The following is a 144179-nucleotide window of genomic DNA, read 5'->3' as shown; positions in this document are numbered from 1 at the left end:
CAGCCAAACATTTGTCTCTTTGTTAATTATTTGTATTATAGTAGAGCCGAGGGGCCCAAGTCATAGATCAGGATCCCGTTGTGCTAGGTGCTGTACAAACAGATGGTCCCTGCCCCTAGGAGCTTTCTAGCCAAGTATAAGACAAGAGACAACAGGTGGATGCAACAGACAGATGTGTGAGGGGGAAACCCATGAGACAATACCGATCAGCAAGATGAGCAGTGGTCACTGGTGTTCCATGATCACTCAGTACCTTAGGTGCTTGCAAGAGATCTGCTCTACTCTCTATCCAGTTGCTACTAATTGTACATCATAACATGAGCTTGCCTAGACTTGGTGGCAGGGAATTCAATGAGGGCTTGGAACCCAAATATGTATCCAGGGTTCCTGGCTGGTGGAGCAGCCTGTGCTTAAGCCCCTGCTGCCAAGTCTTGCCACAATTGTTACCTGCACTAGCTAGATGAAAGCTGCCGTAGCTATGCCTACCCACGCTGCAATCATGCCTCCACTGGACATACCCTACGTGGAATTTCTTTGCTCCAAGGCATGTGAGGGTGGAGGGACATGGGGTGAGGTGTCATTTGGGGACAGCACTGAGGTGCAATTTAGGCCCTGTTGGGCCAGTGACCTTTTCTCCAGTTGCACAAGGTTCCCAGTATTTGTAGTGGGTGGGAGCGTGGGCTGTTCTTGGCTCTACCAGGAGACAGTGGAATTTCCCAGAATTTCTTCCTGGTTTCATTTGTTTGCTGTGGTTTTTGTGGTGTTATTCCCACAGCAGCAGCTGCAGCGGTGGAGACATGAGCCCTTCTTTTCACCTCCTGCAAGTCTACCCTTCCTGATGCTGGAATAGCTGGGAAGGATTAGGTCTGAGAAAGCCCTGGCACCATGCCCAGGCCACTACTCGTCACCAATCAGGGAGAAATGTCACATCATTGCCTATCCAATCAACACCTCCATTCCTCTTTTCTCTCTGCCTTCCCCTCCCCTCCCCTCCGGAGAATGCAGTTCTGCCGCACCAGATTAGATTTCTCCTACAACCATCCCATTGACTTAACTTTCCTTGAGGTGGATTTTGCTTCCTTGGGGATCTATTTATCCCCTCTTGCAGTCAGATCTTGGGGATATGCTGCCAGCTTTAGGAAAATGTCCCCAGAAAAGCACAGCAAATCCCCCAAAGAAACAAAGGAAACTGAAAGTCCATCTCAGGGGGTCAGACAAGATGGTAGGAAAGCTGGCAGCTGGATGCTAGCTAACCTTCTCCAGTTCCTGAGCAGCTAACCAGCAGGGCTGTGGCAAAAATATGAACTCCACCACCCTTACCCCTCCCATAGTAATCCAAGGCCTTTCAGGTTCAGTCTTGCAAGGTGCTAAGGATCTCCTGGTGCTGGGGGGCTGACAATTCCCATGGACTTCAACAAGTCATGCAGGGCTTTGCAGGTTCAAGTTTTATGTTGGGGTGATTCCATTTAAATTAATGCAGTCACATCAGGATGTAACTGGAGTAACATGGTGGTGAGTCAGGCCCAATATACCAATCTCCCAGAGCTGGAAGGGACCTTGAAAGGTCATCAAGTACAGTCCCCTACCTTCACTAGCAGGACCAATTTTTTGCCCAACCCCTAAGCAGCCCCCTTAAGGATTGAACTTACAACACTGGGTTTAGCAGGCCAATGCTTAAACCACTGAGCTATTCCTCCCCCCAATGTTTATAGAGTGCACTAAGACAGTTAGATGTAAGGTACTACAGAAATGCAAAATATCATTCTTGCTCTCTGCATTTTAAAGTTCCCATTGCTGAAATAACTGGGCATCATAGGACTATGAAGAATAATGACCATATCCAAAGGAAGACAGAGCTATTGGTAGAAGTAATCAAAGAGCCAGTGTGATCCAGTGCTTAGTCAGCCAAGTAACTCCCTGGCCTCTTCTACGTCATTCTATGAAGACAAAACTTTGATTATTCACCCACCACATCTCCCACCTGTCTGCTGGTGTAGTCAGTAGGTTGTCAAGTAGACAGAGCTTTCTACCTATTACAGGCAGATCGCTGCACCACAGTGCATATAAAGTTACTCAGACCTGATGACTACCGTGATCGGAAAATGGAATTTTCATTCTCCAGGAGACACTTTGACATTGTCTCTGTTCTGAATTGGAACAAAAAGTTGAAATTTAACATGGAACAGAAACTTCAAAACAATTCAGTTTGGAACCATTGCATCGCTTCGTTCCAATAAGGTAAAAACATTTAGATAATGTTAATGTGATACCAAAGTCTACATGAAATTAAATGACAATAAAATAAAAACAAAGCATTTTTTCCTTATCAAAATGATTGACATTATTGAAACAGACAGTCAAAAGGATTCATTTAGACTTTCTCCTGTTGAAAATGTTGTTGATATCATAGAATTATAGTACTGGAAGAGACCTAATAGGTCATCTAGTCCAGTCCCCTTCACTCAAGGAAGAACTAAGCATTATCTCTAGACCATTCCTGACAAATGTTTGTCTAACCTGTTCTTAAAAACCTCCAATGACAGAGATTCTACAGCCTCCCTAAGCAATTTGTTCCAGCGCTTAGCTACCATGACAGTTAGGAAGCTTTTCCTAATGTCCAGCCTAAACCTCCCTTACTGCAATTTAAGCCCATTGCTTCTTGTCCTATCCTCAGAAGTTGAGAACAATTCTCACCCTCCTTCTTGTAACAACTGTGGCAAGGCACCTTCTCAGTCTCCCCAGTCTCTGCTGCTTTTAGCCCTGGTGAGACAGGCTTGGGTAATGCAGTCCCCCTTGGGACACAGGGGAAGCCTGCTTCCTGTATCTCCACCAGTCCTATTTAGAGTATTCTTTTACTCCCTTGTGAGAGAGAGTACTGCCTCTCCTCCTGGTGAGGTTCACTGTCTTGCTGCTCCTAGCAGAAGGGCGGCAGCGGCGGCGGCTGCTGCTGCTGCTGCTTCTTGCTTGCTTGCTTCCTTCCTTCCTTCTTTTTTTTTTTTTTCCTCTCTCTCTCTCTCTCTCTCTCTTCCCCTCCTTCCTCCCAGGAAGGGTTTAAAAAGGTCTCAGGCAGCCCTAAGTTGGAATCAGCTGATACTAATTAACCTCAGGTAGCTCCCCCTCAGCTGATTCTAATTGCTACCTTGGTAACCCTTTCTCAGTTGAACCTGATTGACCTGTAGTTGCCTCCCAGTTGATAAGGAGGAGGGCCTTTTAACCCTCTGGGACTGATTCCCACCCTTCCCTTGCAGCTGTCTATCCTGAGTTTATCACACAACTTTCTATGTACTTGAAAACTGATATTATGTCCCCTCTCAGTCTTCTCTTTTCCAGACTAAACAAACCTATTTTTTTTTAATCTTCCTTCATAGATCATTTTTGTTGCTTCCTTTGGACTTTGGCCAATTTGTCCACATCTTTCCTGAAATGTGGTACCCAGGACTGGACACAATACCCCAGCTGAGACCTTGTCAGCGCAGAGTAGTGTGGAAGAGTTACTTCTCATCTCTTGTTACAACATTCCTGGTAATACATCCCAGAATGATGTTTGCTGTTTTGCAGTAGTGTGACACTGTTGACTTATATTTAGCTTGTGATCCGCTAGAACCCCCAGATTCCTTTTCGGAGTATTCCTTCTTAAGCAGTCATTTCCCAATCTGTATGTGTGCAATTGATTGTTCCTTCCAAAGTGGGGTACTTTACATTTGTCTTTATTGAATTTCATTGTATTTACTTCAGACTGTTTCTCCAATTTATCCAGAGCATTTTGAATTTTAAACCTATCCTCCAAACCCATTGCAACCCTTCCCAGCTTGCTATCATCTGCAAACTTTATAAGGGTACTTTCTATGTCATTATCCAAATCATTGATCACTGAGAGACTCCACTCGATATATCCTTCCAGCTTGACTATGAACCACTGATATCTTCTCTCTGGGAACGATTTTCTAATCAGTTATACATTGACATTATAGTAGTTCCATCTAGGCTATATTCCCCTAGTTTGTCTATGAGACAGTCATGCAAGACAATATCAAAAGCCTTATTAACACCAAAATATACCATATTTACCACTTTCCCTCATTCAAAAGGCTTGTTTCCCTGTCAAAGAATGATGTTAGGTTGGTTTGACATGATTTGTTCTTGACAAATCCATGCTGACTGTTACTTATCACCTGATTATCTTCCAGGTGTTTAAAAAATGACTGCTTGATTATTTGCTTCTTTATCTTTCTGGGAATTAAATTAAGCTGACTGGTCTGTAATTCCTCGTGTTGTCCTTACTCCTCTTTTTATTGATTGGCACTATATTTGCCCTCTTCCAGTCCTCTGGAATCTCTCCCGTCTTCCATGAGTTTTCAAAGATAATCCCTGATGGCTCGGATATCTCCTCAGTCAGCTCCTTGAATAGATCAGCTCCTTATGAAATATTTTGATTTCGACCAAACTGCATTTTCCCATGGAAATTTTTCAGCCAGCTCTTCTGACGACCATCTAATTACACAGTAAAAAACATTTCATAGCAGGTTATCTACACAGGAAGATCTGTTTAATTACACAGCAGCTACTATACATAGCTATTTCTGTCTTCTAAACTGCAAGTAAGTTACATTGCGCCTACACATTGTAATTTGCCCATGGTCTACTGCCAATATGCAATTCCTGTGAAATTACATGGCATTAGCCAGAAAAGCTAACGTGACTGGGGTCAAAATTTGCCCTCAGTTACATCCATGAAACCTCATTATCTACACAGACTTTTTAAACCTCTCAGTACTTTTAGGGTATGTCTACAGTGCAGTGTAAGCCCAGGGTTCAAACTCAGGTTCAAGCCTAACCCTCCTTCCCTGTACACACAAATTGTGCTAACTAGGGCTCAGACCCAGGGTCTCAGGACCCCATAGAGATAGAGGGTCTGAGCTTGAGTCAAGCTGGGATCTAGGTGTTGATCCCTGGGGCTTTGCAGTATAGATGCAGTCTGACTGGACTCATGCTCTGGGAGTCTGCCAAAAATATCCCACAATCCCACAGGCCAACTTTGTTCTCTAGACAGTCTAGTTTGGTGGACAGTCCAGTTTTCCCACAATGCACCACGACCAGAGTGCTAGAGCAGCCACATTTTGGGAGGGTGCTAGGGATTCTGTGATATGGGTAGTTGGATTCAGGCCTGCATAATGCAGTGTAGACGCTGGAGCCCCAGTTTGGGAGGACACAGGGTTCAACAATTCTTAACCTGGAGTTACAAATGAGTGTAGACACTCAAGCTCTAGGTTAACAAAACTAGGGTCTGCTACTCGAGTTCTATTAACACTGGGCTTACATTGCAGTGTAGACAGACTCTGAGACACCTGTGTGGAAAACATAGCTCTTGATAAACTCCCTCAGATGGATGCTTCCCAGGCTGCTGTGTTGGGTTCCAAGTCATCAAACCTATGTGATTTAAGCTTCCTTTGGTGTAAGTAGGCTCCAGCACCATCTCTCCCCTTGGGCTCTCTGGCACATTTCCTGGGCACAGGCTGCTTTAGGCCACCATGATCAGTGCTAACCCCCCCAGACTTCCCCACAGCTTAAGCACACCCTTTCCTGGAGCTCCAACTTTGTGGATGTTTCGGGTTAACAGTTTAACTCTCCAGAGCAGTGGTGGGCAACTTGCAGCCCGTGGACCGCATGTGGACCATCAAGGTAAGCTGATTGTAGATCACGAGACATTTTGCTGATGTTGACCATCCACAGGCATGGCTCCCTGCAGCTCCCAGTGGCTGAAGTTCATCATTCCCAGCCAATGCAGGAAGCAGCAGCCAGCACATCCTTGAGCCCGCCACTTCCCACAGCTCCCATTGTCTACAGCAAACGACCCGGCTACTGGGAGCTGTGGGGGGCTGTGCCTGCGAATGGTCAACATCAGCAAAATTTCTCGTGGTCTGCAATCAGCTTACCCTGATGGGTCGCATGTGGTCCACGGGCTGCAGGTTGCCAACCACTGCTCCAGAGGCACATGCTAGTGAAGCAAACAGATGCACAGATAGAATATGCAGTATTCTAAATACAATTACTCTTTACTTGGGTAGCATGAGAGATGCACAGACCTAGGCCAGATAATAAATGAACCTGCACACATTCCCCTGCCTCAGTTTCCTCACTGCAGAGTTCTTTGGGCTTGGGCAAAGTCCTCTGGGGTGCCCTGGATTCTTCCTCTCTCCCCTGCTGTCCTGCACTTGGCTTCTTATCCAGAACATGGAGTCTCTGGTCTCCTTGTCTTTTCTTTCTCTCCAAAGTGGCTGATGAAACCTTCTCTTGTATAACATTTGCCCTCTGTCAGATAACTCTCTGATCAGCCTTATCAGGTGATCCATTGCGTAGTTACTTTTACCTCCCCATGAAGTTCAGACTTGAAAAACTGGTGTGCCCTGGGCGGCAGCCGACTCATGGTCTCAGGCTGCTCCATTTGAATGGGTGCTCATTCAGGTTAACAGGGTCAGCCCTGTGTCACCACTCCTTGGAATTTCAGTTCAGCATGGAAGGCTGTGCAAGGCACCAGAGAAAGCAAACCAGTGGCATGTTCAAAAAGGAGCTTGCAGCTTGATAACAATACATACAGAATTCATCAGCTGACACAGAATTCATAAAGTGTACGTAGATTCCCCAAATTACCACACCACGGCTGTGAAAACACCTACTTCCTCCTGAGCCTGCCCAGAAGCCTGAAGCCCAGTCTATCAAATAAAGATCTGGCCACAGAGGTTTACCCATTTGAGTCCTCCAGGCACAGCTGTTGCCATTTATTATATCTGGGAATGAAGCCAAACAGCCTAAAAAAGTTCCAAAGGGTACAAAGCACAGCAGCCCATCTGCTCAACAATAACACAGATTGTCATGAACATATCACCTAGTGCTCTGTGTTCTGCTTGCTGGCTCTCCAGCAAATGCAGAGCGTAGTTTTTGGTGTGTTGGAATGTTCACAGGTACTGGTTTTGCTGTGATAAGTACAATGAGTCCTGCCTTCTTCCATATGACACAGAAAGGTGTTAGTGGAATGAGTCCAGGGCTCCTGCCTCATTGATTATGTCTGGGACAGTTCAGAGACCTGGATTCTGCCAAGATTGGATGATAACATGAATAATGTAGCTGGAGATGACGTACCTTTGGTCGTCTTATTGCAGTGTCTACACTGCGCTGGGTTAATGAGAGAAACTCTCCCGTCGACTTACCTTACACTTTTTGTTCTGGTGGAGTAGTGGAGTTGATGGGAGAGTGATCAGTGGCTGATTTAGTGGGTCCAAGACCTGCTAAATCAATCCCCGGTGGCTCAATTGCCGTGCATTGATCCCCTGGTAAGTGGAGACAAGCCCTAAGACATGATCACACAGTAAATACTGAGGATGAAAAGGAAAACTGCCCATTTGCTTCATTCCCTAAGTAAGATCTATCCAGGGCACTCAAAAAGGGAAAAAATAGTATATGATCATGTAAGAAATGAATTAATTCATTATTATGCATACAGAGTAAGTGCACAGATAAGGTTATGTGGGCAACCTTAACTGCTCTTTCCCTGACATATGAGTTCTTCTCCTTCCAATGCTAATACATTTAATTAGTGTTATTATTAATGCAGATAGTGACTTATCATAGCACATGGAACTTTCCAGTAGGTAAAATATGCTAATCAAAGAACACAGGGCTTGATTGTCTCTTCTGGCTGCTCTATGATTGACAAGGGAAAGGAGAATGGAGTGGGTCAAAGGTGGTTTTAACCCACTTGGGCATTCCCCATAATTGCAGTCCAGGCTGGGGCTAGCTCCCAGCATAAATTAGACAGGTGGCTAGGCTGCTCTAATTACACCATATGTGCACTGTCTGCAGCTGTTGTGCACCTCCAGCAGCATAAAGGAGTAACAAAGAATCATGTCCAGAATTATTGCCAGTCCCAAATGTTCAAAATTATGAGTCAAAGCTCAAAAACCACAAGATTTGCTTTCTCATTTCTGAGCCGTTAGGTCACCCTCAGGTCACATTTTCAAGCTTTTCTCTGCAACCAAAAGAGCTAGAAAGTTACTTTAAAAAATATGAACACTGAAATTTTTATGTAATCACTTGACCCCAAGAACTTGGGCTTTAATGCAATATCACAACAACTAGCAGCATGACATCTGCAGGCAGCCTGTCCATATTATGCTTGATGGTGGTTGCAATTGTCTGTTTTGTGCACATTAGCTGTGGCCCTCAGGCTCCTGGCAAACTAGGAAGTTGGCATTTTAGCCCTCCTGTGGGCAATATTTGGGATGATGCACTGATGTTGTGCTTGAAAGCCACAATGAGCACCTCCATATTAAATTTCCCTGCCTCTGGGTCATGTCAGGGAAGGTATAGGTATATACAGATTATATATAAAGAGAAACAGGAATAAAACATGCTGGGGAAGCAGATAAAAACATCATGCTGCTGAGGTTGGCCTCCAAAAGATCAAAGCTGTTTATCCATAACAAGTGAGTATGGAAAGAGCATTAAACAAGCAGAAGAGAAGCTTAATTTTCCTGCAGCGTTAAGATCAGCTCTGCCCGTAAGTAATGGCGGGTTAGTTACAGGCCGTAATACATTTTCCTTATGTAGGCAAATTCCCTCTGGGTGTTAATATAATGGGAGCTAAATTGTTTCATTCTTGTCAAGCAGGAGGCAGGAGATGGAGATGAATATACCTCTTGACGCTCCCTCTTATGAGGTGCATCCATCATTCTAGAAGCCATATTTACCTCTGTCCTCACGCCCCCATGCACCTGCTAGGGCCTCTCTGTTTATCACCATGAGCTACCGCCATTGGAAAGGCAGCCTGCAGAAACAAAAGACACAGGAACCTTTGTACCTGGGAAAGGAATGAATGCTCCATTCTGCGCTCACCCCTTTTCCTCTTCTGGCCTTTTACGTGCCTCCCTGTTTGGAGTCCAATCCTTCCAAGTGCTTCCACCCTCAGTTCCCACTGACTCGACCTTTTCTAAGTGCTCCACTGCGCAGCCCTACAGTACTTTATGATGATGGTCCAAACCACTAGGGCCCAGGTTCTGGCCTCCGCAGCATGCCAGTGATATTAGCTCTGTGTGTCCAGGGGTCTGCAAAGCTCATTTACTGGCTGCTGGGGAACAGCACTGGTTTTTAGAAGGTTACCAGGTGGCACAGAGCTGGTGTAATGCAGAGGTGGGGCAGGGAGCTGCCCAAACCCAGCAGGCAAAAGGAGTGGAGGGCCAAGGTGGGGCTGAACCAGGCACTCCTTCTCCCCAAGGAGGGGAATGTTAGGGCTGAAGGATTTCCTACCCCCGGGTGGATCTCCCCAGCACTCAGGGGCATGAGTTTGCCCTTTACAGCTGGGTGTTCTCAGAGAGGCATTCAGCACCTTGCAGGATTGGGGTGTGGGGTCATTGCCACATGCGATGGATCTGCAGAGCTGAAAGCCAGGGCAGGATCGCAGTGATGGAGGAGTTACCATCAGAGATGAAGCTACAGTGAACACACAAGCATACAATACACACAGGGGGGCTCAGGCACTAGGGTGGGGAGCATGGCATCAGCACCAGCTCCAGCTCCAAAATTGGACTGATTCCCATGTAACTGGATCAGATATCATGACCAGAGAGGCAGAATGAAACCTATGGCTGGGTTTCCCAAGGACAACAAGCTATACCTGGCGTTCGATGTGTTGTGCCTCCTTCCTAAGCCTTTTTGAGGCCTCTTGGTTAACTCCAAGGCTTGGCTGCCTGGTTGGCTAACTTGGTGGCCACTGCTAATGTGGCGCTAAGTCCCCAGTTTTGGGGAGTTAACTCACAGCCTGTGCATGCAAAGCAAGGTGGTATCTTCTGAATGTAAATGAATCCTGTGGTCGTGATACAATTGCCAACTCTCCAGTACCCAGATGGAGCCGAATTTCACAGTGAGCACCTGATGTTTTATATTCTGTGTGCAGATCAGTCAGGGCCAAATGTCTGGTTTTTCACATAAAGCCAGTTGAAACAGATTTATCATCAGCTGATGAGAAGAAAAGAGGTTATCATTTGCAGTCAATACATTTTCTCCCTTGACTTTTTTCTCTTGACAGAACTAGGTACTGCGTTCACCCTTGTGGTGGGAATTCTCATCTAAACAAGACTCATTCATTCACCGGGGATCGTGGCTAATCCACCCAAATGTTCAACTCTGTTTTATAGCAAGCAACAAACCCTTTACAAAGCAAGGGAGTTAGCTCGCAGCAGCCACTCAGGCAAATAAGCGTGCCGTCACCACTAGCTCACACACTGTTTGGGAGGTCACTGGCTGCTTTTGGGGCAGACCCACAGCCTGCTGAAGCTAGTGCCTCTGGATTGAGAGAAAGGATGTTGACCAGGACTGGGGAGTTATTTCTTACTTTGGTTTGAGATGTGGGCTCCACCTGGTCGGCTGTGTCTACACTGCAGCTGCTAGCTCCCATGGAGCTGGTGTGTTCCCAAGCCAGAAGGAATGGTCCCAGCTATATTGCAGACATACCTGTGGATGCTTAGACATGCAGACTAGAGCTTGGATCAATGATTCTGCTAAAGGATGGTACTCAGACAGTGACAGTCACCTACTATGCTGCAGCATCAGCATTGGGCATGAGTATAGCGATCAGAGAGAACACAATAAACATAGCAGGCATGGACCCACAACGGATAGATCCGGATGAAAGGGGATCCTAAGTAGACATGTTCCCAGGAGACTCAGGGCATGTTTGTGGATACCCGAAGCCTTCCGGACAGCAGTGCTATGCTCAGGGCCGGCTCCAGAGTTTTTGCTGCCCCAAGCAGCAAAAAAAAAAAAAAAAAAAAAAAAAAATGTGATCGCAATCAGCTCTACCGCTGCTGTTTCAGTCTTTGGTGGCAATTTGGTGGTGGATCCTTTGCTCCGAGAGGGACCCGCTGCTGAATTGCCGTTGAAGAGCCGGATGTGCCACCCTTCTCCGTTGGCCACCCCAAGCACCTGCTTGCTGGGCTGGTGCCTGGAGCCGGTCCTGGTTGTGCTTCTGCATCATCACACCACTGGGAATGCGAGGAGAGGGAGGGAATCCCAAAGGCTTTGTTTTAACTCTACTGAGATACCAGCGTGTTCAGTAGTAAGACTGAGCAATGACCCAGCAGGCTGGCCCAATGGCAAAGCCCTCTCGTCTAGTAGCACCAAGACCACTTCAAGATTAATGAGTCTGCTACAGCCTCAGCTAAAAGCCATGTGGCTTTTAGCTCATGCAGTAGAGGCTCAGACCCTGAGGTCTCAGATTCAATCCTGCCCGCTGACCACTGGGGTCTGTTGGTGTTACATGAGCACCTATTTAAACAGGATGATAAGCTGAGTTAGGGGAGGTACAGCTGAGGACTGAAGGGCATTGGCAGGACTCTGTGGGGAGAGCCCAGGAGTGGCAGGGGTGGGAACTGCAAGTCAGGACTGAGGGGCAAAGAGGTAAGGAGGGAGCCCTGATGGAGAACAAGAGAGAGGCTGCAGATTATAGACTTATGTGGGGAGCTCAGGTGTGGAATAGCAGGGAAGATTGAGGGTGCAGGTCAGGACTGCGTTGTGGCTGTGAAGAGCATGTGGTGCTGTGGCAGGTCATAGCTGGGGTATGTTAGCAGAACTGCATGGGGGAAACTCACTTGAACACCAGACCCAGTTGCAATCTGTGCTCTCTCCGGCTGAGATTTACAAAGCTGGCTGGCTGATTTAAACACACAGCTCTCACTGAAATGGGTGGAGGGAGGGAGAGCTTTGTTCCTAAATTCCTTAGGCACCTTGGAAAACCTCAGCCTTGGGTGCTCTCTTTTCCAGAGCAATCAGGTTCATTCAGACATTTTTTAAAAGGGAACAAGCTGGAGGAGAAGGCAACACGGTCCAGGCCTCATTGCCCCTGCGTGGGGCGCACACAGACTAGCCTCTGGCTACTGTATTTACCCTCTTTTGCAAGCCCTTTGCTGCTGTCGGCTGGATTCAACCCCCTGGAAAATTCTCTGAGAAGGTTAAAATGCAAAGAGCAAGAAATAGCTCCCCCTCCCTCTCCCCCTCCCTGACCAGCTCTTGATTAAGATGGGCAGATCTCCTTGCCTGCAACATCTTTCACTGAAACAGCTTATGGATGCCTGCGGAAAGAGGAGGAAAGCGAATTCATATGCAGTACCACGGCAGAGATATCCTTCCTAGATGGACCAGGAGTGGGAGCAGGGCTGATGGGCGGGCAGATTAGGAGCAGCTCACCATAACCTTTAAAAATAGAGATATTTATATAGGAGGCTCTGGCTGGAAGGCTAATTATTTCAGCCTCTTCCTTTTGCATTAACATAGGTCTCCCCTCCCCCCCCCCACATGCCTTTTGTATCCACTTCTAGTTGTGCTGCTAGTTTAAAATAAAAATATAATCCATTTAAAATCTCCCCTTACAGCCATTAAATGCTACTTTGAGAAAGGCTGTTATTCATGCTTGGCTGGTAGATTGTTCAGAGGAGCGAGAAGGTTTAACTCCTTCATGGCTGGGCAGAGAAGAGGGCACCGAGCAGCAGAGAACCTGCTCTCCCGGGTGTGCGGGTTACATTGGGTCTGAGCAGCGCCTGGCACGAGGGGGTCCTAGTCCGGGGGGGAGAGGTGTTCTCACATCCTACAGCATTACAAATAAATAACATCATCATCATTCTTATTAATGACTTGTATTATCGTAGCACTGAGGAGCCATAGTGCCAGGCACTATACACAGACAGAAAAGAGGCGTGCGGTCTAATTTGGGTTTCTAGCTTTGGAGAGGGCATGTGATGGGAGCCAGTGGAGAGATGCAGGGCCACGTTTCTCAGAAAGACTCAGCACCTGCAGCTGGGCCCAGGTTGTGTAGCCCAACCTAGTGGGAACCATTGCAAGAAGCCGCCAGGCAGCCCTACCTGCTTCCGGCTGCAGACAGAAGAGCATCACTGTAAATCTCATGCACACACACAGAGCCGGAACGAGAGACCTGCTCCCTCAGTTGCCAATGCACAGGCAATGGAGAGTTCCTTTCGGGGAGCCCAGTGCATCCCTAGACCCTAGGTGGTGCCATCACTCACAGAGTTAGCTAGTAACTGCTTAGGCATACCCCGCCCTCCCCTACTGGAGTGGAGAGCGCCTGCATCGCCACAGGGAGAAGTACTTTGGGGATGCAGCATGGGCACACAGTCAGCATTCCAGCTGCTCCACTCCCATGTGATGTTCAGCTTCCTGTTCCCAGCTGGGCAATCAGTTGCACTGGCTGGTTCTTCTCACCAACTCAGGTAAGGAAGCAGCTGCCCTGCTCTTGGGAGCCCTCTACAGGTCAATAGGGGTAAGCGCACATACTGTATAGCGTGCAGCACCTCCTAGTTAGCCTGACTGCATCCAGGAAGGAGGGGGAAGAAACGGCAACCACAGAAAGAAGAGACCAGAATCGCCCATGATCGGATACCCCGTGGGGCCAACATGGCAGATATGGAAAGCATCTGTGGTGCCAGCCCGTTCATTCTCAAACCGTCAGAAGAGGTGATTTCTTTATACATCTAGGGCCAAATTCATGCAGGGAGTAACTCCATGAAAGAGAACTCTGGAGAATGAAATAGTGGGAGGTAAGAAACCTAGAGCATACGGGAGGTGAGAGAGCTTAGTTCCCAATTAGCTGTACCCGTCATTTCCCAGGCCACACGCATCATCGTCCGTTTTTGGATTGATTCTCCAAGGATGAGAATTTCACCTACGCGGCAGACGATTGCTACGCATTGTTATTAGAAACGTGTACTGGGTGTTCAATAATTCGGTCTGAAGTAGCTCATGGCATTTGTTACATGCCATACAATGGTCTTGATAATTAATTGGCATTTAATTAATTAAGGGAAAATGGCACTCAATTATGCCATATCAGTGTGGCAGGGTAATTAATGGTTGTCTGCTGCTGCGCAAGTGCCCACTCAAAAGGGAGGCGTTCATGGAAAACAAACACTGAGGAGAGATAGGTGTTTATTTCCACAGCAGGACATTGTTCTGTGCCAGTGGCCTCTATTCCTCTTGCCCTGTGCAACTGATGTAGTCTTGGTATCTGCTGGACATTGGGGCCGGAGTGGAACTGTTGCTAGTTATACCGTTCTTGCCTTGTGGCACTCAGATTGGCTCAGGGAACAGCTAGTGTCTGACTGGTGGAAATATTTTCTGTGCAGCTCAGCGGTTATAACATTCATCCAGTCCAGGGAATGTCTGGGGCTGCTTCATTTATCTCCCACCATCTTTTTAAGGATCCTGATGGGCCTCATTTGCCCAGACTCTAGGCAGAAATCAGAGGGGAGATTATGATCGTTTCAGTAATAGGCAGCCCTTTTCATCAGTAGGTCTCAAAGTACTTTTCACCATCCCAGTTTTACAGCTAGGGAAACTGAGGCACATTCATCATGTTCCTCCAATGCTTGGTCTTCACAAATATAGCACAAATCTTCTTTTCTCCTATACCCCTTTACATTTATTGTGTTCCACACATTAAATTTCTGCCAGGCCCAACTGTTAGGATTTTTGAAGACTTGTCCAAGATCAAACAACAGGCCACTGGCAGAGTGAGGGATAGAGGTCAGGTCGCCAGAGTCCAGTGCTCTAAACACTAGGCAACATATTTTTAGGGACATGGAAAACTCATTCAAAAGATACAAGCATACTTTAAAAAGTCCTGTTGTCACCACTGCCAGATTCTTTCTCAGCAGTGACACATATGCTTCTCTCAGCTGTGGGGATTTTTCCCCTCCAGGAACTTAATGTCTGAATGAGTTTATCATGAAACATTGTCATTAACATCCACTCTGAGCAAAAAAGACCCAACTCGGACAGTTTGCACTCCCTGTTCATCACTCTGAGCACTTGATCCACTGGGCTGCTTGCTCCTGGAAAATGCAGAACAAGTTCTGCTCGGTATATCTATATGACCTTGAACATACATAACTAAACCCCCAAATTTGGATTGATGAAATAATAAACTGGGACATTTAACATGTCCCAAAAGGAATTCCTGGGATACTGAGACATTATAGGAAAAGAGAGACTGTGCAAATAAACCCACAACAATCACTTTACAGAGAGGAGGACAAAGCCTGAAAGTGTTTCCCCGGTAAACAGATTCTAAAGAACGAGTAATTTGGCCAGTTATGTCTAGCTGTCCTATAGCTGGATAATGAATGTGGAATGAGCATACATATTTCAAGTTTTAGTGTCTGTCTGTTCCTAGAATTTAGTGAAAAGACAAGATCAGCAATGTGGATATTCATAGCTGAACCCAGCAACCTCCTCCAGCAACACTGGTTTTGGTGGCTTTCTTGGTACAGACATGGATGGAAGACCAATGAATTATGCAGCATGTTTTCCAAGGAATGCTGCTACATGGCCAGCGATCACCTGGTCTCCAAAAAGCTTTGATAGTGCAGTAAGATCACCAGTGACGGACACAAATGAAATAATCAGCCAGACCCCCTTAGGGACTTAGCTAGAGATCCACCTGAGGGAGGGCACTAACTCCCTTTGGCGTTTGCCATGGTGACGATGATGAATGAAAAAGCAGGAGCAACATTTCCTTCTTGATAGGAATTAAGCTTGTAAGATCTGTGGGGAAAGGCCCATCTTTTTGTTGTGTGTGTATACTGCCTAGCACAGTGGGGTGCTGGTCCATACCTAGGCACTCTCATAATACTAATAATAATGAACTTGCCTGCTAATAGCTGTAAGAACCTTCTGAGACTCTCAGAGACAATTTGCAATTTACCACCCAGCTGCTGGCCTCATCGTTCCTTCATTTAGGAACTGTACTATTGCTAGGAGGAATAGGTTAAATGCCCTTGTAAAACTAATGGGCAGCAAGAAGAGACCTTGGGTGGAGGAACGTGTTGTCTCTAGGGAATGGGAGATGAAAGCCATCATTTGCTTAGGACACAATGGAGGGGAATGAGAGCTTGGCTGAGCTCTGGAAGGGTGTGAAGTTTTCCACACTTCGTGTTCTCCAGCAGGGTCACAATGGCGAGACAGTCAAGCAGTGCATAGGGTCACCAACCCCAAATGCTCAAAAATCATGAATAAGCCCCCCCAACCCCATCACGAGGTTAGCTTAAAAATCATGAGGTTTATTTTTAAGAACACATTAGGGGTTCTTTTGTCTGCTGATTTTTCAACCTTTAGGTCACACTAGGATTATATTTTTTGTGCAACTCTGAAGGCTAGAAACTTTTTTTAAACAATGGAACTTGAGAGTCTCAATAAATAACATGACTCCAGCAGTTGGGGCTTGGAGAAAAGTGCCAAATACCATGACACTCAGGATAAAAGCAGTGAGAGGCCTTATATTACAAGATCAAATAGTCATTGATTGATGCACCATGTGGTAGGGGCATAGTTTCTAATAGCATGCAGAGCCCTTACAAATGGACCTGTCTATGGGTGTCACAAATCAGTAGGGGAGATGGAGCATGAGTTAGGATCACAATGCCAGTGACAAAGAGATGGCTGTCATCAGTTGTGGTCAGCCCCTAGTGCCCTCTTCTGCTCACTAGAGCAGGACAGAGTGCCACTCCAAACAGGCATGGGTTACCCCAGCATTCTCTGCCTCAGTTTCCTTCTCCGTAGTTGGTCTCCTCAGCTCTCCACCTGCATTCAGTGCTGGAGATGTCGCTTGGCTCTCCAGCCAAGTCTCAAAGAAACTTAGCAAAAACCCAGCTAACAAGTCTCAACAGACAAAAAGACTCTTCTGCCCTTTGGGAGCATCTCCTCAGCCCACCCTCTTGGCTCTCTATTCCTTGCGTCTTTTCTTGCTCTAGTATAGAGCACTGGACCCCCAGGCTGGTTCCCCTGGGGTATGTGGCCTCTGGCAGACCCTGGCCATCCCTAGCCCTCAGGACACATCCCCGTTTCAACACCCAGCATCCAAACCCCAGAGGGAATCTGAATCCTGCCTGGCACATTCTGGGCATGTTATTCCGCCCCCTGGCCTGGGGTATTTAATGGGGAGCAATTTCCATGGGGAAGTTTGTTTTCCCCTGGCTGCACCTATGCTTCATCCTAGGAAATCTAAAGCCAGACGGGCCCAGACTCCTGAATGAGGCCAGATCCGTACCTGGAAAGGGGACACCATAGGAGAAAGGCTGGCAGCCCAAGAGCTTTCTCCAAACATCTGCTGCACCAACCCACAGAAAAGCTCAACACCACTGTCCCTGCCCCCAGGAAGCCTGAATCCCCTTTGGATGACATGAGTGCCTGTCTCCGGCTCAGGACAAGGGGAAGGAAGCTGGTGAACACAGCTGGTTTGCCCCCAGTGGGCAAATCAGTGATCATCTCCAGTGCTCCAGGGGATGCGGGGTGGAGGATGTGACCCCCTGCTCCTGGATAGGGTGTCAGATCTCTTATTCAAAGCTGCAGCCAAAATACCTCCCAAGAACAGACATACTTCAAAGTCTCCTGCCTCCCCCGCATCAGAGCAATGCATGCGTCGATGTCCCTTTAAGGGCAGCTCTCCAAGGGGTGCCAGCACCAGATTGTAAAGATGCAGAATGGGCCCCCTCCCCACCAACATAAATAAATCATATTTCCCTGCAGACGCTGTGGCCTATATCTGAATATGCTTTTAATTGCCAAACCGCTGTTTAAATGCTACCAGATGGAACAGGAGGAATGCTCACCATCCCGCTGAGCACCCTGGGGCCAGAATGGCATTGCCACTTCTTTTACAGCCAGGGGATTTGACTTATTTAAAGTTGGACACTGCAAACACGGAAGCCTTGTGATTAGAGACAGGCCTGCCCAAAGTTCTGGATAGGAGCACCACTGAATGCTGCCAGAGCTCAGATCCGGGGTCCAAGCTCCTGGACTTCCAGATCCTCAAAGGTATTTAGGTGCTTAATTCCCATGGGCTCTGGGGCCCAATGAATTATGGATGAAGCAATGAGATGGTAGTTCAAAGCCCATGGGAGTCTTTCCATTGACTTCTATGGGCTTTGGATCAGGCCTTAAATCTTGCAGGGAAATGGACGGCTCTGGGAATTCATGACAGGATACAAAGCCTTTTGTGCCCAGCCTGGCTTTGTAGAGACCCACCTCCCAGTGACAGTCAGTGAACCAGATGCAAAGCCTGTGGAATTCACAAACACCTGACATTCTTAGGCTCCTTTGACAATCCCAGCCACAATGATCAAAGGTCTCGTCTACCTGCTGCCTGCTTGGTGGCGCAGGCCATCAGCCAGCCATCTCAGCACACTGCTACTGGTCAGATGGCACTAATTGGCACAGCCTCCACCCGCCCAGACTCACACATGGGGTGCAATGTGTGACAAAGATGCCAAATGAGAGGCACAGAAAAAAATCAGTGAGGCAGGAGACTGAAAATGCTGCGGGATCCCTTCCTTTACTGCAACCAGCTCCCTCTCCGATCTCTGCACAGTGATCCATTGCTTCTCTTATCACCAAGTCCCCCCAGGCCTCTGAGAGTGAGGGCAAGTTCAGGCTGGTTCTAATTCTAGCCAGCCCAGTTTGCCCACTCCTCCTCCTTGATGCCACCTGCTCGGGGGTCCCCAAGGCACCTTAGACCAAGCTCGGACATCAGGCCGCTAGAGAACTTAGGGGGAGGCCTGACTGCGAGACACTCCTTTGTCCTGACAGGGGAGCACGCAGGGTAGCTCTGTGACTCATTGTGAGGTGTGCCATGCAGATGGGCTTTGAAAGACGTCCGATCCTGCCTTCAGTAACTGGAGGACCACGACCACAACTTGGGATACAGAGGTGGGAGGATACATGTAAGGGAAAGGAAGGGGGGAGGGAGATACTCTACTTTTCCCACAGGACTCCCCCCTTGGAGGTACCCAAGCAGATCAGCCCCTGCTGAGTTATTTCTGTCTCGGTACTGAAATCAAACTAATTAGGGGAGGACAGAAAGGAGGAGCAGGGAGGAACATACAGAGGATGGAGGTGGAGGGAAGGGCACAGACAGATCCTGTTGGAGTTTCTTGTTCAGGGCAATGGACTGATCTCAGTCACTGGCCCCTGCCTCTTCACCCCCTCCCCATCCTCAGCCCTATCACAGAAATACCATCCAAGGAGGTGGTATCAGCATTGCAAAGAGGAGCTTCTTGGCCAAAGACAAGTCCCTCCTGCCCTTGCAGGTCCCCAGAAAGGAGAGGTTTGGAGCAGCTGTCTTTCCCTTCACTGTGGCAAGGGCTTGAATTCTTTCCCTGGGCTCACTGTATCCCTCTCAGAAGGGCTCAGCTGCCCAGCTACGAATTGTTTGGCCCAGAGTGACTCTTTAAACACATGGCTGGGAGAACGTGATGCTCAACGAATGCAAGAGCAGGTAGGGCTTGCTAAAGCCAGGAGTGGGGTAAGTGGGTGCTGATTGATCAAGGCAGCAGCACACCATTCTGCTGATGTGCCTCAACCCTGACCCACAGCCCCCCTTCTAGGCTCGTCTTAGGCTTGCCATACATGCAAACAGTTTGGTCACTGCACCTTTATCCTGACTTGCCTCCTCTTCCCCCCACTACTCCAGTCCTAGGCTCCCGCCACAAACACACAGCTCTTCAAATGGACCTGAATGCTGATCCCCAGCTCTGGTGCTATTCCAGTCCTAGGCTGGCCGGGCACACCCACAGAGCTCTGTCAATGGACCTTGATGCTTCCTGACCTGCAGCCCCTCTGCTGTTCTAGTGTTGGGCTCCTCTACACACACAACTCTGACCGTGTGCCCACATCCTAGCAAGTATTCGCAAAGCACCACAGCTGCTGTAAATCCTTCACTTCTGCTTCAGCAGCTGCTGGGATATGGGGCGTTAACAGTTTGGTGAGCAACAAGAGGCAGGGCCGGCTTCATGACCCATGGTGCCCGATTGGAATACTTGGCGTCGATCTGGGGCTTCGGCAGCACTTCAGCGGCGGGGAGTCCGCTCCGGGTCTTCAGCAGCACCGAAGGACCCCCTACTGCTGAAATGCCACCGAAGACCCCCAGAGCGGACCCCCCGCTGCTGAAATGCTGCCAAAGACCCTCAGAGCAGGGCCCTCTTAGGCGTGGGCACGGGGCCCTCTTCAGCGTGGGGCCCAATTCCAGGGAATCGGGGGAATTGGCGTAAAGCTGGCCCTGGCCAGAGGAACAGGCAGAGATCTGGGTTGCAGACTGGAGACCATCAGCACACTTGGTAAGGAGTACTGCATGATATGAGAGATCTAGATGGCATCTGCTTGTTAATAAGCCCCTCCACATGCTAGTCCTTGTCACTGCTCCCCATAGCACATGCAAGCCCAGCAAACAGCTCTTGATTTGGTCTTTTGGGCCATTGTGAGGAGAAGGAGGAAAGAAAAGGCTGCCAGCCTCAATCAGCCAGGGAGTTCCCAGGTGTGATTTCCAGACTGGCACCTGGGAGTGAGGCTGCGTTGCTCTGCAAGAGGGGTTCTTGGGGCAGGTTTTCTGACAAGCGCCAAGCCAGACTGACAAGGGCTCAGCACAGTCACAAGCAGGGCAGGTTTTCTACAGGGCTCCACTTCTCCCATGAACGCAGCCTGCGGAGCACTTTGGAAAAGTCTGTGCTGGAAGGGATGGATCCTTCCCAGTGATGCGATGGGAGTCTTGCCATTGACTAAAAGAGGAGCCTAAAAGCAAGAGAGGGAGTTGCATTCTCAGCTGACTCTCCTACTCCTGCCTGGGGTTCTCATGCATCACCCCTCTTCCTTCCTTTCCCTCCTAAAAACTCACTTCTTCCACAGAGTTTAGTTGCCCTCAAGATTGTCCCTATTCGGCAAAGCACTTCCACATTGAGGGACTTCAACGTGTTGAAAGCAAAGCATCTGCTTAAGGCCCTGATCCTCAAAGGTATGTAGCCACCTAATTCATGTCACTTTCCACGGGAGCGAGGAACTGAAATACCTTTGAGGAGCCAGGCCTAAGTGCCACGCTGGATCAAGTCCTAAGGGAGGAGCAGAAATGCTAATGATCTTTCACCTTCTCCATTTCCCCTTCTCAAATAAGATGTGGCCAAGCCACTTCTGTTCACCACAGTCTAGAGGAGGAGATGAAATATCAGCTGCAGTTAGCTCAGGACAAGAACCCAGGACAAGGCTGTTTGGATCTGTAGTTGTTTGCCATGGGATACAGTTAGAGCTCATCATGTGCTGTGCTAGAGCCCAGGGGATTTCAATAGATCGGAGTTAAAAGTGAGCTGATGTTTATCTCAAGTCAGGGTCAGATGGCTATACCTAGAGAGAGATGAAAACTCAGCACTCCATGAAGCTTGAATCAATCAGGGGTCCCAGGTGGTGGTAGTAGCTGAGGATCTGGAGTGCTGGAGACAGGGAGAGCCCCCAGCATGATCAGTCAGGAGAGGATGAAGTCCCAGTGGAACTGATGCAGATTTTGGATCCAGACATCAGAACCCTTACTTGAGCATGGGTAGGGGTTTTTGTAGAGAAACACTGGTTCAAGGGAGAACATTAGATTTGTTTATATGTAAGGTTCAAGGTCGTATACCAAAGTTGTTTTGTTCAGGCTAGACAATAGGAACTGATCATTCCTGGCTATGGGCGGTGTTCCTTCCAGGGAGCTCACAATGCAATTAGGCAGCTTCAGTATTTCAGATACCAGTAAAGGATTTATTACTGGAATTGGTCTGATAACTACTGAGCTGGGTGTGTATAGGTGTGGGTTGATTAACATCTGGAGCAGAGATCCCCCATCATGCAGTGCTTCCCCGCTTTTTTGGTCCCAGAGTTCAGTGCAGTTCCTGTGTTGGATTCCCTGTTCTCCATTCTGTATGCTAATGCAGATGCCTTCCTGTCCCATCTTCGATGCAAATGAGGCTAGGGGAGTTTCCTGAATCCTGTCACCCTTGTCCGGAGGGGTTTAGGTGTGTCTCCCACTGTCTTTTCATTGCTTTTTGTAAGTCTTTCTTTGGTTCAAGCAGAGGCTTGGGGGGCAGGAGGGAGGTGTCCTTCGTGAGTCAGACAGGTTGGATAGTGCACCCTGTTTCCCAAGAACACAGAGCTGACAGGTAACAGTTACATACTGACTCTAGCTGAGGAAGAACATCCCAAGCTTCAGAGACTTTCCAGTTGAAATCCTGGACAAGGCCCTACTTGTAACCCCAACAGACCCTGCTCATCTGCGGGTGGGATTGAACCTGGGACCTCTGGAGCTTAATGCATGAGCCAAAAGCCAACTGGCTGTTAGCTAAGCCAGTAGAGCAAACTCATTAATCTCTCTCTCTAAGACCAGGTCCACACTACAGCGTTAAATCGATTTAAACAGTGTTAAATCGATTTAACGCTGTAACCGTCCACACTACAAGGCACTTAAAATCGATTTTAAGGGGTCTTAAAATCGATTTCTGTACTCCAGCTAAACGAAAGGAGTAACCCTAAAATCGATATTACTAAATCGATTTAGGGTTAGTGTGGACGGATATCGAAGTTATTGGTCCTATTCTTTTACTGAGCTACCCAGAGTGCACCGCTCCGGAAATCGATGGTACCCTGGGACCATGGATGCACACCACCGAAGTAATGTGCCCTAGTGTGGACGCGTAAAATCGATTTTATAAAACCTGTTTTATAAAATCGATTTTACTAATATTGATTTAAAGCTGTAGTGTGGACGTAGGCTTAGTAGTTTCAGTGCCACTAGATGGGGCAGAACACCATGTGACATTGTGCAGTCTATACGGGTTTATAAAAATATGGTAATAAGTGAACATAATGTAACTGGAATATGCTTCATGCAAAAGGTCTCCTGTAAGGTATCATTACAAAGCTTATAATCTACTAAGTGTGATCATCCTATTGGTATAAATGTACCACTCTTGTATCTGGGAATAGAAATATGAAATATAACTCTGAGGGCCTATTGTAATTATGCAAAGTGTGGGCCATTAATGGTGGTTTGGAATCTTAATGGCTCTCATAAACCAGGACAATTAACTGGGGCTCTGTTTGCAAGCCAGCCTTTCTGTGAGTCAGGCTGGGAGGAATGAAGGCTTGGGGGTCTTATAGTGACATGTGATCATGTCACATGAACTGGAATTCATCTTTAACCTGGTGCTTTTCCAGTGAAGGGAGGTGGAAACCCAGAGAGAGACAAAGGATTCCTGCCTTATGCAAAAAATATATAAAGGGCTGGAACAGAACAAAGGGGAGAGAGGAGCCATCATGAAGGATCCCCTAGCTATCACCTGAGTTGGAACAAGAGCTGTGCCAGGGAAAAGAATTGTGCCCAGGCCTGGAAGGTGTCCAGTCTGAGAAAAAAAACTTACTGAAGCATCTCTAAGGGTGAGATTATTTGTATTCAGTTTGATTAGACATAGATTTGCACATTTTATTTTATTTTTCTTGGTGACTTACTTTGTTCTGTCTGTTACTACTTAAATCCTACTTTCTGTATTTAATAAAACCACTTTTTACTTATTAACTAACTCAGAGTATGTATTAAAACCTGGGGGAGCAAACAACTGTGCATATCTCTCTATCAGTGTTATAGAGGGCAAACAATTTATGAGTTTACCCTGCATAAGTTTTATACAGGGTAAAACAGATTTATTTGCATTTAGACCCCATTGGGAGCTGGGCATCTGAGTGCTAAAGACAAGCACACTTCTGTGAGCTGTGTTCAATAAACCTGCAGCTTTGGGGCAGGTAATTCAGATCCTGGGTCTTTGTTGGAGCAGATGGGAGTATCTGGCTCAGCAAGACAGGGTGCTGGAGTCCTGAGCTGGTAGGGAAGACAGGAGCAAAGGTAGCCTTGGCACATCAGTTGGCAGCTCCCAGGCAGGTTTCTGTGATCCAACCCATCACGCACCACACCCAGGAGGTGTATGGGTTACATACTTCCCCTAGCTGAGGAAGCACATCCTTAGCTTCAGAGACTTCCTAGTTGAAATCCCAGATGAGCATCCACTTGTAACACTGACAGACCCTGGTCATCGTCAGATGGGATCGAACCTAGGACCTCTGGAGCTTAGTGTATGAGCCTCTACCGCATGAGCTAAAACCCAACCGGCTGTTAGTTAAGGCTATAGAGCAAATTCTCTCTCTCTCAGTTAAGGGTCTGTCTACACTGCAGTTCAAGGGGTGATTGAATCGCAGGTAGATAGACCTATGCTAACTTAACCCATGTTAGCATGGCCTAAACAATAAGGTGAGTACATACCCAGTCTCCGTCATACTCGTACAGCCCACAGTGAAGCCTGTGCCACCCCGTCTACACAGCTATATTTTAGCCGTGCTAGCATGGGTGGAGTTAGTGTGAGTATGTCTGCCTGGGCTGCAATCACATCTCAGACATACCCACAGTGGGTTTAAATGAGTCTTTCTAGATGCCAGGCTTTGTGCTGTCCCTCTACACAAGGATGAATTTACTCTCAGCCCAGATCTTCAAAAAACAGTTGGCCAAGGACAGGGTAAAGGACAGGATACACGCTCTAAATGCTGTGGCTAAATGACAAGTGGCTTGTTTAGCTTTCATAGCAATTTGCTGCATATTTTTCCAGAAAGTGCGAACCCATTTTTGCTCAGAATTGATGCTCCCAGTTGAAAAATGTAAATCAGTTGAGAAAAAATGCAAATTGGCCTTTCACAAGTTGATGTCTGGTGCCTCCTCTGAAGGAATTGCTTGCTAGCTCTAATTGTTTTGCCCAAGAGTTTAATGATGCCATTAATAATTAATTGTTCCTTACTCTTGCTTATTTATTACATTGCATTTTAGCTATTTTTGGCATCTCCTGTATCACCCTTCCTCCCCTCCCCCTTCAGCTTTTACCTGGCTGGAATTTGTAAGAAAAGCAAAATGCAGAAAGCTGTTAACTGCCCTGCCTTGCTAGACTTTTGGTCTCATTTCATTGTCTTGAAAAATGTCAGATCGCTTCCCAGTGCAGGTCAGCGAGTGGCAGTTTTCACAGGGAAGAGGTGATCATGATGAGTTCAATAATGCATCAGCTTCCTCAGTTCTTTCCCAATGGTGTTATGCAACAAGACAAAAGATGCAAGGAAACTCCTGGATATAAGAAAAGGGAGGAAGCATTACACTAAGAAGTTATGTGCTAAGCATTGATGCTATTAATTGTTTCTGTGCCCATAAGCTTTTAAATATATAAAATATTTCCACAATGTCATTCATGTATTTCACAATGTCATTGTTCAGAAAGGCCCTGATCCTGCAAAGCACTTTAGCATGTGCTTGAGTATGTGTGCTCCCATGCTTTCTCTTGTGTGTAATTCCATTAATTTCAGTAGGGCTACTCACATGATCGATGTTACCCACATACTTAAGAGCTTTGTAAGATCTGGAGCTAAAAGCAAGTTGTGTTTAACAATGTAATTCAGAACATTGTTAAACACAACTTGCTTTTAGCTCTGAATTATTGCTCAGCTGTCATGCTCCACTACAGTAGGATAAAGCAGATGGGTCTTGTCTTGCTGTTATGTGTGGGGAAACAGTCATTGATGTGGGGGTATCATAGTATAATTCCCAAATCTGGACCTTAGCATCCAGGATATGGGTACTAGCATGAATTCCCCTAAGCTTAATTACCAGCTTAGGTCTGATAGGCTGCCACCAATCAGGACTTAGAGTAGAGCGCTTGATAGACTCTGGTCTCCCCCAAAAACCTTCCCTGGGGGTCCCAACACCCAAATTCCTTGAGTCTCACAACAAAGGGAAATAAACCATTCCCTTCCCCCTCCCTTCTCCCTCCCAGCTCCTTCCCGCCCTGGGAACACTAGGAGATCACCTGATTCAACTTTTTGAATCACCACACCGAGAGGAGTGTTACCTTCCCCCTCCCTTCTTCCCCCTCACCCAGAGGCCATACAGATTCAAGCTGCATGAATCTAACACAAAGATAAAAGTTATCCTTCCCTTCTCCCCACCAATTTCTTGGTGAATACAGACACAATTCCCTTGAACCTTAACTAGGAGAAAAAAAATTAAACAGGTCTTAAAAAGCAAACTTTTTATAAAAAAGAAAGAAAAAGTAAAAGGTTTATCTCTGCACTTTAGATGGTAAAAAGGTACAGGGTCTTTCAACTTATAAACAATAGAAAGAAACTTTCTCCAGCAGAAACACAATTTAAGCTACTTCCAGCAAGTACACATATGTAAATGAAAAAAAAAAACAAATTAAAAGACTATGACCGCCTTTTCTTACTTACAATTCTGAATAGATAAGAGACTGTAGCAGGGAGATTGGCAGAAACCTGGTTGCACCTCTAGTCCCATCCAGGACCCAGAGAGAACAAAGCCAAACCCCAAACCCCCAAACAAAGGCTTCCCTTCCATGAGGTTTGAAAGTATATTGTCTTCTGATTGGTCCTCTGGTCAGGTGTTTGGGGTCCCTGTTTGTTAACCCTTTACAGGTAAGAGAGAGATGTTAACCCTTAACTATCTGTTTATGACAGGGGGCAAGAGCCCTAATAGTCTGCCCCACACACCTTTGCCCTGCTTGGCCTTCTGTTGGAAAGTTGCAATGAAAGAGGCTGCTTTTGACTTTTCAAAGGTGGCCTTGTAAAATCTCCCTTGCTGCAAATGCTACAGCCTGATGCATTGGTAACTTGGGATCTCCTGCAGGGGGAAAGCAACTCTGTGGTGTGGGGGCAGGAGTAATGCTTTTTGGGGGGACAGATTGCAAAGTGGTCATGGGAGCCCTCTACTGCTTCTGGAGCATTTCAGGTTGGGGTTAAGCTCTCAGCATGGGAGGATGATGTGATTGGAGTCAATGCATTGTAACAGGATGCCATGATCTCAGCTCCAGAGCCTCCACTCCCAAAGAATATCATCTACACCAGGGCTGGTGCAAACATTTAGGCGACCTAGGCGGTCACCTAGGGCACTAGGATTTGGGAGGCGCCATTTTCTTCGGCAGCGACCGGATCTTCGGCCACCCCAGTCGCTGCCGGTATTTGGGCTGAGGGAGCTGCGGTAGGGGAGTGTGGGAAGGGCTGCCTGCAGCAAGTATGGCGGGAGGCTGCACGCAGGGGAACTCCCTGCTCCAGCTCACCCCTGTCCCACCTCCTCCCCGAGCACGCTGTGACTGCTTCAATTCTTCCACCTCTCAGGCTTGCAGTGCCTAAGCTGATTGGCGCTGCAAGCCTGGGAGGCAGGAGAAGTGAAGCGGCAATGGCATGCTTGGAGAGGAGGCAAGGCAGGGGTGAGCTGGGGTGTGGGGGGGTGCCTCAGGGCGGAGGGGGGGTTCGGAGCTGCTGCAGGGGGGGCACCTCAGGGTGGGGACGCGGGGGGGGAGGGGAGGGCGCAAGATGGAAGTTTCGCCTAGGGCGCGAAACATCCTTGCACCGGCCCTGATCTACACTAACTGAAACACTTAATGAAAACCAGATCTTGACAAATTAGTGAACTGGTCTGAAATCAATACAACGAAATTCAATAGAGACAAGTGCAAAATAATACATTTAAGAAGGAAAAATCAAATGCACCACTACAAAATAACTGGCTAAGTAGTAATCTGCTGAAAAGGATCTCGGGGTTATAGCAGATCACAGACTGAACATGAGTCAACAGTGTGATGCAGCTGCAAAAAAGGTGACTATCACTCTGGGGAGCATTAACAGGAATGTTGCGTGTAAGACATGGGAGGTAAATGTCCTGCTCTACTTGGCACTAGTGAGACCTCAGCTGGAGTACTGCAGCCAGGTCTGGATGCCCACTTCAGGAAAGATGTGGACAAATTGAAGAGAGTCCAGAGGACAGCAACAAAAATGATTGAAAGTTTAGAAAACCTGACCTATGAGGAAAGGTTAAAAAAACTGGGCATGTTTAGTTTCAAGAGACTCGGGGGAGGGGGGTGATAATAGTTTTCAAACATGTTAAGGAGTGTTGAGGATGGTGATCAATTGTTCTCCATGTCCACTGAAGCAATGGGCTTAATCTGCAGAAAGGGAGATTTACATATTAGGAAAAACTTTCTAGCGCTACCAGCAGTTAAGCTCTGGAACAGGCTTCCAAGGGAGGTTGTGGAAACTCTGTCACTGGAGCTTTTTAAGAGCGGGTTAGACAAACACCTGTCAGGGATGGTCTAGGTTTACTTGGTCCTGCCTCAGCACAAGGGGACTGGACTTGATGACCTCTTGAGGTCCCTTCCAGCCCTACATTGCCCTCATTCTGTGATTTTACCTAAATGAACAGAAATCATTCAAGGTAAAGACCTGTGCATCACTGGGGAAAGTTTCACAAGAAGTTATGCTCACCCTGACATGTCTAGCCACTCTTATTCAGCATGCAAGAACAAGGGGCATTCAACAGTACTGAATGGCAATGCATTTCACATTTGAGACAAGGGAATTTTTTTTTACACATGCATAAGTGACCTGGGGAACTTCCTGCCACTTGATATCATTGAATCAAAGTGCTGAGTAGGACTTTTAAAAGGCTCAGGCAGGTACATGGATAATGAGAACATCCCATTACAATAAATTATTATACTATTAAACTATTATAAGGTATTTAAACCCGCCTGCTTCAGGACATCACCCAGCTGGGGTGAGGAAGCCACTTCACCCCATAGGAAGATTATTCCATAATTATCTACTAGAGGAGTTTCTTGCAGCTTCCTCTGTAGCAGCTGGTGCTGTCCATTTTTGGAGACAGAGGGCTGGACTAGATGCACTTGGTCTGATCCCCTCTGGCAATTCCTGTGCTCTTGTGCCTGGGTCTGGCTCCTCCCTGCAGCTGAATAGCTTGCACTGGGATTCAGGGTGGCATGATTTCCCCTGCACTGAGGCTTTTGCTGTCTTCCAGCTCCACTGCAATGAGCCCATAGTCACAAGTTCATCCTGCATTCCTCTATCGCCTGGGTTCTTGTAAACATGCTCCTCCCACCCAAGGCCGCTGCTTATAAAAGGAAGAAGAATGCAGCTAAACACCCTCTCTCCCCCCCCCCAGTTTCCTGACAAGCCAATAAATGCCTCACTCCCAACAATGCCTCAGCAACGCCAAGAGTTTAGCTGTTTGTTTTTTTTAATTTAAAAAGGGAACCACTATTTCTCTGTGTATGTCAGCCAGGCCAAGGAAGCAGCTTTGGTGTGGACATGCTTGATCTTTTATACTGAAGAGTGCAGCCTGGGTAAATTGTTTGTAATGAGGCTGGAACTGCTGGCAAAATTTGGGGCAATTCTTTTCTGGCTTGCTGTGATCGCCCCACCCCCTGCTTCCCCACAAGGAGTTGCAGACACAAGCTGTTTTCCGAGAGGGTGGTGGGGGAGGTGAGGAGGGAGGAAGCAAAACTGTGCTTTCCATGTGGGAAGCATGCAAGGCACAGTATGACTGAAAGGGGGCACTGATGAGATGTGTGTTACTTCAGAGACCTCTCCCATGGGGAGAAGTGGGTATTTATTTTCTACCTCCCCCACACCCTGCTTTATTTGTCAGATAGCCCTCCTCCCCAAAAAAGTATCAGACATGACACAGACCCTGCAAATACACCACTCTCCCTCATATATACTATGACCCTCACTTGAGCAAAAGGGATTTTAAATATGTAAGCAATAAAATTCATGGCAAGGTGTAAGGTCATCAGTATTGTCAGCCCCAAGAATTTGTAAATCCTGAATCAGGCTATGAAAAATCCTGAGATTGGCTTCAAAATCATGAGATTTTTTTTAAAAATATGATATGTCTTTTCCCTTTACTGTCTGGTTTCTGCACCTTTAGGCTGAACCTGAACCAGGTTTCTAAGATCTTCTCCATGACCATCAGGCCTAGAAACGTATTTTGATAAAGTAAACGAAAACAGTCTCAACTAATCATGTGACTCCAGGATCTGGGGCTTGAACAATAACTATTGCAAGAGCTGGCAGCGCTGGGCTGTAGCTGTTCATCAAATAACTTTGCTGAGTTACAAGGTGAGAGGCAAAGCTGCCTCCAGCTGTATGGAGTTCCAGTGCAGTTGCTCCTATTATCACAATCCCCCCTCCGATCCACTTCCTTTCAGTCTCTCATCAGCATTTTCCTTAGATTGCACCTGGGTCCCTGTGCAATGCTTTGTAGTAGTACCATTGTACTGCAAGGTCTGACACAAGAGGCGGACAATGCCAGCCTGTTGGTGTAGCAGACAGGAGATGCTACACAGGCCTTCTCTTGATCCTATAAGAACTTAGATGTGTATCATGGAAATTAGATGATAAAACTCTCCTAGGCGGAATGCTGAAACTTCTACAGTAAAATGAGAAACACTCTTAAGTCATTGCCAAGAGGCTGGAATGTGTTTGATAGTTTATACCTGGTGTCATTCTTGGCTCTTCTCAGGTTATAACCAGAGACTGTCTAACATCCCAGTTCCCAACCCCAACCCATCTGTCTAAAATCCTGTGGAGAACACCATGTTTCCTCAGATACATCATATTCCTGGAGGAAAAAGGGGTCTCACTTTCATGATCTACTGAGGGTATATTTCTGACCATAAAACTTCTTCAGCTGAAGTAGCATCTGTGATGCTGCCTACCCAGGTGCCAGCTCAGGATAGGACTGTAGGCTAATTAACTCATATGCTAATAGAAATCAAAGGAGTGTCAAGAGATAGTGTAGTGTCTGGCCAATTCACTCGTGTGTTAGTTTAGTTCAAAGGAAATGTTAAGGGTATTATCTTCACTTATCTATAACCTGTTGATTGCGGTCACATTATATTATGTATACCCCTGTAGCTAGTTAACCCTAGATCAGAAGTGCATGCTAGTGTTCCAATGAGAATGTGCATGATGTGTAAACTTCATGAAAAGTAATGGAGGATTGTTGTTCGCTATTACCTTACCCATCAAATGTGATTAGAGCCCTGAAAATGTAAAGGAAGAAGAGTGCTAACTTCAAAGCAAGGGCCATTGTGTTCGACAATGGAAATTCACCGGCCCACATGTCTGAAGACTGTCAGATTGTCTTCTGTGAACAGAAACTATAAATACTGATCCAAAGGACTGTTTGGATTCTAACAGGGCGGAATAGCTAGACAAGAAGACGGAGATCCTTAGAGTTATACTGGGTAACCTTGAAAGACTTTGGGGAAACTAGCAGATTACTACATCTCTGCTACCATTTTGGACTTACAAACTTTGATTCACCTGTTTTACCTGCTTTAACCTCTCAATAACCCTCATTTATTTTCTTGGCTAATAAATCTTTAGTTTACTAAGAATTGGCTGCGCAGTGTTGATTTGGTGTGAGATCCAGAGTACCAAATTGATCTGGGGTAAGTGACTGATCCTTTGGGATGGGGAGGAACCTGATGTGGTGTAATTTTTGGCTTATATGACCTTTTATCATCAGTTTGTCTGGGTGGCAAGTTAGGCTTGAAAGCCAAAGGAGACCGTCTGTGACTCTGTGGTAAGACTGGTATAGTGATGCAGTTCATGTGTGTTGCTGGCTTAGTGAAATCTAATTATAGAACATACCACAAGTTTGGGGTGCCTGTTTTCTGATCGGAGATTGGCACTCACAGCTGTGAGCCACTGCAGACAGCGTGACAGCATCCCCAAGTCCCATGGTCCAGATGGGACTGCTACATAGCAACACAGGGAAAACAGTTTTCAGAATGGAGAGAGGTAAATAGTGGTGTCCCCCGGGGTCTGAACTGGGGGACCTGTGCTGTTCAACATATTCATAAATGATCTGGAAAAAGGGGTAAACAGTGAGGTGGCAACAGAGGTGAAAGTAAGCCGGTGCGGTCCGGTACGGCATACTGGCAAGAGCCAGTACGCCGTGCTGGACTGCATCGACTTCCATGGCGGGGATTGAAAGGGCTCTGGGCTGCCTGCAGCTGCAGGCAGCCCAGAGCCCTTTGAATCCTGGCCATGGCTGAGATTTAAAGAGCTCATAGCTCCCCGCTGCGGGCAGCCCAGAGCCATTTAAATTCTGGCCGCGGCTGAGATTTAAAGGGCTCAGAGCTCCCTGCCGCTGCGGGCAGCCCAGAGCCCTTTGAATCCCGGCCATGGCTCCGGCAGCTGGGCAGGGGCGGGGATTTAAAGGGCTCAGAGCTCCCCGCGGCTGCGGGCAGCCCAGAGCTCTTTGAATCCCGGCCACGGCTCTGGCGACCGGGCTGGGATCAGGATTTAAAGGGCTTCGGGCTTCCCTCAGCGGCAGGAGCTCTGGGCCCTTTAAATCCCTGACCCAGCCCCGCAAAGCTCAGGGTTCCCCCTGGCGGCCAGAGCCCCAGGCCCTTTAATTTGTCCCTGAGCTCCGGGGGCTCCCAGCCACCTCTGCAGCTGGGAGACCCTGGTTGATTTAAAGGCTCTGGGTCTCCCAGCCACAGCTGGTTCCCCAGGGCCTTTAAATCTTGAGAAGCTATGCCTCTTGCAGATGAGGCCACGCCCCCCTCAGGACTCCAGCAGTACCGTTAAGTCCTGTAAGTTACTTTCACCCCTGGGTGACAAAATTTGCAGATGGTACAAAACTATTCAAGATAGTTATGTCCCAGGCAGACTGGGAAGAGTTACAAAGGGATCTCACAAAACTGGGTGACTGGGCAACAAAATGGCAGATGAAATTCAATGCTGATAAATGTAAAGTAAACCACCCTGTAAAACATAATCCCAAGTATACATATAAAATGATGGGGTCTAAATTAGCTGTTACCACTCAAGAAAGAGATCTTAGAGTCAATGTGGATAGTTCTCTGAAAACATCCATTCAACGTACAACGGCAGTCAAAAAAGTGAACAGAATGTTGGGAGTCATTATTGCTATTATATAAATCCATGGTACACCCACATCTTGACTACTGCGTGCAGATCTGGTCGCCCCATCCGAAAAATAAAAGGTATATTGGAAAAGGTTCAGAAAAGGGCAACAAAAATTATGAGGGGTATGGAACAGCTTCCGTATGAGGAGAAATTAATAAGACTGGGACTTTTCAGCTTGGAAAAGAAACGACTAAGAGGGGATATGATTAAGGTCTATAAAATCATGACTGGTTAGAAGAAAGTAAATACAGAAGTGTTATTTACTCCTTCTCATAACACAAGAACTAGGGGTCACCAAATGAAATAATAGGCAGCAAGTTTAAAACAAACCAAAGGAAGTATTTCTTCACACAATGCACAGTCAACCTGTGGAACTCTTTGCCAGAGGATGTTGTGAAGGCAGGGCCGACTCTAGCAATTTTGCCACCTCAAGCACGGCGGCACACTGCGAGGGGCGCTCTGCCACTCGCTGGTCCCGCAGCTCTGGTGGACCTGCCACAGGCGTTTCTGCGGCGATCAGCTGGTCCCGCGGCTCCGGTGGACCTGCCGCAGGTGTTTCTGTGGAGGGTCCGATGGTCCCGCAGCTCTAGTGGAGCTGCCGCAGGCATGTCTGTGGCAGGTCCACCGGAGCCGCCTGCCGCCCTCCCAGCAACCGGCAGAGCGCCCCCCGTGGCGTGCCACCCCAAGTACGCGCTTGGAGTGCTGTGGCCTGGAGCCGGCCCTGTGTGAAGGCCAAGACTATAACAGTGTTCAAAAAAGAACTAGATAAATTCATGGAGGATAGGTTCATCCATGCCTATTAGCCAGGATGGGCAGGGATGGTGTCCCTAACCTCTGTTTGCCAGAAGCTGGGAATGGGCGACAGGGAATGGATCACTTGATGATTATCTGTTCTGTTCATACCCTCTGGGGCACCTGGCATTTGTCACTGTCAGAAGACAGGATACTGGGCTACATGGACCTTTGGTCTGACCAAGGCCTTGGCTACACTGGTGCTTTACAGTGCTGCAACTTTCTCGCGCAGGGGTGTGAAAAAAACATCCCTGAGTGCAGTAAGTTGCAGCGCTGTAACCGCCAAGGTAAACAGTGCCCCAGCGCTGGAAGTGTGGCTCCCAGAACTGTAAGCTAATCCTCTCAGGGAGGGGGAGCACCTGCAGCACTGGGAGAGCTCTCTCTCAGCGCTGGCACTGCGACCACACTCGCACTTCAACGCCCTGCCGCGGGAGCACTCCCGCAGCAGCGCTTTGGAGTTTCAAGTGTAGCCAAGCCCCCAGTATGGCATTCTTATGATGAAATGGAATCTGTGCAGGATTCCAATCAGTGCAGAATATAGCCTGCCCACCTTCTCATCACTCAAGGGTGTATCTGGTACTTCACTGGTACTGCACTTGATCATTGCTGAAAGGCTATGTGGTTATACTGGATACCTGCATGTTTGTGGCATGCTGGGAAGTCACAGTGATGTAAGCTACAGCTTCAACCACACAGGAAGTGATAATTTACCTGGGCAATGTCACAGCATTAAATGCTCCAATGCAACCCAATGAAAATACTCTGTAATATGATGAGCTCTTTGTGCGTTGTGGATTTATACCAGATACACATACCATTCGGGGGCCAATTTTAGTTTTCCATTCTCTCCCATCTTATTTATAGATCTGGGCTGAGGTTCTCAAAGCCGAATCTAGAACTTGTCAGAACTTTGGGTTTTTTAGGCATGGAAAATTTAAACTTACCAAAAAATTCAAAACCAAAATATTTAGGTCTAAATCTGAAATATTCCGTTTGATAGCTGCTGTGGTGTCTCATGGGAGTTGTAGTCCAGGTGCTTCATGCTCCTCTTCTCCTCCATAGGCTGGGACCTTTGTTGGACTACACCTCCAATGATGCACCATGGTCTTCCCTCCTGGTGAAAGGAAGTGGTATATTGTGGGATTTCTATGGCCATGGTGTATCATGGGAGAAGTAGTCTGGCAAGGGAGCCCAGCCCATAGCAGAGAATGAGAACATGAGGCAACCCCAACTACAACTCCCATGAAGCATCCTGTGGAATTTCCAAATCAAAAAATTTCAGATTTTAGACAAAAAAGCAAAATCTTTTCAGTTTTTAGCATGTAGTTCTTTGACCAAAAACATATAAATAAACTCCATGAAAAGCAGAGGCATTTTGCAAAATCATTTGTTTAGTCAATAATGCAATTTTCTGTTGAAAATCATTTTAGATGGAAAATTTTTGAACAGTCCAGCTGAATCTAGGAGATTTAGATGCACAGTTGCCATTTGCTTCAACAAGAACTATGTGTCTAAATCCCATGTTCAGCTTTGAATAGCTCAGCTCTAATACCCAATCATTTTGAAAAAAAAGAGCTGGGAAGGGACTGGAATTAGGTTTCATCACTGGCTGCATTTATTAACCCCGGGAGCTCCGATCAAAGTCATGCTGTCATAAAGGCAGGAATGTCCATATTGCTTGTGCGTAGGTTTGTCCCTACAGACACAACCCGAACCAATATCAGTTTCTTCCTTCCCATCCTGACTCAAATATTTTCACTTTGAGGATTTGTACAGCTCCTTTCATGCACATTTCGCCCTTGATTGACCTGGGAACAAGCAGGCCTCTGCCTGTGGAGCACCAATTCCTGGAATGACGCATTGACCAAGAAACCACTGCTCTTTGTTTTGAATACATGGACCAATCCCTGTTGTCGACTACCCCTGAGTGACCTAGGTAAAGTCAATGAGGTCAGACAGGATGCAAATCAGTTAGTCCCAGTGTCGTCAAATAGCTGGTTTAAAGTAAGAGGCTCTCACAAGTCCCTCTTCAAAGAGGGCTCAAGCCTGCAAGATGCTGAGCTGCTATTGGCCATCAATGAGGGCCGAGGACACCCAGCACCTGGAAGACTGGCCCATCATGGACAGGATGCAGGGGAAGGTGCCTCTTGTGGCTGTGGAAGCCAGTGGGAGGCTTCAGTCCTGGGTGGTGGGAGGCTTCAGTCCCAGCCCCTCCCCTCAGACGTGGTATTTTTTCAGTAGTTCGCTTTGCCACTGCCGCTTTTTGTTGGGGAAGGAGACAGGGATCTTGATCTTTCTGAAGTCTTCGATGCACTTCCCCAGCTCCGACTCCAGTGCCCTCCTCTCCTCACTGATGGGAGGTGCCTCAGGGCATCTCTCCACCCCGTTCTCCTGGATGTTCAAGTGGTCACTGTTCCTCCTCTGCCCCATCTGCTTCACCTCCTCCAGGAATTTGAGGGAGTTGGAGAAATCCAGGGTGTTAGGCTGAGGCGGACATTCCTCTGGCAACTCTGGCCAGGGCAAGGAGGCTGTGGGGCTGGGGTCACCAGCTTCCGACTGGGGACTTTTGTCTGGGAGACTGCCTCCAGTGGCCAGAGCCAGGTCAGGTTCACAACGGCTGTCCAAGCTGGAAGTCGAAAAGTCGTAGCTGCTGTCCATGCCGGTCGAGTCCTTGTGTGTCTCCAGGGTTGGGTTTGGCTCTTCTGTCACCGTTGGAGCACTGTCTGCTGCTGGCACTAGAGGGGAAAAATCAGAGACTGACATTAGGGATAAGTGGCTGCCATAAGGGCACATTCAATATTATGGGCCAAATTTGGTGCCCCGATATGCCACACAACCACACTGAGCTCAGTGGAAGCCCCAGAAGCCAGCACAGAGTTTAGCTCTTTTGCTGCCATTCCTTCAGCTACTGCTCTGAGGGGAAGAGAGCACAAGGAAAGTGCTGACGTATGGCTAGCTGTCATTAACGTACAGTGTTTAATCCTTTATTTAACCATTTCCTTTGGCTTCTCAGTTCATCCCACCTCCCTCCCACCTCCGCCTTTTCTCTCAACTGCACACAGAAAGAGATCAATCCACATGCTCCCCGTGCTCGGTGGATCACAGCTAGGGAACCACTGCTGTAGGCCAAATACAACCAAATAGCGACCGTAGCATGAAATCCAGACCCAACTGACAAAACTCTCATTTACCTCAGTGGGGACTGAGTTTTACCCATAATCCTTGCTGAGAGGGGAGATTCAGTTGGTAACAGAGCCCTATACAAGTGCTTGGCTGTTTTTTATTTTCTATACCCCCTGGTCAAACCCCACAAGATGGGACATATTCAGCATGGTGTGTAGAGCTGGGCTCAGCTCTTGCTTTGAAACAGGAATTGGGTTACATGTTGGGCCATGTTCATGAATCATTCAGCAAGCCTGAGGCTAAATACTGGGCAAACCTGGAAGCTGATCTATGGCTTAGGGTGGAAATTTTGTAAAGCTCACTGGTTTCAAAGGTTTTGGGACACTGAACACTGCCATTGTTAGGAGCTGAGTGAAACTTGTTATAAACTGAGTTAAAACACCATTGAGATTGGTAGGGGAGTACTCACCCTTCAGTTAACATAACTATAAGCATAAACCCCCACTTAAGAAAAAAGATGTGGGTGAACCCACCCAGGAGCTTTTGGCTGAATATTGTTTTGGGTAGGAGTGGGGGTGGGGGGAAGAGATCACACAGAAACTGCGATCAGGCAAGAACAGAGAGAGAGAGACTGAGGCGAGTTAATAAAGCCAAGCAGGACCCTGTAAGCACAGTGTGACTCTGGAAAAAACTAGAGCGAGAGCTTTGGTGTTGACTAACGAGGCTTGGAAGCTGTAAGCCAAAGAACTGCTGCTTTGTTCTTGGTTCCTTCTGCATTCAGAGACACAGGACTTTGTACACTCTTTGTAAATAAACAAGACTGCATCAAAGAAAACAGCAGCTGCCATCAACTTCTATTTCCAACTGGAATGTTCCCAGGGCCCCAAACTTCGACTAGCTGCCCAGGTCGAAAAGTGGTAACAATATTCAGCATGATGCGCAGAGCTCAGCTCTTGCTTTGAAACAGGCTTTTTGTTACACACTGGACTGTGTTTGTGAATCATTCAGCAAACCTAGGGCTAAACTTTGGCCAAGCCTTAGGGGCTGATCTATGGGTTGCAATAGAAATTGTGCAAATCTTGCTGATTTCAAAGGATTTCAGGCTGAGCTTTGGGGTGATTCAATCATGAAACCAAGATGAATGGAAACTGGAAAGTGAAAAATAAGTTGCATAGTTTCCTACATCGCTAGCTGCTGAGTTGGTCTGAACCAGTCAGGGTGCATCTCTGTTTGCTAGCATTAGTGGAAAACAAGCCGTGACTCTGTATTGGAAACAGCCACTATGTTTCAATTTCTAGCCACAGGAACAAATCATGCAAAGGAACTTTAATAGAAACTGATACTAAACCATTTAGCAAGGTCAGCCCTATCCCCTTGCCCTCAGTTAGTGAAAAGCAGCATATGCAGCCACAGCAGAACCCAAGGGAGTGGGTCTTTTACTGATCCCTGTGCCCAGCAATGCAGAGAGATTACAGGGCTAATTCCCTAAATGCATCTAACGGCTGCAGACTGCAGATTATCATGGCAGTGCCATCCCTGAGGTTCTCTTGTGGGTAGAAAAAATCCCATGGGCAACTCATTTTGCATAAGGAAACATTTTCCCATCATGCATGTATCTAGTCCAACTGCATGCTGGAGTGTGCATGCAGGGCCAGCGCTACCATTTAGGCAGCCTAGGCAATTGCCTAGGGTGCCAGAATAATTGGTGGGTGTCATTTTGCCGGAGGGGGCGGCAGGCAGCTCCGGTGGAGCTGCCACAGTGGTGCCTGAGGAGGGTCTGCTGGTCCGTGGCTCCGGTGGAGCCGCCGCAGTCCTGCGGACGATCGGCTCCTCGCACGGCTCCGGTGGACCTGCCACAGGCACCACTGCGGCAGCTCCACCGAAGCCGCGGGACCAGTGCACAGGGCACCGAAATGGCCGGCTGCCTAGGGTGCTCAAACCCCTAGCGCCGGTCCTGGGTGCATGAAATATCACTGCTACCATGTGATCATCTCAAATGATAAAACGAGATTATTGAGACCACTTACCAGTGAGCTGAGCATTGTATGCAGGGTGATGTCTCTCTCTAGCCACATATTATTATAGTAGCAATATAGAGCTGGAAGGGATGTCAAGAGATCATCTAGCCCATCCCCTCACTCTACGGTGGGATTAAGTATGATCTAGACCATCCCCGACAGGTGTTTGTCTACCCCTGTTCTTAAAAACCTTCAAAGATAGGGATTCCACAATCTCCTTGGGTCACCTGTTCCAATGCTTATGTTAGAAACTTTTTCCTAATATCTAACCTCAGTCTTCCCCTTGCTTCAAACTAAATCAATCACTTCCTGTCCTACCATCAGTAGACATGGAGAACAATTGATCACTGTCATCTTTATAACAGCCCTTAGCATATTTGAAGAACTGTGATCAACCCCCCACCCCCTAGTCTTCTCTTTTATTCTCTAGACTAAAGATGTCTTTCAACCTTTCCTCAGAGGTCACATTTTCTAACCATTTGTCATTTTTATTGTTTTATTGTGACTCTCTCCAATTTGTTCACATCTTTCTTAAAGTGCAGGGCCCAACATTGGACACAGTACTCCCGCTGAGGCCCCACCAGTTACCTCCCGTGTCCTACATACGATAGTCCTGTTAATACACCCTGGAATTACATTGCCTCTTTTGCAACAGGATCATGTTGTGGACTCATATTCAATTTGTGATCCACTATAACCCCCAGATCTTTTTCTTCTGTACTACCACCTACCCAGCTATTCCCCATTTTGTAGTTAGGCATTGAGTTTCCCTTCTAAGTATAGTACTTCACACTTATCTTTACCGAATTTCATCTTGTTGATTTCAGACCAATTCCCCAGTCTGTCTAGGTTGTTGTCAATTCTAATCCTGCCCTCCAAAGCGCTTGCAACTCCTCCAAGCTTGGTATCATCCCCAAATTTTATAAGCATACTTCTACCCCATTATCTAAGTCATTAATGAAATTATTGACTAGTACTTGATCTAGAACTGACCCCTGTGGGACCTCACTAGATATGTCCTCCTATCAAACCATTGATAACTACTCTTTGAGTATGTTTTTTTTCAATGAGTTACACACTCATATATAGTAATTTAATCTATACCAGTGTTTTTCAACCTGGAGCCGCAGCCTATGTCTAAGATTTCCAAAGGGGTCGGCATCTCCATTCAAAATTTTTGAGGGGTCCGCAAATGATTCTGAGTTATAGCTGAAGTGCAAACAACCTTTATAACTTTCAGACAAAACCCTTTTTGGGGGGGTGTGTGTGTGGAAATTTGGCCATTTCTCAAAATGAGAATTTTTTGCAAAAACTTTCTTTTTTCTTTTTCAAATCCCTTATTCCAAATATTTTCAGTAGAAGTTTTCAAGGGGGGAAAAAGAAGCCTGCTGAATATTTTTGTTTGTTTTTCCATTTCTGTTGTCATTCTGCATTGCCAATTTTAGATCAGTTGAATCACATGGAGGGAATTTTTGTTCCCCAAAGTGGAATTTTTTGAATAACACTGACGGATCTCGAAGTAATTTACAAAGCTCAGTATCATTATCCCCATTTTAAATATGGGAAAACTGAGGCTCAGAGCAAGGCAAAGACTTGCTCAAGGTGACCCAGCAGGGCCATGGTTAAGCCAGGACTAGAACCCAGAGTCCCAGTTCCAGGCTCTATCCACAAGGCAATACTGCCTGCGTGTTGTGGAATGGGTGAGCTGCAAATAAAGGCACATTAGATACCAGCCTTCAGGTTTGCAAACCCCATCCTGTCTGGAACCGCCTGCTCCTGTGCCAAGCTCCTCCTCCTCACATCCATGCCCATTTGGGGGTATGTCACTGACTCCAGTGCCTGGGAGAACAATCCACAACAAACAGAACATCAGCAGTCGGAACAGGTGATTGGGCATGTAAAAGATGGGAGGGTCATTAAAGTGCAGGGTATCGCTGAGCAAAGGGAGGTATAATGTAGGCCAGCTCTGAGCCCACACACATCTGCCAAGGCATCAATAGTGGGCAAACTGTGAACTCTCTGCAATACTGACCATTGCTCCTGTAGCTCTCTCTGTCTCTGGCTTTGCTTTGTCCTTTTGGATTGGACTGGATGCAGAATAACCCTACTTCTAGAAAGCCCAGAGGGAAATTAGGGATTTAAGGAGCATGTCTCCAGAGGGGATGCATTTGGAATGAGATGAACATACACTTATCCTGGTGAATGCCGTTGCTCTGCTGTGTAGTAACGGGAGATCTTCTAAAGCACCTAAAGGAGTTAGGAGAACAAGTCTCATTAACTTTCAATAGGACCTGTGTTCCTAAATCCCAGAGGTAATAATATATAGAGATATACCTATCTCATAGAACTGGAAGGGACCATGAAAGGTCATTGAGTCCAGCCCCCTGCCTTCACTAGCAGGACCAAGTACTGATGTTTGCAGGGGTGGCTCTGTGTATTTTGCCACCCCTAGCATGGTAGGCAGGCTGCCTTTGGCAGCTTGCCTGCGGGAGGTCCCCAGTCCTTTGAATTCTGTGACAGCCTGCAAGAGGTCTGCTGAAGCCGCAGGAGCAGCGGACCCTCCACAGGCATGCTGCCGAAGGGAACCTTCCTGGCAGTGACTGACAGAGCACCCCCTGTGGCTTGCTGCCCCAGGTATGTGCTTGGCATGCTGGTGCTGTCCATGAATGTTTGCCCCAGATCCCTAAGTGGCCCCCTCAAGGATTGAGCTCACAACCCTGGATTTAGCAGGCCAATGCGCAAACCACTGAGCTATCCCACCTCCCCTTTTGAAAGGCCCTCGCCAGAGCTATATTTCCTGATCAGAGGGTGCATCTCAGCGTTAAAATGGCTGGGAAGCTGCTCTGCAACATACTGTAACAAACGCCACAGTGCAGTACCCAGCCCTGCTGCACAAGTCTTCCCCACATAACTGTATACGCACATACACACGCAAATGCTCAGGGCTAAATCCTCAGCTGCTGTAAATCAACACCACGGACCTGGGTTACTTATGCTCCACAGAGGAACTGTGTCTCAGCTTGCACAGCACAGGCTGCGTGCAAGGACGTCCTCAGCGTGAGGCGAATGACGGGATCTCTGGGTGCCTGAGTGGCTTTGCATTTAGAAACAGACAGATGCTAATCACTGGTCCTTGGAAATGCCTTAGCTCAGTAATAGCACCTAGATATCAGCTTAGCCTGTTTTTATCCCTTTATGAGGGCATGTCCTCGCTTAGCCCATCCAGCAGGGCCCTTATGCTAATGGCTGTAATTATCTGTACTCTGCTGGCAGTGCAGCTCTCAGCAGGTCTTTGCTGTCCCCAGCCACTGCTGTCCGCATGCCTGCCTACCCTGCAAACAGGGTTCACGTGTGTTTCCTCTGAGTGTAACATCCAGTAAGGCCATGGGGCACAGATGCTGTTCTGTACAGAACTGATCCCAAAGGATACAGTTTCCTAGCTATGCAGACCAGGGGCGATCGTTTGAGCCATCCAGGCTGGTATCACTGTGCTTTACAGACTCTTTCTATCACAGAATGTAGGAATTGCCATACATGTCGAACCTGTGGCCAATCCAGCCCAGTATTCTGTCTCCATCAGTGGCCAGATGCTTCCATGAAAGGTGCTAAAAACCCAGAAGTGGGCAATTGTGGGATAATCAACTCATCAACCCCATCAGTTAGAGCTTGGTGCTTGCTGTGAAGGATGAGAGTTAGATCCGTTCTGCATTGAGCCCTAGAACACAGACTTAGCCTGGACTAAACCCTGAGACCAACCCCCTGTCCTGATTTTTGGACAGGTTCCACCTCAACTTTTATTCCTTCCACAACCTATCTGGGCCTCTGACCTGCTGGGTGACCTGTGTCTGTCTTGGCTATGTAGACTGTAAGTTCTTTGGGGCAGAGGTCGTCTCTTCCTATGTGTTTGCGCAGCACCCAGCACCACGGGGCCTTGATCTCAGCTGGGAGCTCAAGACATTATTGCAGTACAAACAATAAATAACACTAGCTAACCTGCTCCTAGACACACCTCCTGGGCCAGTTGCTCCATCAGGAAAAAGTCCCAGGTGTTTGGCCTGAATTTTTCATCCCTCATTTTTCTTAAGCCTTTGCTTCTTGCCTTGCTCATCTATCTGTTTCAGTGAATAAGGTAGAGCGCGGAAGTGACATTTATCAAGTGTTCTTCTGCGCCATTCTGTTTGTCAGAATCCTGCTGGGTGCTATTAATACGTTCCCTGCTTCTGTTATGTTCAGAGTTTGGAGCGGGAGCCATGCATGAGTATCCCGGCCCTTGGATCTCGTCAGTCAGCATTTACTCCCAAGATGAATTTAACATGGGCTGGGAGCCCTGGACCTCCCTGGCACTGCTAGAATATTCAGCGCACTCCTTTGACTGATGCCTCCAGCTCCAGGTCTTTCACAGCATCCAAGATCCAGGAAGGGACCCAAAGTCTCTGACATGTCCTCAGGTTCTCAGTGCATTCTGCAAACATTTTGAAATAGAAGAGGAAGGTGGGGGAATGTTCCTATTGGGAGGAGGCCAGCAATGGCCTGGCTGCTCTCTCTGCAGGGTCCCAGCACCTAGGAATGAAGCTGAGCAATGCACAGCAATGAGCAGAATGTAGCGAAGCCAGCCCCATGGCAGGTCGAGGCAGCTGCTCCAGGCGGATCTCTGTCTTTCCTCCACTCCAGAGTCCACGATCTCCCTCCCAAGCAAGGCAGCTGAGCCAGCTCCATTCCACCCAAGCTGGCTAAAATCAGCCCTGGGCTTTCCTGCAGATTCTGACTTCCTGATGCATCTGAATCCTCTCCAAGTCAAGGGCTGCCTAAAATGAACCATCCTGCTTTAATTGCCCCCGAGTGGAGACCCAGCCCTGGTGGGTAGTGACCTCTGCTCATTGCCAAGGGGTGAGGAGACTGGTTTGACTCTCCGGTGTTTAGAGGGCATTGGCAGTGTCCGGAAACACTAAGGGGGCTGCCACCATGTGGTGATGCTGTGTCATGACAGGCACATCTCAAAGGGTTGGTTATGCCAGAGCAAGGCCTTCAGAGATGTCAGAAAAGCAAAGAGGACGCTGAACCCAGCACTGTGTTAGCAGGAGCAATAATGCGGCTTCCCAAGAAATGACTGTAAAGGGACCCAGGAGTCTGTGTGGGATGGGGAAGAAGCAGCTAATTCAGGTTCCACCTTCATAACCAGCCTGGGGACTTTTACGCTATTGTAGGCTCAGGGACTCTGCTAGCCTCCAAGCATGGTTTGTTTACACTGCTGCCCTCTTTCCCTCCATTAGCTCAGAGAGAGCAAAGCTTCCCACAAATCGGGGACCAAAGTGTCTTCTCCTTCATCTCAGCCAAAGGGGACCAGGCCAGGGCTCTCCATCTCAACCATGCTCTCCAAGGGTGTCCTCTCCTTCATCTCTACCAAAAGCATTCTCTGAAGGCATCCCAGGCCAGGGCTCTAGTCACAGGCTCATGGCTAGAGGGACTCCTGTGCCCACAGTCAGGAGGGAGCCGGAATGGAGAGCGAGAGCAGCAGGAGGTGTGCTGTGATAGATGATGCTGTGCATTGACCTTGTGATGGTTACCATCACCACGTGTCACTGGCAATGCTTTCCACCAGGATTGCTCAGGCTACATTGACAGAGAGGTTTTACCTCATATGAGTTGATTGCCAGTGAACTCAAGGTAGTTAATGTAATCTGAGAGGCTACTCTGGTCACACTCTAAATGTTTATTCCAGGTGACAAATGGGACTGATACAGAATGATCATGTCACACGAATCTCAACTCCTGCACTTGTCCAGACTGCATAATAGGAAATTCAACTTGTGCTGCTTCTGCATGGCTTTGGTCCCTGATACATTATCAAAGACGAGCAAGACTTTGTGTAAATGTGCATCAGCTCCCTGCTCACTAAGGCTGGCTGCGCCAGCGAAGGCCATTTGTTAAATCTGCAATGTAGTTAACACTGCAGCTGGATTAACTGCCATGGCAACCCATCTGTGCCACCAGAGTGCCTGCACGAGGCTAATCAAACAACAGAGAGCCTGTAGTTTTGAACCAGTTTATGGCTAGCAATTACTACTCAAGTTTGCAGCTGTGCCAATGCACCTCACTCCTGACCTGCAGCACCCAGTGCTGTTCTGATCCCAGGCACTCACACAGCTGTGTCAATGCGCCTCCCTCCTAACTTACAGTCCCCTTGCTATTCCAGTACCTGGTTCCTCCCCAGCAGTTCTGCCTATGTCAATGAATCCTGACCTGCAACAGCCGTTGCCAGTCCAGTCCAGGGTCCCTCAGGTTGGGTCTACATTGCAAATGAAAGACCTGTGGCATGGCTGTGGCTGGCCTGGGTCAGCTGACTCAGGCTCATGGGGCTATAAAATTGCAGTGTAGATGTTCAGATTAGGGCTAGAGCCGGGCTTTGAGACCCCGCAAGGGAGGAGGATCAGAGACCAGGCTCCACACCTCCATACTGCAATTGTATAGCCCCACAGCTCGAGCCCAAGTCAGCTGACCTGGGCCCTGAGACTCAGGGCAGCATGATTTTTATCACAGTGTAGACCTACCCTCACATGGTATGTCTTATACTGCATTGTAAACCCAAGTTTGTGGGACCTGGGCTTGTGGACTTCGTATTTGCAACCCTATGCTTAAGAATCCATGCTGCACAGTAAATCCAGGGTTTCAATTGCTGGACCCAGGTCTCACAGCTGTGCTAATGCATCCTTACGCTACCCAAACCTTCTGATTCAGGACTGTGGCTTGAACTGCATCCACACTCCAAAATGACAGGGCTTGGACCCGAGTCCCAGCAGGACTCGGCCTCTGACCCACCCCCCAGCAGGGTCCTGAGTGCTTGCTGATCTGAGTCAGGCTGTGGTCAGGAGGGCTTGAGCTCAAACCTGTGTCAGAACCCGGGTTTTGTACAAAGTGTAGACATACCCTGAGGAGCAGAGGCTGCTAATCTTGAGATGAGATGCTACATCATGTGGGTGTTTGTCATGTACACAAACAGAGATCAGCTTCAGACAAAACTCATTTCACCTGTGACCCAAGACAGGCTCCGAACAGGCCTCCAGAGCTGAAAGTCAGGAACTCCTGGACTGCTCTGAGTCCCCTTTTGTGTAATGCAGCTTTTCATGATCAATTCCTGCAGCTGCCGCACCAAAGTGGGGGGTGGGAGTGGAGAGGAAAGCCTGAGCCCTTGAAAGAACTAATCTTGCTGAGTTTAAACCATAGTTCTGACTTCCCTCTGCCACTCAGCTTGTCCTTCGCTGTCAGGGGGATGCAACATGGACTCAGTGGTCAGGAATGGCAAAGCAAGAGGCTGGGGCCACATAGCATCAGATGAAATAAAAATAAAAGAGTAGCTGAGAGGGAGAGCAGATGCATTTTAATTAGCTATCTGGGACCTGGGCTGCTGGACTCCCCACTGGACTCACCCCTCAGGACTTTGAGCTCTAGAAGCAGAGGGAGGACACTTGGATCAATGGTTGCTTCCATGGCTAGGTCTGAGTGCCTTCAAAATACCTGGGATGGGGAAGAGGAGAAATTATAGTGGGGGAAGAATTAGATGGAAACATCCTGGCTAATGAGGCCTCTCTGATCCTGGTTTAGTCTTTGCATAGTCTGTTAATGCACCAAGGCTGTTCAGAACCAGCTCCAGAACCAGCTCCAACCTTAGACGGATGTTGCTGAGCAGTTTTGCTATGTTGACTCTAATGTTACCAGCAATAGAGATGTTGATACTGAGCTCACTAGTTGAATTGCAAGACAGAGCCTGGAAGAATAACAAATTGTCAATTCATGTGAAAAGCCATGTTTATGAGACATGTGTTTTGCCCACTCTTCTATATGGCTCAGAAACGTGGATGATTTATGCCAAATGTACCAAAAGACTAAAGATCTTTCATATCAGATGTTTGCATAAAGTTCTTCGAATAAGATGGCAAGACAGGGTGACAAATACGGATGTGTTAAATCATGCTGGCATGTCATTCATGGGAATGTTAGTAAGAAAAGACTCAGGCAGCTTGGACGTGTCATGCAAATGCTGGATTACAGGATCCCAAAGAGTGTGCTGTACTCTGAAGCTTGCAAAGGGCCTAGAAACAGAGGGAGGCCGCTGCACAGATTTCAGGATGCTTGTAAAGAAGACTTAGTATCCTTTGGAATCTCTGTGGATGATTAAAGGAGTGTGGAATGCTGCTGTGGCTGGCAGAGCCAGCTTGTAGATGGAGCGAGGTAGACTGGATCAAGCTTTGAGATGTCTGCATTAGAGGAGGAAAGAATCTGCTGCTTGGATTAATAGCATTGCTAGCACATGGGTGTGCCCTACTGTGGTTGGGACTGTCACTCATGCATCGGACTCAGCAGCCATCAATGAACTCATTGGCGTATATGCCATGCTCTGTAAAGAGCGACGGTGCCCTTGACTGAGTCTGTTCATAATGCTTGTATAATCCCCTGCTCAGTGTGTTATACAGTCCCTCTGTGCCCGATGGTGATATATGGCCAGAAAGGGTTAAACATCCTGCAAAATAAATAACTCTCAAAAGATATGTGGGGAGATAATGTTTGTGTTTTTGTGTATTTACATATGTATGAGTAGGGTGGACAATGTAATCAACAGTCCCAGTCTATGCTGTTGTCTGATAATTCAGAGATCAAAAGAACATCCTAGCATTTAAATGAATTGTAAATGCAGGATATCTCAGTATTCATCTCTCTTTGAAATGTATAGCAAATAATCTGTGAATGGTGGAGGAACAAGCAAATTGCTTTATGTTAATTCTACAGCTAAGTACTGGAAATGGACCTCCTTCAAAGTCATGCTAATTATCTGTTGAACTCCAACCTGTCAAAAGACATGAAATTGTATAAAAGATCCTTGGGCCCTGATTCTGTTATCTCAGATCTGCTTAGGCTTCATCAGGGGAAGTCTGAGTCGCAAGACTGAGGTCCCAGTTATGCTGGTATGCCCTGAATACGAGATTTGGACATTGGACTATAACCTATGAACTATTTCTAAAGGAACTCATTGCAACTACAAAGCTCACCACCTCTGCTATGAATCTGCACCTCAATGAATTGAACTCATGTCTGTATATATATTGATCTTTTAACCATACTCTCTCTTTTGTTTTTTAATAAAGTTTAGTTTAGTTAATAAGAATTGGCTGTAGCATGTATTTGGGTAAGATCTGGAATATTCAATAACCTGGGAGGTACTGTGTCCAAAGCTTTGTGATTGATAGTACCTTTTCCTTTATATTATGAAATAAGATATACAGAAATTTTCATCATATTTGACATGGGTATCTGGATGGAGGTCTGAGGCTGGATCACTTTAAGGGAACCGTGTTATTTGGATTTATGAGTAACCAATAAGGTAATAAAGAAGCTGTTTTATGCTGGCTTGGTAAATCTAGGTATTGGAATATCCACCAGCTTTTTGGGGTTTGTCTTCCCCATTTTTTACAGTTCACCCTAATTGAGTGACCACAGCTGGCCCTGACTGGGACCCCGGTCACACCGATCCACAGAGGATATCAGTCTGGCACAGGTGTCCCAGTGATGAGCATGTCTCTGTAGTTCATCCTGTAGAGAGGTCATGCTTTCAGCTCTAGAAGTCCCTGGTGTAGCCCCAATTATAAAGGAAGATTTAACCTCATCTATCATGCATTGGGCTGAGAGGGTTCTGCCTCCAAATAGGCTGCAGTGGTGAGGTTGTCATTAGCATGAAGCCCTTGAGGAGCACACATGAAGCAGTCCTCTGTGTGGTTTCTAATAGTAATGTTATCAACTGTATTAGTAGGAGCATTGCCAGCAGATCAAGGGAAGTGATTATTCCCCTCTATTTGGCACTGGTGAGGCCACACCTGGAGTATTGTGTCCAGTTTTGGTTCCCCCACTACAGAAACATTGTGGACAAATTAGAGAGAGTCCAGTGGAGGGCAACAAAAATTATTAGGGGGCTGGGGCACATGACTTATGAGGAGAGGCTGAGGGAACTGGGGTTATTTAGTCTGCAGAAGAGAAGAGTGAGGGGGGATTTGATAGCAGCCTTCAGCTACCTGAAGGGGGATTCCAAAGAGGATAGAGCTAGGCTGTTCTCAGTGGTGGCAGATGAAAGAACAAGAAGGAATGGTCCAAGTTGCAGTGGGGGAAGTCTAGGTTAGATATTAGGAAAAACGTTTTCAGTAGGAGGGTGGTGAAGCACTGGAATGGGTTACCTAGGGACGTGGTGGAATCTCCATCCTTAGAGGTTTTTAAGGCCCAGCTTGACAAAGCCCTGGCTGGGATGGTTTAGTTGGTGTTGGTCCTGCTTTGAGCAAGAGGTTGGACTAGATGACCTCCTGAGGTCTTTTCCAACTCTAATATTCTATGATTCTATGATTAGCAAAATAGAATTGCAAACACTGTAATACAGCAAAGGAGATCGCCAATACAACATGTCCAATACTTGCGCTGTGTTATTCACCTCATCCTTTGCGAGAACCCTGAAGTAGATGCAGTGATCCCAGCATGATCATCAGGCCAATGTGTGCCAATGGTCCCACTGCCCACAGGCTGGATACCACCTTTCACACTGGGTTAGGCTGACACCCACCAGGCCTTATACATATTTAATGATAGGTTCAACCTCCTTTCCTGAAATGTAATTCCACCCCTCAGTAACACTGGGGTCCCTAGCTTCAATAGGTCACTTGGTCATTTATGACATATTCATTAGCATTTATGTCAACTAGTTGCCATGGTATATCTAGTATGAAACATGAGACTAGTATGTGAAAATTTTGGATAAGCTCAACATCCTTTACATTTGCCCTACGTTTCCAAAAGTATATTCTCGTGGTTCCATATGTCACCTTTTCCCAACTTGTAATACTTTCGGTTTCTGTCATACTAATGTTGTGACTTAGGGTCTTTTTATCAGTTAGCTCCTATTCCAAGCTATTCATGTCAAGCTTGGCCTTAGTTATGCTAAGCTAATTGTCATACAGGCTTCAGGCCTGTAGGTTCTTGGGTTACAGCCGGTGGCGGCTTGTCTAGGTTCAGATTCCTGCAGGCCTCAGATGCTTGGGACAAACTTCTTCAATACATAACCCATGATCTGTGTGTTTGATCCAAAGATGGTATGATTCTGTTACAGAGCCTGGATCAAGCTATGGACACTCACGCTCTTAGCTCTAGAGGTCCGCAGTGCCATCCCTAGCTTTGCACAAGATGGCAGCCCTTATACTTGCAATGTTCTATGTCGGAGCCCAATCTGGCACATATGAAAATCAGCCAAAGGGACTACCAATTGACTTTAGTGGGAACTGGATCTGTCCCTACATGTTTAGAATTATTAAGGTATATCTATGAAAAAATCTCTGCACCTCTCACATGTGATCATGCATGCAACTGTCATAACTGCATATGCAAATGACCCATACTCCATAGGTCACATCTCAACAACGGCCCAAAGAATTACACAATATTGTGAGAACTGGTATATCAACTATGCATGGGGCTCAGTGAAACCACTGCTGCGGAGACTGGTAGAGTCAAGCCAATGATAACTTCAGCAACTAGTGTTTAGCCACAACAACTATGTAAAGCGAGAGCAGCACTGAAGAGGTGTTTGAGGAGGAAACAGAAAAGACCCTTTTCCTGATGAATCTATAAAGGAAGTGTAGGTAGGAACACCATAAGCACCCAATCTACGATTTGTCCAGGCCATCAAATCTAACACCTCTACTTCTACTCAGTTCCAAGTGGTTATGACATTTGTTGTAAGTGTCATCTGAAAGACCTCTCCAGACACCCATCGCCACTCAGCACCATCTTACTGGCTCAGTGAGACAGAAACCTACAAAGACCTACCAAGAGAGGAAGGATGGGCCAGTGGTTAGAATACATCATGGGACTCTGGGAATTAGGTTTCAGGCTCCTCCTCTGCCACAAACTTCTAGTAAAGTCACTGGATCTCTCTGTGCCTCGGTTCTCCAGGTGTAAAATGCAGATAGTGGTACTTCCTTACTGCCCAGAGATGTCGTAAGGGTAAAGGGATTGTGAGGCGTTCAGCCAATCGGTAAAGACAGAAATGGATTCACACATCACACCTTGTACCACGTACTGGTTAGTGTTCTTCAAAGATTCACCTAGCCGAACCCTGCTTAGCCTGCAGGCTCCCAGAACAAGAGTATGTGATTAGAGGTAATGAAATTCTCTTGAGAACTTCCAGGAGAATAAAAACAAGAGTTAGCTGGAATTTGCCTGTGCCTGTGATTCCCCCCATCCTCCCGCGCGCACACACACACACACCCCTCACAGCATCTTTCTTTGGCAAGAGAATAATATATGACCCAAATTGCCATTTGAGATAGTTAGGATTATGTTCTCCCTTGAGCTTTATTGATTTACAGGAACTGCTTGGTTCCATGAAATATGCATGGCTGCAGCCAAACTCTCAGCAGGTTCAGCGATCACTATAAATCAGAACTCATTACTCATGAGGCTCCATGGAACACTGTTGCTAATGTTCATCACCAGGCTAAGTGCAGTTCAAGTTCATCCCCAGATACTTTTTAATCCCTAACTTCCTCCTTCTTTTATCTTCTCTCCAGGGCTTCTGGTGTGGATGGGAGACACTGGTGCTGCACTTGTAGTGAATCTCATATTTAGTGCTAGTTGGGCAAGTTGAGTCAATCACTGGCAACTATATAGGCTAGGGAAGAGATTAATGCATGTGTTTGTTGAGAGGAGAAAGGTTCTATGCTCCTTCTTCAGCATAGTAACACAGCCCATCACTGCCTCTCAAATCCTGCTCCTATGTAAACACTCACGTATACAAACCATCTCTGCTCAGGAAGGACGGTCCCTGTTCTGCTCGCTTGTATTTACCATTTCCCCATTCACGAACACTCTCCTTGTTCAATACCATTCTGTGCAGTTCAGAAGTCTTGTCCTATCTCAGACAGTTCCTACTGGTGGATGGCAGATTATACCCAGCATGATTAGTGATTAGCAGCATCAGGAGAATCCCTTGTTATCATAACATCAAGGAGATGGAAAGGTAAACCAATGCAGTCAGAACCAGAATAAGTAGCCAACCCACTTTGAGGTTCCCTTAAGGGCGACCAGTTTTAACAACTGCTGTTCTCCAGCTGCTTTGATTTTCCAAGAGGCTGGGATTCCCCAGAGTTGATCTGAATGAAAGCAACCATTTTCAGGGAGTAGAAATGGTGTGCATACAATCAGCTAAAGAAGCTTTTCTTTGGAGGTACTTCCAGGATGCATCAAACAACATGCCCAGCCTAATGGAGGTAAATTTCAACAAGATGGTAGCAGGAGTCCCCAGTAGTTTGCCTAATCAAGAATTTTAACAATCAGGTCACAGTGTCAGAGTCAAATGACTAGGGTGAGATGACGTGACCGGGGTGTTGAAGGAGAAGTTTGATCACTGCGCTAGTTGTTCAGCTTCATTGAAGACATGGGTCAAAATCATCATGAATGTCAGGTTTGAGGTGTGCCAGGACATTCCAGAATGCCGATCCAGCACAGTTTTTGGGGAGCTGTAACAGTGCTCCAGCACTTCTGGTGGATAGTCCTGCAAGTACCAGGAGTGTGCCCCAGCATTTCTTTTTTCAGGATTTGAACATAGTCCTTATGTATCCATCCACTCACATCACAGGGCCCTATCCTCAGCTGGTATAAATCAGTGTAACTCCATAGATGTCAGTGGAGCTGTGCTGATGTACACCAGCTGAGGATCTGGCCCACAGCATGTATGTGTCTCTGTCTATGACACTAGCGTGTAAATGGCATGACTACAGTGACAGCCCAGAGATGTCTCTGAGGCAGAAATCTTTACTCAGCTCCCTTATGGGGCATCAGGCACAACAAGGTGGCAGGGTAGCACAAGGCAAATATTTTCCAGGAAAAGGTGTCCTGCCAACATGACAATTTCAAAGTCAACCCACTTCTATAACCACTTAGTTTCTTCCCTGGGTCAGAATCTACAGTGTATGATAGATCCAGCACAGTGCTGCTTAGATACAGGTTGGACACAGCAGTGGTCAAGTCATTGGTGTGCTGAATGAGACTCACCCCTTTGTGTGTGGCTTTCTCTAGGCTGTGGCATAATCTTGGGAAAATGTATCCCTGGAGGAAACCATCTGTATCTGGCAACTCAGAAGTTCAGGGGAGATGATGAGAACTGGTTAACTCTCTGAAGGGCGTCGGGCACACTTATACATGGATGTAATGGCACCTCGCTCATGGATGGGACGGATGCCTTCGAAATGCATATTGCAGTTTAATAATGTCAATTACTTCACATCTGTTGTTGTCCTTAAAGCATTGCCAGTTCTTTCTTAGATAAAGGTTACATCAATATTTGCACTATTTCCTAATCTCACTCTGGGAATGGGTAAGGAATGATGCAAATACTGAGGAAATGCTGTTTAGCTAGCTGAAGCCACTGGTAGATTTTAAGGGGTGATTATTGTGGGGCTCTCTGCCTTTCTCCTCATCAAAAATCCCCTCATCCTGCCATTCAGGCAGAATTTGGCCCAGCGCATCTAGAGGTTTGTGTGTGTGTGTGAGAGAGAGAGAGAGAGAGAGAGAGAGAGAGAGAAAGAAAGGACAGCTCAATCCCCATGGTAGCCTCACTAATCAGGAAATGGTTTGGAATTTTGGAAAAGGGGGATTCACAGTCTGTGTTCAGTGCTGGATGCAATACTGTGTAAGGATATCATGCCTTCTAGGGTTACAAGCACTGGGGACAAATTCTTACCAACTGGATTTTTGTTTCCCCTCAAAGGAGCTGAGAAGAGCTGGGTGAATCCTGCTAAACACTGCACAAATATTCTTTCAGATTTCTAGCAGGTTTGCATGGGCTCCATGTTCATCCCCCTTTCTGAAGCTTCCAACAAATGGATTTTGTTAACACAAAAGTTTAGTGAACAGCTGTTAACTCTTCAGGAGGTAAAGGTTGTTGGTGTATGACCAAGAGGATTTTTTATCGTTTTCTATTTTCCTTTCTAAGAGGTTTGCCATCCAATCAGAGAGAAGAAACCCAACCATATCTACATGCACCATTTCGTCTTAGTCTGCTTGGGTCATTACCAATTACTTGCTTCCTGGTAAATTGATTTCTTGATATACCTGAGCGTGGCCAATTCGTTGTGCATGTGGAGAGCCTGCAGCAGCAACATTCAATATATTTTGTGTATCAATGACATGCATAAATATACAGTGTATATACAACAGATTAGTTATGTATGGGTATTCATTTAGCTGTATTTTCTATGTCATGTCAAAGACCCCTCCAGTGTAATAAACATTCTTTTTTAGTGGGTCTATAAATATGAATATATATGAGTGAAAGAGAGAGAGAGAGAAAGAGAGATTAATGCTCTGAGAGTGTATGCGCATGTAGGTATAGACAGAAGTTACCTAAACCATTTTGTGTGTGTGCAGGTACAGGCTGAGATGGCCTAACCCACTGTGTGTGCATATGCATGCATAGTCAGATATTGCCTAACAAATAGCATGTGTGAGTTGGCAGCCAGAAATTGTCTACAATACAATGTAGGTGTGTGTACATGCATCCATAACTGTAGGGAATAGGGAATTCTTCATTTAGCTCAATTTTATTGCTCAGTCCTCAAAAGAAACTGATGAGTCATAAGCTAGACCCCTCTGTCTCCAGTTTTTCCATATGTCTCTTGTGAGTTCATATCTCACCTCTGCCAATTATATTTGGGTTATGTCTCTGTATCTCCCTCACATCCCCATTATAACAGGCCCAGAACCCTTCCATGAAACAAAACAATACACCAAAAATTCTACAGTGGTGGCGAGCCATCAGGATGAGGGAATCACCTCGGCCTGAGCAGTGATGGACACAAGAGTCCTGGAAAGAGGCCCAGAAGTTTAAGTGGGATTGTTGTTTCTGTCCAGATGGTATCAGATGTGTTCATAAGTGTGAAAAGAGAAGATCACACATCATCACACTCAGAGGAAACTGAATAGGGTCTGAACCACAATCATAAAGAAAAGATTCAGCTTCTAATAGAGAAAATTACACTGGAAGCTGCCAGGCATGGAACTACTAATAGAAATACATGTTGATTTGGTGTAGGTTCTATATAAATACTGTTTATTTTAATTAACAGGTTAAAAATCACACATTTTTCTAAAAAAAATCCTTCTCTCTGTTACAAATAATGCCTTAGGTTACTTAAAAAGATTTTTTTTTAACTCATTTACCTTTACTCAGTTTTGCTGCCTGCCTCTTTCCCCCACCCCCTTCTCTCTCAGTCTGAATACTGAAAATAAGACTGGTCAGTTTCATGTTTATTATAGCCAGTTTCAAATCAATTTCACTTGCAAGGGCTCATGTGCTAACACTATGCTGCAAAATGGAGAGTGCAAACAGTAGAAGGCAATGTTTGTTTTTTAAAAAGATAAACTGCTTACACTGGAATGAGCTAAAATACAAGTATTTGGGTTGTTCTTATAGTTTTTAAATGCTTGGTTTTTACAAAAACCTAAATTTGGTTTCAGATTTGCCGTTTTAAATCAGGAATAGTATGTAAACATATAGAGGGGTATTGCTATATTTTAAATATTTATGAATAGATATAGATATATTTCAGATAGATAGAGAGAAGGAGATTAGAGAGAGAGAATCTAGATAGAGATCTAGATATATTCTAGAGAGAACTATATTACAACAATTATGTACATACAGATATTAGATATAGAATTAGATATTTAGAGTGAAATCCTGGTCCATACGTAGTACATAGAAGTTCTTCCATTGACTCCAGTGGAGTCAGGCTTTCACCCTTAGAATCCAGATGTTATTCTCCATTTACAGCTATCAATTTTAAAATACAGTGGTTGCCATTACAAGATCAGTATTTAGCATTAGTTAATTTGTAATGACCCTGTGAGAGACCTCATAGCTCCCCTACACATAGAACAGTAAATAAGTGTGGTTACCGTATGAGATCTGTTGGCAACCAAACTAGGCCACATAACTGACCTGACCTACTGGGCACAGGGGTAGGACATCAAGTGGTATAGATCAGGGTAGCTCCACTGAAGTCTACAGCTTTTATGCCAATTTACATCATCTGAGAGTCTGGATCAAGGTTCTTTCAGGGTTTGTCTACATGGGGAAGTAGCCCAGAGTAACTAGTATGCATTAACTACTCTTCATTACTTCCCCAGGTGGACACTTACTGTGCACTTCAGAATTGCATTAAGCTAAACCACCAGAGGGTGCTTTTAGTGAGCAGCAGGAGTGTCCACACAGCGAGTTAATGCAGAGTAGCTAGTGTGTTTAAATTCACAGCCTAGCTTACTCCTCACTAACTCCCCTGCGTAGACAACTCCTCAGTTGTTCATGTGTCCAGAGCCTCCCTAAAAATGTTTTTTGCTGTTTGAAAAGCTCTGGAGCCAATGAACTGTGAAGATGTTCTATTAATCACTTGAGTGCTGTACAACACACATCAGACATGGACTGGAAAACTACTACTCCCAGGTTGAACCTTGGTGAGTTACATCTTCCCTGAAGTGCAACATAAGTGCTTCGGATACCACAGCTAAAATCCACCATCACTCAAAGGGTGCAGCAGACAGCACTAGTGAAAGGTTTAACAGAGTGTATTGTACATGAATCCATGCTCTCGGCAGTTGGAAAGGGAACCTCTTATGGTAAAAGGTTTCCTCTCATTGGAGTGCTGCAGCCAGAAGGGCTGAGCTTTGTTGCTTTCTCACTGTCACTGCCTGTGGGGTGATAGAGGAAAAAGACCACAGAGTCTGACTGACTCACCTCTTATTCATCCTTCATGTGAGCAAAGCTCTCACTTGAAGGTCCGTGGGAGTTTTGCTGAGTAACGATGTTGGGATTTGGACCTGATGAAGTGACACTCATAGCCCAGTAAGAGTCCTCTGGAGTCTTAGACCATCATGGGGCAGAAGGATGCTCTCTTGGTTAAGAGTTTGGACTAGAACTTACAACAGCTGTGTTCAATTCCCAGGGCACCAGACTCCCTGTGACTTAGGGCTGGGAATGTAGGCACCTAAATTCCTTTAAAAACTTGGCCTTTAATCGCTCTGTGCTGCAGCTCCTCATCTATAAAATGGGAACAGTTCTATTTCTTCTCTCTGCCTCAGCTCAATAGGCTTTGAGCTTGGAGTCAAGGGCTATAGGTTTGTACAGCATCTAGCACAGCAGAGTCCTGATTCTAGTTAAGGCTTTTAAGTACCATCACAACAGGAATAATCATATTCCTACCTGCTAACTGCATGATTTATAAAACCGAGGTCTGTGTTAGAGATGCTGCTAAGCAAGGCTGCCGATGCGATGCCAAGTGAATTAATTGTTCTGCTTGTGGCAATGAGACCCTGAGATGCTGCAAAGAGCCTGCATTTGACCCCATGTGCCCACCCCACATGGCATGTGGAACCCAAGTGGCAAACATTCTCACCTGGAAGTAATGTAGCTTCATCTGCCTTGAGGTCCAACATGGGCTCAGAAGAAGAGGAGAGATGCTCTTTAAGGTTCTGCTCGAGTTCTGCAGGTGGGGGAGCAGCCATGCTGAGGCAGGAGCTACCTAAAAAGCCCCAACCCAAAGAGAGTGATTAAGGTGAGATTCCTGACCAGAAAACTTGAAGAGACGGCAAGGGCCATATGTAGCAGGAGTGCAGCGACCATCGTATGAAATCTCTCCCATTCTAAGGGCAGTGCTGCCCACCTGGATACAGACAACATCAGATGCTGCTTCTCCTCTAGCACATTCCAAGCTGTTAATCTGCATCCTCCCCCACATGAAAGTACCTTCCCTTGGGAAGTATGTGAAGATCACACCACAGGATTTCCCAGCATACACTCTACAGTCAGGGAGAGCATTACAATTTTCTTTCAGTTTAAAGAGATCTGTCTCTTTCCTTCATTCTGTTTCCCACTCTTCCTTTGTCCATAGAGCTGGTCTGGAAACAGACTCTCACATCCTGTGAAAAATGTCAAGATTTCAAAATCCTTTTATCCCGATTCGGGACAAAGAGCCAACATTTTGAAGTTTTTCATAAAATGAAATAATGAAAAAAAGTCACTTTGAGTCAATCCAAACATTTCATTTCAATGAATTCAAAATACTGTTTTGATTCCAACCCTCTAAAACACATCAAATAAAGTAAATATCCAAATGAAAAGTAATTTCAAAATGAAAAATCTAAATTTTTCATCAGAAAATTTCTAAATGGAACAAAATGTTTAAACTATTTTCTGTTTCTTTAATGACATTTCATCAGAATTGAAGCAATTTCACAAAACATTTCAGTTTTGTTGAAATAGGCATTTTCTGACAGAAAACTCTTTCTACAAAAATTTTCCAACCAGCCCTTTTTGTCTGCTTTCTCTCCATTCCTATCTCCACCTTTCAAGACTTGGTCTAGCCCCAAAATATACTGACACAAGCAGAGAAGCTCTGTGCAATTGTGTATCATAAAATACAAATAGCAAATCAGTCTTTCTCCACTCCACCTACTTCCCTCCCTTCTAGAAACCACCCTGAATACTGTAAAGAGGTAGCTAAATAGATACTCCCTTATAATAGGATTGATATAACGTAATGGTCAAACTCTAACCACCCCCCTAGCCATACAGGGCCAGTAGAACCATTCAGACAGTGCATTTTCCACACTGTGGTATATTTGTAACAAGATACTTAAACCAACAGTAACAGTAAATGCCCTCTTTCGATCTTAGGGCTGAACCAAGTCCAGGCTGCTTCATTTCCATTGATCGCTTTGTGCTTTATGTGAGATTGTTTCACCCTTTGAGGGCTGCTCTCCAGCATCATGCACTCCCAGGGGTGTGGCACAGACACACTCTCATTGGAGAATGGGCTACTGTGTTCCATCTCTGGCCTACTCTGATATAGAGGCAGGGTGTGTGGTGTGGAGGGTGAGATTTGGTATCAGTGAAGAGGGGTGATGGACAGACAGACAAACATATGCACACATTTTCTCTCCTACATTCTCATCTCTGTATATTCTCTCTCTCTCTCACACACACACACACACACATGCAAATTACTCAGCAATTGTTATTTTTGTCTGCACTGGTTTTGGGCAACTCATTTTCTAAGCTATTTAGCCTGTCTTTGCTAGTCTAATTTTCCTCCCTCTTGCTTGCTGCATCTTGCCTGACAATCTCCTAGTCTTCCCTTAGTTTCTTGCACACTGTAGGCAAGAGGGCTATTCCGGTTGCTCACTTGCTGTTTTATTTTCCCATCTTGATCTTGTTTTAGGTTTAAGCTCTTTGTCAGCTCTCTTATGTTATTGCTTAGTGCGCTAAACAAGTCAGGCAATGCACTGCAAATACCATTTTGCTCCTTATCTTTCCCTTTTCTTCTTCCCCTTCCATTTCCAGGTTAAACAAGTTACACACACGACCCCAAGGGTCAAGCTTTACAATATCAGGCCCGAACAACAGACCAACATGACTATTTACAAATTATACAGCAAAGGGTGCTAATGTCTCCGGTTTCTCACTTTTAAGGCCATGGCGTTAAGTTTGTTGGCCAAGAGAGAATTCTTTTCCTCTCTGGCTAACATCTAGCCAAGAAAAGTACCTTAATCTTTATGTATACTTAAAATGTGGTTTTTCACTTTTCCAGCCACGTGAGACCAATGCCCAATGCCAGACCCTTTGTGCTAGGAGAATATAAAATGTTCCCACAAATGCACTCACTTTGCACAGAGCCAACACAAAGGGCAAGGTAGTGGGGAACTGGGTCCTGTCATAAACATACAGCTAAGGGTAGCATAAAATCCCCTTTTACCCTGTAAAGGGTTAATTCCTCTTTTACCTTGTAGTGCGGCTCGGCCGCGGTTCGTCCCTCAGTGGGGCAGTGGGGTATCCCACGGCCTCGCTCTAGTTCGCCGGCCGATGGCTCTGCTGTCGCGGGAGGGGGGGGAACAACGCACACTCGGTTAGGGGGTTTCAGGCCCCGGGGCGGGGCTGAGTCACTAGCCCGAAGCCGGCCCAGGCCCGCGGTCAGGGTGGGCAACAAACACTGCCTCAGAATGCTCCGGCCCTCAGGCAGGGCTGAGCAGTATGAGTAGTCTTAAGCCTGACCCTAGATCGGGCAGGGCACTAAATGCTGAGTCAGAAAGCTCAGGCCCTCAGGCAGGGCTGAGCAATATTAATAGTCTTAAGCCTGACCCTAGATCGGGCAGGACACTAAATGCTGAGTCAGATTGCTCAGGCCCTCAGGCAGAGCTGAGCAGTAATCATAGGTTTCGGCCTCCTCAAGCCAGGGGAAGGGGGAGTCTGCCACCTCTGGAGGAGTGGCAGGGAGGACGCAGGCCCTCCCACTCCACTGCGTCCCAGCCCGGGGCCCTAGCAGCGGCAGAAACTCGCCGCTGTCAGTGGGAATCCTGGCCGCAACACACTGACATTGGCTCTGGCAGTGTGGCAGCCAGACTGGGGTCGACTGCCCGCAGGCTACATCCACACTCCTCCTCGTAGGGTACCTGAGTCGTCGTAGCGTCACCGGTGGTCTCAAACACCATCGGTTCCTCTGGGAAAGTAGCCGATGGTAGATTCAGCTGCTCCTTGGGGTAGCTGGCAAGAGGCAGGCCCAGCTCTTCCTCGGGTTAGCTGGCAAGCGGCATGCTCGGCCGTTCTTCGGGGTAGTTGGCAAGAGGCAGGTTCGACCCTTCCTCGGGGTAGCTGGAGTGGGGTAGTTTCGGTCAGTCCTCCCCAGGGTAGTGAGCACGGGGCAGGCTCGGCTGGCCGGGTGTGAGCTCCGGCTGGCAACGGCAGGCCGCCGGCTCCCCAGAGGGAGCCCGGTCGCAGACGTCTGGCCCCTGAGGTGGCTGGGCCTCCACTGAGCTCTGCAGGTCGGCTTTTATACTTCCGGGTCTGTGCCATGACCTCTGAGGGGCGGGCGCAGGACCCAGTGGCTCCGCCCACGGTGGTGGTAGGGGAGGTTCGTCCCTCAGCAGGGCTGTGGGGTATCCTACCGCCTCACTACACCCCCACCCCCCCTCAAGGCTGGCTCCAGTCCGTTGGGGTCAAACCCATCCACTTCCCCCAGGTGGGACAAGAAGTCCGCGTTGGTATGGTCCTTACTGGCCCTATGGCAGATGGTAAAAGCATACAGCTGTAGTGCCAGATACCACCGCCTGAGCCGCATATTATTATTTTTAATTTGAGCTAGCCATTGAAATGCGGCATGGTCAGTGACAAGTATGAAGGGGCCCCCCAGGAGATAATACTGCAGGGTATCACAGGCCCACTTTACTGCCAAGGCTTCCTTCTCTATCACGGCGTAGTGCCGTTCTCGTGGCATTAACTTCCGGCTGAGATATATAACAGGATGTTCCTCACCCTCCACTTCCTGGGACAGGACTGCTCCTAGTCCCACCTTGGAGGCGTCTGTTTGGAGGACGAACCCTCGGGAAAAGTCAGGACTGTACAGGATGGGTTCGCAGCAGAGGCAGTCTTTGATGGCCCGGAAGGCACGGTCACACTCTGGGGTCCACTCCACCCATCGGGGACTGGTTTTAGGGGCTGCGATGGAGGTGAAGTCGGGGATGAACCTCCGGTAGTAGCCCGCCAGCCCAAGGAATTGGCGTACCTGACGCTTTGTAGTAAGGGGTAGACATGCAGCTAGGGCTTGGACCTTTCCCATGAGCAGTCTCACTTGTCCCTTCCCAATAGTGTACCCCAGGTAGGTGGTCTCCTGCCACCCGATACGGCACTTCTTTGGATTGGCGGTCAATCCTGCGGCCCGTAGCGACCGCAGGACCGCAGCCACTCACTCCAGGTGGTTCTCCCAGCGGTCGTTGTAAATGACGACATCATCCAGGTATGCAGCCGTGTACTCTTGATGAGGATGAAGGAGGTGATCCATGAGCCGCTGGAACGTTGCAGGGGCACCATGGAGACCAAAGGGCATCCGAGTGAACTGGAAGAGGCCCGAGGCTGTGGCAAGTGCGGTCTTTTCCCGTGATGCGGGATCAAGGGGATTTGCCAGTATGCTTTGCTTAGGTCGAGGGTTGTGAGGAAGCGGGCCTTGCCTAAACGATCCAGCAGTTCATCAACCTGTGGCATCGGGTACATGTCAAATTTCGAGATAGAATTGACACAGCGGAAATCAATGCAGAAGCGCTGGGTGCCGTCCGGTTTGGGAACCAGGACTACAGGGCTGCGTCATTCACTCTGTGACAGTTCGATAACGCCCAGCTCTAGCATCGCCCGAACTTCCTCCTCGATGACCTGCTACATCCGATATAGTAAGGGTCTAGCTGACTCTCGAATCACCACCCCCGGCTCAGTCTGAATGGTATCATATTCGAGGGTCGTGTAGCCTGGCTGGGCGGTGAATGTCCTACAGAATGCCTGCAGGAGGCATCCGGTCTCTTTTCATTGCTCCTCAGTTAGCGATTCTCTGAGCTGAGGTGTCATGGGGTCCTCGGGCGGGGTAACCCGGGGCCCTAACTCAGGCTCTGGTGGACAGGGATTGATCAGGAGGCCTTCTCGTTCTCACCAAGATTTCAAGAGGTTGATATGGTACCTCTGGGTTTTCCTCTGGCGGTCGGGCTGGTTAATCTCATAGGTGACTGGCCCGACCTTTCAAACCACCTCATAGGGCCCTTGCCACCGGGCCAGTAGCTTGGATTTGTTGGAGGGCAAAAGAAGCAGCACTCGGGTTGGAACTCGTGAGCCCGGGCCTCTTGGTTATAGGTCTGGGCCTGAGCTTCCTGCGCTGCCTTCAAATTTTCTCGAGCGAGTGTTCCGGCTCGGGTGAGACGGTCCTGAAACTGGAAGACATACTGTAGAAGGCCTGAGTGGGTGATGGGGTCTGCTCCCAGATCTCCCTCATGAGGTCCAGGAGCCCCCTTGGACGCCTGCCATACAACAACTCGAAGGGGGAGAATTTGGTGGAGGCTTGGGGTACTTCACGGAAGGCCAGGAGCAACGGTGGGATCAACTGGTCCCATCGGCGCAGATCCTCGGGAGAGAACTTGTGCAGCATGTCTTTCAGGGTGCGGTTGAACAGCTCCACCAGGCCGTCGGTTTGCGGGTGGTACACAGAGGTGCGCAGCTGCTTAATCCCAAGGAGTTCACAGACCTGCCGCAGCAATGGGGAGGTAAAATTGGTACCCTGGTCGGTAAGGATTTCCCGGGGCAGGCCCACGCGAGCAAAGACCTTGACCAGTTCATCGGCAATGGTCCTCGCATTGATGCTCCGGAGTGGGACAGCTTTGGGGAAGCGAGTGGCATAGTCCACGATGACCAGGATGTATAGAAACCCGGCCTGGCTTCTCAAGAGGGGTCCCACCAAGTCCATCGCTACCCCTCAAACGGTGTCTCCACGATGGGCATGGGTATTAGGAGGGCCGGGGCTGTCCGTGAGGGAGCGGCCAGCTGGCACTCCGGACAGGAGCTACAATAGTTCCACACCTCCTGGTACACCCCGGGCCAGAAAAACCGGGACAGAATCTGGGCGAGGGTCTTTTCCTGGCCTAAGTGCCCAGCCGCTGGGACGTCGTGGGTAAGTCTCATTACTGCTCGTCGGTGGCACGCACGCACCAACAGTTGTATCTGGACCTCCCCGGTGCGGGAATCTCAATCCACCCGATAGAGGCGGTGGCGACGTAGCTCGAAATGGGGCCAGCTCTTAGCCCGGGCTGGATCAATCAGGGCACCGTTGACCTCCGCAAGCTGTTCATACGCCCGGCCCAGGGTGGTGTCCTTCCTCTGGTCCCGGCAGAAGTCTGTGTCAATCGTGGGGCTGTCAGTTGCTGTCAGCAGGAGGTCATCCGACGCCCCTTCCTGCCTCTTAGGCCCCGCCTCTTCAGCCTGCTCTGTAGGGTCCTCGGGACAGTCCCCCTCCAAGGTGGGGGTGACCTCAGGGCTTTCCTGTGGATGTGACCTCAGAACGCTCGGAAACTCTGGCCAGTCCAGCCTCAAGATCACGGGGTAGGCGAGTCATGGGGCCAGGCCAACCACGATGGTTCACGTGACTCCATCCACGGTAAGTGGGACTCGGCACTGGTGTAAGGTCAAACGTCGCCATGTATACACTGTAACTGGATAGTTCCCAGTCGAGGATCTTCAGGGAAGCCAAGGCTTCGGCGGACCAGTGTCTGCCCACAGCCAGAGTCAACCAGGGTCCATGTCTGGCAGTCCCTAACGACTACGGGCATGGTGACTTTGGCAGCCTGCGGCAGTCGGGCACAGTTTTCTCCGGTGCAGACAAGCCCAAAGCTGCAGTCCATCTCCGTGCAGTCCCGTTGGAGGTGCCCATGCTTCCCACAGGAGAAACAGGGCCCGATTTTGGATTGTCCAGGTCAGTTCGAACCACGCTTCTGGCTCATAGCGGGACTCTGCGGGGCGCGGCCAGTCCCGGTCTTGGGGCCCATAAGGGTTTGCCAAGGGGGACCCTCGAGATGCCTATACTGGGGTTCCTGACTCCGCTGGGGAGTCCGTGGTTCGGCCCGGGTGCTCACCCATCTTTCGGGGTTGCGGCGCTCGAGCCCTAGAGGGCGACCCTGTGTGCCTGGACGACCGGAGTTTCCACCACAAGGAAGTTCTTCATGAGGGTGACGGTGGCCGCTACCTTCGGGGGCTGGTGACGGAGGATCCAGGCCCTTCCCCGCGATGAGAGGATGTGGAGAAACTGCTCCAGGACAATTTGCTCCATGAGCTCTTCGGGGTTCCGCCTGTCGGGCTGTAGCCATCTCTTACATAGATCTCTCAGCTCCTGAGCCACCAACCAGGGGTGGGCGCCCGTGTTGTAGGCCAGACTCCAGAACCGTTGCTGGAAGATTTCCAGGCTGACGTCTAAGGCGTCCAAAATCACCGTCTTCACCCTGGTATAGTCCCGGGCATCCTCCGTGGATAAACCTCAGTACGCTGTTTGCGCTGTCCCTGTCAAATATGGGGCCAGGAGGGTGGCCCACTGGTCAGGGGCCCACCCGGCAACCTGGGCCACCCTTTCAAAAGTCACCAAAAAGATTTCTGGATCATCCAGTGGGCCCATCTTGGTCAGTCTTATGGGCGGGCTTAACCCAGGGGTCCCGTCCGTGCCTCCTGGCTGGAGGTCTGTGGGCCGGGGCAGCACCATTGCTAGCTGCTGCAGACATTGTCCCTGGAACTCTTGGTTCTGTGCCGTCAGGTCCTGAATCAGCTGCTGCTGCTGGGCTCCCAGCTGCTTGACAAGCTGTTGTTGCTGCTGGAGCTGGGTGGCCTGTTGCTGCTGCTGCTGCTGCAGCTGGGCCGCCTGCTCTCGCTCCTGGCTCTCTGTCAGAAAGGTGAAGAGCTTGGCCAAATCCATGTCTCCTGTGGGGGATCGCTCTCCCCCAGGCTCTTTCTCACAGGGGTCAAGGGCTCGTGCCCACATTCTGGGCAGAGTCCCCACTTCTGGTACGTCTAGTGCGGCTCGGCCGCGGTTCGTCCCTCAGCGGGGCTGTGGGGTATCCCACCACTTCGCTCTAGTTCGCCGGCCGATGGCTCCGCTGTCACGGGGGGTGGGGGGGAACAACGCACAGTCGGTTAGGGGGTTTCAAGCCCCGGGGCCGGGCTGAGTCACTAGCCCAAAGCCGACCCAGGCCCTCGATCAGGGCAGGCAACAAACACTGCGTCAGAATGCTCCAGCCCTCGGGCAGGGCTGAGCAGTACGAGTAGCTGGCCCTAGATCGGGGCTGGGCACTGAACGCTGAGTCAGATTGCTCAGGCCCTCAGGCAGGGCTGAGCAGTAATCATAGGTTTCGGCCTCCTCAGGCCAGGGGAAGGGGGAGTCTGTCACCCCTGGAGGGGTGGCAGGGGGGACGCAGGCCCTCCCACTCCACTGCGTCCCAGCCCGGGGCCCTAGCAGCAGCAGAAACTTGCTGCTGTCAGTGGGGATCCTGGCCGCAACACACTGACATTGGCTCTGGCAGTGTGGCAGCCAGACTGGGGTCGATTGCCCCCAGGCTACATCCACACTCCCCCTCGTAGGGTACCTGAATCGTCGTAGCGTCACCGGTGGTCTCAAACACCATCGGTTCCTCTGGGTAAGTAGCCGATGGTAGGTTCAGCTGCTCCTCGGGGTAGTTGGCAAGAGGCAGGTTCGACCCTTCCTCGGGGTAGCTGGAGTGGGGTAGTTTCAGTCAGTCCTCCCCGGGGTAGTGAGCATAGGGCAGGCTCGGCTGGCCGGGTGTGAGCTCCGGCTGGCAACAGCAGGCCGCTGGCTCCCCAGAGGGAGCCCGGTCGCAGACGTCTGGCCCCTGCAGTGGCTGGGCCTCGACTGAGCTCTTCAGGCGAGCTTTTATACTTCCAGATCTGCACCGTGACCTCTGCGGGGCGGGCACAGGACCCAGCATCTCCGCCCACGGTGGTGGTAGGGGAGGTTCGTCCCTCAGCGGGGCTGTGGGGTATCCCACCGCCTCGCTACATACCTGTAAAGGGTTAAGAAACTCTGATAACCTGGGTGGCACCTGACCAAAGGACCAATAAGGGGAGAAGATACTTTCAACTCTGTAGGGGAAGGTTTCTTGTCTGTGTCTCCTGGAGTCAACAAGGAATCAGGGCATGGAAAATACATCTTCCTAAGCCATATCTAAGCTAAGTGTCTAATATTGCAGAAATAGTAAGTAATAGCAAAGAAATGCATTAGGTTATCTTTTGTTTTAGCTTGTGAATTTTGCCTGTGCTAAGAGGGAGATTTATCCCTGTTTTTGTAACTTTAAAGTTTTGCCTAGAGGGGAAATCCTCTGTGTTTTTGAATCTTTTGTTATTCTGTAAAGTACTTATTATCCTGATTTTACAGAGGTGATTCTTTTATCTTTTCTTTATTTAAAATTCTTCTTTTAAGAACCCGATTGATTTTTCATTGTTCTTAAGATCCAAGGGTTTGGGTCTGTGTTCACCTGTACCAATTGGTGAGGATATTATTCTCAAGCCTTCCCCGGGAAAGGGAGTGCAGGGCTTGGGGGAATATTTTGGGGGAATAGGACTTCAAGTGGTCCTTTTACTGATTCTTTGTCTAAATCACTTGGGGGTGGCAGCATACTGTTCAAGGCAATGTGGAATTTGTGCCTTGGGAAAGTTTTTAACCTAAGCTGGTAAAAATAAGCTTAGGGGGTCTTTCATGCGGGTCCCTACATCTGTACCCCAGAGTTCATAGTGGGGAAGGAACCTTGACAGGTCCTATAGCCTTTTCCCTTGGGGCCAGCGAGCAGCACCCTTATTTGCCTTGAGCAGTGCCTCACACCTTGGGTAACCTGTTGACATCTGTAGCCCTGATTATCTTCTCACATGGGGGTAAACTAGGAATAACTCTACTGGAATCATTGGCATGATGCCAGTGTAAAAACAGAAGAGAGTCAGGCCCAAGGTGACTACTTGAGCAATAAGGTACTACTCCACGGCCCAGATCCTGCCCGGTTACACTGGGGACAATCATGAACAACTGTGCTTGATTTACACCAGTTTAACTGAGGTCAGGATCTGGTCCCCTGTGAGTTAAGGTGGCACAAGCTGGGCATTTGTGACTAGATCAGTGGTTCTCAAACGATGGGGCGGGCCTCCTAAGGGAGGTGCGGGAATGTGTCCAGGCAAGTGTGAGCTGTGTGCTTTTTTCTTTTATTTTGAAGACCTCTGGTTATCAGCCCAGGGTGGCCGGGGCTCGTACAGAAGGGCTGTGCACACCCGGGAGGCTGGGATGAAGGGGACAGCCGGATCCCTGTCACCTGGGCTTTCCTTCCCCCACACCCTCATAGCCTCCCTAGGAGGCAGCTCAGGCTCAGGCTCTCCTCCTTCCCCCAGGGTGGCAGCAGCAGCTGCTGCTCTCTGCTCTGCCTTCAGAGCTGGGCACCTAGCTAGCAGCTGCTGCTCTCTGCTCTGCCTTCAGAGCTGGGCGCCTGGCTAGCAGCTGCTGCTCTCTGCTCTGCCTTCAGAGCTGGGTGGCAATATATATACTTGGAGGGAAGGGTGCACATAACTACAGACAAAAAGAAATGGGGCCCTATCAAATAAGGTTGAGAGCCAGTGGATTAGAGCAAAGCCAGAGATTATTCTGTTTGTGAAATCACTGGCCACAGCCATAGCCCACAAACAGCATTAAGGGTGTCATTCTTAGCCCTATCAGAACTATGCCATGAGCAGAAGAGAATATTATTTCCTCTGGAAAAGTTACATTTTAGAGAGGCTTCTTTCCCCACATCAGAGTAGAGCCCATGATGTGCCCCATCCGGCTGGCTCATGAGGAGGTCAGGGGAACCTTAACAGAGAGTGATAAATACCAAATACTGCTATCTAGAACTTCAAAGCTGGCAGAGGGATTACCTAGAAGAATGCACTGAGGAGGATGAGAGAGGATGCTTTAGGGAGGGCTGCCCTGCAGCAGGAAAGAGCCCTCCAGAAAAACAAGGGGATATGAATATGATAAAGCTGACATCTGAGGGAAAAGTGCTGGGAGCACAAAGACATGCTGGAATGGATTGGCCAGAGGGACATTCCCCTTCACTGCCAATGCCCCCCACTGCTCATCAAGGTCTAAAGTGGACACATTCCCCGGAGGCACTGTTCCAGCTGTCAGTTGGCAAAGTCATTGCAGGTGTGATATGTCACTGTCAGGCTCTAGGCAGCCTATTGTCAAGGGGGCTGACAGAACTGGAGAGACAATAGATGCCGCTGTCAGTTATGGAGCACTCAGAAGATTACTAGCGGCCTGAACAATGCTAAGCAGCACCTTCTTATAACTCCACAGACAAACTCCCCTGGGGAAAGGGGACTTTCTCTGGGCCATTGATGCCCACTGCCTGCAGAGCGAGAGATGTGAGGTCTATGGGAGCCGCTGGACTGTTCCACCCCTTTGATCTCTCCTGGCTGGAGTTCCTCACCCTTCCTGCCTGAGCTTTCTTGTGGAATCCACTCCCCTCCCATGATGCTACTGATCTGCTGATGAAGCTTACGTCAGGTCTGTCATACTTCTGAATTTTGGAGGTAACGCTCTATTTTGTGAAAAAATCTAGGCTCTTTGACCTTTATTTTTGTTCCAAATCAAACCAAAACCCCCAAATTCCATAATTTCCCACCAAAAAAAATTATTTTGTGTCTACCAAAACTTTTTGTTTTGATAAAGTGTAAACGATCCATTCTGGATTTGGTTTCTTGATTTTATCTTATATTAAATATATTTATAATATGAAATAAAATTTGAACCCCAAAGTAGTTTTGAAACAAACAAACAAACAAACAAACAAACAAACAAACAAACAAACAAACAAACAAAATAATAATAATAATAATAATAATTCCTCTCCTGATGAGGTTGAAATGACTTCACTGACATGCTTGGTTTTGATTTGTTTTCCTAAATGATGTTTCACCAAAATCAACATGTTCCTGCAGAAAGTTTTGATTTCAACAAAACAGCATTTTCTGATAGAAAAAAGTTGAGTTGGAAAATTTCCAACCATCTCCACTTAATATACAATCAGCAGCTGAACTATCTCCCCATCACTATCAAATAAAAATATTTAAATCTTTCAGAGGCCTGCACAGTACCGGCTCAAGTGATATAATTAAGGGAATGCTGCTTAAAAATATCAATCCAGCTTTCTGAAAAGAACCCCTATGGGGAGCCCTCCTTATGCCTGATTCTTTGTAACACAGAGGGTTATTTTAATTGCCCTTTTTTTTGGGTGTGTGGGGGACATGTTCACAAGACCTGGGCTATATGGGTAGCAAAGGAAATGATATGCTTGGAATATAAACCATCAGGTGTGAAACAGATCACTTCACTGCTCAATGTACACAGCTTGGGCTCTGAATGACACCTCTCCACCCCATCGCCTGCAGCAGAAATGTCCTGTGAGTGGCAACACCATTCATCAGGTCTCTTTGGAGCTCCATCCACCTGCCCCTGCCTCCCTTCACTTTCCTTTTCCAGATAATTGGCAAAAAAAAAAAAAAAGACTTCTGTAAACAGCAAATTACTGAAGAAATCTGGAGTCCCAGGCTCTGGCTGTTTGCTGATGAGGTGAAGTGATGTTGAAGAGAGCATTCTGCGCAGCCAGAGCAGTACTCAGTAAGTTGCCATGGGGAGAAGTGATTTGTGCTGTGTACGTGCTGTAGGACAGAATGGGATCTAGTTTTCCATAACATCTCTCTTTCTCCCAAAGCACTCCCCACTTCCCCACCCAGAGTCCACAGCCTAGTGAGTTAGTGGGCAGACAGATGGAAAAATGATCTGATGGTTAAGAAGTCAGACTGTAACTCAGGAGATCGGAGTTGGCTTTGCCAGAGAAGACCTTGGACAGGTCATTAAGGGCTGATCTACCTGATGCGGCAATGCACATTGGAGGGGTGTGAATTCTAACGTGTACCAATGTGCTGCACACTAGAATTTCCCCAGTGCATGTTTCACAGATTCTAAGGCCAGAAGGAGCATTGCGGTCATCTAGTCTGACCTCCTGTATAACACAGGCCAGAGAACTGCCTCTCAGTAATTCCTAGAGCAGAGCTTTTAGAAAAACATCCAATCTTGATGTAAAAATTGTCAGTGATGGAGACTCCACCACGACTCTTGATGAATTGTTCCAATGATTAACTACTCTCACTGTTAAAAATGTATGCTTATTTCCAGCCTGAATTTGTCTAGCTTCAACTTCCAGTCTTTGGATCATGTTATACCTTCCTCTGCAAGACTGAAGAGTCCATTATTAAATATTTGCTCCCCATGTTGGTACCTACAGAGTCTAGACTGTGATCAAGTCCCCCCTTAACCTTCTCTTTGTTAAGTTAAATAGATGGAGCTCCTTGCGTCTATCACTATAAGACATGTTTTCTAATCCTTTAATCGTACTTGTGGCTCTTCTCTGACACCTCTCCAATTTATCAGCATCCCCCTTGAATTGTTGGCATCAGAACTGGACACGGGATTCCAGCAGCGGTCACACAAGTGCCAAATACAGAGGTAACCTTTCTACTCCGACTCAAGTTAATGCAGTACACAGTGGAACACAGTACTGAAAATCAAGGGTGAAAAATGACAAATTTTACATCAAAATGAAAATTGGAACCAAACATTTCCCAGTTTTGGTTTCCATTTTTTAAAATGAAAAATAGAAAATTCTGACCAAAGTGAAAATTTCCACAGAAAAATTTCCTTTTGAACAAAAAGTCAGTTTCCATCATAAGAAAGGTCTTGACAACAAACCTTTGATCTGCTCTAAACAGATTTGCCCAAGCAAGTGTTAAGGGTAAGGAATAACGGCTACATAGATACGGACATCCTGGGTGCCAGCAGGGATGGAACCTGGGCTATTCATCTGACCTGTTTCCTCCTCAGAGAGGCATGCTGTATGAGCAACCCACGGCTGCCTATATACGGACTCCAAAAGCCATCAGCTGACCTGTACACATGCAGCCTCAGTGGGAGGACAATGATCATAAACTTTGGCTCCAAAACAGAACTCGAAGGAAGTAAGTGGTCCTTTAACTCAGCCAACAGAGGGAACTCTTGTCCACATGAGTGATCCTGAAATATTCCAGCCATCTGAGGGCTCTAACGTGCGCGCGCGCGCACACACACACACACACACTGCTCATCTTCAGTACAGATACCTGGGGCCCACAAGAGTTCAAGCCAGCTGCTGACCCTCACCCTGTAATGACCTATGGCCACATCCACACATAGACTTCACTGTCACTCAATGCCACCTGTATATGGTCCATCGAGAATAGGACTCATGATGATCTTGAGTTCCAATCCAACAGACCTCCACTTGGCGAGCTAACATAGCAGCTAATTAGCAGCTATGAGCAGTCCTGAGCACTTGCCCTCTCTAATGGAAGTCAATGGGAGTTGCATGTTTTTGGGAAATGGCCCTATATTAGAATCTTGCCCCTTTTATGGAAAAGCGCTTGAAGAATATTCCTTGAACTGCAGCCAGCCCTGCTCTAGGAGAGGGAGGGATGGGTTTGGTCAAGAACATCAGAAATCTCTTAGGAGACACATCCAGGAATCCTCCACACTCATCTGCACCAGCTAGACACAAATGCAAATGGAAAGGATGGGATGGGACTCAATGCTCTATCTCCAAAAGTCAATTAGGACTTCTAGATGTAAGAAGCATGGATATCACGAGTATGACGTGCAGACGACTAAGCCTTAGCTCAACCTGTAGGAGCCAGTATGGACATGGGCAGCAATAAAATAATCCATCCATTAGAGGGCAGCAGAGTACAAATTTGCTCAACACCTATTGCCAGTGACACTGGGTGCAAAGAGCAGCGCTTTTAGAGTCTATTTTAATTAATCTAATTTGCTCTGTCTACGAACTCCTCTCTAAGCCATAAATATGGCTCTTATGCCTCCCACGTCACTGATCATCCATGCAGGCTGGTAATGTTTGCATAGCCACCATCTGTTCCTCAATCTCCGTTTCAAATGAAAAGGGTCATTATAAATTTCAAGCATGCAAACTAAACGGTTTGAGGTCCCAAATCCAGAATAGAATGAAACATTAAAGGGCTAGGTAATATCACTGCACCCCAGCTAACTCTTACAGGAATTGAATGGGGTGGTTACCCCCTAGAAAATTAATCTCCAAACAACAGCTTTGCAAATCAGTTCCCCTTTTTATTGCCCTGATATCATGTCATTGTGTTTCCTGGGTGGATGGCAATGATCTCAGAAGGCGTGCAAGGAGCGCAGCGGAAAGCAGCTGCAGTGATGTCAGCTCTGGAAGGGAAACGCGGCCCCTGAATTCAGGTCATGGCTGATACGTGAAGGGAAGGGTTTAAATGGAATTGTAGCTGCCGGCCATGCAGAAATACTGTGCTCAGCCCCCCTAAGCACTTGTGAGAGTAACTGAGCTTTCCTGTCTACTGTTCACACATCCAGCTACCTGGCCCCAGCCCATTCTCAGGAGCTAAACAGCAAGGCACACTGGTTAGGCTTCCACTTCTATGCCATTCCCCAGCATATCAGAGCTGCTGCTAAAGCTAATGCTTATTAAAGATTTAAAAGGCAAGCCGTCAGCCGTGCTGCTCCAAGATGGGCTTTTTTCCTGTTCTAGCTCTATCCACTCTCTAATACTAATAGAATTGGAGGGGGAAGGAAAAGAGAGGTCCCTGCCGAGGCTGTACTGACCTACTGAGTGCTAGGCAGGGGCCTTGCTATTACTGAATCTGTAATAGAGAGTTTGCACACTTTGGGGAAGAGGGAGGAGATCTTTCCTACAGCTCTCTCTCTCTCCCCTCCTCCCCCCAGTCTCATCAGAGATGTCAGGTTAATAATTCAGTATCTGCTGCAGGTAACCGGGATTGAGAGGCAGATCTGTCTGAGAGCCACAGCAGAATTTAGTCGATTAGGTCAGTCAGTTGATTGCGTCCTGCCATCTCAGCCGTGCCAGGGGATGTTTAGATAATCCTGCCAAATGACTGAAGCTGGGACATGCCGTCCTAATGTGACAATGACCGTGATGGAACACTTTGATGGTACAAGTCCACCGTGATTCCAGCATCACATTGTGATACTGGATCTTGACCAACATGGAAGAGGACGAAACGCAGTGACCCTCCTCCCAAATCCAGCTGGCTGAACTTGCTTCCCTGACCAAATGCATTCATGGGAGAGGCTACCACGGTTGTGACATGGGTGGTCTTGTAGCTAAGACACCAGAATGGGAGGCAGGAAATCTGAGTTCAGTTTTTTGCTCTGCTCCAGGTTCCCTGTGTGACTTCAGGGAATTCTCTTCATATCAGAGCTGAGTGGAGGGTGGAAGTTCCAGTTGTCAGAGGATTCTGAGTTTTGGCTATGAATTGGAACAAAAACCAAACTCTTCCTAATTCTCTGAAAATTCCCCCCAAATTTCTTTTTCGGTCGCTGTCTTTTATTTTGTAGTAGTACATGATATATAATAATCTTAATGAACTATTTCAGCATTGTCAGAATTCCCACAGAATACTGCTTTGCTGAACTTTCTTTAATCAGCTCTACTTAATAGATCCCTGCCTCAGTTTCCTAACTGTAAAATGAGGCTCATGCTTGCCCACTTCCCTGAGGAGACTGTGTGGGTAAAGTCGCTAATGGCTGCGGGCCGATCAGGTATCTGGGGCCATATAAATGGAGAGAGAAAGTTGGGCTTAATTGCCATTAGAAATCAACCTGGAGGAAATGGCTTGATGAGCAACTCCAACCCGGCTCCTCATACAGGTTTCACCTCTGGAAAATGTTCCTCCTCTTGTTCAGGCCAGGTTCAGAGAAGATGCTGGCGCTGGAACAATTTTTACAGTGGGGGGTGCTGAAAGCCAGTGGTCCCCAAACTTTTTACCTCATACCCTTTTATCCCTGTCTGTGCCCCCTATCCCCAGAGCTGGCTTCGGGAGCGGGGGGGATGCAGACAGCAGTAAGGGGGTTGAGGCTGACACCACAGCTGAGGGCGGGAGCAGAGCCCCAGGTTTGGGTCTTGCAGCTGGGACCCTGCATGCAATGCCAGGAACAGAACCCTGAGCGCAATTCCAGTGGCAGGTCTAGGACTGAGCTGCCACTTCAGCTTTTGAGAGGAAAAGTCCTCTTTCCAAAATCACCAGACAACTTGCATGTTAGGGGGAGCAGGTTTATCGCTGTAAGACACTTCCACTTTCCATATATGTTGAAAAGAAAGCTGTTAAGCCCAACAAAAAGAGAAAGAATAATCGAGGCCCCTCGTCTAAACCCTGTATAAGTCATCTTGTAGGTTCCACTTTCTCTGAATTTAACAGGAAACCTGTATGCACTAGTGCCCACCCCACAAGTTCCTACCCCCACATTGCACAGGGCAGTTCTTGGCACATTCTTTTTGCCATCCAATTAGTCAGCCTGAATGCCCCAGCCTGCATTGCAGAGCGGTAGGAGAAAGTTTGGAAGTGAGGAGATCACTGGCCAGGTTTGTTCAGATTTGCCTTGCAAGAGAAGCTACTATTCTCATAGTATTTCTTACCTGACCAGAAAAGCAGAGCTTCCCACAAGCATTTCCAATACCCCATGGCAAGCATATCTTGCTAACTCTGAGGGGAAACAAAATATGCAAGAGGCTGAACTGTGACACATGTTGTAACTTTCATGGGTTCCTTGCTAGTATGGTGGTAGGAGATGGAGGTGCTCTGACAGCTCAGATCTGGGAGCAGAGCCCTGGGCGTGGGTCCAGCAGCAGCCAGAACTCCGTATGTGGGGCCATAGCAGATCCCAGGGTGCAGGGCTGGGACCCTGCACAAAAACTGGGAGTGCTGCAGCATCCCCCACACCCTTAGTTCCCACGTCTATGGAGGAGACTGGCATACCATCTGCCTTGCTTGGCTGGAACTGCCCTCCCTTTGCTCCACTGAAGTCCCAGTGCTCTCTGTATATTTCTCTTGCCACCCAGGGCATGCTGCACTTTCTGTGTTACTCCCTACATTTTAGCTTGCTCAGAGTTACCATGGCTGCGTGTGCAAATCTGCAGTCACTGTAATTTACACTTGAGCACAATTCTGACATACACAGTGGAGCGAAATTCACTGGTGCACCAGAGGACACCTGTTAATGCAGCAGTGCTGATTTACTCATTGTTCTAAAGGGGACTTTCTGGGTATGGAGATCTGGAAAATCCAGCTCCTAGGCTTAGGTCCTCGATGGTATTCAGGCACCTAACTCACAGTGGTTCAGGATCTGGGCCACTGCAGCTTGCCCATGTCACAGAGCGAGTCATGGTAGAGTCAGGAATTCAAGCCACATCCCCTGTGTTCTGGGCAAGGGACCTCAACCTCAAGAACACCCCTGCTCGCTCGTGTCTTGGGATGAAAGGTGCTATGGATACATAAGCGATTTTGTGCATAATGACAGCGATTCCGGCACCATTAGGGAGTCTTGCAGAGGCTCTGCAGCCCTGCTTTCCCTCTTTAATCAATTCCTTGTGTGCAGCCTACATGTGGGCTGTAGATCAAATCCAATTTACTACTTGATTGGGAGTGATGGCCTTGGAACCGTAAAATGCTAGTTAGTGTCTTCATAATTCATGGGCTGCCCTTTTGCCTCCTGTGCTCAGGATGTTAAGAGCTGCTGGGTCGCTCCTGCTGCTAGCTGTGGGAATTAGACTTTCCTGACAGCATTTTCAGTAGAGGGCCATCAAATGCCAGTGGATTTGGTGAGATCCAGGGCCCAGTGTGTGGGTTTGGCCAAGGTTCTGTAATGGGGAACAAGGATGCTAACAATCTGTAACCAATCTGTTTGTGTTTAGGTAGGACTCCCAGATGCAGTGTCCCTGGGTACCAAATGATCGTGCTTACTTAAAAATTCAATGGACCCAATTCTGGTCTGACCAGTACTGGTGTAAATGAGGAGCAAGTCCGCTAAAGCAGTGTAAGCAAGATAATTATACTTAGCTCTCATAACGGCCCTTTCCTACATATATCTTATAGCACTCAACAAAGGCAGGTCAGTAATACGATCCTCACTCTACAGAAGGGGAAACTGAGGCAAGGAGGGGCCATTTTTCATACAGCAGGCCAGAGTCAGGGGCAGAAACCAGCTTTTCTTATTTTTAATCTCATTCCCTGTCCACTGTACCGTGCTTCTCTAGTTGTCTTCTCTGCACCCCCTCTGAGCTGACAGGTGCTTCTTGCCTCGTTTTCAAAGAGGTGGTTAGAAAAATGTTCCTTTTGCTGCACAGCCTGGATGGTCCATGGGTGACACTTTATTGCTAGTTCTCCCTTGTGCTTGGGTATTGTTTAGTCCAGGCCATCCCACTCTTCAGATGTTCTATTACAATGAGCCGCATTTTCAGCTGGCCTCTTCTTCATTAAAGATTCAAGGGCCAAATTCTCCACTGGTGTAAATTGGCAGCATTCTGTTGAAATCACTGGAGTCACCAGAGCTCTGTAAGTTTGCGCCAGCTGAGGATCTGGCTCTTAAATATTTGCTCCATCTGGACAAATATAACACTTCATTTTTATTTCAGCAGTGCCTCGAGGCCCCAAATCGAGATCAGGGCCCCATTGTGTTAACACTGTACAGAGGAGGAGACAGGCCCTAGCTCAAGTGAAACACACAAAGGAAGCATTATTATCCCATTCGATCACTGGGTTCTGCGAGACAAAAGGACTTGCCCAAGGTCACATAGAACGGCGTAGCATAGCCAAGAATTGAATACAGACATCCTGAGTCCCAGGGCACGGCCTTCACCATCAGACCATCCTCCCTCTCATTTTCTCTGTCTCTCACCCCATTCTTATTCAGAGTCTGAGATGTGGACTGCAGATTGACAGTAGATTTTGGACCAGGTAAAGCCTGACCAAGTCAGGTCCAGCGCCGGACAGCCTCCCTTCCATATAATGGATGTATCTTTTTTTCCATCTCCTCTTTGCATTGTTTCAGTTCTTGGAACCCAGTGTCTGCTGTGAGTGCCTGGGAACTTGGGGTTAGACACTCCTGAAATGGCAGAGATCTTGCAGTGACGGGTTTGACAGAGACTGCTCTTTGTAACGGGAGTCAAGCACTGCCTGAGCCCAGCCCTGGGGGGGCGAGTCATGTCAGCGCCCTGGGATGCTGCCAAGTGGGAGACAAGTTAATTCAAAACAGATTCCAGGCCATTAGCCAGTGCTTCCAGTCATAGATATAATCATGCATATGCTCTTTGTGTTTCCCACTCATCTTTTAAAGACCAAGCAAGAATGCTGCTCTTCAGCTGTCTCTAATTCTCTAGCTGGCTTGGCTAGCAGCCAGCAAGCCCCACCTAAGTTTTGGAGTCATGGAATTTTTCAAGATGTCTGCAGCACAGTAACTGGTCTGACCAAGACCCCTGGTGCCATGACACAGTAGTCATCCTCATGGCTCCAGGATGCTGTGTTCACCACAAACCCAGACCCAGAGAGGACAAATCTGCATTGCATTCTCTTCCAGGCTCAAATGCAGGTAAAATCACTGCAATGAAAATCCTTTGGCTGTGTTCACTTCATCTGGGAATGCTGAAATGAGACTAATCTGGGCACCCCCATGTGACTGAGATCCCCACTCTTCCTGGAGATCACAGAGCACCTGGGACCCTCCTTAGCAGAGATGTTGGCAATTCCAACAGGGGAAATCTACCACCCATCCATAACATACAGTAATCTGACCATCACTAGAGTACCCATCTGAGAGGCAAGAGATCTTGCATGCTACCATATGGTAGCTAACCTTCCTTTCCTAACTACGCTAATCAAGAAGCAATCAAAACAGTCTCCAGTGTACTATGTCAGCCTGTCCCCCCAGTGCCACCTGCCTGTACCCTGAGTCCCTCTCAGACAAACTTCAGGGCTGAGACAAAACCCAACTTCCAAACTTTAGTGGGGAAGTGAGGGCAGGTTCAAAGGCTGGAGCCAAATGGCAGTTTTGCAGCTCTGTCCCATCTCTGGTTAAATCTTTCATCTTTCCTATCTGGAGAGTGGAGCTCACACCCAGTCCGTTTTACAGGCAGAACAAGTGAGATGGTCTCAGTCTAGCCCAGGGGTGGGCAAACTTTTTGGCTGAAGGCCACATCGGGAAAAAGAAATTGTATGGTGGGCCATGAATGTTCACAAAATTGGGGTTTGGGTTGAGGTGCGGGTGGGGTGCAGGCTCTGAGGTGGGGCTGGAGATGAGGAGTTTGGGGTATAGGAGGGTGCTCTGGGCTGGGACTGAGAAGTTCGGAGGGTGGGAGGGGGATCAGGGCTGGGGCAGGGGTGGGGAAAAGAGTGCAAGTTCTGGCTGGGGGTGTGGGCTCAGGGATTTGGCTGGGGATGAGAGGTTTGGGGTGCAGGCAGGGCCATCCTTAGGATTTATAGGGCCCTAGGCAGTATTATTAAACTGGTGCCCCTATGCCGGATGGCAGCCCAAGCTCACAGCCTGGTAGGGGAGGGGGAGGAGGGACTTGACAGCAAAGGATAATGAGATGCCCAGCCTGCCTCATGGTGGCGGAGAGTCACAGTTCCCCGCAGAGACTTCCATGCACTCTCCCTCATGCAGAACGGACATGAAGAAAGTACCTAATTAAAAGCACTAAAATTTGGGAATAAAAAATGTCAGTCACAGGTTTTTTGATATCCCCTGAAGTTTGTCAGAGATTTATTTGCAAAAACTTCATAGTAAGGGTGAGTCAGCTGTCCTGCTGAATACAACATTACATATAATGGAATACATGATGCAGCTCTGCTCTGTTTTACATTTTCTTCATCAGTATTTCTAAGTTGAATTTATATTTTAAATGTACTCAAATCTTAAGCCAGCATTCCAGATTACTACATATTTAACTCACTGAAACAAAGACATTCTTTTAAATTAATCAGAGAGATTTAGTGTGTTCATAACAATGCTCATTGCTTTTAGAAAAAGGGAACAGTAATTTACTTTGTGTGATCTCCATAACAAGAGACATGGTTATGAAATTTCACCAACTTTAAAAAAATATGTTTCCAAAGATTTTAGGTATAACAAGGATTTTGTCTTACTAAGGTACTGATTTTGCTGGAGGGTTCTTTTAAAACTAGTTTGTCAGATATTCAGAAGTAAAGAAAGGGAACTCTTTGTCCAGCTATCTGGAAGGGAAGGACTGTTGTCCCTTTAAGGGCTCTCTTCAGTGGGGAGTGGGGGGAGAGGTGGTGAAGGGATGGACAGAAAGGACAGGAAGACTTGGAAGCACTTTTTTTTTAACTATAGTAATTAAAATGTGTATTTTAGATAAGGGAGGTCTTTTGAAGGATTTATTTAAAAAACTATGTGTGAAGATCCACACATTTAAGGCTAAAGATGATTGTGCATCTAAAACTCTATGCAAGCATTTTTTAGAAATGTGATTTTATAATCTTCACCAGCTCACTAATGAAATATTTTTAAAGCAAATTTTAAAGTAAGGTCCTGTAGACTGACATGTTCTGTGTAAATATTACATTAATGCACAACTGTTTTTGTCAGTAAAGTCAGTAACTGACAGTATAAAAATTTATTTGGGCATAAGCTTTCGTGGACATCTGATGAAATGGGTTCTAGTCCACAAAAGCTTATGCCCAAATAATTTGTTAGTCTTCGAGGTGACATAAGGACTCTTCCTTGTTTTTGCTGATACAGACTAACAGGACTACCACTCTGAAACCTGTCAGTATATACCTTGGGGTTGGGAAATGCCTGTTAAATGGCTTTATTACCCCTTGAATGTCTCTTTAACAGTTTCAATGTTGTGCTAATAGGTCTGGCAGGCTGGAGGTTTTTTCACTTTTAACTACTAGATTCCCTCCCAAGGAAGACTCACCAGGCTAGAGCAGCCATCTGTGGGAGCCTGCACGAAGGGTCAGAACAGGGATAGGAAAACAAGAGGGTGGACACTAAGACCCAGTGGTGCCCCAAATTTTCAGGTGCCCTACGCAGCTGCCTATGTTGCCTATGCCTAAGGACAGCCCTGGGTGCAGGAGGGTGCTCTGGGCTGGGATCAAGGGGTTTGGAGAGTGGGAAGAGGATCAGGGCTGGGGCAGGGGCGTGGGGAGAGGCTCGGGGTGCAGGTGCCAAGTGGTGCTTATCTCAAGCGTGGTGCAGCCCCGGCCCTGTGCCCCAGCTGGAATGCCAAAGTGGGGCTGAGCTGCATGGTGGAGTGCTGGAGTGGGGCCGAGTCATGTGGTGCAGTCCTGACCCAGTGCCCTGGCCAGAGCGGGGCCGAGCTGCATGGTGGAATGCCAGAGCAGGGCTGAGCCACGTGGTGCAGTCCTGACCCAGTGCCCCAGCCAGAGCTGGTGCGGCCCCCAACCCAGTGCCCCGGCTGGAGCAATGGAGTGGGGCCGAGCTACATCATGTGGCTCATGGGCTGGCTTAAATCGGCTCACAGGCCCAATTTGGTCATAGTTTGCCCATCCCTGGCGTAGCCCATGGCTTATGTTTCTACACATCAAAACTACCAGCCCCACTTATCCCAACTGGAGGAGACGCCTCGGACTGTCTAGCAGGTGACAGAAGCATCAGGAATCCCTGTCCTCACGTCCACACCCCCCTGCATGCCGACAAACTCTCTGGGTGAAATTCTGGCCTCTCTGAAGCCCATGGTAAGACTCTCCTTGACTTCAATGGAGCCAGGATTACACTCTCACACCCAAGCCACAGAGGACAGCTGGACAAACACCACCAGCACAACTGCAACCAAGTTACTCTCTTGTTGACAGTCTAAGCAAAGAGGCCAAAGAATGAATGATCCTCCGTGAGTGAGACGGAGAAACCCTTTCATACTCCCAGAGAAGGTCTTGCCAAGTGCAGTCCAGGTTTGCTTAGCGATAAGGGATGTGGCAGGTTGAGTTGCAGGAGAGAGATCTTTATTCTACATGCTGAGAGGCCAGGGTTCCATGCTCAGAAGCCTGTGTTTGTCCAGGAGATTTCACTCCAGACCTCCAGGTCCAGGTGTCACACCAAACTAGGTCCTGCTTGGAACCTGACCCTCTTTTTCCAGCCCCCTCATCAGAGTATGACAATGAGGAACACAGCTAGGGAAGTTTACACTGCTGCCACTCACGCTGTACCTGTCATGTAGCGACCCAGAGGAGCTTGGTCTCCAGCCATGGCCTTTCACCTAAATGAAATTAACAACAAAAACCCAAACCTACATCCCAAGCCCTCTCCATACTATAGCTAACCCTTCACCCCCCTCCAGTATCTTCCTCCCAGAACAATACCAGTCCTTTATGTTGCACCTTACCTGGGAAGCTGAAGTGTCCAGAAACCTGCCTTGAGCCTTGCCCTCGGGCTCCAGGACCTAGAGGAAGAAGGAAAAAGATTGTGTTGCTCTGAGTTGCCACCAGCATCACTCTATAGCTCTGGTTGTAAAATCTCTTTGTATAGGCTCCCAAATTTGGCTAGGAGTAGGTAAAACCCCAACAATTCCACAATGATCCCATCCCATTAAAATCATTTTCAGGGACAATATTTTCCCATGAACTTGCAGCAGAGTCAGCCACGTTTTATGTTTCAAGAACCATGGCCTTCTTTTGAAACATCTCTGATAATCTCTCTGGAATATGCTCACCTCCAGGAGTATTCAGACCATTTAAGTAGTGAAGCACAAACCAAGGACCCACATGGATCCTGACTGGAATTCTGCAGCTCAGACCCATCTCAGCACTGTAGTTAAAGTGATGTCCATGGACCCCTTCCAAACACTGATTTTCAAGGCTTGAGTTAATGGGACTTTTAGTTGGTGTCTTTAGATAATGGCTTTGCTTGACTGTGTGCCACAGATCTAACTTAATTTGTAGCTAACTTAATTGTTACCAATAGGATTGCAGTATGCAAATGAACTGAGGAGGCGGACGGCAACGAGGAAGGTTATAGCTCGTATCAACTAAAGGTGTTATTGCCCTACAGGGAAATGTCTTTATGCATGAGCCAAAGGTAAATTCTTTTGCAAGACTCAGGCCTTGGCTACACTTGCAGGTGTGCAGCGCTGGGAGTTACAGCTGTCTTTGTACAGCTGTAGGGAAAGCGCTGCAGTGTGGCCACACTGACAGTTACCAGCGCTGCAGTGTGGCCACATTTGCAGCATTTGTAGTGCTGTTGGGAGTGGTGCATTATGGGCAGCTATCTCACAGAGCACCTCATCCCATTTTGGTGCCGTGGGTTGTGGGAAGGAGGTGGAGGGTGCAGGTCATTCTGTTTCCTGTCCCAACACCCCATGATGCATCGCTTCAGATCCCAGCAATCCCTGTTTTTCCGTGCACATTTGGCGCCATCTTGACTCTCTCAACGGTTTCTGTGCAGCACAATTTCTGTGGGAAATGGAGCCCGAACTGCTGAGGAGTATGCTGATGAGTCTCGCCAGCACATCACATTTGGCAGTTGAGCTATTCCTTAAGATCCAAAGTGATGAGGAGTCCGACGATGATAGCGAGTCGCCTGACGTGTACGAAACGAAATTGCTGCTGGCATTCACGGAAATGCTTAGCACCATGGAACGCCACTTTTGGGCTCGGGAAACAAGCACTGAATGGTGGGATCACATCGTCATGGAAGTCTGGGATGACGAGCAGTGGCTGCAGAACTTTCGGATGAGAAAAGCCACTTTCATGGGACTGTGTGCTGAGCTCGCGCAAGGATACGAGATTGAGAGGTGCCCTGCCAGTGGAGAAGCGGGTGGCTATTGCAATCTGGAAGCTGGCAACTCCAGACAGCTATCGATCGGTCGGGAACCAGTTTGGAGTGGGAAAGTCAACCATTGGAATTGTTTTGATGCAAGTTTGCAGGGCCATTAATCACATCCTGCTAAGAAGAACCATGACTCTGGGGAATGTGCAGGACATTCTGGATGGCTTTACACAAATGGGTTTCCCTAACTGTGGAGGGGTGATAGATGGGACACATATTCCTATTCTGGCACCACCCCACCTAGTTTCCGAGTATGTTAATCGGAAGAGGTATTTCTCTATGATTCTCCAGGCGCTTGTGGATCATCTTGGGCGTTTCATTGACATTTACACAGGCTGGCCTGGAAAGGTGCATGGTGCACACATCTTTCGGAACAGTGGCCTGTTCAGGAAGCTGCAGGCCGGGACTTTTTCCCCAGACCGGAAGATCACAGTATGGGACGTTGAAATGCCCATTGTGATCCTTGGAGACCCCGCTTACCCATTAATGCCTTGGCTCATGAAACCGTATACAGGGAAGCTTGACAGGAGCAAGGACCGGTTCAACTACAGGCTGAGCCGGTGCCGAATGACTGTGGAGTGTGCTTTTGGCCATTTAAAAGGGCACTGGAGATCTCTGTATGGGAAGCTAGACCTGGGGGAAAGCAGCATCCCTGCGGTTATATCTGCATGCTGTACCCTCCATAATATTTGTGAAGGGAAGGATGAAACATTCAGTCAGGCATGGACCTCCGAGATTCAATGCCTGGAGGCTGAATTTGCACAGCCAGAGAGCAGGGCTACTAGAGAGGCCCAGCACAAGGCTTCAAGGATTAGGGATGCCTTGAGGGAGGAATTTGAGGCTGAAAACCAACAGTAATGTTTGCTGCCTTGCATGGAGTGAAGTGCAGAGGTTACAATGTTAGTAGGAATCTGTTTTTCCTGAGCTGATTTGCAATGCCTGTTTCTTTCCTGGGCTAAGGTATCTTTGACTTTCTGCAATAATAAAGACTGTTTTCAAAGCCACGAATTCATTTATTGAAAGGAAAATAACTTTCTTGACAGACACACAACATTTCGGGAACCTAAAAGGGCAGGGGGATGCGGTGGGGAACTGTACAGTCACAGGTTGGAATATGTCCTGTCTGGAGTGCTGTACAATGACTGCTGCACTTCCGGATGAAAATGCTGCATGGTGATGAGGGTTGAGTGCAGAGGGTAAGGGTCATAGTTCTCCAGGCTGGTTGGTGAATGTACAGGTGTGGGAGGCAGCTGGTGGTGGTAAGAACCTGGATGCTGGGGAAGGGAGTTTTGAGCTGACATTGGGGCACAAGGGAAAGAGCTTTCGGACGGGGTGGGGCCGGTGCGGTAGTGCTCTGCCTGCATGGCTGTGGGCGCCTGGATAGAGTCCGCTTGGCACGCCAGGATGCTTATCAGCTGCTTTGTGCTTTTCTTCCTGGCCACTGCGTTTTTCTGGCGGATCCTGCTTTCCCTTTCCCTCCAGTGCTGCACTTTTTGATTCTCTCTGGCAGAGTGATTCATAACTGCTTGCAGCAGGTTGTCTTTGCTTTTTCGCGGCTTCTTCCGGAGATTTTGGAGTCTTTCAGCTGTTGATAACACAGGCATCCGAGAACTCAAGGTTGCTTGTAGAAAGGCAAAAAAAGAAACAGTTAACAGAGGCAGCATTGTTTATATCACATCAGACAGTTATTCCCAAACAGTGAAGGAGTTTACAGTCTTCACAATAGCATAATTTTCCCATACCAAAGAGAGCGCACATAACCCACAGGAGCCACGAAATGGTGAGTAAAGGGGGACTGATTGCTTCTGGGCTGTACTGGGGTTTCTGTGCCTTGGGGAAAGCAAACAGTTGCAGGGGGCACCTACACTGAACAGTCTCCCAACATTTTCCACAGGAGATGATCCTGGAAGATATCTCGCTGCTGCGGGTCACCTGGGAAGAGCGGGAGGGTCTTCTACAGCAATGCGGATTCCGCCCTGGCCCCTGTGCAGCTTGCCTGTGTGCAGCAATGGTCCCCCCACCCCTCACGGCACAGTGGCATGGACGCATTAGCCTGAGTGGGACAAGGACCACAGTGGCTCTCCCAATAAACTTGCGCAAGCGCATTGCCCATTCTCTGGCTGAAACTTTTGAAGAGATTACCGAGGCCGATTACTGTGACGTGATAGACCACATCAATGGGCTATTCCACATCTAGGCATGCATGCAGCCCTAACCCTCCCTCCTCTCCCGAAACATTTCCATGCTGAAAATAAAAGCCGCTTACCAGGAACCCGCTCTTCTGCTTGTCCTTCACCAAGTACCGGCTGCTGCGACTGGCTACCTTCCTCCTGGCTTGAGAAGAGCTCTTGGCTGCATGCCTCCTGAGACTCCGGGGTGTCTCCCCCCCCCCAGTACCCTCATTCTCGGTTTCCTCCTCCCCCCTCCTCCACCTCCGTCTACCCACCCCTCCCCGCTCTGAAGTGTCCATCATGGTCCTCGGATTGGCAGTGGGGTCATCCCCAAGTATCGTGTCCAGCTCTTTGTAAAAATGGCAGGTTGTGGGGGAAGCACCGGAGCGGCAGTTTCCCTCATGGGCTTTGCAGTAGGCACTCTGCAGCTCCTTCACTTTAACCCTGCACTGCAGTGTGTCCCGGTCATGGCCCCTTTCCAGCATGGCCCTTGAGATCTGCCCATAGGTATCATAATTCCTACGCCTGGAGCGCAGCTGGGACTGCACAGCTTCCTCCCCCCAAACACTGATGAGGTCCAGCAACTCGCCATTGCTCCATGCTGGGGCTCATTTGGCACATAGAGGCATAGTCGCCTGGAAAGATTCACTGATTACACTCCACACCTGGCTGAGCAAACAGTAAGGGGATTTTTAAAATTCCTGGGGCATTTAAAGGGCAGGTCACCTGAGGCCAAGGCAGCAGAGTGCGAACTGATGAGCAGAGTGGCTGAACAGGCATTCTGGGATACTTCCGAATACCTCTGGAGGCCAATAACAGTGCTTTTGGTGGCCACACTAGCGAAACAGCGCTGCATCACCAGCGCTGCAGTCGTTATTCCCCATGCAGAGGTGGAGTAGAGCCAGTGCTGTATCCAGGGAGATACAGCGCTGGATGTGCCTTGCAAGTGTGGACGGTGTGTGAGTTGCAGCGCTGTAAATCCATCACCAGTGCTGCAACTCTCCAGTGTAGCCAAGCCCTTAGTCTCCTGTAGTTCTAAGAGCATTAGGAGAGGATTTTTATTCCACAGTTAGGGATGGAGAAACATGGCAAGCTACAGTTACCTGCTGTTACTGTAAACATGTTATCTGTGAGGCAGAGCTGGCAGAATTGTTTATAACAAATACATTCAGCTGTATGATCAGCCAATTAGAGTTTGTTCCCATGATGTCATGTCTTCTAACTTCATAACTGAGACACTTTGGTATAGTCCAGGAGGGGGTGGAATTTGTCTAGCCGTGGAGACAGAACCAGACCACCCTGTTTGAGTCCAGCTTTCAATGTTTGTCTGTAGGGTTTTGCTTGGGCTCATCTCACTCAAGAACCAGACAGAGCCAGAATGACCTATGACCTCCTCTGCAGACCCTGGTTCTCTCTCATTCCAAGCTTGTCACTCACAAGGGGTAATAAGACCTGATAGGTGACTCCAGTCCATGATGGATTGGGGACTCACTGAAACCCCCCCAACCAATTATATCTGTCATGATATAATGACAGTTGAAGAGTAACTTCACCAGCAGCAGCACTATTTATCACCAGGAGAATTCATCCACAACGTGCCCTTGGTGAACAGGGGGATTAGATACCTTTGAAGACTGGTGAGGAAAGTGGGGGCCTTTCACCTGTTCAGATCTGGCTTGGGTTGGTGGTGTCTGAAGTCACCATCTGACATAAGGGCTGGAGCTAGGGGTGCTCCAGTGGTTTCCATTATATACAAGATTTACTGTTTGGTTCAATGGCTTACAGCACCCCCACTATACAATTTGTTCCAGTACCCCTGCCATATAATGGCCTACAGAAAGGGCTGTGAGGACTCAGAACATTTCTATTCTATAGAAGCTCTTATCCTGCCACCATCACTGCTGTATCTCAGTGCCTTCTGGTCAGACATTAAGTGACGTTGCTAACCCCACTCATGAGTGGTTCATTCTCTCACATCCTCGCCCCAGGGGGAAGAATTGTGTGTTCAGTGGAATGGTTTGTTTCGAAAGGTGTTTTTCTTGATTTGTGTTTTAAATATCCATTCTGTTCCGTGTTTGTTAGCCTAAGCAGGTCAAAGATGCATACCTTGCCCTTGGAACTGAAGGTGGTAAGGTTTGTGGTAGCTCTTAGTTCCTGGAGGAGTTGGTTCCAAGGTGTCAAACGGGCCTTGGGAAAGCTCCGTCTCCTGTACACGTGAACTTTACCCTTGTGGTAGAGTTCTATTGCACCTGAGGCGGGGAGCCATCGACCGCAATCCTCATACCAGAGCTGCAAGCAATCTTCTAGGTACCCTAGGCCAGGGGTTCCCAAACTTGGTTCGTGGCTTGTTCAGAGTAAGCCTCTGGCAAGACACTTTGTTTATCCATGCGTCCGCAGGTACAACTGCTTGCAGCTCCCAGTGGCCGCGGTTCGCCATTCCCAGCCAATGGGAGCTGTGTGAAGCAGTGCAGGCTAATCTGCAAGCAGCCATGCCTGCGGGCACTTGGGTAAACAAAGAGTCTCATGACCTGCCAGGGGCTTACCCTGAACAAGCCGTGAACCAAGTTTGGGAACCCCTGACCTAGGCCCAGGCCACAAAGTGCCTTAAAGATAAGGATCAAGGGCTTAACCCAGCATTCTCTGGGAAGCCAGTGTAGAGCACTGAGGACATGGCTGATGGGCCTGCATTAGCCAGCGTGGCTGAGGTGCGCTGCAGCATTCTCAACTAGATGAAGGTCCCTAAAGGCTGGTAGTTTCATACCCAGGTAGAGAGCGTTGCTGTAATCCACTCGAGAGATCAGACCATCATTCACTAGGAGGAGAGTCTCCTAGCCAACTGGTGGCGGTAGATAGCCACTTCAGTGTGTAAGGCTATGAGAGTGCTCAGCATCAACAACGAATTTAGGAGCACTCCTGAACTCCAGATTGAATTGATCAATTGCAGGTGTGCTCCTCCACCAAAATGAGACTGCACCGAAGCTGCAGCGTGTTTCCTGCACCTTGTCTAGTAGACTGATATCAGTGCCACAAAAGCTGTTGGCACAGCTGGGCCCCTTGTGCCGGTGTCAGCAAAGAGGCTGAGATGTGACTAGGCCCCAGAAGTTGACCTCCTCTCAGAGCCTCCAGGGCAGGGCTGAGGACATTGGCAAGGACACTCTGAAGCTTGGTCTGCCACTGGCGCTATCCTTTTGTCGGATGAACTCTGTCTCCAGGGCTGTTAATTTAGTGCCTTGCACTAGCAATAATTTCCTTCAAATATGACATTGGACAAACTTCCCTACATAGATATTCCCAGAGCAGCACAATCTGTTTTAGCGGAAAAGCTAAATATTAGTCCTTTCAAAGCCCTCCCTTCATATGTATTTATACAACGGGCTCTGGCTGCTACAACCCATCTGGTCACTAATCCATGTTTTAAACAAAACCTCTGACACATAACCCATGTTCTCAGAATTATTTAGATAGCATGGACCAGATTCCCAGCTGGGGCAAACTAGCATGGCTCCACTGAACTGAGTGGGTCTCCTTCAAACTACACCAGCCAAGGATCCGGCCATATGTGTTGGAAGAGTCCATGGGCCTCATTCTCTGCTGGGTTTTAACAGTTTTCTGTCAGTGCACCTTCACTGAGGTCGATGGAGTCTCCACGGAAGTCTGGGTCCCGCAAGGGCATGACATGTCATGACAAAGTGAGACAATGTCTATTTTTTTATAAATAGTCTGTGTGACTCAGTTTCCCTGCCTGTCTGAATGCACAGAATTAAATCGGGGCGGGGGGAAGGGGTGGCAAAAAGGGGTTGTTACAGAAAGAAGCAAGAAAGGTAGTACGGTGACATCCTCAAGTACAAAGCTTCAGAGGAGTGCAGATAGCAGTGAGGGGAGAAACTACCAATATGGCTCCATCTGGGTTAGGATGGGTTACCTGTCCCAGTGCTAAGCCTGGGATAAAAGCCCATACAAGAAGGAGGGGGTTTGGGTGAACTACAAAGGACGCGGCAGTGGAAAAACTGATAGCCTGGAAAACCATACTCCTAGAGAGGGATCAGGCTGCAGGCAGCGGTTTGCCCAATTCAGAGATGGGAAATAACAATCCAGGCCTGCCTGAGCTATGGACACAGAGATTAGGATAGATAAGCAAATATGAACATAGGACTTTTTGTTTTATACTTTGGCCCTGCACGCTTCATACCGTTGGATGAAAGAATAAATGCTGCTTTGTTCAGAAGCAGTTGGTTTTGAATCATTTTAATCAGCTGCTGTCACAAGCTCCCAAAGGGAAACCCACATGGACCTGGTGAATTAGCCACGGTTGGTACCCAGGGGGGGCTGTGACCCAGGTCCTGGTCTGAGAGTGGGTGAATTGCAGAATTCCACCCCAGAAGAAAGGGTCCTGTTCCTGTACCAGATCTATACTGGCTACAGAGCTTGCTTACACCTGCTGATGTATTCATCATAAGATCCTTCAATTCTCTGCCAGGCATGGCTGAGGTTTGTTTAAAGCAAGTATTTTACACACAGTGCCACCAGTATATTACAGTTTAGCATTCCATTACACTGCCCCTTTAAGTTCTACATTCCTGCCATTTACAATAGTTACACAATCACATGGTCTTTGAAGTTTAGTATAGATCAGTCTGTCAAGTGTCTCTGAATCGTACCGGTTTTCTAATTATACAACCCGAACGTATAACAACTTGGTCATCTGGCTGTCCATTAGTTGTATTGACTGGCTGTGGTTGGGTTGGAATTTTTGAGTGTTCTTGTTCTTCATTCGCCATCTCTGGATTTTCTCTGTTGATTGTTCTTTCTGAGGAACAAACTGTAGATGTCGACAGTTTCTGTTGAGCTCTTCGTTGTCGGTCTCAATCACATATGATCTGGGCATAAAATTATTTTTCTTTATGACCGCTGGAGTTGTCCATCCATTTTCTCTAGCCAATTTAACATGAATACGATCACCAGGTTTGAGACCGGGTAATTCTCTGAGTGACATCTGTTGCAAAAATGTTCATAAGCTTTTTTAAGCCCTTTTATCCATTTTGGCTACTCTCTTCATGTCTGTCCAATAGGTTATTTTCCAAAGTTGGAACAGTAGTTCTGAGTTGTCTCCTCCTCAAGAGTTGTGCTGGACTATAACCAGTAGCTGCTATTGGTGTTGATCTGTAACTCAGAAGAGCAAGGAATTGAACTTCTTGCTGTGGGATTTTCTTTCATAGAGCTCTCGCAACCTCTCCATTCTCTTGTGGGTAATGTAGGCTGCTAGGAATAAAATCAAAATCATATTTCATTTGGAAGGACTTAAATTCTGCTGCAGTGAATTGTGGTCCATTGACCATGAATAGTTGTTCTGGAATACCAAAGTAAGCAAAAGTGCACTTCAGCTTTTCAGTAACAAGTTCACTATTTCTATATACCTGGAAAAATAGTCCACAACCACCAGCTAATGATTTCCTCTGAATTTGCATCAAATTTCTAGCTAGTCTCATCCAAGGTCTGCCTGGTAGAGGTGTTGTTATTAAAGGTACTTTGTGTTGTGTTAGTCTGTTAGTTCTGCAATATTCACATGCAGATACTTTATGACCTTGCTGATGTCTGGCCACCACACTGACTGGTTGACACATTCACAGCATTTAGTTACTCCCTGCTGCCCTTCATGGGTGTGGTTTAGGGTTTCTTCTCTCATTTCTTTTGGAATTACAATGCAATTGCCTTTAATCATGAGTCCATTTGACTTCCTTAATTGTCTATGCACTGCAAAGTAGTCTCTTGTCACTTCCTTAGTGTCCTTTAGATACTTGGGCCAATGTAACTTAGAACGTCCTGAAATTCCATGTCTGTTGAGGTTGCTTTTTGTAGCTGGAGCAGTCTTTTTTCTGTATGTCCACATCATCCACATATGCCTTCACATCATCTTCAAGCTCATGGGAAGTTGAGTGCTATGCTGTGCTCCATGACAGAGCGACTGCTTCTAACAGATTTTTTCCCAGGAACATACTTAGCAATTGGGTTAAATTGCATTAACCTTTTCAATAGACGTTGGCATCGTAGTGGTGCTGGATACAAGTCTTTTCTGTTGATGAAGGTTATAAGTAGTTTATGGTCTTTTATCCATGTAAATGAATCCAGTTCACACAGATATCTGTAAAAGTTCTCACACGCCTATATGCTCACCAGGCACTCCTTTTCAATCTGTGCATGTTTTTCTGTGTCTGTGTGTGACTATGTGTTGGACTTTAACAGTTCATTCAGTGGTTTTGTCACTGTAGAAAGGCCTTGTAGATATCAGCTAAGATAATTTACCATCCCCAGTATATGTATCAGTTCTGGTACATTAGTTGGTGTATTTAGTTCTCTAATTGTTTTTACTTTCTCAGAGCTAGGATGGATTCCATCCTTGTTTATTGTCTGTCTCAGAAACTCAATTTGGGGTGGACGGAAAATGTATTTTTCCTTGTTTCGCTTCCATTCAGACCGACTGATTAGGCTTAGGACTTCGCTGATGGTTTTGTTGTGTTCTTCCATCAAAGATCGATATCGTCCATGAAAACCTCCAACTCCATTTGTGTTTGTTAGCAGTTTTGCCATCTTTCTTTGGAAACTTTCAGGTGCACTGGGAATCCCAAAAAGGGCTCTTTGAAAGCAAAATCTCTCAAAGGGTGTGATAAATATAGTCAGTTTAGCACTTTCTTTGGCTAATGGAATTCGTTTCAGAATCTGCTCAAAGCATCCAGCTTGGAGAATACTGTAGCTCATCCTACTTTGGGGAGGAAGTCATCCATTGTTGGGAGGATATATTTTTATCTTGCGACTGCTTCATTAAATCTTAAGATCCACAGAGATTCATATTTTTCCATTTTTCTTTATAACTGGTACCATTGAGGCCTATCATGCTGTTGGCTCAAAGGTTTTCTCAATTATGCCAATCCACTTTATTCTCTTTAACTCAGTTTCCACTCTATGAAGTAATGGGACAGGAATCCTGAGAGATGTACATATACGGTATGGTTCCGTGTTGTCTCTTAAGGTTATTTGTACTGGATCTCCTTTCAAAAGTCCAATATCACCAAATACTCCATCAGGTTCTTCCACCTTTCTCACTAGGCCCATCATGGCTGCCACACTGCAGCTGAGAAGGTCTTTGATCCTTTGATTACATACAAAGCTATGCATTTAGAGTATAAGGTGAACTGGCCCCTGAAGTTCAGGGCTAGTCAGAGTTGGGGCAGGTGATTTCTGCTTTGGGAGGGGTTGAAGGTCACTGTAAGTCCCTTTTGAGATGAGTCCAAAAGAAGAGGCTGAACTGCTAACAAAAATATGCGCTATACGGAGAGTACTTGAGAGCAAAAAAGTGTCATGTATCTCTTTGCTGGGGTGATCTGGGAAATCACTAAGCCTTATTCTGTATCTAGTACGTTAATTGAAACAATAATTAACGAGAGAGTTAAAGGACACCTAATAATACCTATCTCTTTATATAGTCATAGATTTCAAGGCCAGAGGGGACCATTGTAATCAACTAGTCTGATCTCCTGTTCAGCACCAGCCAGAGAACTTCCACATACTAATTCCTAGAGCAGATCTTTTACCAAAGCATCCCATCTTGATTTTAAAATTGCAGTGCCCCTGGTGGCTAGAGGTGACCTCACAGGAATCCCAGCCTCAGCATGATCCCTCGAATTTTTAGGTCAATAATGCCATTTGCTGCCAGCTAATTTATTGTCATAAAATGCTCCCAAAGTCACCAGGTGTTGCCCATTACCATAATATCAAAACCAGGCTCTTCTTCAGACTCCCTCTTCAATCAGAGCAGGCAGGTTCGCAGGTTACTCTCTGGTGGCCCCCAACTGACCTCAAAGCCCAAACAAAAAGCACAGAATAAACATCATCCACCCACACTGGCTTAATGAAGATGCAAAGTAACCAAGGCCCACCCACCTGGGGCTTAAGGTCTTCGTCCCTCCTGAGTTCTGCCCCCAGCTCATGACTATTCCCTCAAGCCTTCCTTCTCTCTGAGCTCAGAGAAACCAGTGGGCAAACTTACCCCCACGGCCCTCCTGGCCTGGAGCTTTCACAGCTCTTTTCCCCTAGCAGCTCTCCACTACTGCTCTCTGGGAAAACTCCAACAGCTAGATCACTGTCTCTCAAGATCTTGCCCCACATCCCAGCCGCCCCTTCCCACCTCTCTTTCCCAACCACGGCCTATTGTCTTCTCTTCAGTCCCCCGTGCAGTCAACTAGGCACAGCTGGGCTGGACCTGCTTCCTCTTAAAGGGGCCTGGACAGTCTCATCTAACACTTTTCAGCAGTAGTTAAAAATCTGGGGGCTCCTATTTACCCTCTTTCTTAATACATGAGCAAGGGGACATTCAGTGAAACTGAAAGGCAACACATTTCAAATGGCTAAAGGAAATCCCATATACAAGGCACAGTTAACCTGTGGAACTCACTGACACAAGGCACCAAGCCGAGTAGAATTCAACAAAAGGGTAGACATTTGTCTAACTAGTACTAAGAGCGAGCCAGCTCCGCCACTTGTGTAATTCCGTATAGCTCCATGGAGCTTGACTGATTCACACCAGCTGAGCATCTGGCCCAATACCTAGAATTATATTAGTTAGGATAACATTTTCTAAGGGTGCTTTGGGACACTAGCCAATCACTAACTTCCTAGGAGTAGATAGAAATCTCCCCACAGGCCCCTTAATGCAAAATTATCAGTTATTTTATAGGGCTATCTTGCATCTTTCTCCAAAGCATCTGGTATTGGCCACTGTCAGAGACAGGATACTGGACTAGACAGGCCATTTGTCTGTTCCTGTCTCACAAATCCTATGTTCCTTCCTATTTTGTTTGCTAATGTAATTATCTGCAGTTTTAGGTTTCCCTGTGTATCATTTCTGGATAGGCTGTGGCTCTTAAACTCTATTTGTTTATTCATTTTGCTGGAAAGCTTTTCAGTTCACCTTTAACATAACTCACATGTAATTTAATTACAAGGGATGTTCAGTAGTGAGTTCATCTTATCAGAAAGGAGCATTAATTAGATCATGTGCAGTCTAGGGGGAGGAGGAAGGAGCGGGAGATACATTGTGGGAGTGTGTGTTATGTCATCTGAGCAGTGATTAAATTATTATTATCCCCACCTCTTGAGTATGAATTTCTCACGCAAATTGATGACTTCACATAGCAGAATTTCACTGTCAAACATTCATTGCAAGTTTGATTTTTAAAAAGCCTATTTTATTTGATGAGGGTTTATGGACACACCTCCAAGGACCCAGTGGGACATTCCACAAGAATAGGACTGACCAATCCCATTCCCTGCTGGAGGATCAAGTGCTTGACTGTGTGTCCTAGGGCCTATAGTGAGTGTGGATGGAGATTCCCCTTTAGCTCAGAAGGTAGGCATGTTTGTTTTGGAGCAGGAAGATCGGTGTTCCCCCCACACACACACATTGTTGCTGTGATGTTCTTAGTGACCGTGGTATGCAGAATGGTGACAAACGGGAAGTTGTAGATGGCCATGAATTTTGTTGTACTAGGTACACAGAACAGACAGGGTAGTGGGGATGTAAAAAAGAGCCTATTTCCAATACTTGCAAGGGAGTGATGGGGTGAAACGGATCAGCAGTTTCTATTGCACAAAGTCCTCACCAGCTGTGGCAGGATTACGGTTTTGTGGGGCCCTGGGCCTGAGTAAGTGGGGAAATGGGGTCAGTGCATGGGGGTGTCTATTTTTCCAGGGGCCCTGGGCACGGATCCCCATTGGCCCAGTGGCTAATCTGCCACTGCTCACCAGTAAGTTTGTTCTGGTGCTCCTTATGCTCTAAGAGCTGTTTATGAAAGGCAGAAAATGTGCATTTGATACACATTTTCCAAAAGTCACAGGCTGATCCCAAGTTTGGTGGCAACATGACATATCCTGTGCATGGGCAGGCAGGGAAGGTGCTGATAATCCTCACTTCACTCTCTAATGCCCCCTACTGGCTGGAAGGAGCCACGCCTAGCATAGCTTAGCCAGAGAATAGGAAAACCTGACACAGACGGCTTTGATGCAGCTGGAGGCTTCAACAGAAACTCTCCCCTGGCCAAAAGCCCTTGGGAATTAAAGAGCAGTCCCATCAGCCTGAACTCTGACTGCTGAGTGTATGCTTCTCCTTAATTACAATGGAAGGATAATCTCAATTTGGTTAAACCCCAAGGGTCTGATTCTCCTTTCACTCTGGTGTAGATGGGCAGCAACTCCACTGCAGTCAGTGGTGTTCCACCCACGCGGAGCCAGCATCAGGAACAGCAGGATCAGGAGCAGGATGTTTTGCCCATCATTTGTGGAAGAATTAATCAGAAAATTGCAGTCCGGCAGACTTCAGCACGGGAGTCCAATCCCTTTAAATCGTCTGTGCCCCGCCACCGAGCTCTCAGCCATGGATTATTTAAATAATGGCTCTGTTTTGATTTTATTCTATTTTTTAAAAGCACCCCAGGATTTTGTATAAAATCAGATATAAAATGATATTAATCATCCAAACATGGCTCTGCGGGATTTCCCAAGCCTCTGGAAGGTGGAAGAGGGGCAGGCTGACAGGTTCATGTCCATGGCCCAACCTGGAATGAAATAACAGCCTGGGAATGATGTCTGGAATAGTGCCAGGAGAGATATTGCTGTCAGCCTTTCACTTGTGCAGACCTGATTTAATATTAGGACTAGATCACATGTGAAATGAGCGTGGTGATCTCAGCCTAATCCACTATAACATTCCAGCTGGTAGGTCGGGGGCTGCTGCGGAGAGCTTTTCCCATTGCTCCCAATACCCCACTGGGTCTCTCTTCCGCCTCTGTGTGTTTGTCCCCTACAAATACCCTACACAGCACTGACCCAGAGGCCCTTTCCCCTCACCTTCCCTTGAAGCAAAGCTTCACTTCCCAGAGTTACTTTATGTTTTTTAGTCTGGCTCAAATTTAGCCCAGGTGTAGACTGGCACACCTTCATTTGAGAGGAGTTGTAATTGCACCCTCTAGTGCCATTGCTGAATTTGTTCCTTTGACTCATGGATGATGATATCATAGATGATGATGGACAGATAGAGGGGCGTGGGGACGGACAGATCCTCTGTCTATCTTACAGCAGAATTTGCCCCAGTCTTTGGAATCTATATGCTGCTCCAAAGAAAAATAGACAGAGAACAGCCTTGAAAAAAATGCAGCATGGGGCAGAACCCCTGATCAGTCCAGATCTGCTCTCAGCCTGTAACCATGTCTGCAGGAAAGGTTGTACTAAGACTGAATGCAGTTTTGACCTTGACTTGTTCTCACAGAAGCCCAGTACAAGGGCTGACTTTCCATGTGAGCAGGGGTAAGAATTATTTTATGCAGACCAGGGCTTGACAAAATACAGTGCAGGAGTCTAGAAAGGCAGGACACAGTGCAAGACCCCGAGGAGGGAGGAGCTTGGCATTACTTTTTGTAGCACTATTAATTCACTTCCAGTGGGCAGCAAAAGAAGCAAGGCTTTAAAGGGGACTGGACTGAGGATTGGGTGGTGGGTGGCGAGAAAGCTGTGGAGAGGAGCAGTGCTGAGGCAAGGACAAAGAAATGGTGTCACTGGCAGAGCACAGACTGTGAGGGTGGAACATGGCGAGAGCTGAGACTGCAGAGGTGGTGGTGAGCCTTCCCTTCTATCCAGTAGGATGGTGAGTAGCGCACTCACATGCCAGGTGCAAGACTTGGTTCAAATCCCTACTCTGCCTAATGTGGAGCAGGGATCTGATCCCAGGTCTCCTAGCTAAGTGCCTTCACTGCTAAGCTATAGGGACAGTCCGGAGCAGGCTGCTCTCAATCTCCCGGTGAAGCTGTTCCACTTTGTAAAACTACTTACATATATGGGAGCAGGGACTCAAACCTGACTTTGCCACAGCCCAAGGGGATGCCCAAACCACTAGCTAGAAAGTCACTCTCACCCTCTCTCTGGCACAATACCTCGGGGCTGTGGATTCCACTAGGCAGCTGTGTGCCTAAAGTTAGACCTTCAAAGGCTCAGCCTAACTCCCCTTTGCAGATCTAGCCCTAGCTGTCTCCCTGTTTAGCATTGCATTTCATGGATGGCATGGTCTCTGGTCAACAAGAGAGACAAAGGGGGGACCCAAGTGATGTGGAAACTTGTATAATGCCCGGTCTGCACTTCACAATTAGATCAACCTAGTCACTGCCTCTCAGCGAGATAGATTAACTATGTCAATGGAAAAACCTCCTGCTGTCAATGTGGGAAGCGCCCAGGCTATATCGGCACAGCTGCTGCAGTGGAGACATGCCCTGAGTCTGTAGCCAAGGGTCTTTTGTTTAACAAACGCCTCCTGTTCAATAAGATCAGCAATTCCACATATTGTGCTAGAGAGCATCCAGAACAGTCATGGATGTGCAGTGTCTGGGGGCGGCTCATGCACCCAAACTGGGTGGGACCTGGTGTGATTACTTCCTGACCTCAGTTTTTAAAATATCCCTGCGAAGTGATCTGGCAGGTGTCTGAATAGCTCCAAACCACAGGCCCGGCTGGCTTTCAGTTTTAACTATCATATAGGAAGGCTCCAAGCCTTTAGGGGCAGGGAGGAGGGATGCTGTAGATCCTTCTGCATGACTTGCCCTGGGGAGCTGAACCTTTCTGACAGGGCCTTTGTGTAACTTCAGCATTTAATGTATAAATTTAGCCCTGCTTTACATCCTACCCAGAGTAATTCAATTTGGCTGTCAGCAGACTGGCAGGGAGCCCAGGCCTTGTGGAACCACCCAGGGAATAGCACATCAGGCTACAAGAAACACCTTCCCCAGGCATCAGACTGGAGCCTGCTCTCATCCTGGAGCTGCCTGGAGCCAGGCTGAGGTTATTTGTGGGGAGGAAGGAACTGAATCACTTTTTAAGGGGAGTTAATGCTGGGTGCTGGACAAGGTGCCAGGCTGATGGACTCAGGATATGCATACAGCACAAGCTGCCCTGCCGGTGAACATGAGCCATACCCTGGTGGGACTCTGCCTTAAGGACGTAATTCAGCCTCTATGCCCAGGCAAGGCATCCTGTTTCCCTGTGTGCTCCAAATAGGCCACACAGGGAACCACTGGTCCTCTGCAGCAGTAGCTGTGCAGAGACCAGGCCTCAGGGCACTGGACTGAGATGGGTGGGGACACACAGGAAAGGCCATGGTGGCTATCTGCAAGGTCCTCCCTCAGCCTCTGCACCGCCCAGCAGAGGTACTGTGCTGCCGCTCACAGAGTTTACTAAGCAATGCTCCCCAGCACACACCTCTTGGTTTCCCACAGCCAAGCGAGATGGAGTTACTGCTGCTCAGGGTAGCAGGAGTTATTACATTCCACAGCCCTGAGAGGAGAATGTGCCATACAGCAGCTCCCTACACAGCTCTGCCCCCTGGCTCCATACCCCTGTGCCACATAACCCAGCAGCATGGAGAGAAGCAGGGAGATGCTTAGTTGGGGGTGCCTTGCAAGCTCCCATACCATCCTGCCCCTCCCTTGTCCTGCTCCCTGGTGAGCTATCATTTTAAAAGTCTTGATCTGCTAGACATTAATATCTGGTTGGATTGTATGTGCTGTCGTCGTATGTGAAGTTAGGAAGTTTAGCTGTGTATGTGTTATTGAAACACGTTATGAAGTTGAAAAACACCCACAAGCAGCCTTTCAGGTACATCAGTAAAAAGGCCAAACAATGTTAGTGGCTTATTGAGGAAATGCACAAGGATTACCCCAGGAACAGTGTACAACAGAAACCTCTCAGAGATAGCACTGCACAATGGGAACTGTTTGACCCAGGTCACAGCAAAAGAGCTTTCCAGCAAGTGGGAAGAAGATATAAAAGGGGGGAAATGACATCATGTGGGTACCTCACTCCCCCTACAACACCACACCTGGAGACACCCAAGGAACAAAGACTGAACTGGGGGAAGGCGATGGTCCCAGGCCAAAGAGATTTCTAGCCTGCGTGTGAAAATCTGGGAAACCCAAGCTGCAAAGCCAAGGCAGCTTGTGCCTTAAGAATCTGCCATCCTGTTTATCAGTCAGGGTGAGAATTTGCTAATTCATATCCCGCCTATCTAGTATGTTAAACTCAGTCTGCAGTTTTGTTTTTTAAAAGATCATCTACTTTGAGCTGTTTGCTATTACTTAAAATCTATCCTTTTCTAGTTTATAAACTTATTTTATGTTTTAATCTAAAACAGTGTGCATTTGCCTAAGGTCCCTGGGGAAAATCTCAGCTTGGTTACCACAAGTGTGCATGGTCGTCTTCACATTGAGGGAGAGGCAGACCAGGTGTAAACCCATATGCTGGCCAAATTTTCACCAGGCAGCACAGTACTGCTCTGGGATCCTAGGCTGGGAGACTGGTGGTTAGAGAGCCTGCATGTGACTGCAGCTGGGTGTGTCCTTACCTGTGGGAATGCTGGTGAAAGTGCAGGGTTGGAGGGCTTCACAACTTGTCACAGCAGCACTGTGTGAGAAGGAGCCCAGGCTGGTGGGTCAGAGGGCTCAGTGGTACCCCAGTTCCAGGTATCACCGTAGGGGGACCCGTCACAGGCACGTTACAGGAAACTGAGGCTAAGGCTACGCTGGCACTTTACAGCACTGCAACTTTCTCTCTCAGGGGTGTGAAAAAACACCCCCTGAGTGCAGCAAGTTACAATGCTGTAAAGCACCAATGTAAACAGTGCTGCAGCGCTAGGAGCCGTGCTCCCAGAGCTGTAAACTAATCCTACCTGCAGCCCTGGGAGAGCTCCCCCGGCAGCGCTTTGGAGTTTCGAGTGTAGCCATGCCCTGAGAGGGTTTGCACCGATTAACATCAGTTAGTTACAGGAAGGGCTATGTTATAACCTTATTCCCAGATTCTGGACCTTAGCGTCCAAAATTTGGGGGTTAGCATGAAAACCTCCAAGCTTAGTTACCAGCTTGGACCTGGTACTGCTGCCACCACCCAAAAAATTAGAGTGTTTTGGGGCACTCTGGTCCCCCTGAAAAACCTTCCCTGGGGACCACAAGACCCAAATCCCTTGAGTCTCACAACAAAGGGAAATAATCCTGATTCCCTTCCCCCCTCCAGGTGCTCCTGGAGAGATACACAGACACAAGCTCTGTGAAACTACGCAGAGTGAGTCCCCCTCTCCGTTCCCAATCCTGGAACAAAAGCACTTTCCTCTTCACCCAGAGGAAATGCAAAATCAGGCTAGCAATCCAACACACAGCTCTCCCCTTGATTTCTTCCTCCCACCAATTCCCTGGTGAGTACAGACTTAATTTCCCTGAAGTAAAGAAAAACTCCAACAGGTCTTAAAAGAAAACTTTATATAAAAAAGAAAGAAAAAATACAAATGTTCTCTCTGTATTAAGATGATACAACACAGGGTCAATTGCTTAAAAGAATATTGAATAAACAGCCTTATTCAAAAAGAATACAAATCAAAGCATTTCCAGCACTTATATTCATGCAAATACCAAAGAAAAGAAACCATAGAACTTACTATCTGATCTCTTTGTCCTTACACTTAGAAACAGAAGACTAGAAAATAGAACTACTTCTCCAAAGCTCAGAGGAAACAGGCAGACAGACAAAAGACTCAGAGACACACTTCCCTCCACCCAAAGTTGAAAAAATCCAGTTTCCTGATTGGTTCTCTGGTCAGGTGTTTCAGGTGAAAGAGACATTAACCCTTAGCTATCTGTTTATGACACGCCCCCCAAATTGCAGACAGTGGGGAAGCTCACTGGCGGCAATTTCCTTCTAGAACTTGAAAATAAACAGATTAATACAACACATGCACCTTTACATATACTACTAAGTATATAACTAACAGACTTTTACATTTTAAGAACACTTTTTAACTACTGGATTCTGGGAAACTCTCACGGGAGAGTGCATCAGCAACTTTGTTAGAAGCTCCTGTGATGTGTTGAATTTCAAAATCAAAATCTTGGAGAGCTAAACTCCAACGAAGAAGTTTCTTGTTGTTCCCCTTGGCAGTATGAAGCCACTTTAGTGCAGCATGGTCAGTTTGTAGTTGGAACCGCCGTCCCCAAACATATGGGCGTAGCTTTTCCAGGGCGTACACAATGGCATAGCATTCCTTTTCACTGACTGACCAGTGACTTTCCCTCTCAGACAGTTTCTTGCTGAGAAACACGACAGGATGGAAGTTGTGATCTGTTGCTTCCTGCATGAGCACTGCTCCTATACCACGCTCAGATGCATCTGTGGTTACGAGGAATGGTTTGTCAAAATCCGGGGCCCTGAGTACAGGGTCAGACATGAGCGTTGCCTTAAGCTGGGTAAAGGCTTTTTGACACTCATTAGTCCACTTAACGGCATTTGGCTGGGTCTTTTTGGTTAGGTCGGTCAATGGGGCAGCGATTTGGCTGTAGTGTGGTACAAATCGCCTGTAGTATCCGGCCAAGCCTAAGAAGGATTGGACCTGTTTCTTTGACCTTGGGACAGGCCACTTTTGGATAGCATCCACCTTGGCCTGTAGGGGGTTTATGGTTCCTCGACCCACCTGGTGCCCCAGGTAAGTCACTCTGTTTTGGCCTATTTGACACTTTTTGGCCTTAACAGTTAGTCCTGCCTGCCTGATGCGCTCAAAGACCTTTTCCAGGTGGAGTAGGTGTTCGGGCCAGGAGTCTGAAAAAATGGCCACATCATCGAGGTAGGCAACTGCAAATTCTCCCAGTCCAGCTAGTAGACCGTCTACCAGCCTCTGGAAGGTGGCGGGTGCATTTCGAAGGCCGAAAGGAAGGACATTGAATTCATACACCCCCGTATGGGTGACGAATGCTGACCTCTTCTTGGCAGGTTCATCTAGCGGTACTTGCCAGTACCCCTTGGTTAAGTCTATGGTAGAGATGAACTGGGCACGTCCCAACTTTTCCAATAGCTCATCAGTACGTGGCATTGGATAGTTGTCCGGACGAGTTACAGCATTTAGCTTACGGTAGTCCACGCAGAAGCGTATTTCCCCATCTGGTTTGGGTACCAGAACCACTGGAGATGCCCATGCACTGGTAGATGAGCGGATTATACCCATCTGTAGCATGTTCTGGATCTCCCGTTCTATAGCAGCTTGGGCATGAGGAGACACCCGGTAGGGTGGGGTTCTGATTGGGTGAGCATTACCTGTATCAATGGAGTGGTATGCCCGTTCAGTCCATCCTGGGGTGGCTGAGAACAATGGGGCGAAGCTAGTGCACAGCTCCTTGATTTGTTGCCGCTGCAGACGTTCCAGGGTGGTTGAGAGGTTCACCTCTTCCACGCCACCGTCTTTTTTTCCGTCGTAGTAGACACCGTCAGGCCACTCAGCATCATCTCCCTGGACTGTAAACTGACAAACCTGTAAGTCTCTGGAATAGAAAGGCTTGAGAGAATTAACATGGTACACTTTAGGCTTTAGTGAGGAATTGGGAAATGCTATGAGGTAGTTTACAGCTCCCAGGCGCTCTTGGACCGTGAATGGCCCTTCCCATGATGATTCCATCTTATGGGCCTGTTGCGCCTTCAAGACCATAACCTGGTCTCCTACCTTGAAGGAACGTTCTTTGGCATGTTTGTCATACCAGGCCTGTTGCTCTTCTTGAGCATCCTTTAGGTTCTCTCTAGCAAGGGCTAAAGAGTGTCGGAGGGTGCTTTGTAGGTTGCTTACAAAGTCCAGAATGTTAGTTCCTGGAGAAGGCGTAAACCCCTCCCATTGCTGCTTCACCAACTGTAATGGCCCCTTAACCTCGTGACCATACACAAGTTCAAATGGTGAAAACCCTAAACTGGGATGTGGTACAGCCCTGTAGGCAAACAGCAACTGCTGCAACACTAGGTCCCAATTATTGGAGAATTCGTTGATGAATTTTCTTATCATGGCCCCCAAAGTTCCATTGAACCTTTCCACCAGGCCATTGGTTTGATGGTGGTACGGGGTGGCAACCAAGTGATTCACCCCCTGAGTTTCCCACAGTTTTTCCATGGTCCCTGCCAGGAAATTAGACCCTGAATCTGTAAGGATGTCAGAGGGCCAGCCTACCCTGGCAAAGATGTCTGTTAGGGCCAGGCACACAGTGTTAGCCCTGGTGTTGCCTAGAGCTACTGCTTCTGGCCATCGGGTAGCAAAGTCCACTAAAGTCAGTACGTACTGCTTTCCTCTGGGCGTCTTTTTTGGGAAAGGGCCCAGAATATCCACAGCTACTCGCTGAAATGGGACCTCAATTATGGGGAGTGGCTGGAGAGGGGCCTTGACCTGGTCTTGAGGCTTACCCACTCTTTGGCATACCTCACAAGACCGGACATACTTGGCAACATCCTTGCCCATCCCCTCCCAGTGGAAGGACTTCCCCAACCGGTCCTTGGTTCTGTTCACCCCAGCATGGCCACTGGGATGATCATGGGCTAAGCTTAAGAGCTTCCCCCGGTACTTAGTTGGAACCACCAACTGTTTTTGCGGCTGCCATTCTTCCCGGTGTCCACCAGAAAGAATTTCCTTGTATAAAAGTCCTTGGTCTATAACAAACCGGGATCGATTAGAAGAGCTGAGAGGCGGTGGGGTGCTCCGTGCCGCCGCCCACGCTTTCTGAAGGCTGTCATCTGCTTGCTGCTCAGCCTGGAACTGTTCCCTTGAGGCTGGGGTCACCAGTTCTTCCTCAGACTGTGGACTTGGGCTTGGTCCCTCTGGAAGCGATGTAGGTGATGGGGTTGTTTCCGTTGCTGGTGAACCGCTCTCCGCTGGTGCACCTGAGGGTATTTCAGGCTCTGGCTGAGCCTTTTGGGTATGGCTGTCTTTGCTTCTGCCAGTTCTGGCTTGCTGGCGCCCTCTGGCGTTGAGTTTGAAGATGTGGTTGCACTTGCTGGTGCTGGTTGCTGTTCCAGTTCCGGGCCTGGGACTGGAGATGCTGTGGCTGTTTCAGTGGTAGGCATGGAATCCGGGTCCACTACCTCTGTCTGGGTCTCTGGTAACACAGACGGGGCCTCTGTGGACGGCTCAGGAACAGGAATGGGTCTGGAAGCTTGCCTGGTTTGGCTACGGGTAACCATTCCCACTCTCTTGGCCCGCCTCACCTGGTTGGCCAAGTCTTCCCCCAGTAGCATGGGGATAGGATAATTGTCATAGACTGCAAAAGTCCACATTCCTGACCAGCCTTTGTACTGGACAGGCAGTTGAGCTGTAGGCAAGTCTACAGCTTGTGACATGAAGGGGTAAATTGTAACTTTGGCCGTTGGGTTGATGAATTTGGGGTCAACGAAGGATTGGTGGATAGCTGACACTTGTGCCCCCGTGTCTCTCCACGCAGTAACCTTCTTTCCGCCCACTCTCAAATTTTCCCTTCGCTCCAAGGGTATTTGAGAGGCATCCGGGCCTGTGGATCTTTGGGGTGATGGTGGTGTAATGAATTGCACTCGCATGGTGTTCTTGGGACAGTTGGCCTTGATATGTCCCAGTTCATTACACTTAAAGCATCTTCCATCTGATGGGTCACTGGGCCGAGGTGAGTTACTGGAGACTGGTGAGGTTGAAGAGTAGGGTATCTGTGGCTTTACTTGGGTGGTATGGAGGGTCTTTGGCTGTCCTCGGTTGTAGGGTTTATGGTCTGTGTGCCCCCTGGGGTAATCGTTCCCCTTGACAGTAGCTTTTTTGCTTTCTGCCAGTTCCATCCATTTGGCTCCAATCTCCCCCGCCTCAGCGATAGTTTTGGGATTTCTATCTTGTATGTACCGTGTGATGTCTTCAGGAACACCATCCAAGAACTGCTCCATTTGTATGAGGAGGTTCACTTCTTCCAAGGTTTGAATGTTGTTTCCTGTTAACCAGGCCTCATAGTTTTTTGCAATGTAGTAGGCGTGTTTGGGAAATGACACCTCTGGTTTCCATTTTTGGGTTCTGAAGCGCCGACGGGCATGATCTGGGGTTATCCCCATCCTGTATCTGGCCTTGGTTTGAAAAAGTTTATAGTCATTCATTTGCGGCTTGGGCATTTCAGCTGCCACCTCTGCTAAAGGTCCACTGAGGTGTGGCCTTAATTCTACCATGTACTGGTCTTCGGGGATGCTGTACCCAAGACAGGCTCTTTCAAAATTTTCCAAGAAGGCCTCGGTGTCATCACCTGCCTTGTAGGTGGGAAATTTTCTGTGCTGTGGAGCAATAATTGGCGCCGGGTTGTTAGGGGTGGCTGGCACATGCAGCCCAGCTTTTGCCATCTCCAGTTCATGTTTTCTCTGTTTTTCCTTCTCTTCATTCTCTTTTTCCATTTGTTTTTGTTGTTTTTTCCATTTCTTTTGGTGCTTTTCCATTTCTCGGCGGTGGGCTGCCTCATCTTCTGCTTGTTTCCTTCGGTAGGCCACCTCTTCTTCTTCTAGTTTTCTTTTGTGTGCTGCCTCTTGGGCTGCCTGTTCTCTTTGGAAGGCTGCCAGTTTGATGCTTTCTTCCTTTTCTTTTATCTCCATCTCTTTTTGTTTTATTTCCAGTTGTCGCCTGTGTTCAGCTTCTTTTACATGGTCTTCGGCCTCCATTTTTGTCCTAGTAGACATGGTTCCTGTTTTCTGGTGTTGGGGTGCCCTCCGGTGTTTATCTTCTGAACTGCAGGCTCTCTGTTGCCTCCTGAAGTCTGCCTAGCAACAGTGCTTTTTTCCTTTTCTCTCTCTAGCTAATGTTCAATTAAGGGAAACCAGAAAAACCACTTTATCTGCATGCATATAAGTGCCGGTATTTGCCTCCTAATGGGAGGGCTATTGCATGACAAAAGACCTTCAACAGTCTTCTCGCTTAACATGCAAACCCCCAACTGCTAGAGAGAGCAGAAAAAAAAATTCTCTCTGGTTCCCTTTTAAAACCAAACTGTTTCTCTCTGCTAAAAAGCCCTTAGCAGAGAAAAGAAAAATATAATATTCCTACTGGCTTCTGGATTCTGTCTATATCCCAACCTACTGCCACCATGACATAACCTTATTCCCAGATTTGGACCTTAGCGTCCAAAATTTGGGGGTTAGCATGAAAACCTCCAAGCTTAGTTACCAGCTTGGACCTGGTACTGCTGCCACCACCCAAAAAATTAGAGTGTTTTGGGGCACTCTGGTCCCCCTGAAAAACCTTCCCTGGGGACCACAAGACCCAAATCCCTTGAGTCTCACAACAAAGGGAAATAATCCTGATTCCCTTCCCCCCTCCAGGTGCTCCTGGAGAGATACACAGACACAAGCTCTGTGAAACTACACAGAGTGAGTCCCCCTCTCCGTTCCCAATCCTGGAACAAAAGCACTTTCCTCTTCACCCAGAGGAAATGCAAAATCAGGCTAGCAATCCAACACACAGCTCTCCCCTTGATTTCTTCCTCCCACCAATTCCCTGGTGAGTACAGACTTAATTTCCCTGAAGTAAAGAAAAACTCCAACAGGTCTTAAAAGAAAACTTTATATAAAAAAGAAAGAAAAAATACAAATGTTCTCTCTGTATTAAGATGATACAACACAGGGTCAATTGCTTAAAAGAATATTGAATAAACAGCCTTATTCAAAAAGAATACAAATCAAAGCATTTCCAGCACTTATATTCATGCAAATACCAAAGAAAAGAAACCATAGAACTTACTATCTGATCTCTTTGTCCTTACACTTAGAAACAGAAGACTAGAAAATAGAACTACTTCTCCAAAGCTCAGAGGAAACAGGCAGACAGACAAAAGACTCAGAGACACACTTCCCTCCACCCAAAGTTGAAAAAATCCAGTTTCCTGATTGGTTCTCTGGTCAGGTGTTTCAGGTGAAAGAGACATTAACCCTTAGCTATCTGTTTATGACACGAGTGTAGCCATGCCCTGAGAGGGTTTGCACCGATTAACATCAGTTAGTTACAGGAAGGGCTAGTGACACCAAGCTAGCAAGAGACAGGCATAGGGCAGTACAGGGAGGCACAGAGAATTCTTTAGGCCTTCCCGCTCCCCCGCTTCCCTCATAGACTCTCCAGGCCCTGCTACCCTGATGGTGTTGCAGTGTCCCTCATGGTGCACATGGGACGGCATTGGCTGCAATGAATATAAAAGGAATTCTTTAAGGAGGCTGCTGGACACAAACTAACTTTGAGGTTCTCTCTCACCCCTTGACTGATTCATACAGCAGCTGCTGCCACTCTGGGCTGGCACTGTGGGACTGGAGTGCGCACCTCCACAGAACTGCTACAGTGTGAACTAGTGCCAGAACTGGCACTGCAACCACTCATATCCTCTGTGGATCAGCACAGTGGGGGACCTGTAACACACTCACCACTGGGTTAGCTCATCACTCAGGGAGCCTTATTGCCCGGCCTGGCTGAAGCAGCCTGGGAAGGGCTGTTGATCTACATGCCTGGTGGACTCCAAGCTCTGGAGATCTCCAAGCCCTAAATAGCCTGTGCTTAGCAGCAGACAAACACACGTGGCCTGGCCTCATATGCACACTGTTGCTCTGTTTGGATCTGGAGGCTTCTGCAATAGAACACACAGTGAGGCCCCCACTAAAGGGCTCTCAAACTATTTAAAGGGATACTTCCCAATTCCTATACATTGAATGCTCCCTGGGCTCTGTTCTGGGGATAAAAGGGGGAAAGCTCAGGATGGCAAATCCAGAGCTAAATAAGTGTAAGTTTTTAAAAATAAAGTATTGCCAGCCCCAAGAATTCAAAAGTCACAGGACTGGCTTAAGAATCTTGAGATTTAAATACACACCTCATTTGGGTTCTTATTTAATTGCTGTCATTTTTTTTTTACCTTTTAGGTCACTCTAGAGTAACATTTCTAAGCTTTTATCCAGGACCACGGGGGCTAGAAACATACATTAAAAAAAAACAAAAAGAAAGCTAAGTTTCTCATTGTCATAAACAGATAGTTAAGGGTAAATATCTCTTTTACCTGTAAAGGGTTAAGAAGCTCAGTAAACCTGGCTGACACCTGACCAGAGGACCAATAGGGGGACAAGATACTTTCAAATCTTGGTGGAGGGAAGTCTTCGTTTGTGCTTTTTGTTTGGTTCGTTGTTCGCTTTCGGGACTGAGAGGGATGGGACATCATTCCAGGTTCTCCAAATCTTTCTGAATCAGTCTTTCATGTTTCAAAATTGTAAGTAGTAGCCAGGCAAGGCAGATTAGTCTTATGTTTGTTTTCTCAACATGTAAATGTGTCTTTTTGCTGGAAGGATTTTTACCTCTGTTTGCTGTAACTTTGAATCTAAGGCTGGGGGGGGGGGGCATCCCTCTAGCCTATATGAATCTGAATACCCTGTAAAGCATTTTCCATCCTGATTTTACAGAGATAACTTTTACTTTTTTTCTTTCTTTAATTAAAAGCTTTCTTTTTAAGAACCTGATTGATTTTTCCTTGTTTTAAAATCCAAGGGATTGAGTCTGAACTCACCAGGGATTGGTGGGGGGATCGTAAATTCCTCCTTGTTTTAAGATCCAAGGAGTTTGGATTGGTGTGAAGCCTCTCAAGGCAATCCAGGGAGGGGAAAGTCTGGGGGGAAAAGGAGGGGGATGGTTAATTTCTCCTTGTTTTAAGACCCAAGGCGTTTGGGTCTGGGTCCCCCAGGGAAGGTTTTGGGGGAACAGAAAGTGTGCCAGACACTAAATTCTGGCTGGTGGCAGCATACCAGATTTAAGCTAGTAATTAAGCTTAAAAGTGTTCATGCAGGTCCCCACTTTTTGTACCCTAAAGTTCAAAATGGAGGAAAAAACCTTGACACTCATGTATTCACATGACTTCAGGAGCTGGGACTTTCAGAAATACAACAGATAGTACCAGTCTCATCATTAAGTCATGAGAGTTAGCAGCACTGGAAATACAAAGGGAGGGGGAAAGTTGCCTCCATATGAAAGCTTTTCCTTGGGATATTTTGGAAAGGACTCAGCAATAAAACCTAGCTCTCATATTGTGCTTTTCAGCAGCAGATCTGAAAGTTCTTTAGGAAGGGAGGTAAGTACCATGATCCCTATTGTACAGATGGAACTGAGGAAGGTGACTCCCAAGGTCACCAGTGGTGGAGTTGGGAATAGGCGCTTTGTCTCCGGAGTCCCAGTTCAGTACACTACCTTTTAGGTCACACTGCCTCCCTACAGTATTCAGGTCACCTTCCACCTAGCCAGATCAAGGGGGTGAGGGAGCCCCAGTTCAAATGCAAAGTTATTTGGTGAAAAAGCTCCAGTGTGTTTTAGCAGAGATTCAGAAAAGCTGCTCTCCTAGTGCAAGTGGCTTTCTCTTCCCTCCCCCACCCCTTAGGGACAGAGCACCCACAGTCAGCCACCTCCATTTCCTCGGAGACAGGAAAGGCCCAGTCAGGCCTCGCTGAGCCAAAAGGGCATTTTTCACATAGCGCCGCAGAACCGCAGGGCTCCCTGGAAACTTCAGCAGTTCTCTCTCCCCCTCCCTCCCGACCCACTGCCATGAAAACCCCAGAGTGTCTGACAAAGAGGAAAGATGAATGGAAAATGTCACCCTAAGCAAAAAAAACCCTGGCAGGATGCATTGCAGAAAGAGGGGGCCGTGGGCCATGCAGCACCATTTATTCAGTAATGCTGGCAATATCAATATGGACACCAGCAGGGCACCCCAGTTCCAGGGCCTGGCACATCTTGGAGCTCCGCAAACTAACTCCCTCCTGCTGAGATGTAAGTGCCACCCCAAGGGAAAGAGATGAAACAAAGTTAGCCAAGCAGGCAGGGGTGGTCCCTGTTTAACCCCTGCCTGTCTTAAGGGGGCACAATTCTTGTCCAGTTAAACAGACCCTACACAGATATTCATCACCAGCTGTGTGCAATTTAACACCACTGTATCCTTTTGAGGACCACAGAAGAGTTATCGGATCAGATCTGCCTTCAGATTTCTCCATCTGTGCGCAGTTGCAAGTGTTGTTTGGCTGAGCGTTCTCCCCTAGGATTTCCCAGCCAAGCCCCCTCATGGCCTGATCAGACAAGACAGGGAGTCGTACAGGGCACAGGACAAAAGACTGTTGTGTTAGGAACAACAGGAATTACTGGGGTGAGAAAGAAACAGCAGAGCTTTTCATAAGAGGTGGGCTGAGCAGGATAGAGAAACTTCTGAGTGCCCAGCCCTTGTGATAGCTGTATCCTTTCACCACTGACCTAACCTTGTCCTCTTCCCCTGTTCTGACTCGTGTCTAGCTGCCACCAGAACTCACTTCCCTTTGACATTTCCCTTCCAAAAATAGACATTTATCTAGCACTGATCCAAAGCAAAACCTTCCACCTCCCAGATTGGGTCCCGAACAACAGCTTTCCTTTGTTACTCCCATTCTCACACACGATGAGTGGATTCCAGAAACTGAAACATCATTTTGGCAGGCACTTCTGTCCTTTAACCTCCTTATCTAGATCTGAGCCTCAAACCAGCAAGGTGACGCAGACAAGCAGCAGGGGTCAGGGCCCAAGGATGCAGGCAGCCTCCCGCCCCCACAGCTCTGCCAATCATGATAGTCCCAGCTTTCAGCATACCCTGAGAAGCCAGTATCAGCAGCCACATACAACCCCAGCTCTCCTGAGTTTATTGTGAATCTCACAATAATTGGTGTTTAAAGCCCCAGCTGCTGGAGTCATGGGAATAGATAGGGAATCTCAGCTTTCTTTCTGAAAAATAAGGAAGTTTCTAGCTCTCAAGGTTTCAGAGAAAGATATGAAAATATGACCCCAGTAAATTTCAAAGCTCAGAATCAGAAGGCAAAGCAAACATATCCAATATATCTTTTGAAAGCTCATGATTTTTAAGCCAATCTTGTATTTTGGGGGAGCTGACTTGCGATTTTTGAACACTCGGGGTTGGCAGAACTGGGAATGCATCTCAGGTCTTATCTGCATCCCCCAACATCTATCATTTTGCTCCTAGGACCTCAGACAGCTCTGCCAATGCACCTCAGTGCTAACTTACAACATTGCCTGGTGTTCCACAATGCTCCTCATCCTGAGGTCAGCCCACACTGATACTCCACTACCAAGCTTCTAATGCAGCTCTGCCCATACCCCTCAGTCCTCAGCCACAGCAACCTGGAGCTCCTTCTAGGAGGCAGGCAAGCAGAGTGGTCACCCTGGGTGCCAACCTGCTGTGCCACTTGGCTCCCCTGCTCCTTGGCCACTTGGGATGGGTGGAGTGGGAGAAACATTTTCTGCCCTGACCAGCAAAATGGCTACGGCCACTTCTACAGCATCTCCTCCTTGCTTTCCAGTGCTGGGCCCCCAAAGTTCTGCCAATACACCTTGTCCTGATATGCAGCCCTCTGATTTTGCACTACCAGGCTCTGCTGATACCCCTTAGTCCTCACCTGCAACCACCCACCCTGCAGGACTCTGTGTCTAGACAGAGACTCCCAATGGCATGGAGGTTAGCAGTCAGCATTGCAATGCGTGATCAGTCTCCGGGGATTAGATGCAGACCCACAAAATCCATTCCATCTGTGACAACCTTTGAATTCAGGCCATCAGATTACAAAGGGCTCAGCTAGCACTGAAACCTGCTAGGCAAAGCAGCTTTCTTGGATTGTGTCTTCTTGGAACACTTGGCTTCTCTCAAAATAAACCTTTCTGGCCAACAAGAATGACACAGCCTGCAATTTCATGTTTGCTGTCTGGAATGCAGAAACCAGAGACAACAGGGCTCACACTGTGTTTTCCAAAGGTTAAAACACAGGGTACAGATGTTATCTTAGTCGCTGTCTGAGCCCTTTAAATCTTTCTGATAAATGGATACATCCCTCCCTCCAGTCTCAAACCAGGTTCAGTGTCACCATTGATAAGAATGTCTCCTCCCACGAGAACGTTGCTGTGCTGGGGGAGGACACAGAGGGGCTGTTTTGCGGGGGGAACAGTATTGCTCTGGACTCGACCCAGAGCTCCCCGGCCCTGCTGCTTGTAATAACTCTACTCATGTAGATTTATTTGCTGGTGCACAACATTGTCTGGGAAATACGGTTGGGAAAGAGAGTCAGGCTGCAGCTGAACTCTCTCTGACCCCAGCGCGACCAAGTTTTGTTGATGCAGAACAGACCGCCAGCTCCCAAGGTTTACCTTGGAACAGATGCAGACAAATATCTGGTGAAGAGGAGAAATGAACCGACTTTGCAATGGAATAAATCAGCCGCAGGCGCCCAGCGCTGTCCCAGCATAACCAGCATAGGAACCAAGGCCTGCAGCTGCCTAGAGGGGGAAGCTGAAGAGTAGAAGCTAGGCTGGGTGGTCCCTCAGCAGAGCAGAGAGGAGCTGACACATGGCACAAACTTCTGCTGAAGCTGCCAGTGCTGCCATCCACTCTCTGGCAGGCTTGACCTCAGCCCTCTGCATTATAACACGGTCCATCCATTGGGATGCCCTGACTGGGCTTGGATGTAGGGAAGTTGGGTTCAATTCCCATCTCAGGCACAAATGTCACATGTGACCTTGGATGGGTCATTTAATTGACCCTGGACTTCAATTTCCACATCTGTAAATAGGACCATCCTTCCCTCCCTCATCAGGCAGTTGTGAGGAGAACATCCAGGACTGACTGTGAGGTGCCCAGACACTACCTTAATGAGAGCTGCAGAGGTATCTAGAGTGATTGACTCTGTTATGGGTCAGGGCATGTATCTTAGAGTCTCTGAATCCCTCCAACCATGCTAGCTCCCTTCTTCATGAAGGACGCCTTTGGACTGAGGCCCAGAAGACCGAGTCAAATTGTATGAGGGGGTTGCTTGTGATGGTGGGCTTACTTCCCATTTAAGTGTTATGTTCCTAAAGTTCATGCTTCAGGGCTTCAGCCAGCCACCTGCAGGGGGTCAGAAAGGGATTTTGTCCACCCTCAATGCATTCTGAGAGGGTCTTTTTGAAAAATCTCCTTCATTTGAAGCATCAGGGATAACTACAGCTGAAGATGGGATATTGGACAAGGCAGGCCAGGCATCTGCATTGCACCGGCTATTGTCTCAGGTGCTTGGTTGCCTCATTCTTGCTCACACGCCATGTGGGGGGCCCAGAAGGAGTTTCCCCTCAGGCAGATTGGCAGTGATCTTGGGAGTTTTCACCTTCCTCTGCAGTGTGGGGTGTGAATCACTTGCCACGATTATCTGGGTCTCTCTCACTTCATTTTTTCCCTGCCTTGCAGGGGCCTCAGGCACTGGTATCTCTCAGTTCCTCCTTTGCTCTGTCTGTGGCACAGAACAGTCTGGTCTCCTGAGGCTGGTCTCCTTTCTGTGGTTTGATTTCAGGGGCAGGTGCTGAGTCGTGGTGGCAGCATCCTCAACTATAGAAGAGGTCCCACTGCATGATCTACTGGTCCCTTCTGCCTTATATCCACCTTTATGAATCCTGGCTCTGCTTCAGTCTTCCACTGTGATTTAATCTCTCTGGGTCTCAGTTCTACACTGGCACCGGCACAGCTGATGACTGTAATAAGCAGCAGCCACATTTTATGGCTCATGGGCACCTTGTGTTCCCTCATCTCTGTGGCATATCCACCTCTGCCGCGTTTCTCATGATAGAAGCAGGTTGTAAATGCTTTCAAGTAGTGACTATTAGAGGTAGGTAAACAGCTGATTTTTCAGTTTGGCCATTGCTCTGATAAAAAGTGAGTTGTGGGGGAGGGGGAAGAAGTTTTCTGTATCAAGCCAAAATTATTTTTTTCCCCAAATTTCTTGGTAAAGCAAAGAAGTAAAAAAAAAAATAGTTTTGGGTGGAATGAAGTGTTTACTTTAATCTACATTGAAACATTTCATTGTATTTGCGGGGGGGGGGACTGAACACCTCCCCCCCCAAAACCATTAGGGAAATTCTGAAAAGAAACGTTTTTCTGAAAAGTCAAACTGCTTCAATGTTTCTGAAAAGTGTATATTTTTAATTTACTGAAACTATTCACCATAACGGACCTGAATTCATGAATAGTCTTTGTCGCCTCAAACCTGCATTTTTGATGGAAAAAAAATGGATGAAAAATGTCACCCAGTTCTAGTGACCATCCTTTTGTTTATATGTTTGTACAGCACCTAGTGCTATGGATCACACTGTCCCTAACTCAGGCCACTAGTTCTCAACCTTTTTTCATTTGTGGACCTCTACAAAATTTCAAATGCGGGTGCGAACCCCTTTGGAAATCTATTGTCTGAGTATTTAATTGCATTCTGTTCAGTCAGTTTGCAGACTAAACTATTGCAGACCCCTTAGACATTGTCCATGGACCACAGATTGAGAACCACTGCACTAGGCAATACTATAATAATGATAATATCACAGGGGAATGTGACAGAGCCCTGGGTATTTGGTGCTTCTGCAACTATGGAAATTGCCACATTATTCCCCCCTTGCCACAGAACTTTGCTTTAGAACCTAAACCTACCTTTAAAACAGTGCTCAAAAGCTGGCAACAAAGAATACCTTCAAATGTGGCTGCAGCATAACTGATGCAATGATACCTATCTCAGCCTGCAGCCAGCCTGAAACAACAGCTCTGAAAGCGGCTGAACAGCTCCATGCATCTCAGTGGGGTAGGGAGATTGAAATGGGCATGCTGCCAACTATTTCACTGCTTATTGTTGTAGCAGAAATATTGCCATCCCAACCTGCCACCTCATCCCCCTCCCCAGGTGCCGAAAAGCTATCCACCAAAGCCTTCAGCCATCTTCCCTCCCCCCACCCAACACAACTTAGATTGGGCAGTTTTACACAGTCATTGCAAAAAGGAAGCGACACGTGCAAAACTGCAAATGTGACTAGCCCATTACTGCCAACACCCAGCATTCAACCGCTAGCTTGCTCCCCCTCCCCGCCAAAACCATGAGATTTTGAAGAATGAGAAGTCTAGGATTCTTTTATTTGCATTCTGGTAGCTGAATCTTTAAGAGTCATATTTTCAAGCTTTGCTCTGCAACAGCAAGCATCAGAAACTCTTCCCCCCTCCCTTTTTTTCTTTTTAAACGAAATCTGAGATTCTGATGACTCCAGGACCTGAGGCATTGAGCAGGAAATACAGAGAGCGAGCTGGCAATGCTGAATTAGCATAAAACAGCAAATGAAATATCACAGGGGCTGCTGTCCTGAGTATTAGGACTAGGAAAAGCAATGTGACCTAGTGGAGAAAGCCCAGGACTGGGGCTCAGGAGAGGTGGGTTCTATTCTGCAAGTCCCTTTGTGCCCCAGTTTCCCTATGTGTAAAACAGACAATGCTCCTGCCTTCCATTGGGAAGCCCTTTGAGATCCACTGATGAAGGGCCCTATGTAAGTGCTAGGCAGTATAAGTCAGCTCAATCTTTCAACTGATCCCTTCATTTACTCAGTTAAATGCAGCTGCCTTAGATGTCCCAGTCTGTTGCTCCAGGAGGGCCTTTGCCACAGTATTTCGGGCCAACTGTCCACAGTGAACATAAGGTCTTGACAAGAGGCATCATTTACATTTGCCCCCCATCCCAGACCTTGGTTTGCACCCTTCTCCAACTTTGGACATGGTAATTAGGATAGCAATAGCTGCCTAGTTTCTAATTTGTGATGCTTCTGGGGACAGAGAAAGATCTAGATGCTGACAGTTTTATCCCCATGCCCCCAGCCTTGACTAGGGGCACTCATTCACTTTGGGATGTTTGTAACTTGGAAAGGAGGCGTCTATCCTTCCCCGATTGCTCTCAGGGTGCAAGCGCAAACACAAGCATTATGGTACATCGCAGGGAGCACCTTTCAAGGCTAGAACAGGGCCTGAGAGGTTGCAGCTGAGGAATTGCATTTCTCAAGGCCTTGCACTAGCGTATGGAGTGACATGCACGCCCATTACACTAGTTTGAAAAAAGCAGGGATTGGCTGAGTGGAGAATGCTGCACGGTTTAATGCCTCTGCAGGGCAGCCTGCACTCCTGTCAGCAGAGCTCTGGTTAACACCTCTGCTAGGGTCCATGTAGCTTAACTCCTATCTCAGGGCAGTCTGGTAAGAAGCCCGTGCTGCATGTAGCTAAGGAAGACAAAAAGCAAAGACACTTTCTGCCCAGCTCAAGCCCCAAGCTGGGAGGCAAACAACTCAGGGCCTCCCACTTCCTTTAAAAAGGAGGCTCTGTCGAATAGCTGTGTGCTCTCCTGCTGACAGGCAGCTTGGGCTGTGGCACAAGAGTGATTCCTGTAGCCTTAGGAAGGGAAAGTGGATGTAGAAGACGTTGACCTGGGGTAGCTGAGCTGAAGGGAGTACACTGATGGCAGTTAGATAGACAGATCCCGGTGAGTGGGAGAGGTTAGCTAGACAGCCTGGTGGCTCACTATGGTTTGCTCATAACTGCCAACACAGAGGCCCTGTAGCTTCGTCCCGACAGATCCTCTTGGCATACACACAGGCACCTGAGGCAGAGGAAAGACAGTTGGAGTACGAGTGGTGAAATACCCAGTCTGAGTCCAAACCCCTGCAGCAGAAAGCGGGTTTAAATCTTATACCATGATTGTGCAGGAAGCAAAGAAAGGTCAGTTTGTTTCCGTGTAGTCCCAAGGGGAGGTGGGATGCTTTGCGAGACCTGGCTGTCTGCACTGGTAGCATAGCTGAGTTTCAGCTGTTGTGGGGAGCTTTCAGCTAAGACCCCTCCCATTCAGAATGAGCTGTCAGCATCCACGTATGGGACAGCTGCCAGGGCCGGCTCTGGCTTTTTTGCCGCCTCAAGCAAAAAAAACAAAAAACCTGCGGGGCGGCTGGAGCCAGCATGCAGGGGGACTCCCTGCGCTGCAGACCTGCCCCGACTAGCCGGGGAGGGGGGAGCAGGGGAAGAGAGTGAAGGGGGGTAGCCAGGGCTTCAGTGGGACACTCACCAAGAGGTCCCAACCGCCACGCCACCTGCTGGGAGGGCTCCGTGCCGCTCCGGTCAGCGGGCAGGGAAGGACGCGGACCACCCTGCCGGGCTTGCTACAGACCTGGCACTGGCTGTGGCAGACGGAGCGCACAGCCCACTCCCAGCAGGGCGCTCCCCTCCTCTGCACTGCTGCCCCCTACAGGGCAGCTGGATTGGCGAACAGAACAAAAAAAAGCGGCCATGCTGCCCTAGGATTGGGCGGGATGCCACCCCATAGAATCTGCCATCCCAATCACAAGCTTGCTCAGCTGGTGCCTGGAAGCGGCCCTGACAGCTGCAAGCTCTTCTCTGTTTGAGCATCAACTCGGATTTGCTCTAGGAAGTTCTGGTGGTCGCTGCTTCAGTTTGCCACATGCAAAGTTGGTCAGCACAGGCAGCAGCCAAGCGAACTTCTTCCAAACCATGTGTGCCACAACCCTGCTGTGGAACAGGTCACCTCTAGAGAGCAGAGGGAGTGCCATCTCCAATGCCCAGTCAATACTTGGCCTCCATGCTGAGATTGCTAATAATGGACCTGTTATGGCCAGTGGTGGTGGGTCTTGTGATGACCATTGGGAAATGGACTGAAACAAAAAAAAATGTGTTAAACCTTCAATCATTCAGTGTTTTGAGCATCTAAACCATGAAAATCAAATAAAACTTGTCAAGAGGAGTCATCATTGTAGGCAATAATTCATCAGCTATATGTGAGCTGTGTTGGGACTCTGTCCTCTGCGTCGTTTCATTCTGCGACTGATGAGTCCACAAAATGGATTATTAACCCCAAATTTCTGATCAGTTTTGTTAACAGAAAGACAATCAATTATAATTACAAGGGAAACCCTATAAATAGCTCGCTATGATGCACCAATATTTTATCCTTCTGAACAGGGCTCTTCTCAGAGTGCTCTGTTATTCTGGTCTGGCACTCCAAACTTTTGTTAATTTAATGGTTCTCTTTGTATCTCCCCTGGTGTGGCACTAAAACTGAGACCACTTTGTGCTGCTACAGCACCCTCCAGCTTCACTTTGCAGATGCTCATTGACTATCTCCACATGGCTGTGAGGGTAGAAATGTAAGATTATTCTCATGATAGAAGTGGGGAAACTGAGGCACAGAGCTAATGCGTGGCTTATCCAACATCACACAAGAAATCAGTGGTAGAACCATAATGAGATCCCAGGCCCATCCTCCTACAGCACAGAGTTTGAAAACTGCAACCTCCACAAACAGGACATATTTCTATTTCAATCTCCCCTGAGCAAGTTTGGCTCCAGGGGACAAAAGGGAAGAGTTCTTCTGCCAGCATGGCAGGCTATTCCTTTAGTGGGTCTGGAGGAAGGACTCAGAGGATGAGGAGGTCACATCCTTCATTAAAAGGATTGATAGTGACCTAGAAGTTAGAGATGGAAACGTCCTCCTAGGTCAGTGTTTCTCAAACCGGGGTCACCGCTTGTGTAGGGAAAGCCCCTGGCAGGCCGGACTGGTTTGTTCATCTGCCCCGTCTGCAGGTCTGGCCGATTGTAACTCCCACTGGCTGCAGTTCACCGCTGCAGGCCAATCGGGGCTGCTGGAAGCGGCGTGGGCTGAGGGACTTACTGGCCGCTGCTTCCAGCAGCTCCCATTGGCCTGGAGCAGTGAACCATGGCCAGTGGGAGCCGCGATTGGCCAGATCTGTGGACGGAGCAGGTAAACAAACCAGCATGGCCACGGGCTTTCCCTTCACAAGCGGTGACCCCAGTTTGAGAAACACTGTCCTAGGTGATCCAGTCCATCCACCGGGGCTGAAGTAGGCATGGTCCCATGAGTAAGTTCTACATGACTTTGTTCCAGCTGCTTTGAAGTAACTGGAGCAATAAGATCACTATCATTTCCCTGGGGAGACTGTCCCATGCTCCAACCGCTCTCACTGCTGGGAGCTGTCTCCTGATCTCCAGCCTATGTTGCCCCTTGCTTAGTTGCATCCCATAATGTTTGTAGCCTTCTTGAATGCCTCTTCTCCTTTTGCGTTGCTAGACAGTTATCTGCAAGCTTGGCAAAAGGTTGTGTCACTCTTTACGCCTTCCCTTGTCAATCAGCATCTCCAGCCCTTTGCTCCTCTCTGAACTCCCTCCATCCCCAGCATTCCTGTCCTCCATGGACTAGGCACAGATTCTGCTGGGGCACATGGTAAAGGTGATTCTTTTAGCAAGTATCCTCTGACTAGGGTTGCCAACTCCAGCAATATGTCCAATCAAAATTGGCAATCCTACCCCTGACCCAGGCTCCCCAGGCAGCCTGAGGGTTCCATTCAGCCAGAGGCCTCACCAGCTTGATTGGTCCCCTCTCTGTGCAACTTTTGGCCATCTGTTCTCCTCTTGATTACAGAAGCAAAGAAAGGAGAGCAGACAGCTTTGGAAAATAAAGGAAGAGGAAAGAAAGCTGAGTGAGTCACAGGCTATTGGCCTGAGTGTCTAAGTTGCTCAATCCAGCATGGCTGCAATCCCCATAACTCAGGCCCAGATCAGGGGAGCAGTTCCTTTGTGGAAGTAGAGAATTCCCTGACAAAGCACGTACCACTGAGGCACAGATGACATCAGAAGGGGAGGCCAGGCTAGTGGAAGTAGGTGCTCAAGGCCTACTGGGATCCAATCAAAGATGGATGCCGAAATCCTCTAGGTTCCTTTGAAATTCCGCCCTTTAGTTAGTTAAGGAGGGGAAGGAAGAAAAGTGGGACAACCCAGCCCTGCTTTGAAGCGGTAGGTGAGGATGGGATGCAAAGCTAGAGGTTTCTCCACACTGCTCCGGACACTCCTTGTGGCATGGCGCCATACATGGTACATGTCTCAGAGGAAGTGCGGAGGCTGGAGAGATGCGCTTGTGGCCCTCTCTGAATGAGACTTTGAACCTGGTCCCACCCTTCGGGCTGTTGATATAACAGTTCAATTAAAGCCTATTAGTCCCACTGGAGACTTGCTTCCTGAAGGCTATGGCAGTTTGGCCATATGAGGTGGTTTTGTGGGGTTGGCTCACGTCCTGCGGGCCATTTAGAAGCTGGTGGTATTTAGAGTGTGGTGGATTGGAGGCATAGAGTTGACGCAGGACAGTCGGTGGCACGGGGAGGTGATTAGAAATAAATTACCTCCTTCATCCCATGCCTGACTCCTACAAATCCCCAACCCTGCCAGCAGCCATCTTCACCCCCCTTCTTCTCACAAAAAAGAGCAAACTTAATGCGTGTTGTGCATCTCCTACTTCCCCCTCCCTTCTGTTTGCATCAATTTCCCTCCCAATATCATTTACTGCCTCGTTACACGCTCTCACTCGTGTATTGCAAACTCACCAGCAACTGTTCAAATCCCCTTATGAACTGCCATTGGTGGCCTAGCCAGGGATCAAACTGGGGTCCTTGGAACCCAAACACATGGATCTTTTCCACTTGAGTGAAAACATCAGATGCTTTAGCAAGGGCAAACTAGCTAACTCAAATAACTATAGGTAGGCCTGCCACTAGTGCGGGACATATAGCCACACAAGTTCCCATGGGGTACACAAGTTCCTCATGCCAGGATCATGTCTTTAACCTCTGTACTGCACCATGCACAGCTGTAGGGCTATATTAAAATGTTAAAGGCAGGTCCCCCAAGGTGGGGTCTTTGGCTCCGAATCTCTCACAGCTGATCCCTGCCTCCCAGCAGTCCTCCCCCACCTGTCTCATCTCCTCCAAAAAGGCTCTCCAAGCCACTTAGTTTTCAGCAGTGGGCAGGTAAATCCCAGCATCCTTTGCATTGGCCACAGTGGTGCCTGTTAGCTCAAACCACTCTGGGATGCCTCTGGGCTCCCAACAGGCCACTTTCCTGCTGTCTCCCCTGCTGCCCCTCACCTGGGATACCTGCTCCCCATAAACCTTGGCAAAACTACCTCATTATCCTGTGAAGTCCCTCCTCAAAACTCCCCTTTGCCAAGAGGCCTCCAAAAAACTTGCCAGCCATTAGTCTGCTTGTGTGCTGAGACCACAGCCCAGCATGCTGCCCAACATTGTCTCGTTGTGTTCCCTTTGTCTGTGTCTGTCTGTTGTCTCTTGAAACACCTGACTTTAATGCTATAACCTCTGTTGCCAAGTTGACCTGAGAGTGCTGTGAGACCCCTTGAAGTCATCAGCAGAGCTGGCTGGAATTTTTTCTGACCAAAAGGACATTTCTTCCATAATATTTTCTTTTTCGTTGAAGTTTTCTGGAGTTTTGATGATGAGCCAGACATTGCAAAAAAACAAAACAAATTTTGGGACCTACAAATTTTCAGTTTAGGGTGAAATATTCCATTTTTTCCCCTCTTAAAAAAAAAAGGCATTTTTATCGAAATCAGTTTTTGAAAAGTTCTCCATTTTGGTTTTCCATCAAAAAAATTTCAGGACTGGTAGACTAGGCCACAAGGGATGCAGGGCAGAGGAGACAAAGACTGGAAGACAGGAGTGCTACCTTACTGTAGAACTACCCCTGAATTGGCCCCCTATTGCAAATGTACTTCAGCATATGGCTGAAGCCCTGGGCAGTTCTTGGAGACCCCACCCTAATCCTTGTGGGGACCTCCTGTGTGCAGTGCATTCTCTTATCTAATGCATGTTTCTCCCATTTCCTGAATTCAGTGCCAGCATTCTAAGGGGGTGAGCATGGGAGGCAATGATCTAATTTCCTGCCCTGCAAATTTCATTTGTAGGCTTTACTCAGGGCTCCAGGAAGGGTTACACCCTTACAATTCATTGGCGGAGAGGGCGGAGTAGAAGAAGAGGGACTCCCAGATCCCTTTCTCCTACACAATAGAGTTTTAGAGCTTGTTTCAGTGCATGAAACTAATTGGAGGAGTCTTTTGTGCAGGTGTGCTGCATCCTAAAAGGATCAGGTAATTTGGCATTATCCATCAATCACAATCGGTGATCCCCGCTCACAAGATGGCCAGGACTGAAACAGGAAGGGGAATGCTGCTGCAGTGTAGAGTGAGGAGCATCAACAGAACTCTAAGGGTCCAGGACTGGAAAAGCTGGGGATGATTTTGATCAGGAACGAGGGGCACTGTGCAGAGACTAAGACAGATATTGCAAGTAAATGGAGCAAGCCAAGACCAATGTGCAAAAGTAGAGCTTGGTTATGGGAGCCAGGACTGGAATATGCATGCTAGGAGTGAGTTACATTTGCAGAGCTGGTAGAGGTTGAAGCTTTCTCAACTTTTGCCACCCTCAGTCCGACTCAGGACAGGGCTATGTATCAATCATGTGTATAAACTAAAATATGAACTAGACTCATGCAAGCAGAGAGGCAGTAAGAAAGATGGAGAAAGATGCGTATGCTTGAACATTTCTCCATTGCCAGGAGCTCACCATTCTTGGAAGTCAGCTACTATAATGTTCTCCTCCATATGGAAAACTCTGTTTTCCAATGTCTGTAAAAGCCATATTTTGATGGAATGTGGAGGAGCAACAATACTAAATACAGGGTAAGAACAATCCGAGAGACTCTGGTTAAGTGTGGCTGGAGGTATTTGACATAAAAACAAACACATGTTGATTGTAATGCTGATGCATTGGGTTGGTATGTCTTCAGTTTTCTGTCATTTTGAGAATGGTTTTGCTGTGATTTCTCTACAAGGCTGGGAATTCTTCCAAATTAGGACTTGGGGAATACTTTAGTTCCACTGAAGGGGAAAAAAGCATATATTTCAAGAGTTGCAGCTTGGAGTCTTCCTGTTGTTTTCCGTTCCTTTGCAATTCTGCGTTAAGTCAAATCCAGGAATTTAAGGGAGAGCAGCAGGAATATTGTGGAAAAGCCATTTAGAAAAATATAAGGCCAGATGCTCAGTTGGTGCAAATTGGAGAGGCTAAAGTGACGTTACTAGAGTCAGACCAACTCCATTTACAGCAACTGAGTTTGATCCCTTCAGGCTAAAATCAAAACTATGTTGTTGGAAGAGCTAGAAACATAAACAGAGTTTTGCAAGACAATTACAAACTTAAAGTCCGTTCCTGTTATTCCTGCCCAGAGTAACTGGAAAGCCAGCTTCTCTTGCTATGCAGAAGATTCCTCAGGGGGACAGAGCTGTGATGTGGTTCAATCAATGCCAACCTATGGCCTGGTCCCTAGTGCAAGGAGTGTGGTGGGGATGTCTGAATCAAAAGGGGCAGGTGCCTCTGAAGCAAAGGCAAGATATCCCTGGCTTTCACAGCAGCTCTTTGGGGCTGTGGCCAGGCCACCACAAGCTAGGACAGCCCTGAGGCTATTCTAAATGATTCTGGGGCTTGGCCTAGTCCCTGACTGGGCACAGGATCAGGGACTGTAAATGGATTAAAATTTCCTTTGCTCCCGAGCCAAAGGCAGCCAGATTACATCCCAGATACATGATTTACACAACAGATGGTTTGTTCTGGTACGTTACTTTTGAAACACAGCTCTCGGTAAAATACTGAGAATCCCAGGAGCAAGGAAAGCGGAGAGAGGCAACTAATAGTTCTCATGATCTTAGGGTGGAAGGAAAATCCACCCATTCCATGTGTGTAAGAGGTTCCAAGAGGAAAATGAGTGAGTAGTAGTGTATTTTCAGTGGGGTAGCTGGTGGCTTTGGGGAATGGATGAAGAGATGCAGTGCAGGGCAGGGTTGAAGTGCATGACCAGAGCTGTAAGAAGAGAGCTGAGGACTCGGGGCTTACTGCTAGGCAGAGTTAAGGTGCTGTAGCAGAGCTGTGGTGCATGTAGATATCTTGGCAATGTGTGTGTGTGGGGAGGAGGTCACAGAAGTAACAGAGAGCCTAGTGGTGTGTCCTTGGGCCTTCTCTGTCTTGCTGCTTCCCCTCCCACCCAGGGCCTTTGTTGTCTATTCAGATAGTAAGATCTTTGGGGAAAAGGCTGCCTCCTACCGTTTGTACAGGGCCTGGCATAATGGGTGCCTGCTCTCATCTGGGAGCTCTAGTCTGCAGAGCTCTCTTCAGGGTAACCCTATGCAGCACCTTCTCAGACTATACAAACTAGTGCACTTTGGGCCAAGCGAGGTCATTACAAAAACTCCCACGACTTCAATGGCCTTGGGATTAAACTCTTGTTTGCAAGAACAGTGCATGGGTTTGATCAGAGCACAAATGACAATAAGAAGTCAGCTGAGCGTGGTGTAGAGCAGGCAGCCCTGTGAGACGAGGGTTGTGAAAGAATTTCCTGTTGACATGCAATTCTTCCTCTGTCAGTGAAGAACTCTGGGCAGCAAGCTGCTCCTTTTACAGAGGACGTTTTGGGAAACTGTTTGCAAAAAATCGGAGAACAGACACTCCCTCCCAACGCAAGATACACCCACAGGTGGATGGCACATGTGCTTTCCTTTACAGCCCCCTGATCATTTCAAGAAGTCCTGTAGCTTGTGTGCTACAGCAGGTCAGACTAGCTCCCAGTCATCCCTTCTGACCTTAGGATCTATGAATCTCTCTCCCAGTTTGAGGTAAGGGGAGGAGGCTGTTGCAGTCTAGGGGGCCACTAATGGATTTTAATCCCTTTGAGTTGATTAATACAGTGTATCAGAGCCCCTGAATGTAATGGGGATCTAATAGACACACAGACAATAAATGCATGGAAGGCCATACTTTACTAATGAGCTGTAATCCATTGTTCAGATGCAAAAGGAAGGATTAAGAGATTATGTATTTGTGTGTTTAAGGGTGAGAGAGAGCTTTACAGGGTCAGATCCTCGGATGGCATAAAATTGTATAGCTTGGTGGAAGTCTGTGGGTATCTGCTCAGGATCTACCCTATTTTAAGGTAGATGGCATTTCTAGCACATTTCCATGCTCACCTGATCGCTCTCCCAGGAGAAGAGAAAGTCACAAATAGGTCACAGGCCTGCCCATGCTGGCTGTGGCATTTGGTTAAAGGCTACGGGTTCCCTGCCCTTCTCCCGCCTTTTTTTCTTTTTTCCTGTTTCATCTTAACCAGCAGCACTTGGCCCTGATTGGCTGCAGAGCCATCCACAGATGTCAAAGCACTTTTATAAATACTCGTTAATTAGGGTTCAGGGAAGCCCTGCACAGTGGGAAAGCATCATTATCCCTATCCCACATATCTCAGTTTCATAGCATTTAAGGCCAGAGAGAACAATTAGATAATCTACTCTGACCTCCGGCACCACAGAATTTCACCAAATACACCTGTGCTGAGCTCAGCAACTGCAGTTAAACATTTCAGTCCTCAGGAGGCTAAACTGATGTGTGATACTGGCAAGCAGGAGAGACTGTGGTACCACCAATGCCCACATTGAAATATGATCCTGCTGGCGATCCATACCCTACAGTCCTGTGCTGCAAAAGAAAGTGGAAAAACTCCCAAGGCCCCTGCCAGTGTAACCCAGGGGGAAATTCTTACCTGACCCCCCGAAGCTGGTGAACGGAAGGGGAAGTGGAGGCACAGAGATGGGCAGGGACTTGCCCAAGGTCACACAGTGAGTCAGCGGCAGAGTCACTAGCCCTGATATGAAAAGAGGAGCTGTGTTACTTCTATCTGCTCCAGTCTCTTTTCTTCAGCCACTCATGCTGTGCAAGTTAGAGCCTAGGGCCTCACTGAGGCCCGTGACTGGCTTGCTGGGTGGGCTGCATTCACTAGGCCAGTCGTTCTCAGCCTATTTACCATTGTGGGCAGCATATGTGATTCTCTCTGTGTTATGTGGACCACATCCACACTACCTATACACACCACCTGTATGGCTCTGGGTCGCCGTGATATTTAGTGTGCACAGGCACTGAGTTAATCCAATGGCAGGATTGTCAGGAAAAGCACCAAGGAAGGGGGAGGTGGAGCCAGATCTACCCAGCTCTGCAGATACTTGAGATACAATGCAAGAGCCACCTGCTGGACCTGACAAGTTACCCCAGGAGGGATGTTAGGGAGGGGAAATCAAAGGATCCAGGAAGGTTTAGAAGACAAGGTTTTGAGCTAAGGAGACCCCAGAGCCTGCAGGGGACAGGGGGCTGGAGAAAACACCCTACCAGGGCTCCTTCAGGAGCATAGTTAGACTATGTAAAAGACAAGCATGTAGGTATTTTTAAATCCTTTCCCTCTTAGGCTATGCTTTGTTTCCATGCTTAGCAAGAAGGGGTGCAAGGTGCAGCTAGCCCAAGGTGCAGCTAGCTAGAAATGGATCTGAACCAGAACCCCAGATGCAACCCTCCACCCCAGATCTTTGGGAAAAGCGGAGCCACTAAAACTACAAAGAGAAAAATAAGAATGGAATGCGCAGGACAGGCAGCCAATCTACCTCTTCAAACTGCACAATGCCATGCTGCAGCCTTCCCCTCTTCCTAGGTCATTTATTGCCCCTGCGCCTCTTATAGACTCACAGACTCATAGACTTTAAGGTCATAAGGGACCATTATGATCATCTAGTCTGACCTCCTGCACAATGCAGGCCACAGAATCTCACCCACCCACTCTTGTAACAAACCCCTAACCTATGTCTGATTTATTGAAGTCTTCAAATCATGGTTTAAAGACCTCAAGGTACAGAGAATCCTCCAGCAAGTGACCCGTGCCCTACGCTACAAAGGAAGGCAAAAAACCTCCATCTCTGTGTCTTCCTTCCTGCCCAAGTTCTTTACATTTTATCTTTCATACCCAAACTGTAACTTAATTGTGACCTTCTCTATTTGTGCAGATGGTCAGCATAAAAACACTAGTCAGAGCTTATTTTACCACTTGTTGAGTCTCTTTCTGTATCCCCCCTAATTTCCCCGTGTCTTTACCACCTGGGTGGTTACAACTCTCGTTAGGGACATTCCTGAGGTGGGGGTGCATGATCAGCAGCAGAACATTCCTTTTTTCAATTTTAGGGGTGAACTCCCGGAGTTTCACTCAAGGTTGATTAATGCGGGGGAAGAGGGGAGGGGATGGGAAGGAGTTGATCAGGTCTCAGGCCTACAATACAAACATATGGTAAGAGACAGCCCCTGTCCTGAATGTCTACATTGGCAAGACAGAGGGTGGGAAGGGAAACAGAGATAGAGAGTTGAAGTGACCTTTCCTTGGTCATCCAGCTGGTCAACAGCAGAGATGGATATTGTGTTTCCAGTCTCATGTCCTATTTACTAGCTAATGCCACCAACCCACTTCCATGTGCACAGAAGAAAGCCTGATGGGGTGTGTGAATATTCTCCTGACCAAGGCTTATATTAAGCAACATTTTGTAGAGTAGACAATTTATCATTGGTAAACAGCAGACACCGACAAACACTCTCGCCAGGAAAAAGAACAAGAAATGCACTGGACAGAGCATTTCAAAGAATTGCTGAACAGGGATTCCATCTAAAGAGGAAGCAAACATCCAGGAATCAGAAGAAGATCTTGATATCAACACAGACACCCCAACTAAGGAAAAGATCATACAAGCCATCAACTGCTTAAAAAATGGGAAAGCTCCTGGCAAGGATAACTTGAATGCAGAATTGTTCAAAGTAAATCCTAAATTAGCAGCATCTATCCTGGCCCTCTATTTACATCAGTCTGGGAAAGGGAAAAAGTGTCAGATGAGTGGACCCATGGGGTTATAGTGAAGATACCAAAGAAAGGAACTCTCAGTGATAGTAATAACTGGTGTAGTGTCACACTGTTACCTGAGCCAAGCAAAGCATTGTGTAAGAGCATAGTCCAGCATATATCAGAGGCAGTTGATAGTGTTCTCAGAAAAGAGCAAGCTAGTTTTCGGAAAGGGCGTGGGTGGACAGACCAGACTCTATGAAACATAACAGAACAGTGCTTAGAATGGCAATGGCAACTACATAAATTTCATAGACTTTGAGAAGGCTTTTGATAGCATTCACAGGACCAGCCTATGGCGCATTTTGCGGGCATATGGAATTCCTTTCTGTATAATCAATGTCATCAGAAGCTTCTATTTCAACTTTACATGCAGTGTTGATCACAGTGAGCTCAGTACAGGAGTATGTTAGAGGTGTGTCATGTCTGCAGTCCTCTTCAACATTGTCATTGACTGGGTAATGCAGCGTACAACAGAAGACATGCCAAGAGGCATTAAATGGACACTCTTCTCATCCCTTAAAGACCTAGACTTCGTAGATGATGTCATTCTCCTTTCACATACCCAACACCTATAACCTGAAGTCTTTAAACCATGATGTGAGGAATTCGGTAACTTAGCTTGAGGTTATGGGGTCTATTACAGGAGTGGCTGGGTGAAGTTCTGTAGCCTGCAAGGTGCAGGAGGTCAGACTAGATGATCACGATGGTCCCTTCTGGTCTTACAGTCTATGTGTCTGTGAGACTGAAAGGGCCTTCCTGAGTCATCACCCCCAGCAGACAGACTCCACTAGTTAGGTTGTTTGCCCCACTCCTTCTGCTGAGCAGCTGTTGCAGAACCTCCCTCCTCTGATGGCTAGAAACCTCATCTGCTGGACACATTTATTCCTGGCCAGTTGATCCCCACTTGTTCTTGTGCCAACATTGCCCTTTAGCCTCCATAGCTCTTCTCCCCACCTGGTGTTTTCCCCCTGGCGTATTTATGGAGCACAGTCACACAGCCTCTGAGCCTTCATTTGGCTAGGGTAAACAAGCCCAGCTCTTTCACTTTTCTCTTGTAAGACAGGCCCTCCATGCCCCTCCTCATCCTAGGACGCTTCTGGGCACCTGTCCCAGCTCCTTTAAGGTATCTCTCAAGTTGGGCACCTGAAAATGGAGGCATTTCAGACTCACTAGTCACTTCAGAAACCCTCAAGCTCCCTTTGAAAATGGCCCTCACAGTTTTAACACATTTCTGCTTATTATTATTGTCCATTTGTCCATTCTGGTTGTTCACAAGATACCTCTGCTGCGCAGCCCTGGGGAGAATGCATTGTATTTCCTGGAAGGGAGGGAGAGAGATGGTTTTTTTCAGTCCTGTAAGTGGGGCTCCGGCTGCACTGGTTGAAGGCAGCGATGCTGCAGACATCCCAGCTCAGATGCCCCTGAAATGTTCTGCCAATGTCCCTCAATCCTGAGCTGCAGAATCCTGGTTTGCTTAGTCCTGGGCCTCATTTGAACTTGATACAGGTTGAGGAAGATTTTCAAATATGCCAGAGGAATTTAGACTTATCCGATCAACTGAAAGTCAGTGGGATACACTCCTAAGTCCCCTGTGGCACTTTGGAAAATCTGCCGTTATTGATTGTGCCAGAGTAAGATAGTTTTGAGATGTGGCCAAAAGCACGACACAGCTTAGGCTGAGACTTTCATACTCACATTGGTTGTCACACTGATCAGAACCCGCATTTCTGGGGCATGGCAATATTCCCATAGCTCTCCTGGTCTGGTTAAGTCAGTCTTAGCTGAGGCTTGTAAGATGATGGGAAGGGGGCAGGTTTCTAAATTCCCTCTTGTTGCCACCCCCCCCACCCTCAAACAGGTGATCTGGGTTTCTATACAAACGGTCTCCTGGCTTTCCTCATCCTGCAGGCAGAAGAGGCCTTTGATGTCCCTGATTAGAATTCGGGATTATTATGGCACTCAGTCGAGCTCTACAAGGAGCTGTGTTTACTCACTGTAATTGCTGTGTATTCCTCTACCTCCTGCTGAACCGCATCATCCAATTGCAGACAGAGGCTCAGGGACCACAGGACTGACTTATGGTTTCTATGCTCTAGTGCAGGCTGGTAACAAGCGAGGAAATCTCTAGTGTGGGCAACAAATTGTTGTCTAGCTATGGGCTTGTCCAGAAAGTCCTGCCACGCTGGAGAGGCTCAGTGGTTTAATGTACCAGCCAGGGTGTGGTCTCATTGGACTGTGGTGGTCTCATTCTTACCCCAAGGGAACATGTCCATACCATACAAATGAGTCAGGGTGAACATAGGCAGCTCAGGGAAGGCCAAGCACTGGAACAGCAGGGAGGCTGCAGATCAGGATCCTGGTGCCACTGAAATTAATGTGAGCTGTGCTACAGGTCTGGGATCCCAACCCTAGTTCTAATCCTGTCTCTCCCACTCAGTCAATATACAATCTCAGGCAAGTTGCTGTGCCTCAGTTTCCCCATCTATAAACAAGAAATAATGACAATGAGCCAGATGCTTGCCTCACTTTTGGAAAATGCTTTGGAGGTGCACAGGCCCAGCTCTTTAAAATTCCCCTGTATGGGTGGGGGAATTCCAGTGAATAACATGGAGCTCAGCCCAGGTGGACAGCCTGGCTGCAGGTCAGGCTGAATTTTAAAGAGCCAGGACTGTAAGTATGATCACAGAAATCAGGAAGACATTAGGGGATGGAGAAGCACATTTCTTGCAGCACTGTGAAAGTCGAGTTGGCTAGATTGGCAAACTCTTCACGGCAGCCTGTGTCTCGGGGGTAGCTTTCTCCACAAGCCCTGCCCAGAAGGATGGAGTGACAGGCTGCACCCGGGACACTTGCCACCAGGCGTGCTGGATTCACTCAGCTTCTCCCTGAGGCACCTAGAAAGCCTACTGAGGTGTGAATACCTTTGCCTTTGGAATAGAACAGATGGCACCAAGTGGTGGTGCGGGAATGTGCCAAGAGAGGATGCTCTGAGCCCACCCAACCACTCTCACCCCATTTCACAGCACACAGGGGAAGCACCCTGTTATATCGTCGCTATGTGCTGGACACCACCCCTGTCCTCCAGGAAATGCTCCCAGCAGAGGTTTGTTTGCCCAGCAGTGCTGCTGCCTCCAGCCTGGCTTGTAGTTCTAAGAAAACAATTTGATCTAACAGCCTATGGTGCATTGCACTAGGCATCAGGAGACCTGGACTCTATTTCTGTCTTTGATGCTGGGTGACCTTGGGCAAGTCACTTTCCTCTCTGTGTGCCTCAGTTTCCCCATCTGTGAAATGAGGATAATGAAACTGACCTGCTGTTTATAGTACTTTGAGATCTAGGGATGATTATTATTAAATGAACAAACAAATGAATAGATTACCCAGCCCTCTCACCTCTCCTCTCACATACCCTTGTGCTTTATCAAAGGCTAAGGAAACCCTGAGTTACAGTGTAAGCAGCAGGTCACTGGAAGGGAGGTTTGCGCTACCTCCAGGCATACTCTTTGTTGGACTGAGAAGATACTCTGCACCAAACCCATCTCCCTTGGGACCACAGCTGTGACTTCTGCAAGCAGGCAGGCAGGAGATACATCATCCATTGACCATCCCAGCAACACACCAGATTCAGTACCCCCCCGTCGGTCTCTGGACAAGGCACTCGGTGGTGATGAAGGATTCTGAGAGGCCTATTTCTTCTCCGGCTAATGTCATTTCTTCTAATCACCTGAGTTCACTCTTACAATGGTTACAGTCCTACAGGCTGCATGTGCAGTGCCTAGAAATGCACACCCGCTATCACAGGGGTGCCCAGGAGGCCACTCGTGGCCACTAAGGTTCTAAACTGTGGCCCTTGAAGGTGACTGTGGTCCTTGAACTGCCTTCCTCCTCCTCCTCCCCCCGCCTCTTCCGAGGCTTTTAAACTGGCATGCTTCAATCGGTCTGTCACCATTGGAAGGGAGATAGGGCACCAGACAGGACCATTAGATCATTGAGGCTGACCTCCTGTATAGCACTGACCTTTCCGTTTCACCAGTTACTTCTGCACTGAGCCTGGTGACTCATGTTTGGCTAAAGCATCTTCCAAAACCACATCTGGCTTGAGCTGAAGACATCAAGAGATGGCAAATCCAGCACTCCCCTGGTGGTTTGTCCCAATGGGCAGTCAGTCACCCTCACCGTTACAAATTTGTGCCTTATTTCTCATTTGAATTTGGCTGGAGTCAACTTCCAGTCACTGGTTCTTGTTCTGCCTTTCTCTTGTGGTCGCACTAAAGTGCTCTTTAGCTCTGCCAATTTTTCCCCCGTGAAGGAACTTATACACTGTAATCAAGGCCCCTTTGACCTTCGTTTTGATAAGCTAACCAGATTGAAGTTTAGGTTCTCACTGCAAGACATTTTCTCCAGCCCTTGAATAATTTCTGTGGCTCTTCTCTGTGTCCTCTCCAATTTTTCAACATCCTTTCGAACCTCCCTTCTCCTGTTTATCCATCCAAGGATCTCATTAGGCCTTTTTGTGCTGAGCAGTTGCTGTGACTTCCCTCCTGCAGCTACTCAGCAGCGCCCCCACTGGCTGCCTGCTGCTTCACGGCAGAGGGAGGAGAAAGCTGCTCTGGCTGGTCCATTGCCTGTTTCACTGGCTGGCTGTGGGAGCCCCAGGTAGGGTATGTGTTGGAGCTCGACTGGCTGTGCTTGCAGCTAGGGAAACAGTGAAAGCATTGACTGTGGCCCTTGACATTTGTGAGATAATACGTTCATCCCTGAGGGTGGGAAGGTCAGACATGACTGCCCTGGAGCTGCAGTTCCAGCATGACTATAACTGTAGCCAACGATGTAACCCTTATAGAAAAACAATTGATAAAAACCTAAGCACTAGAACACATGGAAAGAACTAGTTATGGTAATGTACATAAATATGACCATTACTATACTTAGAGGGGGTTGTTGGCTTTCTAAATTGCTCCATTTTGTCATGCAGCAACCTGAATTTTAAATCAACAAAAATTTTGTCCGGAATGTCCAAACTTTTTTTTTTTTTTTAAGAAATGCTAAATCTCATGCACTGCATTAATAATGTCAATCTCCTTCATCCACATACATGCCAGTAGAGGTTTATATGCTGAAAAGAGAGAGCGCAGCATTCGAAGTTATATGTATAGGTCTTTAGCACTAAAATATTTATACATCTATAGGTACTTGATTGAAAGCCCATTGCAGTGAATAGAGTTCATGGAAGATAGGTCAATCAATGGTTATTAGCCAAGATGTTCAGGGACACTACACCATGCTCTAGGTATCCCTAAACCTGTCGCTGCCAGAAGCTGGGACTGGATGACGGGGATTTATCACTCGATAATTGCCCTGTTCTGTTCATTCCCTCTGAAGCACTGGGCCCCAGCCACTGTCAGAAGACAGGATACTGGACTAGATGGACCTTTGGTCTGACCCTGTATGGCCATTCTATGTTCTCATAGTCATTCCATTTAAATCAATGGACTTTGCATCAGGCCCTTAACACATAAGGTTTTCTATAGTGCCAAAATGCCAGGAGTTTGTAGAAGAGCTTTATGGCCTGGTCACACAGCATTTTCTATGGCACCAGGCTCCCAGAAACTCACACTGAGAAGCTCCCCACAGGTACTTATCCAGGTGCAATGGAGGAACATTCCTGTCCTGCAGACACCTAAGATCCGCAGGGGAGGAACTGCTACTGAGCCTCTAGGAGGAGGATGATAGCATGATAGATCCATGTGGCCTTGGGCAAGCTTCAATCCAGTCTGTCACCTTGTGAAGGGAGATGGGGCAGAGGTGCCTGCCCGGTATATAGAGGGATTGCAAAGCCCTACAGATCCTTTGGGATGTGAGGTGCTGCAGCAATTACTATGATAACACCCAGCAAGTAGACAGAGAGACATGCAAACATTAGAAGACTTAGAACAAGTACGACTGTCTAGCACCTCCTCCCCTGCAGCTCTTACTTCTACCTCCCTCAAACTGTACCAGACCTACTGCCACCTCCCGTCTCAGAGTCCAAACCCATCTCCAGCCTCCTACTCCCTGCCTGCAAGCTCTCTGCCACCAGCTCTATCTCCCTGCTTGATCCTCCCCTCCCCTGGCCTTGACCTGTCTCCTCTCACTGGCTTCTGAGCTGATGGAGGAATCAGGAACTGGCAGGGGAAGCAGGGGAGGTTAGGAGAGGCCAGGCAGGGTGTGCCTGGAATTGCAACCCAACCCTGCCTTGCTATGCTCAGAGACCTCCTACCACAGTGCCCCCTCTGGCTGCTCTAAAATTCAGGACATCGTCCACTTCCCAGGTGTGTCTCTGTGTTTCAAATCTCATGACCAAGTTCAGAAGGGGAACCTGCTGCCATGAGCAGAGCTCTCCCTGGAGACTAGCACCACGAGGGGTGCCCCGGGGCGCAAGGCAGGTGAGGGGAAGGGGATTGGATTCTTCCTTGCCCTGAAGAACAGTACCGTATGAGGGGAAAGGTGGAGGGAGGGAGGCAGGAAGGGGGAAGGGAGGTGCTGGCTTAGGAAAATAACCGATTGTTATTTTTTTCATTGTCATCCAATTAAAATGACCAGCCCCTCCCGTGGAAGTTGGATCTCTAGCTGCCCTTAGTCCTCAGACGCCGAACGCGCCTGCCATCTCAGCAAAATATCTGAGCTCTATGTCCACACTCCCCTCCATTTGTAGGATAGGAAGACATCATTCTGGGTCTGTCTGCATCAGGTGTGCATTAGTCTTTATCACCAGTCTTCTCCACCTTGCACAGGTCACGCTGTAATGGGGAAAGGCTCACCTTGCAATTATTAAAACTTCTTGCACTCATTGTGTTCCCATTTGCCAATGAGACAACAGTACTAACAAGGGGTGAGCATGGGTATTTGTATCTGAGTTCTTTACATGCTGCATTAATGGCTCAGGGAGTCGTTGAGGGAGGTGGTCCCTCAACGACTCCCTGAGCCATTAATGCAGCATGTAAAGAACATGAGATAATAATACTACCTCAATCTTTTCCTCAGTAGATCTCAAAGTATTTTATAAAGGAGGTCAGTATCATTGACCTCATTTTACACAGGGGGGAAACTGAGGCACAGAGTGGTGACGTGACTTTCCCAAGGCCACCCAGCAAAACAAAGACAGAGCCAGGAATAGAATCCAGTTTGAACCAATAAAGGCACATATTTTTAACAGCAAGAGTAATGAACCAGTGGAACAACATACCAAGGGCGAACAGAGCTGGTCGGAAAACTTTTTTCCATTGACACTGAAGTCTTTCACAGAACTATATCAGTGTCAACAAATATTTAGTCAGGAAAATAGCTCAGGTTCAGGTTGGAATTACAGGTTAAAACAAGAGAGAAAGACCCACTCCAGAATAGCCTGGTGTGTAGGGCTCTCACCTGGGATATGGGAGACCCAAGAACTTGAACGTCCCACATCCAAGCTGACTACCCTAACCACTAGGCTATTGGCAGGTAGAGCTCGCTTTCACTCTCATTTTTGGCAAAACATTTCAAAAGGTCTCAGTTTTGGTGTGCAGCAGCATAAAAACAAATGTCAAAACTTCATAATTTTACACAAAATGGAACTGCTGTTTCTCAGCTAGCTTGAGTGGTGGATTCTCCATCACTGGCTGTTTTAACATCAAGATTGGAGGTTTCTCTAAAATATCTGCTCTACTTCAAACAGGAATTAATATAGAAAAGGTCCATGGCCTGTGCTATGCAACAAGTCAGTCTATATGATCACAGATACTGTCCCTTCTGGCCATATACTCTATGAACCCAGGTCTCCACGGATCTTTTAACATTCTCCTAGTATTTCACTTCCTGGCTGGTGGAACTATCCAGAGACCAGAATTCATTTTGCTTTGGCTCCGAAAGACCTTATTGGGCAGGAGAGGTGAAAGCTCATGAAAAAAAAAAGCAAACATGTCTAGATGAGATTTTCCAGGTTCTTCTGAAACAGCAGTCTTTGCCAGGCCATCCACTAAATATTTAAAACCCTGCATCAAAATGCAGGCACAAACCCTGTTAAAGGGGAATTGTCAATAAAACATTCATTCTGTGTTGTTGTTGTTTTTAATTACCTCTTGCCTCTGTGTCGTTTCTCCTTAGGTGATGAATATACTGAAATCATTTTTACTTTCATCTTTTATTTTGCTGTTTCGTCTTTGCACTTTGCTGAGCTTGGCCAACTGAATTTGCTCACTAAGAATTTAATGAAGAATGAGAATGTTGCAATGGATTTTCTGAGTTCTGCTCTGGAATTTAACAGAGAGCTACTTACTTTCTGTAGTATCATTCAAAAAGCCTATAGAAAGGATCCCATTCTGTGTTACATCCTATAGGCTTGTAGAGCTGTTTTTATCAACCTTATGGGTTTTCAAACGTGCCCATCTCCTCTTGAAAGTCTCACCAGGGCCCACTCAGAGAGGGGGCAAGTGGGGTAATTTGCCTCAGGCCCCAGGCCCCGCAGGGGCCCCCCCACAAGACTTTTTTGGGGGCTCTGGACTGGGGTCCTTCACTTGCTCTGGGGGTCCCGGAAAACTCTCGCAGGGCCCAGGCCCCCGGAGCGTCTTCCACTCCAGATCTTCGGCGGCAATTTGGTGGCGGGGGGGTGTCATTCCATTCTGGGACCCACAGCCGAAGTGTCCCGAAGACCCACAGCGGGGGTTCCTTCCGCCCTGGGACCCGCCGCCAAAGTGCCAAGTCTTCGGCAGCAATTCGGTGGCAGGGGGTCCTTCCGCCCCAGGATCCGCCACTGAAGTGCCGGGTCTTTGGCCGCGATTTGGCGGCGGGAAGACCCCAGGCCCCCTGAATCCTCTGGGCAGCCCTGAGTCTCACTCTTCATCCCCATGAAATTCTATGGGAAGTCTACCTTATGGTTCTCTGCACTAGTAAGATTCTACTGTTTGAACAGAAATATTTTCAGTGGTGCAGTTTTTCCATTGGAAAATGCTACTTTGTTGAAATCAAAATATTTCATGGGAACTTGTCAATTTTGAAGAAATTTTTGACATAAAAGTTGCAAAATGATTCCAAATGAAGTCTTTTATTTTGTTTTGACATTCTCACTTGGTCTCGTATGTTGTAATATTAATTTTAATATGACACATATTCAATATTTCATTATAGAATAATGTTTCACCATTGTTGAAATGTTTCATTTCAATGCTTCCAGACTGAAATATTTTGGAATATTCTTTCCATGAAAAAATTGGAGATTTTGACTTTTCATACCAGTGGGGGACAAAAACAAACACCAAACATGTTGGTATTTCCCACGAGATGGAAATTCCATTTTCTGATCAGCTCCTATCACCAGTGCTCTAGAAGAATGTTAAAATATTACAAAAGCAACCAAGCATGGACATATCTCTATTCATTTTGATCTTGTGCCCCCACTCCTGCACATGGCCCCATACCTCCCTTCCCCACACTGCACACAAATCCTTTTGATTCTGGGATTTTTTTCTGAACAAACAGAGCTTAAAAGTAGATGACTGTTCCCCTAAGCACAATTCTGGAATCATGAAGCGCTCACCATTTTAAAAACAATTCTCATAGCTCCCCTTCTTCAATGAGTTTTCAGGATGGAGAAGATTTTGTTGTTATTTTTGCCCCAAATCCCTACTCTTTTTCTTCTTTCTAGAACATTTCTCAGTCCTCTCCCACCCCGACTCTTAAGAAAGAACTAGTAGTCCCCCAACATCTGTATCCACACCAGTCTCCATGTAGTGTGATTATCTGACCCATACACCACACACATTCAACTAGCAGCAGCTGCCCTGAATAGCAGGGTGGACTGCAGGTCTGGTGTCTTGGCAGAGCTGTGTGGGAGCCCAGGACTGGACTAGCAAGGAGCAGGGGCTGTGGATCAGGATTGAGGGGCAATGGTAGAGCTGCCTGGGGAAAGCCAGCTCTGGAATAGCAGGGGCTGAACCTCAGGACTGAGGTGCTCTGGCAGAGCCGTGTGAGGACTGCAATCACAGGGGGTGCTTCAGGCATTAAGCACATTAGCAGAAGCTTGCACAGTGCCTGCCTGCACAATGAAGTTGGATCCACAGCCTGTTTGCTGGCAGTCAATGGGAGAATTTCCATTGACTGAATGCCTCAGTCCAGAGCCATTGGTATCTCTCTCATGAGCAGTAACACTCTTTCCTGGTAATAGTTTAACAAGTGCAGTTGCAGAAAAGGGGAGGTTCAAAGAGGAGGCAAATTGGGCTGAAGCAAAACACAAGGGAAGCGGCTGGGTAGGAAGGGAACTCTCTAATTGCGGAGATCTTCAATATCTGCATTCAAAGGAGAAGAAAAAATGCCCCAGAAAACAGACCTTCATCAAATGCCTTTTGCTGATTCTTTTACTCTAAGATCCCTGCACTCTAGACAAGAATCATTCCCAGCTCCTTGAGCTTTCAGTCAAAAAGGGGCACCAGCTTTTCTGCCTTTCACCTCAGCCCAGTAACACAAAAGCAGGTCTTTTTTGTTCCTTTATTACATGTGGTCCAGGCATGGTAAAACAGCAGCCAGCCACCCTCAGGCCCGAGAACAGAGAGCGGAGAGCCACAATTAGAAAGAGACCTAGCGAGAGGTTGCCAATGAAGTGGCAAAGATTTTTTCCCTCTCCTTTTTAGTTAAGATTCTCTTTAATCTATAAATATATAGTCATAGCTGTGGGCAAACCAGAATGTCATTCGCTGTAGCAATCAAAGCCGGTCTTCCTGGAGTCTGATTACCTTCTTCCTACTCTAAGTGACTGAATGATGAAGGTAAATTTGACGCTGACATCAAACAGTTCTAAAGGTCTATTATACACCCCGCTGTGTGAAAATACCAGATAGGCCTTCCCTTCCATCCCGTCCTATCCCAGGTATATACACAGGGGTATATGTCTCTCTCCCATATCGAAGAATCAAGAAGCATCTCAGTTAGGAGAGCGAAAATGTTTTGAATTGAGAGCTGCAGACACAAGTGGCACGTCTCTATCTCTCTAACCTTTCCAAGCACTGGCAGTCTAAATGCTAAGCTGCTTACATAGGCTATTGGCAATATATCTACAGTATCGGGATCTCTTTCCCCTTTGCTCCCTCCACCAGCCATAACATGGAACCGAGATTCCCCTTGCACGAGTTACCCAGCAAATCTGGTACAGCATACACAGTGCATTCCCTGGATATACACATTGTGAGGCTGGGAATTGGCTCCGATTACAACCTGGCTGGAGCTCTGCTCAGCGTCTCTTCACTCATTAAGGCTGGTGAGATTATCCAGCAGCAAAAATCCCCGAGCAGTTCTCCCCAACACAAAGATATTTGTTTCCCCCCTCTTCCCTTGTACAAAAACTGCCAAGTCCAGGATCTGGGGAGGGTTGGGAGCTACTGTTGGAAGTTGGAGAAAAGAGGGTTGGTGTTATTCAATAACCAGTACAAGAGGGAGCCAGAGAGGGTTCGACTTGGAAAAACAAATGTAAAGGAAGGAGGAAAAATACCAAGGTTCAAGGGTGTGATGTCTAAGTTCTACAGAAAACAGCCAGCACAGCAGGTGGGGAGGGAGAGTTGGTATTTGGTGTTTGGTTTTTGGTAACTGTCACTCACGATAGAAAACATATTCGGTGTAAGAGGTCCAGATCTTGTCGTCTGTCTGGTCATGGGCAAAGGCGCAGGTGCCCGTGGAGTTGCATGCCACCATGTGGAAGCCGGCGTCAGCCAGTTTGTCAAAGGCTTGCTCCAGGAAGGTGAATTTGAGGTAGTACCTGGAAGTGTACCTCTCCGGAGGTCGGTCAGGGTCCCTGCTCTCGTTCAAGGTGTCCCCAAAGACTTCTTTGGCCAGCGAGGTCTTGCCACACACCATGATCCGCGCCACTCTGCGGAACTTGGCATCCGTCTGGCTGTCCCTGCCCAGCGTGTAGGTGCCCCGGTAGCCAATGGTGATGAAACCTGACCTTCGGATGTCTGGGCCAGCACCAACCCCGCTGGAGGCAAAGGAGCCCACGGGGGCATTAGTCAGGGCGGCGCTGGCAGAGGCAAGATTGCGGGCCGTGTCCGCATTGGGAGACAGCTCCTCTGGGTCACTTTGGCATGGGTCATCCCCGATGGAGTTCTGCTTGCTGAGCTTTGGAGACAGCATCTTGACCAGCTCTGGTAGCTTGAAGTACTCAGCTTCCCGCTGCAGGCGGTTCCTCTCTGGGAAGTGGTCGGGTAGCACCAGCTGCTGGTCCCTCATGTAATCCAGGATGTAGCGGAAGAGGAAACCATCTCGGTCCACGAAGAAGCGGCCCTTGCTGTCCCGGGCCAAGGAGCGGATGTTCTTCTGAGTGAACATTTCCCAGAGCAGTGAGCCGGGCACACTGACCAAGGTGGGGTGGCGTGTGATGTAGACCTGCCCACCCACATTGAGCTCAATGATCTCTGGGAAAAGGAAGTCATCGCTGGATTTGGCACAGCTTGCATTGTCCGCCAAGGCCATGATGAGCCACCTCCTCCTTCCCACCTGCAAATGCAAGCAACAGCCCACAGTGATGTTAAACTCACCAGGCAACGCAACACAGTTCTCTTATCAACACCAAGGCTTGCAGTCCTCACCCAGCTGAGCTACTTCCATGGGGTAGCTCAGGTGATTAAGCACTGCAGGATCAGGAACATGTTTAAGGTCCTAGCTGCCTGAGACTCCACCTCTCTTCCCTTTGCCTCTGGGACCCTGAGGTCAGCTGGGCAATTTACTACAGTCCCTGGATCACAGCATCTGGGCCACGATAGGTGGGATACCTTAGCTTCCCTTCCATGGTCTGACAGATTAGGGGGTCCAACCTGTTGACCTTCAGGACATATTCTAAGTCCATCTAGTTCTTCCAGCTGTTACCCAAAGGGGTTATTGCGGCTTACTCCATGGTCGGGGAGTTTAGCAGTTTTGCTGACATTAGTCAATTCAATTCTGTATTATTTGAACAACAGGAACAATAGGAGTTGCCACATGCCGCATCTGATCTATGGCCCATCTGGCCCAGCACCAGGCAGTGGAAAATGCCAGCTACTTCAGAGGAAGCCGTGAAACACCCATAAGGGTGCAATAATATACCCATGGGGTAGGGTTCCCCACAGCGCCAGGCAGTGAGTGGTTGGTTTGTGCCCTAACGCAGGAGGGCTGGTGGTGTTCCTTATAGGTATTTATCCCAGGCAGTGTAACTGCTGCCAATGTGCCTTGGGTTAGTAGAAATAGCCAGTCCTTTTGGACTCCTCATTCTGCTCTGGGCCCAAAGAGGATGTGATGGAGACATCATGACCAAATTCAGACTGAGTGGAAAGTGGCACAACTCCATTGAAGTTCCTGGAGCACCGACTCCCCCCAGCTTGGAATTTAGCCTTAGGAATCTAAACTCGTTCTAATGCCCAGAACATGCTAAAGCTGCAAAGGTTTAAGTGGATTTCCATATCAAACTGGATGATTTTTTTTTTAAAGATCCTGGCACCAAAACCCAGCATCCAAATACCCTGGAACGTTGGGGGAGGGGTTTGAAATCTAAGTCTAGATCAAAATTTGCCAACAGACCTTAGAGATCTGATGATCAGTTCTGGCTGAACTATACTCATTACATGAGCTTGTGGAGAGCACAACCTTTGTGCCTCTCTATATTCTGGGACTGGCCTTAGACTCTGCCCAGGCCCTGAGGTAAATTAAGAGCAGCCTCAGGGATGCTCTAACCAATAGCAGCCTATTTATAAGTCTGAAAGAGCCATTGTGGTAGTCAAGAGTAGACATAGCTCAGCAGCACTCTAGCAGTGCCCTGCCCTCACCCCCACCTCCAACTACAGGGGCTGCGAGGGGGTGTGACAGACAGATGTCACTCTGGTCTTATGGCACCCATGGAATTACCCTGTGTTGGGTATATTTCCCAGTGGCTACTTCTGCTGTCCAAATGGCTCCAAGAGTTCTGCAAAAGACAGTTGGATCCCCCCTCTCTGAAATGGGCCAAAGAAAATCCCTCGCTCTGTGGGCCCCCTCACTTTGGGAATCCAAATCAAGCTCTGAGATTGGCAGCGTGCTCCAGTCTCTAATTGTTTTCTAACACAATTCTGCCAAAACATTGTTTAAAGTTCCTTTGGCTCCTCCATAGTGCAGAGCCCAGTGCCACAGCCCTTAGCCTGCTCTCTGACGGGTAAGGGGACCTCTGCAATAACACCTACCTCCGGTGAGAAAGGTGACCAGGTAAAAATAACCAGCCCCCTTTTACTTTCCAGATCTGCACCCCTCATGACTTTGAGTGATAGCTGCTGACTTTACTAACACCCACCAAGTTACTCCTCTTAGCCTCGCACAGTCGATGGAGCTATGGGAGAGTAAGCAGGAGTCTGCCTCACATTTCATTCAGCAACAAAAACAAACCCTGCCAGCAGAGTGCCAGTTACAGACTCTTTATTACAGGCGATGGCAGCAACGGCAGAAGGAGCACAGCTGTATTCCTACTGCACAGCTGGAGCTTGCAGCGATGGCATGTCAAAATAATATACTTTTGATTTGTAAAGTGAGCACATTTGCTATGGAAGTTACAGAGACTTTAGGGGCCGAATCCTGCTCTCAGCCCAATGTAAATGCTGTACACTTGTGAGGCAATGGAGCTCCTCTGCATTAACGCGGCTGTGAGAGAAAGCAGAGTTTGGCCCTTTTTACAGTCACTTTGCTGATTGCAACCACACTGTAACAGTTTGATCCCAAGCTCCCTGATGTCAATGGAGCTGCACTGATTTACACTAGCTGAGGGTTTGGCCCCCACTGACTTCAACCGGTTTTGGAGCAAGCCTTAAGAGGATGCTTTTCAATTAGAAGTGGTCAGACAAGTACAAAATCCAGAGCATCCCAGCCCCACTCCAGGATCGAGATGTTTGGAAAACAGGGGGAGGGGTTAAAAAAAAAAAAAAGCTCCTTTAACCACAAGTGAGAATTCCTTTTAACAGCTAATCAGAAACTTGACCCGCAGGCTCTGGCCAGGTCAGTCCAGTCCCTCTTTTTGCCAGGGAGAGAGGAGAGCATTAGTTAATGCCTTTACCAGTTTGTGCAATACATACATCTCCAGAGAGGAACGCATGCACCGCTGGAATCTATGGAATCTTTCCCTTCCCCCACGCGAACACTTCAGAACACTCTTGCCCTGGGCCCTATCCGGCTCCCACTGAACTTAACAGCAAACTCTTCTCCTGAGCAGGATCAGGCCCGCTGCTCTGTTGCCAGCCAGCTGCAATACATAAATAAAGAGTAATAACCACCCGCTTCAACGACTGGAGCTAAGATCTCTGCTCCAGTGAGGCTGGCTGCGACTCCAGCCCAGTCCAGCCGATCCTGCCCTGAGCCCCACGCTCGCCTGCCACAATGGCAGCAGGGGGAGGTGGCGCCCGGAGAAGTTGGAACAACGCTACTTCTGACAACCAGGCTCTGTTCAGTGGCGGAACTGTTCCCTTTACACTAATGGAAAGTAACTTCAGTGCTGTGGAGCGTCAAAGATCCTGATTAGGGAGGACATGCGGTCCCAACTCGGGGTCTTTTTATAAAGCGGCTGCCTGCCAGGGCGTTCAATTATTTAATAAGTATTTTTAAGGCGATCAGGCGGCTTACAAATGACCAGTTAGGATAACTGGGGAGCGGTTCTCTGCTAAAGCAACACTCTCCCTCTGTTTGTAGGTTAGATAGCTATATAGATAGATAACGTGCTTTCTTGTGCCAGGACTTGCCAGGGCTGAACTCCGGCACCTCTGGGGTTGGCAGTTCAGAGCCCATGCACCTCTGGGTTTGGCAGTTCATAACCCTGGCACCTCTGGGGTTGGCAGTTCAGAGCCCCGGGAGCCCTGGGGCTTGGCAGTTCAGAGCCCTAGCACCTCTTGGCTTGGCAGTTCAGAGCCCCGGGAGCCCTGGGCTTGGCAGTTCAGAGCCCCGGGAGCCCTGAGGCTTGGCAGTTCAGAGCCCTGGCACCTCTTGGCTTGCTGCGTCAGTTATGAAAGTAAAAAAATTGCTCGAGTCCTGGCACCTAATTGCTTGAGCCTGGCACCTCTTTCATTACAAATTAAGCTCGGGCTAGCGCGACACTCATGCATTACAAATGACAATATAGAACTTGATCCCCACCTTTCCAGCTGCTCCCTTTCAAAGCGATAGTGGCCACAGACCCAGCCAAGGCTGGCAAGGGAGGCAAAGGGCAGAAGCAATGAGAATGTCTTCGGGCTCTTTAGTATTTCTCCTGTTACGTGGCCTTCATTCCTCCGGGGACAGACAATCCCTCCTCGCCAGCGGGTCCCTCAAGGAGCCTAGCACGGCAGCCTTGATCTGCCCTCCAAAAAACGACCATCCATTCCCAGGCAAGAGAGGCAAGAGGAAAGCCACCCACGCGCACACAAAACTGGCGTGCCGGGGAAAGGGCAACCTGCCGCCTTCAAATCGCCAGCCCCTGGGGGTGCTGTACATCAACATCCACTGGCAAGCTGTCCTGGAAATGAAACCAGCGAGCGCCTTCCTCTCTGACTGCAGCAGCTACTTAGCATTAGGGAAGCAATACACTCAAAAGGGAAGGCAAAGAGATTAGGAGATCAGTTACCTTTTAATCTTTCACTGTAGCCAGTGCAGTATGCCCTTCTAGCGCTTCTGTATTGTGGCTGCCCTCCCCTGCTCCAAGCCTCTCTTCCTCCCTGTCCTGCTCTCTCTCGCACACTGCTTACCTTTTTATTGCTGGGAAGCAGAGCGAACCCTCCTCCTCCCCTTTTACGACACACTCGCTTCACTCACTGCCAGCATATTACAAGAGCTGCATCCTGTACAGCTAGAGAGAGGGGGAGGAAGGGCAGCACGTGCAGTGTTATTCGCTCTCTTTGCTACTTTTACTTCCCGCAGGAATTGGGATGGACAAAC

At 47.8% G+C, this 144179-nt stretch overlaps 2 protein-coding genes across 4 annotated transcripts; both read right to left on the bottom strand.

Moving 5' to 3' along the window:
- Positions 1–34814: 34814 nt before the first annotated feature.
- Positions 34815–81379, bottom strand: LOC115657494 (BTB/POZ domain-containing protein KCTD16-like). The gene is made up of 3 exons (XM_030575424.1): positions 81327–81379; positions 57101–57226; positions 34815–36218 (listed from the first exon to the last, which is right to left on the bottom strand). The coding sequence occupies exons 2-3, from the start codon at positions 57207–57209 to the stop codon at positions 35701–35703; spliced, it is 627 nt and encodes a 208-aa protein (XP_030431284.1). The 5' UTR covers positions 57210–57226; positions 81327–81379; the 3' UTR covers positions 34815–35700.
- Positions 81380–137769: 56390 nt separating this feature from the next.
- LOC115657493 (BTB/POZ domain-containing protein KCTD12-like) lies at positions 137770–144086 on the bottom strand. Of its 3 annotated transcripts, none has more exons than XM_030575423.1 (2): positions 143990–144086; positions 137770–139781 (listed from the first exon to the last, which is right to left on the bottom strand). In XM_030575423.1, the coding sequence occupies exon 2, from the start codon at positions 139755–139757 to the stop codon at positions 138879–138881; it is 879 nt and encodes a 292-aa protein (XP_030431283.1). In that variant the 5' UTR covers positions 139758–139781; positions 143990–144086; the 3' UTR covers positions 137770–138878. The 3 variants fall into 3 exon arrangements, with proteins under 3 accessions (XP_030431283.1, XP_030431281.1, XP_030431282.1); XM_030575421.1 differs by lacking the exon at positions 143990–144086 and adding an exon at positions 143869–143983; XM_030575422.1 differs by lacking the exon at positions 143990–144086 and adding an exon at positions 143403–143840.
- Between the last annotated feature and the right edge of the window lie 93 nt (positions 144087–144179).

This window comes from Gopherus evgoodei, chromosome 9 (assembly GCF_007399415.2).
Source record: "Gopherus evgoodei ecotype Sinaloan lineage chromosome 9, rGopEvg1_v1.p, whole genome shotgun sequence".
In the NCBI taxonomy this organism is placed as follows: Eukaryota; Metazoa; Chordata; order Testudines; family Testudinidae; genus Gopherus; species Gopherus evgoodei.
The sequence above is the reverse complement of the archived record's forward strand: the minus strand, read 5'-3'. Positions and strand labels throughout refer to the sequence as shown.

Bases quoted from the DNA above. Each gene is read 5' to 3' on its own strand.
- LOC115657493 (XM_030575423.1), bottom strand. From the start codon at position 139,757: ATGGCCTTGGCGGACAATGCAAGCTGTGCCAAATCCAGCGATGACTTC.
- LOC115657494 (XM_030575424.1), bottom strand. From the start codon at position 57,209: ATGGCTGCTCCCCCACCTGCAGAACTCGAGCAGAACCTTAAAGAGCAT. The intron at 36,219-57,100 runs GTGAGAATGTTT...TTTCCCCTCTAG, and splicing joins TGAAGCTACATTACTTCCAG to TGCCAGCAGCAGACAGTGCT.